The sequence below is a fragment of the Vulpes vulpes genome, chromosome 1 (assembly GCF_048418805.1).
Source record: "Vulpes vulpes isolate BD-2025 chromosome 1, VulVul3, whole genome shotgun sequence".
NCBI lineage: Eukaryota > Metazoa > Chordata > Mammalia > Carnivora > Canidae > Vulpes > Vulpes vulpes.
Window position 1 is genome coordinate 35611240 of NC_132780.1, and position 144179 is coordinate 35755418.

The window sequence follows — 144179 nt, forward strand, 5'->3', positions numbered from 1 at the left end:
CGAATAAATAAAATCTTTAAAACAAAACAAAAAGACAGTCTAAAAAAATAAATTCAAATGAGAATGCACTGAAAACTGAACTCAAGGTGAAGGTCAAAGTGATAAAGACTTTAAATTCATGGTGGTAGTGAGATATCAGTATAACACATACACTCTCAGGCATATTACACACACACACACACACACAGAGTAACGAGGAGGGCAGGATTTATTTAAAATAGCAAACTCAGAAATTTAGTGACAAGATTCCATTGGCTCTGTGCTGCTAACTTAAGTGTAGAAATAGTTAATGGAAAAAGTTTTTTTTTAAAAAAAGGTAGTCATTCTTCTTCATCTCATTTTTTATTTTTTTAAAGATTGTATTTATTTATTCATAGAGACACATGGGGTGGGGGGGGGACGGGGCGGAGAGAGAGGCAGAGGGAGAAGCAGGCCCCATGCAGGCAGCCCTACGTGGGACTGGATCCTGGGTCTCCAGGATCACACCTCAGGCTGCAGGTGGCGCTAAACCGCTGCGCCACCGGGGCTGCCTTCATTCTTTATTTCTAATTACTATTCTTTTTTAAAAAGATTTTATTTATTTGAGAGACAGAGAGCACGAGCAGCAGGCTTCCAGCTGAGCAGGAAGCCTAACTGGGGCTTGATCCCAGAACCCTAGGATCATGACCTGAGTCAAAGGCAGATGCTTAACTGACTGAGCCACCTAGGTGCCCCTTCAATTACTATTCTTAGGTTTTTCATTGGTTATCTTCATGCTTCATATTAATCATTTTGTCTTCTGTAAGTAAAGAACCAAATAAAATGAGAAGAACCTCTTGCTATTTCAAGTATGTAGCAACAATATAGGTATTAAGTTGATAATTTCAAAGTTGACTATCTAAAATATCCAATAATTATACTTGTCAATAGATTCTGAATCAAGTGATTTTTAGATAATATCACATTAAAAGGGATGCCTGGGTGGCTCAGCCAGTTAAAGCATCTGCCTTTGGCTCAGGTCATGATCCTGGAGTCCCGGGATTGGGTCCCACATTGGGCTCCCTGTATGGAGCCTGCTTCTCCCTCTGCCAGTGTCTCTGCCTCTGTGTGTGTGTGTGTGTGTGTGTGTGTGTGTGTGTGTGTGTGTGTGACTCATGAATAAATAAAATCTTTTTAAAAAGTATATCACATTAAAAATTTATAACTGACAGAAAAAATTAACCCCTTTCGAGGAATTGGAAACAAGAGCCAGAAGAAAGAGGTCATCAGTATAATAAAATCACTCTGCCTTCACCCCCCAAAATAATAATTTTGTATTTGTAATTGACCTTCTTCCTCTGGATAAAAGTGCACAGGAAACTCCTAATCCTTGTGATCTCTAATCTTGTTTATATGTCATCTATCCTCTTGGATCCTCACTTAACCTTACGGCCATATGTTTTCAATATAAAGCTGCAACAAAGGAAAGCTATAATTACCCCAATCTCTTCCTTTCAGCTATTGAAATAAGGCAATTTACAGAAATGCAAGACACTATAAACAGAGGGGATTTTCCAGTGCTCACAGAGCACAGCTTCCAGGAAGATGCTGGAATAAATATGCTTTCTTGTGGCCAAGCCCCTGGGCCTGGAATCCAAATGAATTATATGTTTCAGAGCCAGGTAGGGTTACTCATCTAGTCTGTGTTCTGAGAACATTGCTTAAGCAGGAGGAAAATCATAGAATTATCCATAATGTTCTTGAAGATGATCAGAAGGGATTCCATTCAAACACAAATGCTGAGATCTCATCAACCGTACTGACCCCATTACCCAGGGACCGATGATCTGGTTTATGGATTTTCCAGATTTGTGACTTCCTCTAGGCTTTGATGGCAGCTTCATTTGTAGGTGAAGTATGCAGGAGGGCAAAATTGCTTCAAATCAGGTAAACAGAACTTCCAGCAATACGTTACTTTTAGCATTAGAAGCACTGTGGGCTGGTATTAAAATGGCATCATTGCCTAAGAGGGAACTAGGTTCAGATCTGAGGATTAATCCTGAATTTGAATTCATTTAGCAAGGGCTCAGGATCCTGAGGGCTGGACACAGAAGGTGGGAGCAGTGATGGGGGGGTGAAAGGTAAAAAGAGGTCTGGGAATGTGGTCTTGCCCAGTCTGGCCTGGGCAAGTGACCCTGGGCAGTCAGGAGGTGTGACAAGGAAGAAATGGGAGAGACATGGGAACCTTTGCCGCCAAAGCCGCTCATATTCCAAGCCCTCCCCTCAGCTTCAGCATGTCCTATAAAACCTAAGCTCTGAACCACTTCACCGTAGGTTAACATTTTTCCTGCTTGATAAGACGCAAAAGTGAAAATGTGGGTGGTTGAAGGACGGAGCGGTAACTAGAAATGAGTTGTTTCTAGTCCATGTGCATTTAGGGCAAAGAGGGATTGGAAGAACAACCTATTAGCTGAGCTGTAATTCTCCGTCCCAAGAACGGAGAGCAGAGAGCTGCCCACTCCAGCTATGGAACAGGGTGCAGCCCCATGTTCTCACGTCAGGGCTGTCTCTCCACATTTCATAGTGCTAGCCCGTACCCAGCTGGCAGGCTGGGTTACAGACTGGGTGCAACACAGGGCACGGATGCAGATTTCATGAGGACACCTCAAACAAGTCACTGAACACACACTTCCTGGCCCCAAGTCTGGTTTTCTAGACACAAACAACTGAGTACGGAAAGTGTGTTAAAACTAGGCCAGGGGCTTTCATAGGGACTTCTCAGTGGTTCCCAATTTTGGCATTAGCAACAAAGTTTGTTTCAATAGATTTCCTCATCCTTAGCCCTGAAAAAACTAAATCACAATTCACAGGTGTCTGGAAGTCTATTTGGGGGGGCGGGGGAGGCGGGAACCCACCACTCAGGCATTGTTATTATTGATTAACCATTTTTGGGAACCATGGCTCTTCTCATTTAAGCCCCTTCGTAATTTTACCCAAGTATTGGTAATCCCATTTTATAGATGAGGAAGCTGAAGATCGGGACTAGAAATCTACTCGAAGTAACACTGCTAGTAAAGATCCCAAACTCGGGTCAAATCTGGCTTGGTCACCAGAACATCCACTGTATCTACAACAATGAACTGTATGAGACACTTCACTATCTCAAACCCACTCACAAAGAGCCATCTCCCTTAGAAGATTGTTCATGTGTACTTGGGAGGCAACAAGTTTTGGATTGTTTTCCTCTCCCCTATCAGAACTCTATTCTTCCCTGCCATGTTGGGAACCAATGACGCTCCTTGGCACCCAAGATCTGTAAGACCCTACATTCTCCCACTCCAGAAACCTTTCTGATCTAAGCCTTCCCTTCTCAGGAACTGGGTGTTTAAGATCAACATGGGCAGGCGGGAGGAGATGGAAGAAGTAGCCCTGCCACAGTGTCCCACAGAGTGTCCCACCCTCTCTGGGCAAAGACCAATTTCATTATCCACCAACCCTATCCAACGCCTCCTACTCCCTCCATTAAGTTTATGTGTTAAAAGGCTTTCACTTAGAATTCAAACTGCTTGTATGAAGTCATTCATTCTACCTTTACAAAAATCGGGGCTCCTGGGTGGCTCAGTTGGTTAAGCCTCTGACTGTTGGTTTCCGCTTGGGTCACAATCTTGAGATAATGGGATCAGGCCCTGCAACAGGCTCAGCACTCAGGAGGCAGTCTGCTTGAGGGTTCTCTCTCCTTCTCCCTCTCTCTGAAATAAAATCTTTAAAAAGCTAAAATTAAAAAAAAAAAAAACCTGCAATTGACAACCCAGTGCTTCTAGGAATGTGAAATAACCAGCGTGCATACAGTTCCATCCCAGAGCAAAGAAACGATGCTTTTGTTAATCTGTGCAGCTTGGTTGTGGCTAAATGTACATTTTCCTTTAAACTCCTCAACTAACAAGAAGAACATGCAGAAAACAAAGGATGGCTGGCTTTCCATCATAGGAATAACTGTAGCCAACAGGATAATACTAACAATGAGAATTTCGGATGATGGAGAGACTCCAAACCGCTGCCTCAGTACCAGTTACACACTGTGCTGTGTGCATCAGATCTGCCTTGCATTTGGCACAAAAAGTTCTGGGAAAGACAATGTAGATCAGGGCTAAAAAACACAACATTCATATTTGTTCTGATGTGCTCTCTGCTGAAGGAGAGGAGGGAGAGAAGAACAGGACCTTGCTACATGTTACAGGGTTCTCAAAAAAAAGCTCTCAGACTTCTCTTTATAAGAAATAGCTGGGGAGCTTGTTGTAAAATTACATTCCCAGCTTCAACCTCCGGAGATGCCAGTTCCCCAGTTTGAGTTGGGGCTTCAGATTCTCCACTTCCATCAAGTACCTCAGGTGATTCTGATGCCAGATTTTTCCTTAACTTTTTTTTTAAAAATTACTATTAATTCCATTTTTTAAAAAAGATTTTATTTACCTATTTGAGAGACACAGTGAGAGAGACAGAGAACACAAGCAGGGGCAGAGGGAGAAGCAGATTCCTCACTGAGCAGGAAGCCCGACTCGGAGCTTGGGGCTCCATCCCAGGACCCGGGGATCATGACTTAGGCAAAGGCAGACATTTAACCGATTGAACCACCAAGGCACCCCTTTCCTTAACGTTCTATTTAAAAAATTCTCAAACCTTATCAAAGTTCCAAGAAGAGGATAATGAACCCAGTACACCCTTCACCAAGATCAAGGGTCAGCAAACTTTTTCAGGAAAGGAACACTGTAAATATTTTCAGCTTTGCTGGCCAGGTAGTGTCTGCAACCAGCTGGTACAACGCCTGCCACCAGGACATGAACACTAGTCAACACGTAAGCCAATGAGAGTGGCTGTCTTCCAATAAGACTTCACATATGAGCACTGAACTTCGATTTTCACATCACAAAATTATACCCTTGACTTTTTCCAAGGTGTTACACTTAAAGATGTAAAACCCATTCTTAGCTCAGAATTGGTATGAAGCCAGTTGGGGGCAAATCTGGCCCCCATGTCACTTTGCAACCCTTGAGGACTCCAACTGTGGTTATACAGTCCAAGCTCTTCTGAGGATGAACCTGAAATTGAGGACTTTTCATATCCAGACTAATCACACTGTCCATCTGAGGAAAACTGAAAAACTCTATCTATGAGGTTGTTTTCTGACTGACTCTCAGCTAAATTTTCAGATAGAACATTTTACAGCTTCCTATGCCTGGTATTTTCGGATGCCCTCTGGGGCACAGTTCCTCATTTAGAAATCTGCATAATTCAGTCAGTCATCCTCTAATTTTATCACATAAAATAGTGTGTGGCCCTTCCCCCACCACACCAGGGCCTGATTGGCATCTTTTTCAGCTTCTCTCTTCTTTTGAGGACAAATGGGTAAAAAAAAAAAAAAAAAAACCCCACCCTCTACCTTCCAAATGACTCCAATGGTCCAGCAAGACGTACATAGCATTTTGGTATTTGTGAACAGGGGCCTGGGCATGCCTTTTGCTGATTTTTTTTTCCCCTCCCTGACCTTTGGTGAAAATTAGCTCCTGCCTAGAGTGTCTGCATGCCTTTCTGGCAAACTGAATTATTACCACCAAGTTAAGACAACAGTAATGATACAAATCTGTTACCCAATTACTCCCATTCACAGTGTTCACCTTTAGGTGAATTTCTCGAGTTATTAAACATGGTTTCATAAGAATCTGAAAGCCAAAGAACTCTGGAGGGTGGGCAGCCTGGGTGGCTCAGCAGTTTAGCGCCACCTTCAGCCCAGGGCCTGATCCTGAAGACCCAGGATAGACCCACATCAGGCCCCCTGCATGGAGCCTGCTTCTCCCTCTGCCAGTGTCTCTGCCTCTCTGTGTGTGTGTGTCTCTCATAAATAAATAAATAAATAAATAAATAAATGAATGAATGAATGAATGAATGAATGAATGAATGAAATCTTAACAAAAAAGAATTCTGGAGGGTAAGCTCCAACTCTGTGTCATAATATCAACAATCATGGTCATGATGGGATCATATGTACTTACCTACAAGGACCAATTGGGGGGAAAAAACCCACTTGAATTCACTAAGTGCATTCTTGTTTATTAAAATGCCTTTCAACTGGACTTTTCCAAACATTACTTCATCTCTTAGAGAATGAACACCTAGTTATCTGAAGCATTCGAGCTTCCATCACCTCATCGCCTGCCCCTCCTCGAAACAAAGTAATCCATTTAAAGGCAAGAGGATGTGTTCTCTTCTGAAGAAGTTGGAAAACAGAGAAGTCATATTCCCCCCACCCCATCTCCACATCTGACACGGAGCTTAGCGACTGCACTGGAGTCACATCCTGAGACCATGCGCCTGCCTTTCATCTTCTTGCAAACTCTCCTCCAGCTCCTGAAGAGAGTATGTGGCATGCTGGCTCAGGTGCAGAGGCAGGAACCTTACAGCAAAGACTTAAAACCCACGGTCTGTTGACATATGAGAAGGCCCTGTGTTTCTCATCAGCTGGCTGATTTGTGGACGGCCACATTTCTGGAGCTCAGCCAATCGCCTCACCTGATGGAAAATGCTTACCAAATTATAAATCACCTTTGGATATATTTTCTCCACAGAAATAAAACAGACTGCTAGCTCCCCATTGCCGGAAATGTACTTAAAAGCTTAGTTTACCAATTTAACAATGTGAGACGATTAAGGACGGAAAACAATATTTAAAATTCCTTTAAAAGGAGACAATAGTGAGGCGTTGTTTAGGGGCTGGGAGTGCTGTAATATAGGAACAGCAAATAAAAATAATAGATAAATGAAATTTTGTTTGGGTCACAAGAAATTACAGATTCAAGTCAAACAGTGGACCTATTATATTAGTGCAGTGGTTTTTAAACCTGGCTGCATGCTAGAATCACCCAGGGAGCTTTAAAAAAATTCCAATACCCAGGCTGCATCCCACACCAATTAAATCTGAATGGAGGTGGGGAGGTGGGGCCCAGGCCTTTGTATTTTTTAAAGCTCCCAGGCAATTCCAACGTAGACAGACTTGAGAACCTCTGCAATACAGAATGTGAGCCCTGCCCTTCTGAAGCTTTAGTGTTTCCAAAAACTATTTGGTGGACAGTTTCCCTTCCTCATCTCTGCCAATAGCTTCTTCACGGCTGGAAGCTGGAAGAAAAAATGATCGATTGATTCATTGATTGAGTCACACACATCTATAAAAAATACATGCACACATATTTTTCTTTATTTAACTTAGGCCCTGATAATTAGCATACAAATCAGAAAAACGGAGTGCCTCACAACTTACATATCCTCTCCAAATCTTTAAAGAACCAAACTCTAAAAAACACACACAAAAGATATTTAAGTCATAAAACACACACACAAACACACACACACACACACACACACACACACAAACACAAACTTTAATCACCTTCAGGAACCATGATCCAATAACATATTTAATAGGTAAGATCTCGTTCATCCATATACAAAAGAAAAAAAAAAAAAAACACAACCCTCAACTTTAAGACATGTGCCCCTAGCAAGGGCACTTAAGAGTTAGAATGGTTTATCGGTAGCATTTTGAGGTAGCATATTTTGTAAAGTAACAGAAGTCTCAGACCTGCTCTGCAGTTTCTCTTGGACACAAAAGGCCAGGCCCTCAGCCTTTGCTCTTGGTAGAGGAAAGTGAATTTGTCTGTATTCACTGCCAAGTCAGCCTGAACTCACTTCCTACCCTCTCGCCGTGTCTTCAAATACTCCACGTACTGCAGGTTTTGGAAAAGGTAAAGGCATTTTCTGATCATCCTTCCCTCTTGATATGGGGACATCCCTGGCCATGGAGCTAATCTTTCTGCCACATGCAATTCTCACTGACAGGACATGCATGCACCCTGTGGAAGGGAAATAGGGCATCACGGCACTTTTTTTTTTTTTTTTTTTAATTGGCTCTAACAATTCATTTACAAGTGACTAACTCCTCTAAGGCTATACAGAGTATGGTTTCTGAATATCCCCTCCACGATTCTGGCCCTTAAAAGGCTTTCCCTTTTTTTCTCCCCCTGAGTACAAAATTTTGGGGTATCATGAAGCTTTCTGCAATTTTCCTGGCAGGACGGTGAGCAGAAAAGCTTAAAAAAAATCCACATGCAAAAACAACAAAAACTCGGGTGCAGGAGCAACCCCAAGAACAGACTTCCTTTGTGTAAGTTGAAACGACAGAAGTTTACAGTTCAGGAAAACAGCCTTCTTCTTTTTTAAAAAAAAATGTAAATATTTAGCTCAGCTCTGCATTTTAAACACAAATATACAGTCGAAACAGGCTAAGGATTAAAGCTGCAAATATGGTCCTGACGACTTCAGACCCTGGTGCAGATCAAATTTTTGCCCATGGGTGCAGTTTCAAGGGATGTCAAATCCCTAAAGCCCTTTGCCCCAGGATGCTTTCTGTTTGAAAGTTAAACCCTTGGAAGGAATCAATGTACAAATGGATAAAAATAGCACATGCCCAGGCCAAAAAAAGGGCATGAGCTGGGCCTGAGCTGCCACTGAAAACTCCGTCATTGAGTATCCTATACAATCCACAAAAGGCGGCCGGCCCGGATCCAGGGCCTGAGGCATCACCGAACATGCCAGCCACCCAAGTCCACTGCTGACCCAAAGCCAATGACACAACTGGGCATCACACTTCAAGTATCCAAGGCGCTACAAGAGCTTGTCCCCTCAAGGACTCGGGCTGACTCCCACCTCCCCCCACGACATCCTGTTAGACGAAAGGTGAAGCACTGCTTACAGTCACTACGACACACAAGGTGAAGGGTGAGGGGCAGGAGAGACGCTCTCTGCATATACCAGCCTAACAAATACAAATAAATTCGTCAACACTTTGTACAACTAGAAGGTGCAGGAGCTGGTATTCAAGCAATCTGCTTTCAATTCTTTCGTCCCCTCTCTGTATCAAACAGGAAAATGGTTCCATTGGGTTAACAGTGTCATTTTAAAATGCCATAAATTAAATAAGTTAGTTCACATTTTTTTCCCCCAGCACTTAAGTTACAGTGAGTCCCTAATGTGCTTTTGAAGTCTGCTTTAACATCTCCAGGTCTCTCCTGCGGACAGTGCTGGCTCTGTGACAACCATATTCTTCCAGCTGCAAAGGTATGAACTGTTCAAGCAGCCCGAGGCCCTGGCCAGCAGGACTGGTAAACAGCTTAGCCCAGGATGGTTTAAAGTTTCCGCTGAATCCCACAAATATGGTACTCCCTTAAAAAAAAAAAAAAAAAAAAGTACAATTTGTAAATCTACCCATTCTAGGCAAGACAATGCGTGAGGTGAGCTGGAGGTGAACAAAACAAAGACAGCTATAAAACAACACCAAAAAATGTGTATGCTTCCTTACGTCAGTCAATGAACTCTTACCACCCACCTCTTGCCCCAAATAACAAACCACATCCCCAAACACTTCCTCAAATAATGTTTCCTTATTGAAAAATTATCTTAATGATAACCACTCCAGCAAAATAAGCTCATGAGAATGGTCCGGGGGCCACGTTCCACCATAAAAATGCTTATGTGGCTGGACTCATAAGAACGTCATAGAATAAGACAAATACAAACCTTTGTTATAAAGATGAGCTGGTTTGGCTAATCCCAGAGGTACTAATGAATCTGAAATATTTAAATGCTTTATTTCTCCTCTTGTGCTCAACAGAACAATTGACCTGTATGTGGAAGTTAGAAAATTGGAAAATATGGAAAATGTCAATAAACTGGTGTGTATTAATTAAGTACCTTTCTGAACTGAATATAGCGTAGAAATATTAGATAAAAGCAGAAATAAAAACAAACAGAAAAAAAAAAAAAACAGATGCTTTTCACACCCCTGCTGGTATAAGATCCGGCTCCCTGCCCCACCCAGGACACTCTGTTGCTATTACAAGATGTTGGGGAAGCAAAGGTCATTTAGGTAAGTGGACCCAGTGGGTGAATTGGGACTCAGCTCTTTTAGGGAATATATTAATAAGGGAGGCTAGTTTTGTTTGTTTCAGATGCTCTATTTATCTATTTGTGTCCTATTATCTACTTATAAAATAAATGCATAAACAGCCAATTCTTTTATTTCAGAAGAAATAAAATAAAATCTGTGTCCCATGGTTTGGTTTATTTTTTTAAAAGATTTTATTCATTTATTCATGAGACACAGAGAGAGATATAGGCAGAGACACAGGTAGATGCGGGACTCGATCCCAGGACCCCGGGATCACACCCTGAGCCAAAGGCAGATGCTTAACCGCTGAGCCACCCAGGCATTGCATCCCATGGTTTGGTTTAAATTCCACGTTTATTATGCAGCATATCAACACATATACTTAAATCTGTGGATTTTCTCTTCTCCTGATCTCTTTCTCTCTCTCTCCTCTGCCAAAGCTAGGCTGGCTTAATTACTCTGTCCTCATGATTTAATATCTTATAAAACAAGCCCCGTGTGTTATTTTGAGTTGTTCACAAATACTTGATTACTCTCTCACATTCATTCTTCCAGAGGAACTTCAGTATCAACATTCAAGGACAATAGAAAAGTAACCTATTAGGACACTAATGGAAATGTGGCAAATTTATATATTAATTTAGGCAGAGTGACATTTTTATGTTAATTTTCCCTCCAGGGTCAGAGAGAATCTATCCTTTTTTTCAACTTTTATATACCCATGACTATTCATTTTCTGAATGTGGGTCTTGCCGGGTTGATGTCACTCCAAAGCAGTGGTGACCATTCAGAGTCAGAACAGATGTCGGACCATAGCAACCCTACAGGCCTGATCTTCCTCAGGATCACTTACATGAGATCACTTTACTGGTCCCGAGTTACCCCCACACCCTAACACATGGCTAGTCTCTTTAGAAGTCACTGGCAGTTGCTCCATAACCTCTTAACACTTTGTTAAGATACAACACAAATACAGAAAAGTATTACTAAGTGTATAGCACACTGAATTTCTGCATTCTAAACACAGTTATGTAACTGGCCCAGATGAATAAACAGAGCACTACCCATATCTTAAAAGCCTTCCTTTGGTCTCCTTTCTAGAAACAACCTACTGACTTTTTAATGAGTTGGTTTTAACTCTTAAATCTATAGGGTCCCTTACAGGACTGCTGTGTTATCCTAATATTTATGATGAGCTGTATGCCCTGGGTTGTTTTAGGTGAATTGAGTATATGTTTTCAGCATTAGGAAAAATCTTGAATCCTTAATGAAAATTGAGGCCTTAGAAATGAATTCCCTGTAAGTATCTTAAAGCAGAAGATAGAGCTATGCATGCACACCGAATATTATGCTCAAATACTATAATGACTTTATGGGACTTAACTGAAATCTGGCTCTGTCATATGTCAAAAGTGTAAGTCATCAGATGACTGAAGATGCATTCAAAAACTAGACAGGACTTAAGTCTCCAGGAAGCTTATGTCCTCCCCTTAGTCACTTCACTAAATGAAGGACTGCATGCAAATCTATGCCTGCAGCACAGCCAAGGGAGGCAGAAAAGGAGCCTGAATTCATCTCCCTTCTTCTAGGTAAGGTCTCCCCAGTCTCCCACCACCACCAAAAAAAGGGTTTGCTCATGTGCATGCTTCTTCAGAGATGAACAAAACAAAACCAATCAGGCCAGGGCTCTTAGAAAAGAGAACAGACACCTGTCTGCTTAAAAAAATCAATTGACTGGGGATCCCTGGGTGGCTCAGCGGTTTGGCGCCTGCCTTTGGCCCAGGGCGCGATCCTGGAGTCCCGGGATCGAGTCCCACGTCAGGCTCCCGGCATGGAGCCTGCTTCTCCCTCCTCCTGTATCTCTGCCTCTCTTTCTCTCTATGTCTATAATTAATTAATTAATTAATTAATTAATCTATCTATCTATCTATCTTTAAAAAAAAAATCAATTGACTCCTTTCTAGTCACTCCCATGTAAGTCAGGGGAATTCCCAGTGCAATGCCGTCTGAGGGCTTATCAGTGGTACAGATGGCCACAAAGGTAATACTGTCTATAAAATTGCTTTAAACTGGTAATGAACCTTCTGAGTGAGTTAGATGCCATGCACTCAACCAAATACTAAAATGTGGGATAGAAACGATCCAAAATACCGAACAATACCCCTTCTAAGAGCCTTCCCACCGTTTGTAAACTCTTCTAACATCCAGGCTTTCACTGATCTGTAATAATTCTGTTTAGACCACATGGGCGTCAATGTGAGAGCAGGAAGGCATGAACATCTTCTCAACAGCTCTGAGGGCCCGTGAGGTAGAAGGGTGGAAAGACAAACCAAAGCTCAAAGTTAACCAGGCACCATCTGGTCAGGCACTTGTCCCTTTTACCGAGCAAGCGTCACCTACCTTGGAGGGATGCCTGTTCTCAAATACCCTTCCATGCGACTGATGTCACCAAGAGAGAAGACCTTTCTTTCCGTCAACCGGAAGGGAACACTGCAGGCATCCACGAGAAGGAGGAGAACACCCGCACTTTGGATGGTAAAGTCGGTGCCATTGACCTGAGAATAGAGAAACATCTGCTGTCACCACCACTTCATGTCTCCAGGATGACTCCTCTTCCCAGCCCTTCCCTCTGTCTTCTAAACCCATGAATCAAATGATAGTTCCAGGATTCAAACTGCAGAATCCAGTTACTCTTTCTCCACCAACACCTGGAACTCTGCCAGCCTTCTCATAGCTCTGCCTTGATTGGTCTTTACTGTTTGCATTGGATGCTCTGAGCAAGGCACAGCAGCCCACGCTTGAGCAGTGTGACTCTGACTCTCGCTGCAGCCTGAAGGGCTTCATTCCTATACACTCCCTCCCTGGGACCCAAAAAAAAAAAAAAAAAAAAAAGGTTTTCCCTGAAAAAAAAATAATAATAATAATAAAATGTGTACAATTATAAACTATGCTAAAAGCTAACAAAGAAGAAATGCTATCACCACTACACTTGTCCTTGTTTGGGGAATTTATATTTAAATTTTTTAAAGGTTTTATTTATTCATTTGAGAGAGAAAGAGATAAAGAACAAGTGAGAAGGAGGGAAGGGCAGAGGGACAAACAGATTCCCTACTGAGCAGGGAGCCCAATGCAGGACTCGATCCCAGGACTCCCAAGATCACGACCTTAGCTGAAGTCAGAGGTCCAATTGACTGAGCCACCCAGGTGGATAGATATATTCCTTCTCTTTATTTTTAAAAATCTGAATACTTAAAACTGAGAAATTTGAGAAAAAAATATATAATGATCCTCAACACATTTAAACTCTTCTCTTGAAAAGAATCCGCTAAAACCTACTGCTTAAAGAAAATACAAAAGTTTCCATAAAGACTAAAGAAACGCCGGGCAGCCCAGGTGGCTCAGTGGTTTAGTGCCACCTTCGGTCCAGGTCGTGACCCTGGAGTCCCGGGATCCAGTCCCATGTCGGGCTCCCTGCATGGAGCCTGCTTCTCCCTCTGCCTGTGTCTCTGCCTCTCTCTCTGTGTCTCTCATGAATAAATAAATAAAAATCTTAAAAAAAAAAAAAAAAAGACTAAAGAAACGCCAATTCCTAGCAAAGACTCTTTAGGCAATGCATGAGTAACGTATTGGAGTTAAGTACAGTAAAACAAGATTCTGTAAACTTTCTGGGGTCCCGAGCACCCAGTGTGCAGCAATGGAGTTAAAAAAGTGTCGTCAGACACTGGAGCAGAGCCTGCCTGAGATTTTTTGGGCAAAATAATATCTTCTTGAATTGCTTAGTGAAGTTAGTAGAGCAGAGAGGCTCAGTATCCACTTGCTTTCCTTATGCAAATAACTCCTGCCAGACACCATGTCTACAGGCTGGGATCAGGTTCTCCATGCAGCCAACAGTATTGAGACACTGAGGTAACAAATTTTATGCCAAAAAAATTACATCATGAACAAACTACCAAATGAACAGTTGCTAACAGAGGGCAATAGACATAAATATATAGTAGGGAAATCTTTGAGCTACATTTAAATAGAGGTATCCTTTCTTTCTCTTTCTTTCTTTCTTTCTTTCTTTCTTCTTTCTTTCTTTCTTTCTTTCTTTCTTTCTTTTCTTTCCTTTCTTTCTTTCCTTTCTTTCCTTCTTTTTTCTTTCTTTCTTTCTTTCTTTCTTTCTTTCTTTCTTTCTTTCTTTCTTTCTTTCTTTCTTTCTTTTTAATTTTATGTGTGTGTGCTCACAAGATCCATCTGCTTAAGAAAGTTTAAGTGTACCATACATAATTGTTGACTATAGGGACAACGTTTTAGAGCAGATCTGGAGAGCTTATTCATGGTAACTCATCTGAAACTATTTGCCTATTGATCAATAACATCTCATTTCACACCCCCTACCCCCAACCCCCAAGCAGAGATACTTTTAATTCAGAGTTGTTAAAAAGTTCTTATTTCAGAGTTCAATCCTGGAAATGGATGGTGGTAATATTTCCACAGCAATATGAAAGTACTTTATGCTACTGAACTATGCACTTAGAAATGGTTAAGACAGGGATGCCTGGGTGGCTCAGTCCTTTAGCATCTGTCTTTGGCTCAGGTCCTGATCCTGGGGTCCCCATATGCAGCCTACTTCTCCCTCTGCCTATGTCTCTGCCTTTCTCTGTGTGTCTCTTGTTAATAAATAAAATATTTTTTTTAAAAAAGGTTAAGACATGAATGTTATGAATATTTTAACACAAAAAAAGAAATTGGGAAAGAAAAAAAAGAGTAAGATATAATTTTGTCCATACATGTGGCTTTGTGATTGTACTACCCACCACTTTAAAACACTGAACTCCTATGGTTGGAGGATGGGTCAAACAGGTGAAGGGGATTAGGAGGAACAAAATTCCAGTTATTAAATAAATAAGTCACAGCGAGGAAAAGTAGAGCAGAGGGAACAGAATTAATAATATTGTAATAACTTTGGTGACAGATGGTGACTACATGTACCATGGTGAACAATTTATAATGTGCATAGATGTCAAATCAGTATGTGTTATGCCTGAAACTAATATTGTATTGGATATCAGTTATATTTCAGCTACCAAAAAAAAAAAAAAAAAACACACACAAAAAACAAAATAAAACAAAAAATGAGCTCTTTAAGGATACCACACGAGCGGCACCTGGGTGGCTCAGTTGCTTAAGCATCTGCCTTTGGCTCAGGTCATGACCTCAGAGTCCTGGGATCGAGCCTCATGTCAGGGTTCCTGCTCAGCTGGGACTCTGCTTCTCCCTTTCCCCCGCTTGTGCTCTTTCTCTCAAATAAATAAAGTCTTTTAAGAAATAAAAATAAAGAGATCCCGTGAGACTAGGACCAGGCCCAGGCTGGATATTAGTTAGATGGCTAGATACCTGCCGCCCCAAGAGCTCTTTATATGATGGCACTCAAGTCAACCTGATTTTGGACAGATCTCACGTCAAGAGCTGGTTACCACTGGCTAGCATGGTCTTTAGCCCAAATTCTAAGTGTTGACAGTGAGGCTCAGGCCTACACTTCCATAAACCCACCTAGAACAGATGACTAACACTTCGTGAATGAATTTTAACATTCATCAATAAACACAATCTAGTGAGAAAAAATACTTAATAGATTTAATTTATTCAAAAATATAAATGTTTGGGAGGTATTTATACCTCTATTATATTGCTTGTCACCAAGTGACTGTTGCCAGAGATAATTCATGTCACTGGGATGAAACAGTAAAAGTGAGAAACTGAGGCAGGGTACACTCCAGATGGTACTTACAGAGATAACAGACAGGTCTCCACGCTGAGTCTCGGCTTTACTGGGTGACTGGAATTGCACGGGGAGGTAGTTTTTATGAGGATCACTAGTAAACACCACCTACACCGGGAAGAAGTTCCATATTTATGTCAACCACATCTTCCTTCAAAAGGGCCTCAAAATCAACTCAATTATATCAAACCCAATGGTGATTTTTCCTCCCTGTGAACTTTTTATATAGATCAGATGTCCTAGAGTTCCACCTTTTGATTCAGACTTAACACAAGTAGTGTATGCTCCTCATTTTCTGGAATAATCCCAGTCTCAAATAGCTGTAACCTTGTTATTAAAATCAATTCCGCAAATGACTAATTAAATGTGCTTCACACTTAGATCTTTGTCCTTTTCAGGTCCTCTTCAGACCAGTTATCTTAAATTGGAACTCAGTCACTCCAGACTAAGAGAAGGACAGAGGACAAAGATTACACTGTTCAAAACCTTGTAGCAGGTTGTACATCACCAGGCTAAATTTCTCTACCTGACTTGCAATGTGTCCCACAAATCAAGCCACACCTTACATCGAGGCCCCCAATCCCACTGTTCTACCACCTTCTGCAGGTAGAGCAGCTAAACCTGCTTTCCCCCAAATGCTCCCCTTTCCCACCACTCTGCCTTTGCATATGCTGTTCCCTCCCTTGCTTCCTTCTATTCCTTGAAATCACTCCCAGCCTCCAAATCCCACATTCCATCTTTCACCTCCACCATAAAGGCCTTTTGCTCATTCAAAAGCAGGCCTAGGGGATCGCTGGGTGGCTCAGTGGTTGAGCATCTGCCTTGGGCCCAGGGCGTGATCCTGGAGACCCGGGATCAAGTCCCACATCAGGCTCCCTGCATGGAGCCTGCTTCTCCCTCTGCCTATGTCTCTGCTTCTCTCTCTTTCTGTGTGTCTCATGAATAAATAAATAAAATCTTAAAAAAAAAAAAAAAAAAAAGGCAGGCCTAACTCACACAATTCACAACTTAAAGTACATATCCTCATGAATGGATGTCAACAACTTCATTCCAAGGGCAAGCAATCATCATTCAAAAGCTCAGATGTTTCTTTGAATCTCAGATTTGGAGTCAAAAATTTGTGTGAACTTTCCTACTTACTCTTCGCATACATGTGTTTGTTTTTGGTATTTAAAACAAACTCACTCCTTTTCCCAATTTCCAAGTAAAAGTGAGGTTCCCAAATGCCTCAAGTACTTTGCAACTGTGCCCAGTCAGTAATCAATACATTTTTTAAAAAATAAATTCTGATCCATGTTTCAAGCACCAAAAAACAAGAAATGCTAAACATTAAAGTATGGAACCATTTAAAAAGATAGGCTTAGGATATTTCCAATGATGAGTATTTTTATAAATTATAATGTTACAATTATTATAACAAATTACATAATCGTCTCTGTAATTTTAGCAAATTCAGCTTAAGAATTAAGATGGAGAATTTACTGCCCCACAAAGATTATCTAAAAGTATCACGTTATGGGGCACTTGGGTGGCTAAGTTGGTTAAGCATCTGATCCTTGATTTCAGCTCAGGTCACAATCTCAAGGGTTGTGAGACCGAGCCCCAAACAATGGGCTCTGTGCTGGACATAGAATCCCTCTGCCCCAGAAAATAAAAATAAATAAAATAATAAATAAGTATCACTTTATCACTTTAATAGTTAAGATATTACATGGAACATGCAAGGATCTATATAAATTTCTTCATGTACATGGTTGGCTTGGTTGGTGGGTGGGATGGTTGGCTGGTGGGTTGGTGGGTTGGTTTTAGTTGAGTTGGAAAACAGAATGGCACAGGGATACAAAAAACTGAAACTGTGGATAGTGAAATGCCACTGAAAAAATGCTTATGTATCCTAACAGAAGAAATAAATTCATGTTCCTCTTCCTGCTCTTACTGCCACCAATAGGCAAAAACAAATGAGAAACATTTTTGATTCAGTAGGACTGGCGTGGAGCCAAAGAATTCTAATAGTTCATGAGTTCCCAGGTGATGCTGATGCTGTTGGTCTGGGACACTTTGAGAACCATTTCCCTTAACCCATATTTGTTTGTGTAAAGGTTAAATATAAATTAAAGTAGCATTTACTCTATATTTCTTTTTCACTTAGAGTTGGCCTGACATCCTTTGAAAACCCCATGCCCAATTTGAGCTCATATTTTGGATTTATTTTCATTGACATGTTTTCTTAAGATCTGGAGGGAGACTTTATAATTAAGACTATGTGTCAGGAGAAACACTTCACTTCTAGCCACACAGTTAGTTTGTACTTTTAATCACAGGTAAATATAACAGCACATGCTTCAAACTTAACGGTAGCTTTCCACTTTAAAAAAGGGGGGAGGGGGAGGACAATTTTCATATGTTGCTTTTTTTTTAAATATGTATTTATTTATTTATTTTTAGTGGAGGAGGGGCAGAGGGAAAGAGAGAGAGAACCTCAAGCAGACTCCCTGCTGAGTATGGAGCCTGACTCAAGGCTCCATCCCAGGACCCTGAGATCATGACCTGAGCCAAAATCAAGAGTCATGCACTTAACCAACTGAGCCACCCATATATGAGTTGCATTTTTGGAAGAGAAATTTTATAGTCCTCAACAAAACAAAGCATTTGCGGTACATCACTGACATATAAACCCAAAGGCAATATCCTAATAGAATCACCCTGGAGGGGAAGAGATGAAGGCCAAGAAGTCTATAGTCATCCAGGATTAACTTATGTATCACAGAGATAAGATACTTTTATCACGAATTTGGACTAGTTTGCTTCTTATGACTATCAGATTCTAGAAGGGGCCAAAATTTAGGAGAAATCATGCAGTATTTGTAACTTGGCAATACAGATGTTTCAAAGAAAAATGTTCCCATTGCCAAAACAAACAAAGAAACAAAATTAAAAAGTGCTTTTGATTCTTTCTCCTACCCACAGTCCCCTCTTCCTCAATTACCTGGCGGGTTCCACAGCCTTGACAGAGCCGGGTGAGCACAGATGGCATGCGCTTGAGTGCCGACGGCTTCCTGTAATACTGGGGGTACGCTTTGGCCATGCAGTTACTGATATCTTTTGAGTCTGTTGCTGCCTGGATCTTGACTCTTTCGCATCCCTGAGATGAACAGTAACTGTGGCCATCCCTGTGGCTTTTGGCTTTGAGATACAAAAACAGCAACCTGAATGGAAACAAATCAATCCATGGGATGTTAGATGGACTCCCATAAACTCACAAAATTCCTCACATTGGCTCACAGCCCAAAGGGCTATTTCCCTAATAAAGTAACTTTTCCTTAAAAGAAAACAAATTCTAAAACTAATAAAGCTGTTCCTTTTTCCTTTCTATCCTCCTAGGGTCCTAAGTCAAATGCCATACTGCTTTCAGAAAATATTTTGATAACCCGATTCAGCTGTTCTGGAGCATATCAAAGTTAATTTCTGGAGTGAATTACTTCAATAGGTAATTTGGGAGGATGGACTTTGGTTTGCTTCAAAACTTCCTTGGAAATTTTTAGACTTGTGTTGAGTTTGGGATTTCATAAATTAGTGTGTGGGGTTTTTTGTTTTGTTTTGTTTTGTTTTAAATCATTTTCGTTTAAGGCATACATTTGAAATTCATAAAAATAGCAACTGTGACTTGCTTGACTGAGGCCAAGATATGGTCTCACATCAATTGCTGTGATGTTTACTAAGAGCAGATGGGCCTGAAGTCCTTCTGTCTGTACTTTGGCCAACATCAAGGGAAAAGAACAGACCCGCCCACTCTGAATTATCCTCCTGCTGCCAAGATGAATGGAAAAGTAACTTCCAGGCAACAGTCCAACGTCTGTCAGCAAACGTAGTCTTTCTGAACCAAAGGAAGTCAAGATTATAAAGCATTTGATCAAATGTGATTGATTACTATAGATCAAGAATTCATATTTTAATATGAAGTCAATGAACAATAGGAAGTTACAGTTAGGAGTAAAAGTAAGCCACTGTCCTAACATCAATACTTTAACATATATAAAGGAAGGAATGAGAAGGGATAAGAGGGACGTGGTTAGGCCTGGGCCTTTTAATATTAAATAATTAAAAATCATCAAAACAAACAGAATTAAAAAGAATTAAAGCCTTGAAGGCCAATGGATTCTAAAAAACAGCAGAATGAAAAAAATTATTTCCCAGCTAATCATTCATGATCCCCAGACCATCCTCACAAATTTGGGTGTTCAATTTATTTTTGTGGAAAATCAAACAGGGAATGTGGACATTCTGTCATCTGTAGAGTAAAAGTCCAAGCAGGTTAAGTCTTACTAGAAATTGAAAATCAGTGACAATTACAGTAAGAAAAGACTTGAGCTGGTCACACAGGCTACTGGAGGAGCCCTGGAGGGCAAAGGAGCTGCATCTTATTCAAAAACTAATGAGACCCTTGACTGAACCCCAACCGCAAGCCTCAAACCTGCCACCCTTCTCCCCATTCTGAACCACTGTCTTTCCCCAAACATGCCATGCCATGTTCTTCCATGCCTTCATGCATCTATCTACACCGCTCCTAGGGGACACATTCCCCCTTTCTTCTACTATCTCCTCCTACCCATTCTGCAGGAGTTAGCCCCCGTGTCACCCCCTTGGGATGTCACGGATCACCCTAGGCTGAGCTTCCAGGTACCTCAAAAGGCGCAATGAATATTCCACTGTAGGAATTACAGCTTTGAAACCTCTAGCTCTCTAATCACTTGCCTTAGAAGCCTACATCCCTCAATGGACTGCGAATTTGCAGAAGAAATGGGTCTTATTTACATCAGTATCTTTACAGTACCTAGACGATGGCATGTGAAAGGAATGTCAGCTTAAGGAATGGATACTGGAGGAGCATGCTATTTGCTGGAAGAGTAGAGGAGATTGAGCCTACCATCACCCAAAGGCTGAGAGACTGTAACTGGATAAAAGCAGACAAAGCCAACAGGACCCCGGGTGAACAGGATTAGAATTAAAAAGTGGAAAGACGCAGCCTAGAGAAAGTTGAAAGCAAATATGCCATGGTTACACAGTGGTTTGGTTTGGTTTTTTTTTTTTTTTAAGTCAAGGTCAGCTTGAGGGATCACCTTAAAGGGAGGGGGTAACAATGAGCTTTCCCTGAAATATGAACTATATCACATGTAAATAATCATTGTAAGGATGGTCATAGAAAAAAAATTTATTTTAATTTTCAATTGGGCCTACTGGTTCTTCATTGACAAGGATAATCTCTCTCCAAATTGCCTTAATAGGTACATGGCAAACATCTTCATTCGATTCCTGCTGCCAACTATAATTACGAGTCATTCTTCGTCTCTAAACCTCTAATAGTGATGAACAGAGAATTACCCACATCAGCTGCTCTTCTAAACAGCCATCCCATCACAACCTATTCTTAGTTAGGCTGAAGAACTAGTAATTTCACCATTAAAGAAAAATGGCAATAATTCTCATTCACTGGTTGCACCCAATTACCCCGTGCTGGAGTCAAAATAGAATTTCCTCTCAGACTGCTTCCTCTGCAATTCTTCCAGTGAATGCACAGGCTCATATTCTTCCATTTTGGATAATGAGCCATTATGGCGCTGTAAAAAGCCAAAGGTAACCTGAAAACTTGTGTTTGATGGATAGCAGAGGCCAACTCGAATCCAGTCATTCCTATAAAGGAGAGACAATAAAACAATGAATTCACACTTGAGCCTATATACTTTGAGTACTATAGCGTATGTAAATTTCAGCCAGGATTTTTCTCCTCCTTCAAAATCCCCCGCTTCTATATGTTCCCCCAAACTTCTCTTTTAAAAAAAATTTTTTTTTATTTATTTATTCATGAGAGACACACACAGAGAGAAGCAGAGACACAAGCAGAGGGAGAAGCATGCTCCATGCAGGGAGCCCGATGTGGGACTCGATCTCGGGTCTCCAGGATCACGTCCTGAGCCGAAGGCAGACGCTTAACCATTGAGCCACCCAGGCATCCCTCCGCCAATATATTTACAACAATTGTCTGGCTTACAAAAGTGGCTTGGTCTCAACAGGATTTCAGAGAATGTGAACAGAAGTTGGAAAAAATGTACTTTAGACACTGCAAGAGGATCATAAAATCAAGTGAGATGGCTGGGAATGGCATATACGAAAATGGAAGAAACACTAATAACCCAACAGTGTGAGTGACACTGGTAAAATCTTCCCAAAGAATTTTTTTTTAATTTTATTGATTTATTTTTTAAGTAATCTCTACAGCCAATGTGGAGCTCAAATTCACACCCCTGAGATCAGGAGTCACGTACTCTACTGACTGAGCCAGCCAGGGTCCCTTCAAAGAATTTTTTTGTTCATAAATATATTTTTCTTTTTATTTTTGCAGTAGGATAAACACTTTGTGGTAAAACTGCTGGATATTTTTAAAGCTTTTAATGCATATTACCAAATTGCTGTGGGTTTTTTTTTCCTTACATAACATCCTGTCTTTATTTTAAGATTTTTTTAAAAAACATTCATTTGAGAGAGAGAGAGAGAGAGAGCACAAGCAGGAGGAGGGACAGAGGGAGAGGGAAAAGCAGGGACTTTTCCCGCTGAGCAGGGAGCCTGATGCGAGGCTCAATCCCAGGACCCTAAGACCATGACCTGAGCCAAAGGCAGATGCTTAAAAATCTGAGCTACCCAGATACCCCATATCCTGACTTTAGATATAGAATCAACACTTTCTGGAAACCATTAAAAACATTTCTCCTTTTTAAATCATTTGCTGTTGGGGGCATTTTTAAAGTTTCATAAAGTATACATACACAAAATTTACCTTTTTATCCATTTTTAACTCCACAGTTCGTTGGCATTAAGTGCATTCACAAGGTTATACAATTACCACCCCTCTTCCACAAAGTTTCTTAAAAATATGTCACAAGGCCTTAAAATTATTCATGCATGTTTTACCAGTAATCCCTACTAATGAATAACTAGAAATGTCCACCAAACATGTATATGGAAAGATGCTCTATGCAGTATCATTTATAATAGCAGAAAGGGGTGTAAGAGTATAGGAAGGGCTGGCAGAAAAAAGAAAAATCAAGCTAAGTGTTCATGGAAGGTCCCTTCCATAGAAGGGACAGTCAAATAAATTGTGGCATATCTATATAATCAGAAAACACACAAGGGTGAAAGGAAGAAGAAAATATCTTTTTAATGCCTCACTTTGATTAGAGGAATTATAGGTTATTTCAATTTTATTTTTTTCTGGGCAGCCTGGGTGGCTCAGTGGTTTAGCGCCGCCTTCAGCCCAGGGTGTGATACTGGAGACCCTGGATCGAGTCCCACGTCGGGCTCCCTGCATGGAGCCTGCTTCTCCCTCTGCCTGTGTCTCTGCCTGTCTCTCGCTCTGTGTGTGTCTCATGAATAAATAAATAAAATCTTTTTTAAAAAATTTATTTTTTTCTATATTTTCTTATTTTGTTTAATGAACAAGCAGAGCTTTCATTGTTTTTAAAGGGTTACTTGTAGAAGTGGCACTACGACCAAATCTATGACCTCTCTAAAATCACAATTAAGTTTGGGGAAAAAAAATTGTCCATCTCCTGCCTCTGCCCATGATGTAATTTTTACAAACCCTGAACTACTTAAGCAAGTAAAGTCTGACTGAATTTCAAAAGCCCACACAGATTTTTGAAACTTTCTGGGTTTCTGCCTTTTTTCACTTTAAAAGATTTTTACTTACTTGCACAGTATTTGTTCAAAAGTTACAGGGGATCCTTATAGAACCCTGTACACCACTCAGTTGTAATATCTCACCTCAAACTCATAACCTGCCATATATAAACTGGCTTCTAGAAACCTCACCCTGGATACACTGTGAAGTAAGGATCAGAGGTGGGAAGATCACATAGGACCCGGGCAAGAGATGATGATGGCTTGCACTCGGCCACAAGAGCAGTAAGGATAGAAAGAAGTGGAGAGATTTAAAGACCCCTAAGGAGATAGGACCAACAGGGTTTGGCCAATGATGGGACGGGATGAAGGGAAAGGAGAGTCAGTGATGAGTCCTGGGGTTTCTCCTTGGTTGACTCCGTAGGTAAGGGTGTGATTCTCCAGCAAAGGCAAAGAGACACAGCAGCAAGTATTGGAGGAATATAGTAACGGTCCAGGTTAGAGTAGGTGCTAGGGCCCTAACCTCTCAGAATAAGGGCATCCACTGATATTCACAGATCCTTGGAAGTGATCTACTTAGAGCTAAGTTCCGACATGTTCTATGCCCACCTCTGTTAATTTCAAGTGGGTGTTTTAAGAGAGTTTTACAAGTCAGAGCCTTATGACCAGCTAGATGAACAGACCATTTCAATTTTTACAGTACCTATCTGAGCAGTTTTCATGGGAATCCCATGGATTCACCATCACACACAACTAGATAGGTTACCTCTGCCTTCCAAAATAGTCTCATCCACCTTGCCAGTATCTGTCACTTCCCCTGATGCAGCCCATGCTCCCATCACACTGAACTCATCAGTCCCTGACCAGAACCAGCCCTTTCCCAATGGTATTGCTTTTGTAACAAGACTGATCACTTGGTACCACCTTCTCCGTGCAGCCTGGCCCAGCCCCAACAGGCAGCATTACTGCTCTATCCTTTGTCCACTCACAATAGCATCAGTTTGTCAATTTACTTAAAATTTTTTTCTACCTGGATAATATGAGCTCCTGAAAGGCAGGTACTTTTCTTGTTCATCTTTAGATCAGCTGGCATACAGAAAACACTTGAATAAATTCATGTAAAAATGAAGCCTTTGACTGAAAGTGATATGACTAGGACAGACCAATGAAATAGAGAAGGGACAGAAGAAAGAACTTTTCAGGCAGGGGCTGCAAGACCTGGCATTCATGCCACAATTTGTCCACTGCTTGCCTGTAGTTGACATTACTTATCAATCATGCCACTCTCTTCTGGCAGGTCTAAACTTGGCCTCATCTTCTAGATAACCAAGTGCTCAGCTGGAACACCAGAAAAAACTTCCCATCTCAGATATGGGGAATTAAAGTATTCAGCAGGAGATTTTAAAACCTACTGTGAATGGCTTTCTGCACACAATACCTCGACCATAGACAAAAAGAAATGTTTCTAAAAAGAAATGTTTCTAAAATGACAGGATTCAATCTGTAAAATTGCTTAATTCCATCAACAAAAATATACAGCCTCCACCTAAGAAGAACAAAGCACACGAAGTTGGCATTCTTTACTTGCTACAAAAGCAGTGTTATAATTTGTCTCTATGAAATTGCTACTTGCTCAACTATTTGAAATAACAGTAATAGAGACCTACTTGTTGAAGTTTATGAGGTATAGAAAAGCAGTCCTGGGTGCTGGTCCATTCCAGTGGATGGTATAGCCCTTCTCCAGCATGATCACAGGCTGGTACTGGGGAAAGGTAGCCTTCTGGTTGATGCCCCGGAGCACCATAGGGTAGGAGGGATACTCATCTCGCGTGATGGTCATAGTCAGGTTCTGAGTGCTCCATGTCTGCACATAAACCTTCAAAAAGCAATTAACAATTAAAGGGAAGAAGACTCCACTACAGAGAGCCCACAGGTGGTTACCAGAGGAGAGGGTGTAGGGGAAGATGGGTAAAATAGGTGATGGGAATTAAAGAGGACACTCATCGTAATGAGCACTGAATCCTGTGTAGAATTGTTGAATTGCTATATTGTCCATCTAAAACCAATCAACACTTTAGTTAACTATACTGGAATTAAAATTAAAAACTTAAAGGGCGCCTGGGTGGCTCAATTGGTTAATTGACTACTTTCAGCTCAGGTCATGATCCTAGGGTCCTGGGATGAAGCCCCAACATCCAGCTCTCTGCTCAGCAGGGAGTCTGCTTCTCCCTTTCCCTCTGCCCCCCTCCCCCCATCCCCACTCATGTGCACACTCTCTATATATATAATAAAAATCTGAAAAAAAATTAAAAACTTGTTAAAATCTTAAAAAAAAAAAATTAAAGAAGAGAGAGTGAAAGCTTAGATAAACTAAGCAAACATTTCCAGCACAAAGGCCAGTGCCTCTACTTCCAGAACAGAGGTTCTGTAATCTGAGCCAGACTAAATGAGTAGTAGCCAACTTCATCCTAAATTATACTTAAAACGAAGCCTACTTAAACTGAAATGGTAAAAACAGACCAAGCATTCTGCTAGCCAAGATCTTCATCATCTCTTCCACCACCACAGGCCAGCTTATTCATCAGAATATAAAACCTTTGCGGCTTATATTGCTTGTCAAAGAAATACCTCAATCTGAAGAACACACATACAAAAAATCTGTAAATTAATGTGAAAACTGATACCCTCCAGTCAAATCTGAATCTGAAAGCCTTTCTTCTAAAATAAGAGCTGGAAAATTGAAGTATCTTAGAGGTTTGGCTTTCAATTTTCCATGACCTACATCAGCCCAAGAAGTCATTTTTCACTCGTTCAAAAGCAAAAGGTTATAAGGAACTTTGCAAAAACTGAAAACATATATTAAACAGAGACAAATTTGAAAATCCTGAATTTATTCCAGTGGTATTTGAGCCCCTTGCTGTGCCAAAACAAAACCTTCCCCAAATGCATCCTCCAAAAATGAACCTCAGAACAATTTCCTAAAACAAATCAGTCTCCTATGACAGAATTCTCCAGAAAGATTAAAACATTTGCCAAATACTACATTTAATCCACAGTATTTCTTTCTGTCATTTCTTTTTTTTTTTTTAAGATTTATTTATTCATGAGAGACACAGAGAGAGAGACAGAGACACAGGTAGAGGGAGAAGCAGGCTTCTTGTGGGGAGCCCCATGCAAGACTCGATCCCCAGACCCTGGGATCACGCCCTAAGCCAAAGGCAGACGCTCAACTGCTGAGCCACCCAGCCGTCCCTCTTCCTGTTATTTCTATAATTTTGTTTATATTAATTCTTCAATTATACAACCTGTGCACCAGACAAGCTCCCTAAGTCTCATTCATGTTTGACTCTTTTAATATAATAATACTCTTCCTTATAGATCCCACTTAAAGATTTAAAATAAAGATAGGAAATATATATCTTAGGACTACCAATTGTCTTCCTTTAAATGTATATATTTATTAGTACTACTATGCTATAGACGATATTACAGTTACAACACATACATATTGAATTTTTAAAATACGTTAGTTTAACCTATATTTACTATTTAGGTTATATAAATATAAAATAGATATAAAAATAGAAGTTAAAATAATATCATTTTCAAACTAGGTTGCTATATAACAGATTATATATAATAGCTTCTATGTAATATATAACAGGAGACAGATTAATCTCTTGCCGTCTTCCAAACCAAAGAAGGATATGAGGTGACACATGTAACCTTAATTCTCCTTATATTTCCACCTTTCTTCCTGAGCCCCTTTAAACCTTGGGTTAGCAAAGAGCTTAAAATATATTTACAAATAGCCAATTATTATTCTATCTTGAGATCCAAGTGCTTCTACCTTTCACCTAAAAACATACAGTTGTACACATTACCTAAGTAACAACAATGGACTGCAGATCTGGGCTACCAGCCCACTTCCCAAAGCCTCAGAGAACATTTCTGACCTGTGGTCCTACCATTCCCAGAACCTCTTAGGAAGTACTGGATGACTTACTTCCTTCTCCTTCCTCCAACAAAAAATTGAATTACTACTCTGCTTTGTAAGCTAGGAGGATTAGGTTCACATTCTTGAATACATAGAAAATCCACAGGGTCAATGGGCACATTTCTAATAATTTTGATAGGTTATCTTAGTTTTGGCAGACAATTCTGATAAGAATAACATGAGAGGCGCCTGGGTGGCTCAGTCATGGTGTTTGCCTTTGGCTCAGGGTGTGATCCCGGGGTCCTGGGATCGAGTCGCTTCAGGCTCCCCAAAGACAACCTGCTTCTCCCTCTGCCTATGTCTCTGTCTCTCATAAATAAATAATCTTAAAAAGAATAAAATGAAAGGAAAAATGAAATTACATTTTAAATCACATTCTTTTCTTCTCCACTAGATTTAATTCCCCATTTTTTTCCTTGTCTTTCCCAGAACTCAGACAAGAATAACATTTTTTTTCCTTATGGGAACGAGAAGTCCCACAACAAAGAACCTAATATTCCTTTAAAATAAGCCAAGAAACTCCCCCAATCTTTATCCCTCTGCCTAATTCCCTAATTTAGTAGAGATCATGACCCTGGAAGCAAAGAATAAGTCTCCCTCTCAGTGGGCACAGCTGTAGCATGGCAAGAAACACCTAAGACTTAGGAAATAGGAGTCTCACCCCAACTATATCCCAACCATAAGTAACCCAGGGCAAATTGTCCTACCACTTTCTATTTGTTTAATTGGTTTGGAGCAGGAGAACTTTAAATAAAATTCTAGGAGTCCATGATTCCTAATACATTTTTTTTTTTTAATTTTTTTCCTAAAGACAAATCATGCATTGGAAAGTATCAATCATGCTGAAGAGCAGAAGAGTACTCCTCATGGAAGGAGCGCTGTTAGGAGCTGGTTCGGAATCAGGCATCATAATGCATTCTGGCCTACCTGGGCATAGCTCCCGCTGCAGACCACTGCATTCCATTTGGTAATGTTTACACAGCTTGGGTGGCGAATCAGGTAGTTGTCAATTCTTCCCACATAAGCATCCTTGTATCCTGTCACAGAGCCATCAACATCGTGGAATATGGAGTTCTTATCACCATCCAGCTCACAATCTTCAAACCAGGGGCCAGGCTTTCCAAAGAAGACATTCAGAGAGACCTGCCAGCAGTGAGAAGCCAGGACATCACAAAATGAAGCCTTCTACCATCCTGGCCAGAGTTCCCTGAAAGGATCCAAGTGCATTACAACTGCTTTAAGGTTAAAGCAGTTCTGAGTCACAGTTCATGGCTGTCAACTATGGTACCCAGTTAATCACAGTTTTCAATTCATCATGACATGGCTGGGCAAAACAAAATGATAAAGCCTGTGGAGTTCAAGTAGCAAATGTTGAAAACATATTTGGTGTTTTCTTTTTTTTTTCCATTTAAAAACTATTACCGGCTCTCTCTCCAGACAGAACTAACCTACGGCCAGAGAATCAGAACAGTTGTGTGAAGGGGAAATATGCAGTCAGACATACTCGTTAAAAATTGTAAACTTTACACATAAGACATGTGTATTTCCCTGTATGCAAATTATACCTCAATTAAATAAAAATCTATCATAAATTCTATCTTCTGAGCTAGTTCATCATTTTACTTCACTCCAAATGCTTTAGTTACTTGTTCATTTGACTCACCCCCCCACACCCCCTACCCACACCAAAAAACAAGTATAGTTGCAAACGAAAACACTGTCCAGGTGTTGCCTTGGCATGCTGGGTGACCAATGACCTCACTAGAATCTGCTGCAAAGTGTATGTTACTTTCTCCTTAACATAGACCAAATCCAGGACACCTGGGTAGCTCAGTGGTTGAGTGTCTGCCTTTGGCTCAGGGTGTAATCCCGGGGTCCTGGGATTGAGTTCCGCATCAGGCTCCCTGCAGGGAGCCTGCTTCCCCCTCTGCCTCTCTCTCATAAATAAAAATTCATGAGAGACAGAGAGAGAGAGAGAGAGGCAAAGACATAGGCAGAAGAAGAAGCTCCCTGCAGGGAGCCTGCTTCCCCCTCTGCCTCTCTCTCATAAATAAAAATTCATGAGAGACACAGAGAGAGAGAGAGAGGCAAAGACATAGGCAGAAGAAGAAGCTCCCTGCAGGGAGCCTGCTTCCCCCCTCTGCCTCTCTCTCATAAATAAAAATTCATGAGAGACACAGAAAGAGAGAGAGAGGCAAAGACATAGGCAGAAGAAGAAGCTCCCTGCAGGGAGCCTGATGCGGGACTCAATCCCAGGACCCCAGGATTACACCCTGAGCCAAAGGCAGACACTCAACCACTGAGCTATGCAGGCATCCCATAAATAAACAAAATCTTAAAAAAATAAAAATAAAAAAAAAACCAAAGACCAAACCCAGCTCAGTAATTTTCATGTCAGGTAGAGTTAATTTAAGGCTTTTATTAAACACATAGCACACAGCTGCAGAGCAGACCGCAGGTGACATGTTTTATAGTCTTTAGCTGCTTCCTATTAGTGGTAAATTATTCACGCCAAACAAGGTGTTTAGACACAACTCTCCTATGTTTTAAAATCAACTGATCATCTAAGTGATAGGCAACCCAATGAATTATCAGTGATGTTTGGGACAAGTGGCTCTAGGTTCTTAGTTATTGGCTTTTTTTTTCCCCCCATTTCCCTTATACCATCTATGGTTAAATCCAAGAATAGTTGAGGGCATATTTCCCACCTTTTAAGGCAGAATGAAATTTCCTTCACAGACTGTTCCCAAGGCATCAGCACCATCAGATCAGACTCCCGTTTGATGACTGCTACACTTGAACAGCACAGATGCTAGAACTCAGGAACTCCACCACCAATGTTCACCCAATGAATTGTTTTTCGGAACAACTACGTCCGCAGTCACTAGAACTCCATGTATGAAGAGGTCTGTGTGGGCAGCAAGTAAAGACCCAACCTCCACACTGGAAAGCTGATCCAAGGACCGCCCTATTAATTTTTGTGGGAAGCTATCTGCTAGTGTAGCCCTCCCTCTTCCCCTGGAGTCATAGAACCTAAAAGAGAACCAGCCAACGTGGTTGGCATCCCGAATTGCACCTATGCTTCTGTTTCATGCCTTAGCCATTCTGGAAAACCAGATACAGACCTTGGTAAACTAACCCATGTTCTATTTTAAACCAGGCAACTGCAGAGTTTGCCTGTGGACATCATTGAGAGAAGTATAGGCCATTTTCCAGTTGTAGCCACCTGTGTGTGGGAGTGGCGAGACAGACAGCCTGAGACTCAATCTCCCCATCCCACCGTCATCTTGGAATAGGTAAGATGGTGGAGGTGGGGTATGAATCAGACTGTCCTGTGTGCTCAGAGAACAGAGGGCACTGATGAAACCACTAAGACAATGATTTCTGTGGCCCACTATACTGTAAACAATTATTTCTCAGTCTTCTCTGCAGTCTTCATAAAAACCTTCCAACAGTTTTTATCTGCATCTGTCTTACACCACCCCAATATTCCTCTTCTTTCCCATCCTTTTATCCTCTGGTTCCCCAGAAGAATAAGCCCTGGACAAGTAAACTACCAAACAGAACTCAAATCTCTTCAGATTATTACAATGAACTTCTCCAAATTCTATGTTCTGCTGTTCCTCTGAAACACTACCATCCCCATGCCCCTGTCATCACTCCAAGTCATTGTCCCTTTTGAGCTATCACTTGAATGTCAAAAATACCTCAGGTCACATGAGACTACTGTTCTCACCTTGAACCCAATAGGACAATGTGCATGGAATTACGAGTCTCTCTTGCATATACTTCTCCTCCTAGTTGTCAAGACTCAGTATGAATACTTTGTGTTCTTGTCTTTGGGAATATGCTATCCCTCCTCCTCCCGCCATGGTCACCACGTGGGTACCGTTAAGGACATACTTACATGTGGACCAAACTTCACGAGGGAGATGTTATTCCTGGGAGTTATCTGCCACGGATTCTTCATAAGGAAGCCAATAGCACTGGTGTACCTATCTGGAGTTGGCACATATTTTTTGAAAGTACACCTGGTTAGATGAATGGGCCCATCATAAATCTGAAAGCCTCTGATTGGGAACGTCCTGTTGAAATACAAGATTTTGTTTAATGCACATGGGCCATCCCTGTACTGGCATTCTCTTACAGATTTGTTTTTATAAACACTATTAACTATCTCGGCCGCACTAAGCACAATTCTAGGATCCAGTGGTACCAAGAGAAGATCCCTGATCAAATGAAACACACCGCAGTGGGAAAGGCAAACAGAAAAATAAGATAATTTCAGAGAGCAGGTGTGCAGGCAGTGAGACACGGTACTACAACAGACCGGGTGTGAGAGACATGCTGCTTTGGACAGAATGGAGGCCTCTCTGAAGAGGTCACTTTGCTTCCTTGAATCAACCCAGTTATGACCTTTCATTTGGGAACTCATATACTTTAGTTTTGGTTCCAAAATCTTTGGCAGGCAGGAGAACAAAAGATAAATCTGTACTTTCACAGAGAGGATCTCCTTCAAGCCACTAAATGATAGTAATAAGATGAAATGATATACTTAAAAGTATAAAAGTGTAAATCCTCAAGGCTTACTATGTTAAAGGGGCTGGCTGGATTGAGAAATTCAGTTTATTCACTTTGCTCCTTTCTGTTCAAACACAAACCCCTTAACCTACTAATCATATATCATTAATCATAATTAAGGTACAAACCCCATAATATTCTGGATCTCTTAGGTTTCTACCCTGTTAAATTCTTTAATGGCACTGCAGAGGATTTCTATAGCAACTTTAGTTTACAACTTGGCAGTGTTTTATAGTAAAAGCATACATGCTAGCAAGATAATGAAATAGCTTGGTTAAAAAATCTATGCATCTTGATGTATTTCTTTTTTTATTTTGTAAAGATTTTATTTATTCATTTAACAGAAAGTGAGGACAAGCAGGGAGAGACAGGCAGAGGGAGAAGCAGGCTCCCAGGTGAGCAGGGAGCCCGATGTGGGACTTGATTTCAGGATCCCAGGATCATGAACTCAGCGGAAGGCAGACACTTAACAGACTGAGCTAACCAGACACTTGCATCTTGAAGTATATCTAAGGATAAATCCCAAAATGGTTCTGTCTCACAGAAAAAGTAGTCAAGACACAGTAAAATAAAAGCTGGATCCATTGACCAGTGAGGAATCTTTGTTTGGGAAATCTTCCTTTGCAAAGAAGCAATAAGCATTTTGAAATAAAACTGGAGGCCAGAGCAGCCCAAGTGGCTCAGGGGTTTAGTGCCGCCTTCAGCCCAGGGCGTGATCCTGGAGACCCAAGATCGAGTCCCACACCGGGCTCCCTGCGTGGGGCCTGCTTCTCCCTCTGCCTCTCTCTCATTCTCTCATAAATAAATAAATAAATAAATAAATAAATAAATAAATAAATAAATAAATATTAAAAAAATTGGAGGCCACATAATGTATGTATACATTTGTCAAATCAGAATTTTGTACACCTGAAACATAATATTGTAAATCACTTACGCTTCAGTAAAAAAAAAAAAAAAAAGAGAGAGAGAGAGAGAGAAAGAGAGAAAAGAAAAAGAAGAAAAAAAAACTGGAGGCCAATGTAAAGTAAAAAGAATGGAGCTGGCCACCATGATACTGCTGCCACATGCCAACCAACACAGTTTTCATGACACATTAGACGAGATAACTGCAGCTTCACTGTGACAGGCATAGTGTTGAGGGCAAACTAACAGGATTTGAATCCCACCTCAGCTCTTTTTAGTAAACTCCTCATTTACAAAGCAGGATAATGACAGTACCCACCTCACTGGACTTTGCAAGGATTAAGCAGAGAATAAAGTATTCAGAACAGGGCCTGACACATCATCAGCATCTAATAAATGTTAGCTATTAAAAATCCATAAAGTTTCTTTCCCAGTGGCTTCCACAGTCTGACTAGCAGGATGGCTACACAGAGCATAGCTTATAATAGCGTTCAAGATTTCCCAACACCACGCTCACTCTCTGCCAGAAGCTAGTAAAGCCCTTCTGCCACCGAGCACTGCTCTGTCCCTCAAATAGCAGCCTCGTTGGCCCACGCCCCTGACCTGTCCTAGCCCCATGGCCACATACAGAGTACAACTCTAAGGGAGTGGGTGTTTGATGCATTCTGGCAGTAGCTCTAACATGAGACCTTTAAAATATGAGTTTTTCTCTATCTGTGTTTCTACAAGTAAAATGAGGACAACTCCAAACTTGGTCTCAGAACTAAGGTATGGATTAATTAGTTAATAGTTCCCTAAAAGCTCTGAAGAATCTTTCTGGTGGGAAGTACTGTTTTAATGACTGTGATTATTTTGACAGAAAACATGCCAAGAGTCTACTCCGTACAACAGAAACACTGGTAATTAGATGGCCGTGGTTAGGGTTTGAGTTAGCTTTGGCATTTACCAACTCTTATTTTCTAGGAGTCTTTTCAATAGGTTATTTCCTTTTTTCCAGAGGCTATTTCTGCAAACCTATCTCACAAATAGAGGCCAAAGTGACCTAATGTCATACTTCATAGTTTGGCCAATTTCCTGTGGCTCAAAAAGAAGAAAACCAAAAAAAATCGGCAGCTACTAGAAGACCTTGTGTAAGGAATGAAAAGAGACAGCTTCCTATGGGATACAATTGATAATGAAACCTATAAAGCGTCTGGTAGCTAATGCTCCAGAGTTCCAGAAGATAATATACACAATTGCAATAGCAATAATACCAAAAATAATAATAGTGGCAATTAGATAAGGTGGGAAAAGTGTCACAGTGGGAACCAATCCATCCAACATAACTACAGAAACTTCCACAAGGGTTAGGTTTTCATTTATTGTTCAAACTAACAGTTCACTGCTAAACCACTGCTTACCTGTTCCTAGGTAAGGTCCGGGGCTTCTGGTCTATTCCTCCAGTGCCTACGTACTTGTTCTGACCACCCTGAAAGCCGTAATTCCTGCTCTCCCCAACAAAGAGAGATTCGGATACCTCCTGGCTGGAGCCTTCATCACTTGGGAAGCTTCCATCGCTGTAAAAGTGAGTATAACCATTACACTCCTCTCCATGAGATTTAAATTCATCCTCAGATAAAGGCAAGCTATAGCGTAAAAGCTAAAAGTTTTCCAAGCAGCCAGGAGCTTTCTCTAATACATATTATCGTCAAGAAGTCCTTCTAAACTGTGAACATACATATAAATTAATAATACATGGTTTGCAGGTTAAACAGACGAAAATGAGTCTAGCATCAACAATTGATTATTTTCGTCTCCAGCAACAGCAATGCACATGGGCGAATGAACTTGCCCTGAGTCTAACAGTTTGAAGACAAGTATGTCTAAGACAGCGGCCCAAATAACTGTTGTCCGGAGACAAATATGGGGCATAAAAGGTCTTAAAGATCACTGCAACATCAGACCAGCTTCTAAGAAAGAAATTATTTAATATGTTCCCAACCTTTATTCCGTTCTTCTCGAGTGTTATCTTTTAAGCAAAAAATCTGACGGTGCTACCTTTCTTTGGAATTCCAGCTAATATTAACCTCTGACCTTGGTATTATGCTAATATAATGATATAACATTCCTATGTGTGATTAAAAAAACAAAAACAAAAACAAAAGAAACCCAGGCTATTTTACCTTACATCTTTAAAATAATCAGGTAAGTATTTTTAAAGTGATTACAAACCTGGCAAAGGTCAGTCCTATTCCATTATCTGCAAATCTATAAGAGAAAAGAGAATAAAAGAACGTTGTTTAATTTACCACCTCAAAAAAAAGAATAAAATAAAATAAAAATAAAAATAAAATTTACCACCTCATATAACAAGAGATAATTTCTCTCAGTATTCAGTTTTTAGGAAACCCAGGAGGTTCCGATGTTTACTCTCCAAGACCACAGAATGTGTTTCATTTCCCAATAGCTAAAAACACAGCCTTCACAGTGAAGGCACCTGGTTCAAATCTAGGCTTTGATGATCAACGGCCACATGACCCAGAATGACCTTGGGCAAGCTACTCAACCTGACTCTCCCTCAGTTTGCTCACCTAGAAGTTGAAGCAATAACATAACCTTCCTCATCGGATACTCAAGGGCATTAAACATAATAATTAATTCCACCCCTTTAGGACAGTTCCCGGCACAGAGTACGTAGCATATAAGTGTAAGCTATAACTATTACTTTTCTAATTATTTCTGAGAAAAACAATTAGATCATGGCACCCTCTTCAAAATGTTCAACGTGAATACCCAAGCTACTTCTACAGCTGTAATACAAAACTAATTTTTTGCATGATGACAGTCAGAGGGGACAGTAAAAATGCCAAGGAGCTAACATTAGTGCCAGCCAGAAAAACACATGTTTTTCTAGGCTCTTGGACACCAAATTTTAATTCAACATACATCAAAATTTCTCCTAAAATTATACAAGTGGGAAAAGAGAAAAAAGTAGGATGCTCACTGCCTCAGATCATGTGAAAACGTAAGTCAACAGCCTTATTAAGGTGGAATTCACAACTTTTGTTTTGAATGGCAGTGGAAGAGCATCAGAAAAACTTCGGAGTTTCCAAAAGGACAGAAAAAAAATTCCAGGTAGTTTCAAAATCTTTATTTAGCTCTCTGACATAGACCATGTTTGTTCTATAAAGTTAAATCCCCAGTTTCTGTTCAATCTCATCAGAAAACTCTCGGGTCACCAGACAAGTTCAGTTCCAATAAAAGCAGCAGAATGAGACAATTCCAAACATTTACAGTCTGTGAACACAAGCATACTTCCTCAGAGCTCACCCTATTAGTAATAATAATGATTCCAGAGGCACCTGGCTGGGTCAGGCAGAAAAACATGCAACTCCTGATCTCAGGGTTGTGAGTTCGAGCCCCATGTTGAGTGGAGAGATTACTAAAAATAAATAAACTTAAAAATATAATAATATTCCAGAAAGTACCACCGTACTTTTATATGCTGGGGTTTTTTTTAATTGCCTTAAAACATAAATACATCAAAAAATAAATAAATAAAAGCATACATCGGTGTCATCAGACAATGACTTTGCAGAGAATACCTACGCGGAATTCTGAACAACAATGTCTCCGCCTCTGACCCAAGCTCCGTTGTCATTATTTTTAAAAGAAATGAGCCTGTCAATTAAAGCAGCAACACGTGGTTTTTCAGGGTCTGCATCCTGATGAGGCCTAAATCTTGGGGTTAAAAAAAAAACAAAAATGAACTTTTTAAAAAAGCACTAGAAACCAGCTATTTACAATTATAAGCTTATGTGTCAAAAGGCAGGATTTATATTTGACCAAAACAAACAAAATCTTAAGACACAATTTACAAATTCATTATTCATATTTCAGATATTAAAAAAAACTTACATTTATTTATATAAGTTTCCAGAGAACTGCTTTCATAACCTATTTTTTAAATCAAGTTATACTATAGAACAGGACACTGCAAAACATTCTAAGCACTAAAACCATTTCAAAACAAACAAACAAAAAAACCCCTCAGACCAGGAAATCTGGCGTGTTTTCACAAATTCTTAAGCTACGTGACACTAACATAAACATACTGAATAAATTCATCAGATATTTCAACATCTATATATGTGAACTAGATTATTTGAATTGTGTGCTGGTGAAATGTTTTAGATACAGAGATAAAACTAGTTCAAGATCTTAAAAATGCCTAAATTTAAGACATATTGTATTTAATTAACTTACTAACCACAAAGACTGAATTCTACCTCTTTTATTCTTTTCCTTCTAGAATACTTACAAGTATCTTAATTAAATGATTAAAAAATTGGTGTCAAAAATTGTCCCGTATAACAAATCGAATAATTAATTCCATAAGGCCACCTATTTTTTTTAAAAAAAAAAAAAGATCATTCCTATCTTAATCTCACAAAGCTTGGGCGCGGGTGGGGAGAGAAACAGCTAGATAGCTTTTTAAAAACCAATTCAGCAGTTTGAGATTTTTCAAATATGCGGTCAGCAAATACCATTTGCTCAAATGCCACTACCTTCATTGCTGGCACACAGTAGGTGCTGTGATGGGAGATAAAGCCATGCACAGAGAACAGTAAGTGCAAAGGTCCCTAGGCGTGGGTGACCCTGGCTCATTCAAAGGACGAACAAGTTGGCTGGAGAGTAAAAAGCATGGAACAGAGGATAGAGAGCTGAGCATGTGCCAGGCAAAGATGTGGCTCTTCATTCTAAATGCTGCAGGAAAAGCAGAAAAGCGCCTGGATGTCTCAGTCAGTTAAGCATCTGACTCTTGATTTTGGCTCAGGTCATATCTCAGGGTCATGAGATTAACCCCCATGTGGGGCTCACACAGAACATGGAGCCTGCTTAAGATTCTCTTTCTCCCTCTCTCCCTCTGCCCCTCCCAACCTTGCACATGCACACATGCTCTCTAAAAAACAAAAATTTAGGATTTATCTTGCCTAAGTAAAACTTTGTACCTTTTGACCATCACCTGCCTATATCCTGCTCCCCCCCAGATGCTCACAGCCAGTAATCTAGAGATCTTCCATACAGCATAGTGCCTATAGCTAGTAACACTCTGTTGTACACTTAAAATTTGCTAAGAGAGTAGGTCTTAGGGTAAATGCTCTTATCACAGAAACATTAAGAAATATTCTTAAAATTTTTTAATGATAACAATAAAGGAGGCAGGAGAACACTTTGGGAGGTGACGGCTATGTCTATGACCCTGATGATGGTGATGGCTTTATGGGTGTATACCTATCCCCAAACTCCTCCAGTTGTATACATTAAATCTGCACAATTACATGGTAACCATACCTCAATAAAGTAGATGGATAGATCAATGGATGGATGGATGGACAGATGGATGGATAAATAGATGTGGTAGAAAGTCTTTAGAAACTGGGAGTCAAGGAAGTTATACTAGATTTCACTTTTTTTTAAACTGGTCATTAGCTGCTACTTGGTGAAAGGATTGTAAACAATGGACCACAGGAGACTAGTCTGGCAAGGACTACATCCACCCTTAGACTGTATATATAACCCCTTACACTAAATAGCTCTGACCTAAGGGGTGAAACGTCTAACTCTGGGCCACCACCCACTTTCCAGCATCGTGGTTGCTGCCAAACAGGTTTGCAGTCATTACATAATAGCATGCCAGCGGAAAGTTGTGGAAAGAAAACTATACAATGTTCTTAAAGAAAGCCAAAAAAGGTATCATAAAGCAACACTGATTTTCTGCTGAAGCCATCTTGTCTTCTCTGAAATTCCTATCCATATAAATCAACTGTTGACCACTTGCTTGGATATTCTTTATTTTCAACCTCTTGATGTATAGATGATAGCTTTATTTTCAACCCACTTGATGTATAGATGATAGATAACTTTCCCAATTTTTCATCATGCTTATCTATAAGCAGCTTTAAGCAAACTTTTCAATCTCCCTTAATTGTCCTTGGCTTTAAACACTAGTTGGTTTTCATGTTCTTTCATTCCTTTGGATGAAATGTCCCAATCTCAAACCAAGAGTTTCCTTGGGTAATAATTTCCCATCTTTGGATGCCTTTAGTTTCACATCTTGAAGGCACAAGGAAAAGCTCATCTGATTAACAGTTGAGTCAACTTCCCCTTTGTTGAACAGACTAAAGATCTCTGAATCCCATGAGCCTGATGTTTAACTCATGGGCTGGCTTATTACTCATTGTGTTAGAGTTTTATCATTTTTACTCATGTCTGGCCTGCATGAATGCATGTGGGCAAAGTCTACACATTAGTTTATACAAAATTAAATGTATACACCAGCTGCCAAATGTCTTGTTACTCATCTCCTATAATCAGTTCTTTTCAATAACAACTTCCAAATGGACTCTAATTCCCAATATGTATACATTTATAAACTGGCAAGAGGAGTAAGAGCAGAGAAAAAATTACCATTATCATAATATATACACATACCCAGTAAAGAACTTCTCAGGCCATTATGGATAAACTGTTTTATTGTCAAGTCTAATTAATTCTGAATTAATTCAGAATTCTAATGAACTCTGAAATACATATTCTCATCCATCCACTCATACACACATACAGAATTTTTTAAGGCAGGGAAGAGAGTCAACTGTGTTGTATTTGAGAATCTTTTTGTTAATACTAGGCCAAGTACACACTATTAATTCTACCAGTTAAAATAACCTCTTAAAGGCAACTGTGTGCTTACAGCAAAGCTTTCTTTGTTTGCCAGTTCATATGCTCTTCTTGGTTCCTGGTTGGTTGTTATCTCTATGCTCCTTTTTCTTTTTAAGTTTATCCCCTATTGGGACACCTGGATGGCTCAGTGGTTGAGCATCTGCCTTCAGCTCAGGTCGTGATCCTGGGGTCCTGGGATCAAGTTCCACATCAGACTCTCCACAGAGAGCCTGCTTCCCCCTCTGCCTATGTCTCTGCCTTTCTCTGTATCTTTCATGAATAAATAAATAAAATCTTTTTTTAAAAAGTTTATCTCCTATTTACCCATTTCATATCTTACTCAGCTATTCGGTATCTAGTAACTTCTGTTTTATTTAAATAATGTCCCTAGTTCCTTGGCTTCTCAAATGCCATCTGATTGTTGCTTTAACATATTTCAGGCTCAACTTGACCTTTAGGAATCCTGGTGAGCAATTTTACTCACTGTACTTTGCCCGGTTTTCTCCTGACCTCATGCCTTATTACTGTGTTGCAAGAATCCTGCCTGGCACTTAAGTGGACTTACCAGCCTACAGTGTGGCTCTTATCTTATTCCCTTGTGAACAACAGGGCCTGGCGTCTTTTCTTAAATGCCTCTTAAATTTAGCACCCTTGCAAAACCAGAAGTTGGTCAGTCAACTTGCAGTATCAGAAAATAATACAAATGCAGTTTCTGCTGAACAGGACTTGAAGTTGCTATCTTTTCCAGAAACTTTTATTTCCATTGGAGACATGTTATTTATTTTGGCTCTTATTTAGCACGTAAGAGAACGTTGTTGAAATGTTCCCCTGTTCGAACCACATCTTGTGGTTATAACAGAGCCCAGCAATGATGGGACTCTGGGACTATAAACAACTGAACCAAAGTAGCTTGTTCATCAAGTTCAAGATTTTTCCTGTGAAATACATTCAATGCAATGTTCCATTCTGACCACTGACAATAAATTCTACATGACTTGGTTTTAAGGAATTACACGAAACATCTTAGTTCGGTTTTTTTGTTGTTTTGTTTTGTTTTGTTTTATGATTAGCTCATTTTTCAATGAACCATGTTCTACTTTGGGGCCAAATGTAGACCCTGTTTTCAACACCTCTCCTTTTTCTTTCTCTTTCTGCATATCTCTCTAACATCAACTGACAACTGGGGTGGCGGAATGGAGAAAACATGGACCTTGGCATCTCAGTAAGATTTTATAACAAACCAACCAACCAGCCATAGGATCTAGAACAGCAGAAAAAAAAAATGTTTTTCCAAGAGCTTCCAGCAAACTTTGAAAACTTCAGTTTAAATGTGTTACTGTCAAAGAGAGCACAACGGCTTAACTCAGGAAGTTTTGCTTTAGCAAGATATGGCCAGAGAGTGAGGTAAAAGGATGAGCTCTACCTTGCACTGTTATCCAAACAGAGGTATTCCCTTGGGTCTGCAGCACTAGCGTTGGTCGTTTTGACACCCTTGTCAATAAATAAGCCAGCCTGGAAGATATAATGGACTGAAATGAGTATGAATCCTAAGTTAGATCTACACACACACACACACACACACACACACACACATCCAAATGATACTCAACTGGCAGTCAGAGAGACGTGACTGACCTCTACTAGATACAGATTTGGGTAGCATGAGCAACCAAAGCAGAAGGGTCAGGTTGCTGTATTTATGGCTGATCCAAAGATGACAGGTTATTCTCAGAAGATTCCAAGGGCTCTGTTTCCCTTGGCTATAAAGTATCATTCTGGAGAGTCAGTCCCAAATTAAACAAGATAAAAATCTAATCATCCACTCATTATTTAGATCTAATACTCTTATAATCAATAGAATAGATTAATATGTGTCCTCATGGTACATTGCATTAAAAGGTAATTAGAATGAAATGTTTTTTATACCACTATAATTAGAAAATTTTGAGGATTTCTACTTTGAAGTGCTAATCTCTCAATAATTGTTAGCCTTAATCAACTACTCGGCTCACAAAAATCATAATTCTAAGGATTTTTATTCTCTCACGTCTTCAAATGATCCTAAGCTTTTCAAATTATAGCACACTTACGTTTTTAAAGGATCCTCTCAGTATCATAAATGGAAAGGATTAATTGAACTTTGATGTGGTTCACATCAGAGAAAAGAATCTGGGCATTGTATCATATAATGAAAAAATCTGGGCATTATATCACATAATGAAAATAAAGTGCCTTCTGAGCACAAAATGAGGCAAATATATTTACCCCTTGAGGGTGAGGATGAATGCTAAATATCATGGAAGCTGGACTTCCTAAGTGGCCTTTGGTTTACTTGATCTGCATCATTTTAAGTTAGGTCAAATATCATAAATAATATTTTGCTACATAATTAGTATTAAATGCCCACGAAGACACTCTATCAGCACTATGACTAAGAAAGGATGCTTCTTAACCCAGAGAAACATATTATTTAATGTATAGATTACTAAAACATAATATTAGTGACTGGAAAGAAAGTGAGAGGGAGGAAGGAACACAGGGATCAAATCCCTCACTACAATTATTCAGATTATATACATGTGTTGGTAGTTATGCCTGTGGTGTATAAAGGTGATACGTACATAATGCTGAATGGGAAGGGTCACGGATCTTTTTTAATTACAAATTCCTTTTTCTGGTGGTAAATGTCACCTAAAACCGACATTTCTCACTTGTGTTTCTCAGCATTCCATCCTTCACCCTGGAAATCATATGAACTGATTTTGTTAAAACCTAGGAACCTACCTTAAAACTTGAATGGACCCTGTTGTTATAAAATATACCCAATGGAGTGAGTTCTGGTTTTGCTAAGAGCTGCAATCCACTGGATTCCCCCGTAGGTTCCTTGTGGAATAAATACCATATTCCAGCATCCTGTCATTAAAAGAGCAAGATCATTAACAGCCTTACTTTATAATGCCACTCTATGAAACATGCTCAATAAACATGCTTCATAAGCAAAGTGAAATCTTTTTAACACTAATTTTTCATTGTTTCAGGTTCAGAGTGGACTATAAAAGCTGTGCACTCACCTAGCACCCTCAAAGCCATTATAATCAGGCTTTTAAAAAAACAAACTTAACTCTGCTTATGGTATTGGATAGAAGTAATTGGCTGACACCAAAACTTATTTTCAAAATATAACTCTCCCATCATCATCTACAAAAGTTATGCAGAATTAGAACCAAACAAGCATGCCTGCCTTCCATGTGACCCGGACAGCACGGCCTTTTAGCAATATGAGTGTTTTTCTGTTTACCTCTAAACCTGATCAATAGATGAGTCATACTCATTAAACAACTATCCACCAACACGCAGAGCTCACTGACTTCTTTCAAACAACTCCAATGCCCTTCCTGTCCCAAGGCAAATTTTTGCCAAAGAGAAAAAAACCACCACACGCATGAATCAGGATGCTGTCTCAGTCTGGATCCTGTCTGTTCAATTTCAGTATTACTGACCTTAACAGGAACAGCACAACAGTTTAAAATTTTCTGACTCTCAAAATGAGATATAATTTTGATAAAAATCAAAATTAGTGGTCTTAAACCCCACAACTGTTTTACTTTACATCTTAATTAAAAACCAGCCCAACTCTAAAAACAACTTCACATGATAGGACTCTGAGTGAATAGGTTGTTCAAACTTAAACATAAGTCCAAAAGTGTGCCATACATTCATATTCGGCAAACATTAGTTTAGTACCCACTCTGTGCCAGATGGACAGTAAGGCTATTCTCAAAGAATTCATGGTCTGATGGGAAATACAGAAACAACTAAAATATATGTATTAGGTATTACATTAATTGTAACACACAAAGTTTTTCTGAGGCATAGAGAGATTAATTGTGGAAAGCGCATACATCCACACACCACATTCACACACAAAATGAATGCAGTATTTAACATTTTTCCATGATAAAGGTTGAGAGATGGGTCTTAATAAAACAAACTATCGGGCAGCCCCGGTGGCGCAGCGGTTTAGTGCCGCCTGCAGCCCAGGGTGTGATCCTGGAGACCCAGGATCGAGTCCCACGTCGGGCTCCCTGTATGGAGCCTGCTTCCCTCTCTGCCTGTGTCTCTGCCTCTCTTCCACTCTCTCTGAATAAATAAATAAATAAATCTTTTTAAAAATAAATAAATAAATAAAATAAAACAAACTATCTTGAAAAAATGTGTTTGCCACCTATACTCTTTGGGGCACAAAACACAGCACAGATGAAGACAGATGAGGCTCCACAGCACAGCCCTATAAGCTGAGGGTAGGGCGAACCCTCCCAGGATGAAACGGAGTCTGGGGAGGGGGTAGGAGGTGGGGGCAACAGGGGGTAGCAGCTGTTTCCTGTTTAACACTGTGGTGTCAAAACAGGTAAAAGGAGCTTTGTAAAATGCAGTGGAAACGTACAAGAAGAAAGAGTTTGATTTATTTTGGGAGGAAAACCCTTGCCAAAACATGAGTTCTACTGGAACAGTTTTTCTAGAAAGAAAAGAAAGAACTCACAGAATGAAAAGGAAGAAGAACGAATATAAGATGGAAAACGAAAGACATGCTTTCTTCATGTCTCACATGAGCCCCAAGAAGGGTTGCTGGCAACCTCACCTCACATTTTTTTTTTTTCATAAACTATTCGCAATGTGCTTTCATCTTCAACCCATGACTTCTGAAACAAGCTGAAAGGAACCTCTGCTTTGGCTGCTCATTTGAAATGTAATGCAGATCAGAAGATGATCCCAGGGTAAAACTGCAAATCAAACCCCGGCCATCTTGGCCCCAAAAGTCATCTCCTAATTAGAAACTCTCAACACAAACCCAATAGAGGCTCAACAAACATTTGGCCAAAAAATGAATGGACAGAAACCTGAAATGATTAAATGTCTAGATCTCTGGCCTATTTTTTTTTTTTTAAAGATTTTATTTGGGATCCCTGGGTGGCGCAGCGGTTTAGTGCCTGCCTTTGGCCCAGGGCGCGATCCTGGAGACCCGGGATCAAATCCCACGTCAGGTTCCCGGCGCATGGAGCCTGCTTCTCCCTCTGCCTGTGTCTCTGCCTCTCTCTCTCTCCTTGTGTCTCTCATGAATAAATAAATAAAATCTTTTTTTTTAATTTTTTTAAATTTATGATAGTCACACACAGAGAGAGAGACAGAGGCAGAGACACAGGCAGAGGGAGAAGCAGGCTCCATGCAGGGAGCCCAACGTGGGACTCGATCCCGGGTCTCCAGGATCACGCCCTGGGCTGAAGGTGGCACTAAACAGCTGAGCCACCCGGGCTGCCCTCTCTGGCCTGTTAAGTAAAGATTTTGGGCTTTATGTCTTTAAGGAAAAACACAGGTGTGAACTCCACCATTACCCACTGATGCCTGTATTCTGGAAGAAATACTCTCTTCCACTAATCTTTTACTTGGTCCTGGGAAATAATGCTAGGTGTCTCTTTTCTTTTAAAACTTTTAATAGCCAGAATATATAAATATGGATATTTAGGGGTTGCTGCAAAGCTCATATCTCTGTACTATAGTTTTCAGCACTGATATAATCATAATAGTTTAACGTCTTCAAGATTCACTTTTATATGATAAATTAACAGCTTTGAATCACACTCAATTATATATGAAAATCTCCCCAAGCTTCTCCAAGAGACATTTCTGCCATCCCAAAATAGTTCATTTATTCTCTTAAGTTATTCTTGTGTGCATGTCTCTGAAATAATTCAAAGCACCAAGTTAATTTAAGGCACATAGTTGAGTTTAGCTGCTTTACCAAGGAGATGAAGCCCCCAAGTGTGGATGATCCCTGCATTTAACAAAAAGATGTACACTTGACAAGAACGACCGCTGTCATAATGTTCTACAGAACAATCCATTCCCCTAAAGAAAAGCCAAGGTTTTCTTTGTTCACCAAAATTAAAAACTGAAATGATTAGGTACCAGGCCATGCCTGACTTGAATATGAGGAGCCAGAAAGATTGCACATGATCCGCTAAAAACACACTCTGAGGGGATCCCTGGGTGGCTCAGCGGTTTGGCACCTGCCTTTGGTCCAGGGCGCGATCCTGGAGTCCCGGGATCGAGTCCCGGGTCAGGCTCCCAGCATGGAGCCTGCTTCTTCCTCTGCCTGTGTCTCTGGCTCTCTCTCTTTCTATGTCTATCATGAATAAATAAATAAAATATTAAAAAAAAAAACACACACACTCTGAGAGTATGACAACCCCACACATTAGCCCACCTCTTTTCCCCCACTTGGCATCTGTCTTACCTCACTCATAAACACTAACTGGCATGAAGGACGTAAAAGAAACAAAAGAACCATCTCAACCATATCCTGCTTTCAGTGAAATAAGCAGTAGCAGAAACCACCGCCATCCTGAGTTAGACTGCCACATGTTACATCACGTCCATATAAACCAGAATACTTATAAACAGGAAAACAAAACAATGGAAAGCATTTAATATTACTTACCTGTGAGCCCGCAGCTGCATTACTAATCAGGTGATTGTTGGGATGCGCAATCCAGAAAGTCGAAACAGCCCTGCAAGGCATTTTTTAAGGTGATTTAAACATTAGTCATGAAAAAATCCTGCCCACTAAAAAAACCTTCCCCCAAAATGTCTTCCGTCCCCCCAGAGTCAAAGGCCTGGAGCATCACACATGTGCTTTGCTCTGTGCCGGCCACTCACATGCAGTCCGTGGCGGGCACAGGGACGTAATTCCCAAACACTTTGTCTCGCATGGTGGTGCACATGGAATTATTCCTATCGGTGGGGAGCAGGGTGCCGGGTTTGGTCAGGAGCCCCAAATTGTGGAACAAAATATTTCTCTGTTCAACGCCATCTTCCAAAAAGAAACAATGACCCAGCGTGTCGAATCCAATGGTGTCTTTAATCTGCAGAAATACAAGTGTATGATGTCATTGGTAATGTGACTGGCAGTGGTTTAAGTGACAAGTACTGTCCAAGTAGTACACATGGGACACACGCAGAAACACTGTCATCGTAACTGAAGGGGCAAAGCTGGGTATCGGGTTTTAACCATCTCTGAATAGAGAAAAACACCAGAATTTTCAGTAAAAGGATGGAGAAAGATGCAGTACAATAGCTCACTTATACCACATTGAGAGGTGGTGACAGCGAAGGAGAGTTAATTGGTCTCAACAATATGCGCTAGCAGACAGAGAGGCTCCGTACCAGCAGGCCATTTGTCCCATGCACGGTGATGCACCGTGAGAAGCTGTGATGAATAGAGAGGCCATCCACGAACGTCGCGGGGCTGTACCCCCCCTTGTAATCCACGTCTCCGCACAGGTGAAAATGAACAGGATACCGCCCCAGCTCCTGCTGACCCATGTGTTTCAATTCCACATAAGAAAGATGGACGGAGGTGAAGTTTTTCCTTATCTATAAGACAAGATAACCGAAATCAAACCAACACACTCTGAAATATTCAAGTAGGAAAAAAAAAATATATACACACACACACACACACACACATATATAGATATATATATATATGTATGTATGTATATAGTTCTAATAGAAAATGTCTAAAGGAGAATATATATTAAAATATTTCTTTTCTGTGGCACCTGGGTGGCTCGGTTAGGCATCTGCCTTCAGCTCAGGTCCTGATCTCTGAGTCCTGAGATGGGAGCCCCTCGTCAGGCTCCCTGCTCAATAGGGAATATGCTTCTTCCTCTCCTTCTGCCCCCTCCACCAAATAAATGATTAAAATCTTAAAAAAAAATAAAAATTTCTTTTCTTTGGCACCTTGCTTTCCTGGATGTCCAGTTACTAATTTAGCAAATGCTTCCTTTTTTTTCCAAAGTAGTCTCTATGCCCAATGAAACTCGCACTCACGACCCTGAGATCCAGAGTTGCATGTTCTACTGACTGAGCCAGTGAGGCACCCCAGCAAATGCTTCTCAACCTAAGTGAATACTTTAAAGAGCCATAAAAATAGCCTCTAATTAGTAATAAAAGGAAATGTAACCAGGAAGGCTATAGAAATGATTTCTATATATGTAAAGTGTTTTTGGTTCATTCAAATATTTTGGTCATTTCCGGTCTTGTCTTGTTCTTTTATTTCTATGAACTCCACCACAGTTTGATAAATAGTTATGTGTAAATCCTCCCTCAATGTTTTCATTAGCACATATTATTTACTTCAGCTCTTTTTAAAAATGTCTCTGTGATCCACAATTTAAACGTTCTATTTTTAAACACCGGATTTTTAATCATACTACTAAAAACAAAGGAATAACACTGACCAACATTTCATTAAACAATATAACAGAAATGCTGCTAGCAACCATAACCTATTCAGTGTACAAAAACTGATTTTAAAAAAACATGTAGCCAAAATGCAGGCCAAAAATCCAACCAGTTAGTACAGTGCAATGCTTCCCATATAGTAACTGCTCAGTAGTTTAATAGAATAAAAAACTGCATACAAAAAATATTTTGACAGATATTTTGGATGTATATATTGTTACTGCTTACTCTTTCATAATACGAAGTTTTAAAAAGAATCATCGATCTTTTCAGAGACTGCATGAAAGGACACCAAGAGTCTTTGGTTGTAACTGGTTCTTCCCAACATGAACTGATTTAATTCTTCATGGGACAAAATGGTTTAACTACAGGTTGAGGTCAACTAAATGAAGAGATAACTCTTTTAACTATGCAAAATCTCCTCGCTGACATTGAATAGAAAAATAAAATATGATTTCTTTTTAATACCCAGATATAGCTCATTCCAAAACTTGAAAGTTTTCACAAATGTGTATTTAGCAACTAAGGAACTCATTAAATCTTTTTGCCTACCATGACATGTCCCCCAAAGGTATCATAATCAAAGAACTGGCACTGGTTTCCAGCATAGCATGAGTCCTCCATTTCTCCTCGAATTAGAATATTCCGGGTGAGAATTCCAACCTCTGCTCTCATGTCTACACCATCAATGATCTCACCCATGTGCAGGAACTGGGGGGCTTCTGATTGATGTGGGCAAGAGACAAAAATATTTTTTAAAAGAACACATGAAAAATATCACAAAGACAGTCCTTTTCATTCTGCAACTCTAAGATACTATCAAAATTTATCGTCTGCTTCCAATTCCTAATACCTCAGAATCACAGACTATAAGGAAGCAAAGATTTTAAAGATTATTTACTCTAACCACTCACTCAATGTCAAAATTACACAGAGACAGAGAGGTTAATCCTCTCCTGAATGGCACCAATATTCTGGAATCTACCTAAGTATCCTCTCTCTCTCTCTCTCTCTCTCTCTGGATCCTGTCCATACCATATGCTCTTGTTCTAATCCCAAGGACACATGAAGAACCAAATCCATAGTGAATCCAGAAAAATGGAGGTTTTGTAGATGTTGATAATGAGGTATCCAGTTATTGTTGCTTTTACTTCAAAGCTAAAGTAATATGCATTTAAATATTAACAGTACAAATATTACCATTCTTTCTCTCCTACTTTTTAGTATTAGTATAGTATAGTATATTACTATAGTATTTAGTATTAGTATACATATTAGTATGTATTCTTTTTTAAGTTTCCACCTTTTTTAGATGACTAGAAACACTTTTAATAATAAGCTTTTCTCTGATGTTTTTAATATATAAACTCAGGAAGGAAAAATACAAATAAATCAAGCAGTTAAGATCATGGGAGATTCATTATCATGTAGACTTGTTAACAAGAGTGGGAATTTCCAAACAAAATTAATGCCAGATGGTAACATAGTGGTTTTGGGTTTTGTTTCCTTCTTATGCTCTATATTATCAAGAAGGAAAAGTACCACTCTGAATGAAGCACAGAGATAAAGTGCCAAGTGAGCCAACTGTCCAATTTTTTTTTTAAAGCAAAAATTCTTTCCGTTAAACTACAAAGCTCTCAATTACCCATGAGTGTGTGCTATGAAAGTTACTATCAACTCTTTTGTTTTATCAATTTTATATAATTTTGAGTATAGAAGGAAGGGAGACGATGTAATAAATGAAATGCATAATAAATTCCACAAGTCAGGCAACATACAAACGAGCTTTGCCTATTACCTGGCTCAGTTTAAGTACCTGGTAAATATCAGCCATTCTTCCTAAACACACCTTACAGTATGGATCTCACTGCATATTGCTTCCCCTCAAAAAACATATGATTCAAGATTATGATAAAAATGTAGTCTATAAACATACCTTTCTGGTCCTATTTTAAATATTAGTGAGATCTATATATTTGCCAAGGCAGTAGGCACTCAAAAATCATGAGTTTTGTTTTTAAATTACGAAGAAGAAAGATTTCTATTTAAATATCAGAAAAATAAATAAATAAATAAATAAATATCAATCGGTTGGTAATTGGGATTATTATTTGATACCAAAAATTAGTAAGAAACAAGTTGGATAGGATCTTAGGGGGAAAAAATCCATCTAGTCCATATCTTTTTATTTTGTATTTTTAAAGAAAGCGACAGCACAAAAACACTGATTTGCCTGCTACATATCATTCACAGCAACCCTACTGCTTTACTAACTACTCTTTATCTAACATTCTCTGGGATCTAGTGTTCAAAGCACCCCACTGCTAAGATCTTCAATATCCAGATGATAATGAGGATGTTGATGGTGATGATACTTTGGCCTTGGGGTAGGGAGAGGGGAGGGGGGATAGTCTAGGAATCAAATGGCAAAAAACAAGTCTGATACCTTTGACTTTGACCTGGAAGCGGTTGCACTCAGGACAGGGGAGCAGAGTGAACTCCTCTGCTTGGTACATAGAATAGTCTGTGCTTGCAACCACAATCTGGTCTCCAGGGTTCCAACTACTAACGTCATCCAGCAGATGAAGCTTCACTCCATCCACCACCTCCACCCGGAAACCTGAAAGAGAAACACCTACACCAAAAAGCAAGAAAGAAAATGATGCATTAGTAGGCATTTTCCCCCCTAAAATCAACCTCCTCCCTGACCCACAAATCAAAAGTTAAGACAGATGCAAGCCAGTAGATTTCTAACAGTGTTAACCATGTGCCAGTCATTCTGCAGATACTAATGATACGAAGATGAACATGGACATCCCTGAGCTCCAGGACAGAGAGCCCCAAGTTCCCCTAACCAGACGGGACATGAAATGTCACGTCAACAACTCTCCTTTTATAATTTTGAAGAAGGCTCTCGATTTCCAAATCTCTCACTGTACTTCAACTCAGTGCCATAATACTGGGTGCCTGGGTGGCTCAGTCAGTGAAGCATCTGCTTTGGGCTCAGGTCATGATCCTGGGGTCCTGGGATGGAGCCCCGCACTGGGCTCCCTACTCAGCAGGGGAGTGGGTTCTCCCTCTCCCTCTGTCCCTCTCCCTGCTCATGATCTCTCTCTCTCTCTCATATTCACTCTCTCAAATAAATAAATAAAATCTTTTAAAAATAAAACTATAGTCCTGCTTCCAAGCCATCCTAAAATGCAGTAATGCCAAACACAGAATAGGTCTGTATTCAGTACTCAGTGCTTCGATCTGATCCAAACAGGATGAGAGAACATTAACACACACATACTCTAAAGAATAAAAGTTTGCCAAGGCAAGCTCTTTTCTGTGCCTCTGTTCATGCTTTATTCTTTAGCTACAATGTCCTTCTACTCTTAATTCACCAAGATTCTAACCCCATCTTTTAAAGATCAGGCAAATCCTATTTTTTTTTCAGTTGACTTATTTAAATAATCTCCACCCAATGTGGGGCTCAACCTCACGATCCTGAGATCAAGAGCCACACGCTCTACCAATTGAGCCATCCAGGTGCCCCAAGATCAGGCAAATCTTTAAAGACTTCCCCAACATCCTTGCTGGGAGCAACCTCGTTCTCCAGGATTCTCACCCTAGTGTTTCCTCTGGTATTATTCATCCCGTCCAGTGGGAGAGTAGCTCACTTCCTTGAAAGGTACAGTCACAAGGGCAACACAGCACTCTACCTGCATCCTCACTCTATTTCGTTGTGCAAACTCACAGATGTCTGCTGAAGGGATGAGCATTCCCACTACAATCTGCAATGTCACCCAGAGGCCACAGGACAGTGTCCCTGTCCAGCTCTGCTCCTCTCCCAGGATAACTTCAATTCTGCAGTCTGTGCAACCCAGAGACCACTAATCACTGATCTTTCCTAATGCCTCCTTTCGAAACTCAAACCAGGTTCCCAATTAGGCAGACGAAACCTGAAACGTTGATCCAACATCTCCTTCACTTACTCTTTTATGTGCAACCAAGTGTAGTAGAAGCATTTCCTGCTTCTAAAACATCCGTGATATAATCTGTCATAAACCAAAAGCTGACTTAATGCAAATGTATATGGAAGATACATATGTAGATGGAAGCCACTTCATAGGAGTGTAGAGGAGAAACATCGCATTCCAAAGGTACCCGTGCTTACAACCATCCTTCCAATTAACCGGCACACTACTCGGGGGTTGCTTTAATATATATTGACACTTAGGGGGGCACCTGGGTGGCTCAGTGGTTGAGCCTCTGCCTTTGGCTCAGGGTGTGATCCCGGGATCCTGGGACTGAGTCCCACATTGGGCTCCCCGCAGGGAACCTGCTTCTCCCTCTGCCTGTGTCTCTGCCTCTGTGTGTCTTTCATGATGTGTCTCTGCCTCTGTGTGTCTCTCATGAATAAATAAATAAAATCTTAAAAAAAAAAAAAAAAGATACTGACACTAAGGGTCAATGGCAGGAGGGAAGAGACACATTTCCTCAAGTGAGGGAAACCAAAAAGAGAGAAATTCAGGCAAGGCATAAGGAATACTACAGATATCCTTACAATCCTGAGCTGACTCTCCTGATTTTAAAAACCTACCCTGAGCAAGTCTTGGATTCTGTTCCTTGAGATGCCAACCTATCATGCAGTTGTTTTCACAAAGGACCAAAAAAAAAAAAAAAAAAAAGTAAAGTAGCTTTCTTTTTTTATATGTTTCTTGCATCCAGATACTAAAGCCTATGATGGGATCTGGTCTAAACAATAATACTAATAATGATGACTCTAATAACTACCACTAATAGTTGCTGGAAGTTCACACACATAATCAATAACTTTTCATCAAAACAGCTTTGAGAGACAGAAACCACTGTGCACATAGAGATGAAGAAACCAGAAGTCAAGGAGTGCTGCAAGAACTTCTTCCAGCAAAAAACCGCTGGAAATGGCAGCGGTTGTGGGGACAATGGAATGCTAATTTAACTCCAGAGCCCAGTTTCCTCATTTCTTTGTTTTTTTGGCCTTCCCAAGAATCAGAACAGGCAGGTTAAGCACAAAGCTAACCAAGAACTTTAGCAGCCATGACAATCACTGCCCAAATTTCCAAATTTAAAAAAAATACACACACACACATATATATAAAATCTAAAAAATAAATATTTTTTTCAGAGAATTTTTTTTCTTTCTTCTTTTTTTTAAGATTTTATTTATTTATTTGACACACACTGAGAGAAAACACAAGTAGGGGGAGTGGCAGAGAGAGAGGGAGAAGTAGACTCTTTGCTGAGGAGGGAGCCTGATGCAGGACCCGATCCCAGGACCCTGAGATTATGACCTGAGCTGAAGGCAGAGACACTTCCCTGACTGAGCCACCCAGGCACCCACACACACACAGATAATTTTTCAAAAAATGCTTTTTAAAGAAGAGGACTGCTAGATAAAACAGGTTCGACTTCAAAGAACATTAGAATTTGTTTTTGGTTAAAAAAGAAGTCAGAAGGTTAGATGGGGACAACCTGTATTAATCAATAATTCCTCACCTTTTCCTAGCTTCAGAAGAAAATCCTGCCTAAGATTTCCTCCCATTAACACCAGCAAATTGAAAATATGAAAGGAAATAAGCTCACCCTCCTTGCTTCCTGGAGAGAATTTCCACCTCTTCCAAAAAGTAAGAGTCATTGAGAACACGGGACTCAGTATCCTACGATAGCTAGAATGTACCCTCTTCCAGAAATGAGTAGTCACTGGTTATGTGGAAATGAAAAACAAAATTTTCCACAGAGGAAATGTTGGCTTGAGGTTTGTCAGTAATTATCCTCTGCATGAACCCTTACTGGAAGCAATTCCACTAAACTCTTCATGCAGGACCAAATTCTTGCTAAGAAATGTTTCTCATCCACCTGTGCTTTTGGCCAGAGGCAAGCATGATGGGGAGGAAAGAAGTGGTCTTGGAGGCAGAAAGCTGAGCTTCCCCGTCCACAGAGGCACCATCAACTAACCCCAAACCCAGAAGGCTGCTTAGAAGCAACATATGAAAGTCTCTGTTACATACGAGGAACTCTATTTACCTGTTTATTTTAAAGCAGAAGACTTTCTCTAATTACAATGGTACAAAATACACCATTATAACCCAAGTCATGTTCGATCACTGTTAAAATCACTGATAACCACGTGCTTCCAACACATACTGTGCTAAAAAAATAAAAACTTCATATTCTTCACATCAGATACCCACAACAGCCCTAAGTGGTAGTTCCTCTCATCATCCCCATTTTTCAGATAAGGAAACTGAGGGTTAGGAAGTTAAAATCACATGCCCACCATCACACAGTAAGTGGAAGAGCTGGGCTACACATGCCGGCACTCTGTCTCCAGAAATCCATCTTGTGACCATATTGCTACCTTGCTGCTCAAAACAGAGGTATGAGCCCTGATCAACCTTTCTGGGTAATAAAGCACTTCTCAATTACTCATTTCACAGCAATTTTGGTATACTATTTGGTTGCAAAGGAAAAGGCGGTAGGCAAGCACAGACAGGAGGCCACCAATCCATAGCTGGCACCAAAAAAAAAAAAAGTCTGGCAGCAAAGGAGGTAAGTAAACATCCTTAAAGAAACAAGCCAGAGGTACCCCAAATACCCAGTACTAGGCACGATTTGAATAAATGATATTTCTTCTGAAAAGTGAATGAGAACAAAAATTCAGCTGAAGAAAATGTAAAGATATAAGGTAACTATATGAAACATTATCTAAAGAGAGGGAAATAGGTTAAAACAAAAATGAACACCAGGGGAATTCTTATATGTAAGATAAAAACGACTAGATTATTTGCACGAAAAAAAACTCTCTCTGGATGATAGGGTTAAGGATTAGTTTTTACTTTGTACTTTTCCGTGTTTTCCAATTCATCTGTAAGATAAATGTCATTATCTGGATAATCAAAGAAAACCTGCTAAGAAAATGAGAGGTTGGTTTGTACAGCACGTGTGCAAAACTACTATTTGCTAGCAGGTCTACCTAAGTAGAGAATCCAAAGTACAAAACTATGTTCACAGTCACAGAGCATAACCAAAGGCAGCTCACCCCACCACATCTAGATTGCTTCAACTGGTTCCAAATCCAGGAAACAAATCCATTTCTAACACTTAACCATACTTTATGACTCAAGAATCGAGAACAAAGTCCAGTCGGGAGTAACCAAACTAGAACAGAGCATTCTCCAATCCAACAAGAACTCTTGGAGTCTACAGGATCAGAGGAGGCAAACCGCAGGTTTTGTCTTCAACCAGCTGAGAAATCTAATCAGACTGTCCTCTGACTACAACACCACCTAAAAAAGAACCAGTCTTTCACAGTACTTACCAATGTCTTACAAGGGTCTAAACCACACTTGCTTACCTTCAATCCACTCACTGTAAGCTGTCACAGTGAACTTCTGACCATCCACAGTATGAAATTCTCTTTGGGCAAGAGCCTTCCCTCCACTGCTATGATTTTCATAGTTTCTCACAGATTCATTGCAAGAGGTACTCCCACCATCAATGACACCAACCAAAGCCCACGCTTGCCTAGAAGGAAAAAGAGCACATGCCTTATTTGTCATGGTACCAATCCAGATTCTTTTACTTTTTTATTATTTTTTTCAAAAGATTTTATTTATTTATTCATGAGAGACACAGAGAGAGGCAGAGACACAGGCAGAGGGAGAAGCAGGCTCCCCCTCAGGGGAGCCTGACACAGGACTCGATCCCAACACCCCATGATCACGTCCTGAGCCAAAGACAGATGCTAAAGCACTGAGCCACCCATACGCTCCTTTTTATTTTTTTTTTAAGATTTTTATTTATTTATTTGAAAGAAGGAGAGAGAGAGAGGAAAAGCATGAGAAAGGGGAGGGGCAGAGGGAGAATCCAAAAAAGCCCAAGTCGGAGCTCAATCCCAGGACCCTGGGATGGTGACCTGAGCCAAAGGCAGATGTTTAACCGAGACACCCAGGCATCCCATCAACCCAAAACCTTGACACAGATATTATGTCAAGTGCTTCAATTCTTCTATTTCATTTTTATCAATCCCTCTATCTTTTTCCCTGAGGTTGTAAGTCCAAATCTTGACTAAAGTAACTGACGTCACAGAAGGAAATGCACATGGATTTGAAATCCTTGTTTGTCTAGCTCTGTAACAGGTGAAACACGGATGACTGGAACTAAAATGAATCACGGTCTTCCTTCCTCAATACACACCCATTTTATTCACCTATCATTCTGGCCATAAACCCATTTATTTCCCTTCTTTTAAAATGAGTATTGCACGCACCCCAATGTTTATAGCAGTATTATCTACAATAGCCAAATTATGGAAACATACCAAGTGTCCATCGACAAATGGATAAAGAAGATGTGGTGTGTATATACAATGGAATATTACTCAGCCACAAAAAAATGAAATCTTGTCATTTGCAAAGAAATGGATGGAGCTAGAGAACATTATGCTAAGCAAAATAAGTCAGAGAAAAACAACTACCATAGGATTTCATTCACATGTGGAATTTAAGAAACAAAACAGATGGGGGCGCCTGGGTAGCTCAGCTAGTTAAACATCTGCCTTTGGCTCAGTTCATAATCCCAGGGTCCTGGGATATAGCCCAATATTGGGCTCCCTGCTCAGTGGGAAGTCTGATTCTCCCTCTGCCCCTCCCCCTGCTTATGTTCCCTCTCTCTTTCTTACTCTCTCTACAGTAATAAATAAAATCTTACAAAAAAAAAACAGATAAACATAAGTGAAGGGGGAAAAAGAAGCAAACCATAAGAGACCCTTTTTTTTAATTGTATTTTATTTATTTGAGAGAGAGAGAGCACAAACAGGCAAGTGGGAAAGATGGAGAGGGAGATGCAGGCTCCCTGCTGAGCAGGAAGCCTGACATGCTGGACATGCTGCTCCATCCCAGGAACCATGACCTGAGCCTAAGGCAGACACTTGACTGACTGAGCCACCCAGGTGCCCTCGTAAGAAACTCTCAACTATAGAGAACAAACTGACAGTTACCAAAAGGGAGAAGACTGGGGGGCGGGGGGGGGGGGGGGGGGGGAGATGGATGAAACAGGTGATGGGGATTCAGGAGGGCACATGTGGTGATGAGCACCAGGGGACGTAGGGAGCTGTTGAATTACTATACCGTACACCTGAAACTAACATTACACTGTGTATTAAATGGAAATTTAAAGAAAAACTTTTGAAAAGAGAAAAAAGAAAAAGAAAATCCTCTCTTTGGAACTCTCAGCAATGTTCTCAAATCTGGCTGCATAACAGAACGACCCAGGGAGCCTTAGGAAGCCATGTGTACTCAGACCCAGCCCAGACTGATGTCATCACCGCCTCTCCAGGTGGGGCATGGCATTGGTGTATTTTCAATGACTTGAATGGGCAGCCACACTTGGAACCACTGAGTTAGAGAGTGGTTCTCACACTTCAGTGTGCATTAGAACACTTCGAGGGCTTGTCAAAGCAGATTGCTGGGCCCCACCCTCTGATTTCTTGAGGTGGGGCCAGATGATATGCACTTCCAACAAACACCCCAGTGATGCTGATGCTGCTGGTCTGAGGACCACACACCGAGAACCCCTGAGTTAGAAGTCAGAGGTTAGAGGGGTAGTCATCAACCGTAACTACACATCAAATGCCCGGAGTCCTACCCTTCAGAGATTCTTCTGTAAAAATATTTAGGGGGCCCTGGGCCAGGGATTTTTAAAAAATCTTAGCAGGGTAAAGTTGAGAACTATTGAGTTACGGGTATCTTAATAATCTTAAAGTTGTATAATCACTATCTAACAGATTAAAATTTTTACATGCCATATATCAATTTGTTGAAAGAGGCTGTGTTTGAAAATGCCCTTTAATTTCATTTTATTTCTGTAATAAACATCCCTGGGACTTGCTGAAACTTGTGGCCAAAATAAAAAGAGAACAAAGACAAAAAGCCAAAAAAAAATTTGCCTTAAGATTCCTGGTCTTGGGATCCCTGGGTGGCTCAGCGGTTTAGCGCCTGCCTTTGGCCCGGGGTGTGATCCTGGAGACCCTGGACTGAGTCTCACATCAGGTTCCCTGCATGGAGCCTGCTTCTCCCTCTCTTTCTCTCTCTGTGTCTCTCATGAATAAATAAATAAAATCTTAAAAAAAAAAAATCCTGGTCTTAAAAAAAGAAAAAAAAAGATCCCTGGTCTAAAACATGTGGGGGGGGGGGGGATGTGAATTTCTTACTCGGGGGGGGGGGGGGGGGGGGGGGTGGAGAGAGGTATGTGGTGGCATACACAAACACACACACACACACACACACACACACACCAAATGTAATCTATGCCAGACAGATGGTGGCTGGATATTCACAGATAAAAGTTAACCAAAGCGTGCCTATATCCTTATAAATTCCACACCTGCCCTGTGTGGATTAGCTACTTTTCAGCTGACTATGCTTTACAGCTCTATTTATATTCCTTGATAGCACAAAAAATCAAATGCCAAATGTCTCAATTTATTATCTCCTATGTGAGAGGAAAGGAGAAGAAATATCAGAGGCTTCCTTTATTTACCAGAGCTGCCTCAGCAACTATAAAACAATGTTCTATTCTCCTGACATTATCTCCAAAACACTCCTACTTCCCTCCTCCACTTGAGGAAAATTTCAACGCACCAGAACATTATCTTCAAAGGCGTGTGTTTATGTACACTGGAGATAATGTCAAAGCAATGGAACACTGGCAAAGGATCACAACTCAAATTCCTCTGTCAAATCAGCAGCACCATTTTAAAGGGAATTTAGAAACCAGTAGGGAAAGGAACCAAAAAGAGTCAGACAAAATGTCCTGGCTAATGATCGCACAAAGGCAGAAAAATAATGGAGTAAAGAGACAAAAGTGGTCATCCCGGCATTACTGGATAATGAGCCAAAGTGGCCATCTAACCTTGAGAAGATCGTGCTTCCATTCCTAACTCTATAAAGGACAGACCTATGTACACATGGGTTTCAAGCAATGGATAAAAGAACATTTGGAGAAGCCCTTTTTATAACAGAGGTCCAAACTGGAAAAGATGTCCAGCAGTGAACACAGTGTGGTAGTCAGCAGAAAATGAACAGCAAGGAGAACGAGCCAGCGCTGCATGCATCAACACACCCAACACTCAGTTAACGCAGCACTGAGCAAAGAAGCCAGATGCAAAATATGATGCATGCTTGAATTTGTACGAAGTCCAATTACAGGCCAATGGAAACTCCCCTGTTCTCCACAAATTCCGGTGAGGGGTTATCTTCGGTGAGCAGGAGTGATCAGTGAAACAGAAGGGACCGTAAGGGGCTCCTGGACCGCTAGTGATATTCTATCTAGACCTGGGTGGTGGCAGTCCAGGTATCAGGTTGTGGGAAGTCATTAAACCCTGCATTCTAATTTTTAGCACTTTCCTGCATGTGTATGATAATTAATCATAATTTTTTTAAACCCAGTTCCGAGGTTTGGCACCTGCTATTTATTCCCTGTCTAGAAAGCTCTCCATCTCCCAACTGCCTACAGAGCATGTTACCAAACTGCCGTCAGGTTTCTCACCTATGGGAAGCCTCCACAGACTCCCCAAGCGGATCTGGGGGTTCCTTCTATTTGCACTCCCGTTACAGCCTGGAAGCAAGTGTCTCTCTGTATGCTCCTGGCTATTTAAGTGTGTTTATCCATGGGATTAGGGGGGCACCGAGCTGGCTCAGTTGGAAGAGCATGGGACCCTTGATCTGTGGTCCTGAGTTGAGAAAGAAGAGAAGAGAAGAGAAGAGAAGAGAAGAGAAGAGAAGAGAAGAGAAGAGCACACTATCCACACTACCCCCTGGATTAAATAATGGCTTTCATCCAAGCACCTATGCAAACCCAGTGCGCAGCATCTCCTCAGTATCCCTGGGGTGAAGAAAAGGCATTTAAAAAAAAAAATTACAGACACTTTTCTTCATTAATTTTGTCTTCTTAACTTCTTTAGAATTTCTGCAGGTCACGTTCCACCCCAACAGCCAAAGGAAAATAACAACTGGATCAATCAACCATCCAAGGAAAAAAATAACTCGACCACTTGAGCACATGAGTTTGAAAGTCCTCTCACTTTTCATAACAGACATTCCCTGGCTTTGCTAAGAACACCGAGCAGAATTAAAACTTCTGTTTTCTGAATTACATGTTGAGCCAGCTACTTCCCCCAGCCTCAGGGCTGGATGAGGAAATCCTGGTCAGCCAGTGGAGGGCACACGAGCAGCAGCAGCAAGGTCAGCCAGTGTGTGCAGGATCTCCCTAGCCCTCTATTTCGGTGCTTTCCTCACCTAGGCCAGGCCTCCAGATACCTGCGCCAATCACACAAGCAGATTCAAATCGGCATGCATAGAGCTCCAAATAAAAGGAAAAGAAAACTGTGCACATGCCACCCCTTCAGGCTTTTCAAGCACTTTTGACACCTCAGCACACCATCAGTTAGCCGGGGCTTCCTACCATTTGCAAAAGGTAATGAAAGAAGGAAGTAAACCACCCTCAAACTGCCCGATGGTTTCTCCGTACATTTCTGTTCTTTGCTTTTCAAAGCCTGATGCCACAGTTCACAAAGTGCTTCACAGACACTTCACAGACACAGGCAGAGAGAGAAGCAGGCTCCCTGCAGGAAACCTGATGTGGGACTCAATACCAGGACCCCAGGATCACACCCTGAGCCGAAGGCAGATGCTCAACCACTGAGCCACCCAGGCGTCCCAAGAGAAGAGCTTTTGTAACCAGCATCTTGTCTTCCAGCCCCCTGTTTCAAAGCAAGAAGCAACCAGACTTCCAAACAGTAGGGGCCTTTGTGACACCCAAAGCCAGGCTGCGGGACAGGGTGTCCCTTTCTGCCACCCCTTCTCCCGTCACACAGACACAGACTCTAACACGTTGCTGGGAAGGAAAGTAAAAGGTATGCCCACCTGTAGCCCAGTCCTTGGATCAGCTTACTTCCCAGCCGGTCCTGAATCATTTGTATGGTTCCCTGTAAGAGGCTCTTGGCTGCCGAATCTCCAACGGCTATGGCAACAATCCGGCCCGGATCCTGTATTCTCAGAAATTCCTGAAGCCGTCTACTCTCATTGTGGTATTCATGGGTATCAAACCTCACACTTTCCAAAATTTTGGCTGTGTCTTGGTCAATGATCCTCACGTTGAGGCCCCTAGAAAAGTCTTTCTCGAAGGCATAGGACCCGAAGGTCAAGCCTGAGGAAGGCAGAGTTCTCGCCAATGACGTCCACGCAAGCTTCTGTGCCCCGTGTATCTCCAGTGTCCCACCAGCTTCCACGCCAATAAATTTTTTGCCAAATGTTGGCATACTTTCACCTTCATCTGACTTGCCATACAAGGCAATTGTCGCTTTGGATTTATAGCGACATTTTTCTGCTCCAATATGAAGCGCCCCACCATCCTTGATCAGGATGTAACGAGTCCTCAAAGTAATATTTCTGGATCCATCTTTATCATCCCCAAAAACAAGCAATCCTGCAAGGAACAATACTAGTATCAGCCAACTTCTGTAACATCTCTCTGGGATGTAGAGAAATGGTTTACCCTGGGGGGAGAGGGGGAGGAGAAAAAACTCTTCTGCGATTAAGTTGGGGAAAAAAATTTATTAGAGTCTGCTTAGAAAATTAAGCCTGTTTTCAAAACACAGTAGAGGTAGAAATGGAGAGGTCATGTCTCAACACGCTAGAAATGCCCAAAAGCATAAATTTCAACCCATTCACCTTACGACTAACTTATTTTTAGAAAAATATCAAGAGCCTGTAGATCATTTTTACATATGTTAATGCAGGTTAATTCTCTCATCACTCTCCATAGCTATAACAAAGATGGGGCTATGAGAGATCACCTTCTGGAACTGCTTCCTTTCCTATCAATCAGAGGTCTTGACTGGAGTATTTCTAAGGACCTCTTCTTAGCTCTTGAATTCTATGGTTCTACCTTAGGAACTTCTCATGCCCCCCACAGGAAGGAGCACCTTTGCAGCTCCCATAGGCAGGGACCAGTCCTCACCTCCATCCTGAATGACTACAGAATTCACTGTGGCATCTGAGGTCAGACGGAACATATCTCCCTCCTTGATAACAACTTGCTTTGCAGAATCTTGTCCTGGATCCCAGTTCCTGAGACGTGGATTTTGATCTGGGCAATTCTCTATTAAAAAAAAAAAAAAAAAAAAGGCAACGTCAATATCCCATCAATGCAACAAATTCCAAGAATGCCTTGAGCCAGATCCAAACACTATCATCAGGGATCCCTGGGTGGCGCAGCGGTTTGGCGCCTGCCTTTGGCCCAGGGCGCGATCCTGGAGACCCGGGGTCGAATCCCACGTCAGGCTCCCGGTGCATGGAGCCTGCTTCTCCCTCTGCCTGTGTCTCTGCCTCTCTCTCTCTCTCTCTCTCTGTGACTGTCATAAATAAAAATAAAAATTTAAAAAAAAAAAAAAACAAACACTATCATCATTTATCACCATCTGCAAAGATGGGCAGACCTGTTTTAGGTTCCTGCCATCAGAATGGAAAACTCATTCCATTCCACCCAGCAGATATGTCAAACTCTTCCCTTCAACACATAAAAAAGGTTTCTCTACAAAACTAAGTTGCTACCATCTAGGTCAGGTCAAACTCTGCAAGGTAAACACGGAGTTTCTAGATTCAGTTCCTGAATCTTCTACTCTGGAAATAAATTAACAGCGAGAAGCAAAACTGTGAACTGTCTTTGGACCCACACTAGGAAGCAGTTTTAGCAAACAAAATATATTCACAACCTACTAATAAATAAAAAATAGGAACTGTTAAAGTTAGCTATGCCAGGTCTTCCCAGGTTCCTTCCTGAGCAGTGAATCATAAAGCAGACTACAGAAGCACCTCTATCATTCTAGAAGCCACAGCTGATAAATACCAGCTATCTGCAGACATGCTCGTTTTCCCAGTGAAACTGCAAGAGGCAAACAGCCAAAGACATGACTTCTCATTTTCACAGACAAGGAAATGACAGATCAGAGAAGCCAAATCCAAGATTACTCAGCAAGTTGAGTGATATGCAAGTTCCCCCTTAAGAAACGAGGTTTACTAGACATGCAGTGTTCCTTTACTAGAATTTGCCTCTTGAATAGATGATGATGGAAACATAAAAGTATTCTGTGTTGCCACAGCTATTTAATGCACAAGAACTTAAGTTGCTGCTATAATTGGGGGCAGGGGTGGTGGCAGGAATCACACTGGTTTTGATCAACTAATGACCAAGTATTTACTGAAGATCCATTTGTTCACTTTGTACTAGGTATTATAAAATTTATAAAGCATAGAATGAACTCACAGCCTGCAGAGCTTATAGTCTAGTTTAGGAGAAAAGCCACCAGGTAGGAAATAATTAAATACTGAACAATGTGGTAGTCACTTGACATGCAAATGAGCTCAGAGAAAGGAGGAGTGGGTTGGAGTACCTGAGGCAGTTTCAGTGAGACATGGGGACACTAGACCTGAACCCCCAAAGGCCAGACAGTACTTCCATTAAGAAAAGCTTGGGCCACATCGGTGGCTCAGTAGGTTATGCATCCAACTCTTGATTTCAGCTCAGGTCATAATCTCAAGGTCATGAGAAGGAGCTCTGTATAGATCTCTGTGCTGGGTGTGGAGCCTGCTTAAGATTCTCTCTCTCCCTCTCCCTCTGCCCCTCCCCTGGCTCCCTCTCTAATTAAAAAAAAAAAAGAAAAAAGAAAAGAAAAGAAAAGAAAAGAAAAGAAAAGAAAAGAAAAGAAAAGAAAAGAAAAGAAAGAAAAGAAAGAAAAGAAAAGAGAAAAGAAAAGAAAAGAAAAGAAAAGAAAAGAAAAGAAAAGAAAAGAAAAGAAAAGAGTATGAAGGTGAGAGATGCAAGTACCACTTGCCATCCAAGTCCGTTGGTTCCTCAGTTAGAAAAGCAAAATGAAGGGACACCTGGGTGGCTCAGTGGTTGAGTGTCTGCCTTTGGCTCAGGTCATGATCCCGGGATCCTGGGATCAAGTCCCACATCGGGCTCTCCGTGGAGAGCCTGCCTCTCTGTCTGCCTATGTCTCTGCCTCTCTCTGTCTCTCATGAATAAATAAATGAAATCTTAAAAAAAGAGAGAGAAAAGCAAGATGAAACCCATATTTAAACTCAGCCAAGGTAGGGATAGGCAATGTAGGCGTAGGAATCCTATAAAGGTAGAAGGTACATGTTGGAAAATAATAGGAGGAAAAGTAGAGAGACTGAGTGCAGCACAAAGATATTAATTTTTATAGAAAGGAACTTCTGATTCCTCATTTTGAATTGTATAACCCTTAATGCAAACATCTTATTTCTAAGCATTTGTGTTTTGCCCTCGGCTCATGCTTTCTCTTTTAAGGTGATGGTAACTACTGCAGTTAAAATCAGCCCTGCTGGTTAAATCCTTGGCAATTATCTCATGGAATTTTTCTCAAAGCAGTTTTATAATCACCAATATTTAATTCAGATAAGTCAGTGATCATCACTATTATACTAGAAATAAACCTTAAATATTTCTTTCCATTGAAGAAACAAATCTCTTGAATGTGCTCTGACTCAATACTACGGATTTCTTAAACTTCTCTTCAACCTCCCTCTCTTCCCATAAAACATCTAGCTGGAACATTCCATGATGTTATGTCACAAGTAAATGTCCCATATAAAAAGCACTCTACCCAGCTACTGAGAAGGAAATCCTGTCTTTTAACATGTAGAGCCTACCAAATGGTTATAGAATTCCTCTTGGTTTTCATTTTGCTGTTTTGTTTTTTTTACAGAGAGACAGAGACTCTTTAAGCAGGCTCCATGCCCAGTGTGGAGCTCAATCCCACGACCCAACACAGGGCTCAATCCCACGACCATGAGACCATGACCTGAGCTGAAATCAAGAGTCAGAAATTTAACTGACTGAGCCACCCATGTACGTCAATTCCTCGTTTTTAGTTATTTCCCAGGCGAGCATGCTTCCTTAGGAACCATCACCAAAAATTCTAGTCTACTTCCTTCCAGTAGAGTATACTTAATGAGAAAATACATGGCCTGCAGAAGGCATTGACAAGTAGCTCAGCAGCCCCACCTCCCAGGCTGCCCACTGTTGAACTTCGGGTTCATTATCAAGATTATGTAACATCAGTAATCACAGTGAGGCTGACCCTGAAAGATGTCAGCATACCACATATTTCCACTGAAGTTTTGCACTTGTACTGCCAAAATGTGAAACTAAAGAATGTTGATTCAAAGGAACCACATCAGTGATTCACTGTCTTAGATGGAATATGAAACATCAATTAAAGCCACAGATTTCAGCTCTGATCCCTCCCTCCCCCCTGGATCTGGCAGGTCTTTACTACAGATTACTTGGGAAGAATGAATCAACTGCACTGAACTTGGTTATTCTGCTGGAGAAAAGGGGTGAGAAAGTCAATGCTAAGAGCCAACAGAAAGCAATGTTACAAACTCATTCTGTGGTCTGCTGGCCTGGTCCACAAAAATGTTGATATGAACATCTCTCTTTCTTCAGGTCTATTCTTTTAGAAGCACTGACACAACCCCGCCCCCAACCAGGACTTTAAAGTCTATAAAACCCCTAAAGCACCCATGAAGCTAAATAAAATAGTACTTGTAAGTCTTAGATATGATAACATGCTTCTCAGATGTTATATCCATTTAAGGAGGCATCTAATTTGACAAAAATCTGTTGTAGATCCCAAAAAAAAAGGAGGGGGCAGACAAAAATGATGCCCAATCCAGGTTGTTTTGGTCTGCTTCTCCCTTGACAGATATGAGCCCTCTGATTTTTGGACTGGTGGATGGGACTCTATCATGAGGCCATTCTTTGTTGATACTATATTGAAGCTAACTGACAATAAATTTCTTCAAACCATTCAAAGTATTAAGATATCACCAACTTGAAAAGCAAAGGCCATTTAAGAAATGAAAACCTCCCCAGGTGATATTTAACTATGAGCAATGAGTGATTTTTAGATAAATGTATTAGACTTTAAAGCTCCTAATGGATGTTTTCCTTTGAGGATACACATTGTTCCTCAAAAATACTTGAAGCTAAAATAAAAAATAATAAAAAAATAAATACTTGAAGCTTCTCTTTTAGAACTGTCTCCCAACTGGTTTCAAGCTATAGAACACAAATCTTAGTATTTTCACTGATTTAAAAAAAAAAAAATCGGGACACCTGAGTGGCTCAGTTGGTTACATGTTTGCCTTCAGCTCAGGTCATAATCCCAGGGTTCTAGGATTGAGCCCCGCATCAGGCTCCCTGCTCAGTGGGAAGCCGGCTTCTCCTTCTCCCTCTGCTTACCACTCTGCCTACTTGTGCTGTCAAATAAATAAATAAAAACTTTTAAATAAAAAAAAAACCAAAAATGTAGTTTTACCACTACATTTAGTAATTTTTTAAATATATTTTTAATTTTTATTTTAAGTAGGCTCCACACCCAATATGGGGCTCAAACTCACAACCATGATCAAGAATCACACACTATACAGACTGAGCCAGCCAGGCACCCCTACATTTAGTAATTCTTATCACTGAAAACTTTTGGCAGTCAGAAAATCATACCTACCACGAAGGATAAAATTGTGCTACCATAAGAATGCAGTAAAGACTCAAATGAATATTTTGAAAAGAAATGTTCTAAGAACATCTTGAGCACTGGGACAAAGTAGTAAAGTGAAAGGAAGAGCAATTCCTTAATTGAATCATTTCCAATGGATTCCTTTAACAATTGCTTTAATAAACAGTTATACCTCCTATTCTCTAATTATATATTAATTAGCTAGAGCCAAGTGGAGATATCACAAGTTTTTCTTTTTAATTCTATTCTACTATTTCCTTCCCTTGTTCTTCTCCTAGAACAAGTTCTCTATACACGGGCGATTCCACACATGCATCTGTGATCACTTACCATCTGGAGCATATTTTGAGGATATTCCTAAAATGGTCGCAAGTGCAACAAAAAATGAGAAACTAGTGACGGCAAAGCAAATGAAAGTATTTTTGTGCCTCTTCTGCTTTTGGCTTTCTCTCTGGGCCTGCTGCTCTTCAGGTGAGAAAGCAAAGGTGGCCCGGGCTTCCTGTCTGATGGAGGTCAATTTGGCTGAAGCTTGGCTCTTTGGAGGAGGAGGGGGCCGCAGTGGCACAACCTTCCCTGGAACATAGCCTGACGAGCGATGGCTGTTTCCATTCTGAGGTTGTAGGAAAGCAGGGGAGTGTCCCCTGGAATCAGTGGCATGCATGATACACTGTCACTGCAAAAAAGAAAAGAATTAAGGTTCAGAAATGTGAGAATTGTAATAGCTTTTTAAAAAAAGATTTATTTATTTGAGAGAGAGAGCATGTACAAGCGAGCAGGGGGAGGCGCAGAGGGAGAGAGGGAATCCTCAAGCAGACTCCTCACTGAGCATGGAACCGAAACAAGGCTGGATCCCATGACCCTGACTGAGATAATGAGCAGAGGTGAAACCAAGAGTTGGCCACTCACCCAACTGAGCCACCCAGGCACCCCTGTAATGGCGTTATTAAGTGTTTTTTATTGTGACCAAATCACACAACATAAAACTCACCATTTTAACCATTTTAAAGTGCACAGTCCAGTGGCATTAAGTACCTTCACGGTTTTGCACAACTATCCCCACCATCTATCTCCAGGACTTTTCATCATCCCAAACAAAAATTCTGTAGCCATTAAGCAAGAATTTCCCATTCCTTCCTTCTCCAGTCCCAGGTAACCACTGTAACGACTTTTTGAAAATATCAAGTCAGCTCACATCCCTGATATAATCACTAATTGCGGGTGTTTTTTTTTTTTAAGATTTATCTATTTATTTATTCAGAGAGAGAGAGAGAGACGCAGAGAGAGAAGCAGGCTCCATGCAGGAAGCCCGACGTGGGACTCGATCCCAGGTCTCCAGGACCATGCCCTGGGCTGAAGGCAGTGCTAAACCGCTGCACCACAGGGGCTGCCCACTAATTGCATTTTAATGCCACTGCTTCTTCATCTTGGTTGCACACTTTAATCACCCACTAACATCAGTGCCCAGTACCACACCTCAAAGCAATTAAGTTAGTATCCAAGCATCTCTATCTTTTAAATGCCCCCACCAAGTGATTCTAATGAGCACCTTGGTTGAGAGCCACTCTTCTAAGGCAACTGTTCTCAATTTGCATTGTGCCTAAGGATCACCAGGGATATTTGTTAAAAATGTAGATTCCTGGGCCCTCCACCCCCGTGATTCCAGCTCAATTGGTGGAGAGGGATTTTTACATCTTTAAAACATACGCCGGTGACACTGAAGCCAGTGGTCACACTTTTCGGGTATTATTACTCTAAGCTCTTCAAAATAAAGTTAAAGTCCATGCATCCTATGAAGATGACAAGTTGGCCCTAAAGAGTTCCAATAGGGGGCAGCCCTGGTGGCTCAGGGGTTTAGCGCCACCTTCAACCCGGGTGTGATCCTGGAGACCCGGGATCAAGTCCCACATCAGGACCCTGCATGGAGGCTGCTTCTCCCTCTGCCTGTGTCTCTGCCTCTCTCTTTCTCTGTGCCTCTTATGAATAAATAAATAAAATCTTTTAAAAAAAAAAAAAAGGAATACAGGATGGTATAAATTCTTTAGAAAAAAATAAAATAAAATAAAGAGTTCCAATAGACAAGCTTTCATGTTTAGGTGTTTGACTTCCCCACTAGATTTATCTTTCAGCAAAACAGCTTAAGTATTTCTACCTGTGTTATCACTTCACTGTAGACTCTGAATTCATTTAATGAGAAAACCTGAACTCCACATTCTCTGGTTAAGAAAGAGATAACAGGGACACCTGGGTGGCTCAGCGGTTGAGCGTCTGCCTTTGGCTCAGGTTGTGATCCTAGGGTCCTGGGATCGAGTCCCACATCAGGCAACCTGCAGGGCGCCTGCTTCTCCCTCTGCCTGTGTCTCTATGTCTCATAATTACATAAATAAAAAAATGTTTATGTTTTTTTTTTAAGATTTATTTACTTATGATAGAGAGAGAGAGAGAGAGAGAGAAAGGCAGAGATACAGGCAGAGGGAGAAGCAGGCTCCATGCTGGGAGCCCGACGTGGGATTCGATCCTGGGACTCCAAGATCGCACCCTGGGCCAAAGGCAGGCACCAAACCACTGAGCCACCCAGGGATCCCTTCATAACTACAGAAATAAAATCTTAAAAAATAATAGTAAGTCCTCAAATTCTGTTTAAAAAGTAGGCATTCAAATATTATGATTAGAATTTTTTTTTTTTAAATCTAACTCAAAGTCCATACTGCCAGGCACTGTTGTAAACCTCTCACATGGATTACTCATCTAAAACACTTAATACAATAAATCTCAGTAGTTCCCATGGTCCCCATCTTACATATGAGAAAGACTGAGGCCTAAAAAAGATTAGCTAATATATGGGAAAACCAGGACTTAAACCCAGGGCACACTAGTATTCAGGCTCTTAACTGTTATACTAATGTCTTTTAAGACAATTGAGAGGCAAAAATTTCAAAGACATCAGTTTTCTGATTTGCAAGGGTGTAACTAGAATGGGCTGAGTCAAAGAGCACATTAGCATTTTCAAGAATTCTTCATGCACAAGTCCACTACAAATGATTCTTATCTAGGAGAACCTGACACACGCATAAAACAAGGTCAGTCCTTCTTATTCTCTATAGTAAGCACTTGAAAGTTTCTGAATGAGTCAATTTTGAATGCAACCCGACTCTGACTTTGCAAAGTCAAAAAAAAAAAAAAAAAAAGCAAGGAAGCCAGAAATGCTATGCTTCTATCATGTTCTTAGTACTGTGGATAAATAAGGACTGTGGATAAATATGATGTGTTCAGTGGCTTCAGAGACATGGTTCCATTACTTCCCTTCCTTAATAGCTAGAGCATCTCGGAGTCACCTGATTTCATTCAGTCCCCTTGTAATTAATTCCCCTCGACTTCTGCCAAAACAGTGAATAAGATCCCAGTCATAAGGGGACCCCAAATTGCTCTAAACGACAGCAAATCCATGAAACACAAAATGTGGTCATTAGAAAAGACATCAATAAGCATTCCCAGGACCCAAACGACCTGGAAATTAATGGAGACAGAAAGGGAATCTAATCAGGTATTGACGCTGATTTTATACGGGGCAAAGAACATTCTCAGAGTCAGTATGTCTGTCAAAACCACTTGGTTTGTGGGGTTTGATTTCTGAACAAAGGTAATTATTTAGATGAAGCTAAAGCTCCAAGACAAAGGGATGAGAACAGGATTCAAGGTGGTATTGAAGAAATTGCTGCATGTGCCAACCAGAACGAAATAATGGGGACATCCTGCTGGAAGAAATGAGAGAGTATAACAAAGGCCCCTTTGTGATCCTCTATTAACAAAGAAAGGACTAAACTAGATATTCTTGAGTGCCAGGCTCACCAGGGTGGGAGGGGAATCGTGACTGTAATCTGCTCTGAAAGGGAATGGGAAGCTTTTGTTTGAGGCTGCAATCATCTGATACTTCATTGTTTCAGGGTGAGAAAGGTTGTTATTACTTAACAGGCTGGAGGGCCCTTTTGTGGGAGATGATGGGTCTCCAGATGTACCCACAATATAATAGCAGGCAGTAAGAGGCTAAATGAAGTCACCAACCCACTGGGAATTAATTTGTGTCTTCACGTTAACAAAATGATATCCTAACATGGAAAACTCGGATGGTATCTGCCACAAACTAAAATGGTCAATAAATGAAAAATAATTGTGCCTGTGTTTTTCCCTGAACTCTTGTAACTCTAAATATTTTTTTTCTTAATTTTTTTTAAGTAAACTTAAATTCTATATCCAACATGGAGCTTGAACTCATGACCCCCGAGATCAAGAGTTGCGAGGTCTACCAACTGAGCCAGCCAGGTACCTCAAAACTAAATATCTTTATATTCATATATTCGGGGCACATAAGCTCCACTTCAGTGAAAAACATGTAAGTGCATAAGCAGCAAATACAATCATCCTTTTCCTAAGAAATAAACACACTGTTGAAACCATCTTAAAATTACAACCAGGGACATCTGGTGGCTCAGTCAGAAGAACATGTAATGCCTTGGCCTTGGGGTCGTGAGTTCAAGCCCCACATTGGGTGTAGAGATTACTCAAATAAATAAATAAACCTTAAAAAAATTACAACCAAAAAATCATTTTATGCAGATTTCTCTTTCAATTTATCATGTTTTTTAAAGATACAAGATCCAAATACATTGCTTTAGAACCTCACTTTACACTTATGAGTTTAGGAGTGGTATTATGAATCAATTACTTAAAAATATAATGATTGATAGTTATAGATTTAAATTATTTGTGGGAGGGCAGCCCCTGTGGCACAGCGATTTAACACCGCCGGCAGCCCAGGGCGTGATCCTGGAGACCCTGGATCAAGTCCCATGTCGGGCTCTCTGCATGGAGCCTGCTTCTCCCTCTGCCTGTGTCTCTGCCTGTGTGTGTGTGTGTGTGTGTGTGTGTGTGTGTGTCTATGAATAAATAAATAAAATCTTTAAAAAAAAATTATTTGTGGGGAAAAAGTCACTTATTCGATAAACAGTTGTGAGCTCTTGTGGTCACTAGAGACTTGCACTGAGCACTATGAAGGATAGAGGAAGGATGTATTGCATCCAAAAAATACAATTCCTAAATCCAATAGTAAACACTTGCTTGAAGACAGAGTGTAATTGACAAAGAAAATACAGTTGACCCTTGAAATTGGGGGGGTGGGGTTCGGGGTCTGATCCCTGCACCCACCCCCAACAGCAGTCAAAACTCCATATATAACTTTTGACTCTCTCCAAAAACTTAACTACTAATAGCTTACAGTTGACTGGAAGCCTTATGGATAAGTTAAAACAGTTGGTTACCACACATTTTGTAGGTTATATGTATCATACTGTATTCTTACAATAAAGGAAGCTAGAGAAAAGAAAATGCTGTTAAGAAAACCACAGGGAAGAGAAAATACAATTATAGCCCTGGATTAGTGTGAGCTTGGGGTTCTGAGATAAAGAAGCAACTTACAGAAGAAAAGATGGAGTCCCTTCAAGGATTACAGGATGTCAAAGTGAGTATTAGCTATCATTTTAAAGTTTTTATGACAGACCAATGTGCTCACTCAATACACTAATCATTTGTTCATATTACATGTCGTTTGTAAGAGGACTGCCTTTGTAGTGTAAAGAACACAGTACTATACGGAAGGAACACATTAGCATTTTATGATGTAGTTGAAGAGCTATCACAGCCTGAGCTAAATCCCTCAATATAGACAGATAATCTAAAATATGGGAAAACTAAGTCACTCATGGAGTTTGAAAATGCACTCCATGAAGGGTTTTGAAGCATAACTTCTGGTATTTGGAAGAATTATCTCATATTTATTTACTGAATGATAAAAAGTAGTAGCCCCGAAAGGCTTAATAATAATTAATTAAAAAGTAAAATCAGGGCAGCCCCGGTGGCACAGCGGTTTAGCACCGCCTGCAGCCTGGGGTGTGATCCTGGAGACCCGGGATCAAGTCCCACATCAGGCTCCCTGCTTGGAGCCTGCTTCTACCTCTGCCTGTGTCTCTGCCTCTCTGCCTGCCTCTCTCTCTCTGCCTCTGAATAAATTAAAAAAAGAAAAAAAATCAACAAAAGCATTAAAAAAAGTAAAATCATTAAGTAAATAAATATCATGTCATATATCATGATAGCATGTAAATAAATAAATACCATGCCATTAAAGACCTTCACAGGGAACTTAGGCAAATAGTAAGTATACAAATAGTATAATATATAGTAGTAAAAATATAGTAGGTATTACAAGAAATCACTAAGAATATGAAACTACAGCAACTCGCAAGATATAAATGCAAATACCAAGAAAGTGGGAAGCATTCAAAACCTACTACTTCTGTCTTAAAAAAACTCACAAAAACACCTTTAAAACTTGCTAGGTTTTTTTTTAGGATTTTATTTTTTATTTGCGAGAAAGAAAGAGAGAAGAGCATGAGCCAGAGGAGGAGCAGAGGGAGAGGGAGAAGCAGAACCCCACTGAGCAGGGAGCTGGACGCGGGGCTCAATCCCAGGACCCTGAGATCTTGACCTGAGCTGAAGGCAGACACCCAACCAACCAAGTCTTCCAGGCATCCTAACTTGCTGTTATTTTAAATACAATTCTTCTGTTGGATAAAAAAAAAGACTGCATAACCTCAAACAGTAACTCAAGGTGGGAGGGGTCAGTGCATTTGGCAAGAGCACCCAATTACAAGAAGTAATTGCAAAAAATATTTTGGAATTTCCATGACATTAAAGATCAAGTTGACAAAAGTTTCTTGGGCCTTTAAAAAAACAGCATGATATGGGGCACCTGGGTGGCTCAGTCGGTTGACTGCTTGCCTAAGGCAGGCTCAGCTCACGATCTGGGGGCTCTGGGATCTGGGTTCTGGATTCTGGGATCTGGGATCTGGGATCCAGCCCCCTGTCGAGCTTCCTGCTCAGCAGGGAGCGGGCTTCTCCCTCTGCCTGCCCCTCCCCCTGCTTGTGCTCTCTCTCTTAAATGGATGAATAAAATCTTTTTAAAAAGAGAGAAAAAAAAATTTTTTTTAATAAAAAATAAAAGAGAAAAAAAGAGAGAGAAAGAGAGAACATGATTTTAAGAAAAGTGAGGCATGGCTGAGCATCTGCCTGAGGCTCAAGTCATGATCCTGGGGTCCTGGGATCGAGTCCCACATCAGACTCTGCACAGGGAGCCCGCTTCTTCCTCTGCCTGTGTCTCTACCTCTCTCTGTGTGTCTCTCATGAATAAATAAATAAAATCTTTTAAAAAAAAAAAGTGAGATATTCTCATTTAAAGTTGTCAAACACTGTGCCATCCCATCCATGAAGCCCTGTCATCTCAGGATTCTAACATGAAGTTGCCCGTCTGTTTTTCCCTGCACTCTGTTTAAGACTCTTGTTGGGGGGCTCCTGGCCTGGCTGGTTCAGTCAGTAGGGCATGTAACTCCTGATCTGGGAGTCATGAGTTCAAGCCCCACGTTAAGTGTAGAGATTACTAAAAAAAAAAAAAATTTTTAACAAAACTCTTCTAGGATCATCTTGCCTTTTGCCTTTTATGTTTCAGTTAACATGTAGACTTGTCCAACCATCCCCTGCAGTTGACTCTAAGCCTCTTGACAACAGGAACTAGTCTTACTCATTAGTATTCTCATATGACCCTAAACACAGTAGGTACTCACTAGGTGCTTGTTGAACTTACATCAGACTATACCTCTACAGACCACACACACACATGCAACACCCACATAGATTATAATCACCCACTTAATCTTCCCTCAACATCCTTGAGGCTCTGGGAAATTTGTCTACTCTATCTGTATCTGTTGCCCTGGTTTGGGAAAAACTGAGGACATTTACAACTTCAAGCAAAAAAGCCAAAGTATTAATTTTTACAAAATGCAATCCTAGCATGCAATCTAGTGGGTGAATAAAGGTATTATTACCAACAGCACACGGGAATTCTAAAGACAAAGAGCGGCAAACCAGACAAGCTCAACCTTTCACAATATTTTGTAACACTTTTAGCAAAACAGTAGGAAATGCAGTAGGCACATAGGAAAAAGGAAAGTGTTCCATTCCACTTCATATTGTAATGCTGACAGCCAATAAATGCTGTGATCTGGGGCTCCTGGCTGGCTCAGTCGGTAGAGCATGCAACTCTTGATCAGCAGGTCATGTGTTCATGTCCCACACTCCGAGCCCCACACCAGGCATAGAGCTTACTCTGAAAACAATGCTGTGGTCAAAGGGAAAGTCATTTTTGTACAAATATAGCACCAGTAATTCAAAACTAGTAAGTGCTCTTTAAAAAGACTGAGTCTTCACATTCTTTCTACTGCTGAGATGCTAATACTGAAGACAAAGTGCCTACAATAGTGCTTATTATTCACATGGTGGTTGAGGATGCTTGCCCTAGAAGCTAGAGTTTCAGTACAACTGGCCAAAATCTGGCTGAGGAGACTTCCTCTTATTAAGATCTTGGTAGGTCTTTACCACACACCTACTGGTATGCTCACTCACAACAAAAAGTCAAACATGCTACGAACAAGAGGTGTTCATGAATTACCTTGAAAACAAATGATTGATGTTTATAATTTTTAGTAATTATGACCTAGTTAAAATCTTAACCAGCTCCTAATGGCCTTGGACTTCCAATTAATGGTTCCAACTTCCAATCTCCCATTTTTAAGAGAAAGAGAACACCAAGGAATCAGGTTGGGGGGGGGGGGGCACGAGGGTGCTTCTTTTATTGTAGATTCAGACCATGTCTACTTGATAAACAAGGAGCTCAACATTTTAATCATATAAAGTTGTTCAGTAAGAAATAAACTTAGCAAAACTGACTTTTACGCCCTTTTGTTTTTCAAAATGTCAAGTACTTACGTGTGATCAATACTTTCATGAAGAGTATGTGTTTAAATACATATCATAAAGATTTTCAAAAACAATGGTTGAAAAGTTCCTGGGGGAACATCCTTCTATCCATAGTTTAAAGGAATCTATTTCATCGCATATCCTATTCTAGAGCATACAGGATAAAATTCGTTTTTAAATGATAATCCCTGCAAAAGAATTCAATATAAATGCTAGGTCTGTACATAGAGCTGCTTGGGAGATAAGAGATGATGGGGAAAAATTAAGTGCAGTTTCCTTCAAAGATCTACTTGGTTTGTGTAGACATACTCCCAAAGAATCCAGTACCCTGAGACCTCCAAACACAACAGCACCTTCATACAGACAAGACATATTTTCCAGTATTACCTTGCATAGGTAGGTGTTCCGTTTCTTCTTTCAAATCTCTAAAACAAGATGAGTCACTATAACCTGCAACTGTCTGACACATTCCCAAGACATAAGACACCTGGCACAGTTAGTTATTTGTATTAGTTCTGGCTCACTTTTACTAAGCTGATGGTGGCCAAGCCAATGTTTAGAGGAAGAGGGGAAGTACCAATCCTTCATTATAAACCTCTCCCTATCCAGGGAAAGTTAAATAAGGGGCTGAGAAATCTTCATTTTTATTCCCCTACCTTCTCCTTCCACTTGGTCAATTTAGACACATATGATAAATGATACTCCCCCAAATGGAGCTTCTATTACATATAAACACCAATACAGGGATCCCTGGGTGGCGCAGTGGTTTGGCGCCTGCCTTTGGCCCAGGGCGCGATCCTGGAGACCCGGGATCGAATCCCACATCGGGCTCCCGGTGCATGGAGCCTGTTTCTCCCTCTGCCTATGTCTCTGCCTCTCTCTCTGTCTCTCTGTGACTATCATAAATAAATAAAAATTAAAAAAAAAAAAAAAAAAACACCAATACACCTAGACTTCTAGCCTAGCACCATGTATTGTTCACATTACCTCCTCCCACCGTACATATGAACTCTATTGATATAATACAGAGAAATTATAAGGAATTTGTCAATCCTATAATCTCCAAAAAAGGCTAAATTGACTAAAACTGATTTTTTTGTCAGTAATATTTGAGTCAGAATAAGTATCATTTAAAGCCAGAAGACATTTTTGTTTTCCTGCTTAGAAATTCACTTTTTGGGCAGCTCGGGTGGCTCAGCAGTTTAGCACCTGCCTTCGGCCCAGGGCGTGATCCTGGAGACCAGGGATCGAGTCCCACGTCGGGCTCCCTGCATGGAGCCTACTTCTTCCACTGCCTGTGTCTCTGCCTCTCTCTCTATGTATCTCTCATGAATAAATAAATAAAATCTTTAAAAAAAAAAAAAAAAAAAAGAAATTCACTTTTTGTGAAGCATTCTTCTCTTTGCCACAAAGTTATAGTCAGGAAAGAGTAAATCCCTGGAAAACAAAATTTAACTAAAAATACAAGTTGGATTATGATGAAAATGATGAAACAATAAACGCCGAGTATATGTGTCTGTAGTGAAGGAATTCAGATGAGCAAATCGGCTACAATTTCGCTGAAGTGGATGCATCCTCGAAAATTATATTGGAATCTCCTGTTAAATATGGATCCCTCGGAACAAAGAGGCTTTATTCATAATATCTCCTGCCCCAAGGAAACCAAGCGAACACTTTCCCGTCTCAGAGTTATATAGGCGACCTTTGAGAAATATTTTTACTTCATTCTTACAGTCCTCTCATTCATGCAACGTACAGGAGGCAGATGTCTGATTTTCTTGACACCAAACGTACTCATTAATCCTTTTTCAGATCTGTTAAGCATCTCCATGAAAAGCCCTGCTTGACCCCAAAGCCAAGATGGCTGACAGGGCTCAAAGGCCGAAGAACATTACCATGGGCAACAAAAGAGAAGCAAAAGAAAAAAGAAAACACAGACCCACACAGACCAACAGGGGAGCAAGGCTGACAAGCAGAGTATCTAACACTCCTTACCCGGTCAAAAAATATTTAAAAAAAATAAAAAAAATAAAAAAAGCACAGTTGGTAGGCCCCTGGGTGGGAGGAAAGACCTACAAGGATAAATAAAACTTGGAAAAGTGGAGAAAGAAGGGAGTCATCTTACCTGCCCGTTGTCCTCTGCTCTTCACCCCTATATCCTTTTCCTGATTCTTATTCCTCAGATTGCTTTTGCTCCTAACGCTTCCTATTGAGAAGCCACCCTCTCTTCTCCCCTCCTTCCCAGAGCTCCTCAGACCACCCCCTTCGCCCTGGCTCCCCACAGGCTGGGAGGACACGCAGCACAGAGGCTCCCAACCTGCTGACAGTGACGGATGGCTGCCAGCGAGGCACACAATGGCAGATGCAGGCGTGTCATCAGCCTTGCAGCTGGCCTTCGGAAGAAAGAACCAAAGCCAACGTCTGACCTGAGGGAGGCTGATTTAATTAAGGTTACAGCAAAGGGCAGAGCTGCCTGTGGGCTGCATTCTCTGCTGAGCGCCAGGGGCCAAGCTTGAAAAATACTTCTCCAGAAGAAAGAGCCAAGAAAGTTTATGGCAGTTAAAATATTGGAAGTAGGAAAAAAAAAAAAAAAAAAAAAGGAAAAGAAAAGGCAACAGAGAGTTGTTTGAGAAGGAAGCACAGATGCACCAGAAGTCCACGATCTCTTGAGATACAGACATCAAAACGCAACGACAGGAGAAAGCCTACAGCGAGTATGTCTGGACACGCCTGTCGAACCAGGCGATACTCCAGATGAATAATGAGATGCCCAGATTGAAGTGATCGGGGGCCACTCAATCCAGCATCAAAGCAAAGTTTCTGTTAATGGCAGGGCCAGGACTGGAATCCAAATGTACTATTTCTTTTACCTACAACGCGCAGCCTTTTTTTTTTTTTTTTTTTTTTTTACGCGCAGCCTATTTTTAACACAATTTTCACCACTGAGAGTAAAGGCTTGCCCGACAGGGAACACACTCAGCTTGAACATCTCTTATCAGACAAGGACTTTGCTAGATGATGGGGACCCAGCAGTACACAAACAAATCAATCTCTACCTTCGAGGAGCTCAGAGCTCAGTGTTGGGGGATCAGGAGATGATCCAAATAAAGAGATATGTGCAAAGTACAATGCATGTTGGGGCAAAGACACGGGGGTGGGAGGGAGCAAAGAAGTGATCACCTGATTTTATTAGATCTCTACCAACAGACTAGAGTTAAATTTTTTAAAGGCCTGGCAAACCGACTTAGCCACACACATGCCACCAGACCACCACTAACGGCTTCCTTCGCACATGTAAACTAAAATCCACCACGGGACTCTGCCACGACGATGACAACACACGGTCTACCCGTGACCAATACGGGAGGAAACGGACAGAAGGCTCTTGTAGGGTAGTCTCCGGAAGGCTGGCAGGCCCGGTGTCACCTGCGGATGAGTTCCTGGCCAAAAATAAAAACAGTGACAGTGCTTGACGTCCTGCGGTGTGGGAAGCCTCCAGAAGGGACCACGTTCCACCTCCTCCAGGCTGGATGCTCATCAAAACTCCATGGTGCCAGGGAGTCAGCAGGGAGCACCTGTAAAGGAGCACCAACCAAGCCCTGGAGGGGCCTTAGACTTGGCCCAGCTGAGCAGGGACAGACCCGGCCAGCAGCGGGGGGACCAGGCAAACGGGGCGAGGGGGGGGGGTTGCAGGAAGAGCTCCAGGGCCTTAAGCACAAACAGAGAGCACAAGCGGGAAGCAATCCTTTAGTGAAAGCCCAGCTCAGGGGATCCCGGGTGGCTCGGCGGTTCAGCGCTGCCTTCAGCCCAGGGCGGGATCCTGGAGACCCGGGATCGAGTCCCGTGCCAGGCTCCCTGCATGGAGCCTGCTTCTCCCTCTGCCTATGTCTCTGCCTCCCTCTCTGTGTATCTCTCAAATAAATAAAAATCTTTAAAAAAAAAAAAAAATAAGAGAAAGAGAAAGCCCAGCTCAGCCCACATGCAGCTGGGCAGCCGGACCAGCCAGCCCCGAGCTGACCCTACATCATGAAGCCTGACCACATGGACAGGACAGGCAGCGAAGTGAGCTCAAGCACTTGGGAAAGCAGCTCTCAGCGTTAATCAAAAGACATCACTGCCCGTGCTGAAAAGACGATCCATCTTCCTTTTGGCCTCCTCAGCTCCACCTCTGTACACAGCCCACTTGCTACCAAATTGCTAGCTTCTCCACGTTCCTAGCACTTGGTTTCTATCTGAGCATGTCCTTTGGTGGCGGGGGAACGGCTGTCGTCAAGTACTCACTGAACAATTAAGGCCACAGCTTTTGCGTGAAGGAAATGGAATTCCTAAAATCCTCATGCGAAGAGGACTTGAGAGAGGTGGCACTGGTGGTCATAAAAAAACAATATATATATATATATATATATATATATATATATATATATATATATATATATATATTTTTAAGCCACAATAAAAACAATGACTCATTTTTCTCATTCCTTCTGAAACAGGAATCAGGCATTTGTCCTCGGGCTAAACTTCATCTTTCCACTCCCTGAAATGTTAATAATTAATTTTCCAACCTCATCGTATGCAGGAAAAAAAAAAAAAAACGATTCATTCTTCAGGGAAGTGGGCTGTCAGTGAGGACCATTAGAAGAACAGAAGGTTGGCAGTACCCAAGTACAAGCCGGTGATTAGGCAAGAGCTCCCAAATCAATAACAATTTCACTCTTCAGAGAGACTTCATAATTAGATATGACCAAGACATCTGGCTTGTGGTGGATATTTATGTTTTAAGATACTTATATCAAACCCAGAGTCAATGAGGGCAATTCTTCTCTCCGTAGCTCAGCATGGATTGTCTTAAATTGCAATCCTTTCAGGCAATAATGTTCCAATCACACATCTATGCAGTGTTCACACTATTCTAAATACTGTATTAAAGCCAGGACTGCTACAAGCTCTCTGAGGCAAACTTTTCATAATATCATTAAAGTGTCCAAATGCTGTCAATTTTTTCTTACTGTCCAAAGGAAGATGCAGCCCTGATAAAATAAATATAAAAGGTTTACCACTTGTTACCACGTAATGAGAATAAAAGTCATGTTACAAATCTGGCCACAAGGTTAGGCAAATAATAATTTCAAGGCAGATTTACCTAATCGGTCAAAGGGCTGATTTGATGGGAGATAGCAATTGTGTGTGTTAAGTCATACACAGCATCCCAGTCCATGCCATATTTTTTAAAGAGACATTTTAATAAAGACCCTATGCTTCTTTCATCTTTGTACTGCTCACAGCAACCAGCACAGAGACCTGCACATCTTAGGAATGCAATAAAATATTTGCTGAACATAGTTCCTGACAACCAACATTAATGGCTTCCCAAAGCAAGCACAAGAAAACAAAAGACCATGCCAACCAACATATTTCTAATATACTTTTATCCTATGATTCACAACACAAATCTGAATAATGTTTCCAGGAACTTCTCTTTTAAAAAACAATGTGCACTTCTATGGTATTTTGAATTTGTGTGCAATTTACAGAAAATGCAAGTAAAGCGAACAATATTTTTATACTTAGTTCCCTATTTGCCAGAAATGTGTTACATGTCACAGCACCCCCCTATGTGCATCATATCATGTATAAATCCTCCCAAAGAGAAAAGATAGAGTGTCTGCTTTAAAGTTGGGTGCAATGGGTTTCCTAAGCCCAAATGCAAATTATTTCATCATTAAAACACTAAACGAAATTGCTAACAAAACCAAACAGGAACAAATCAGGGTACGTTGGGGGGGGGGGGCTCTGACTGGAAATAGGGACAAAGGGGTTCTTGTCCCTGCTCAGCCATTAATTTACTATATGACCTTACCTAATTAGTTAGCCTCTCTGGGTCCCAACTTCCTCATCTTAATATTATTTTTAAAGCCCTTTCAAACTTACATGCTAGGATTCAACATGTCCTAAAAATTGATTTACATTCGTACCATCCCCCTCCTCCCCAGTCACACTGAACACACTAGCTTTAAATATGTGAGTATGGATTCCTATCAAAAGGCAATTTATTAAAATGTCAGATGAGCTTAAGTCCATTTTAAGTCAGGAGAAAGGCAAGTGTATTCAAGCAAATAATGCTCACAGATTCAAGTTTCAGCCAGGCAACAACTGTTCTTGCTGGGGGCGTCACTGAAAATTACACCTCTTTACAGATAGAGAAAACCAGTAAGGGTCATTTTCATGGTCTCAAAAAACACAGATGCATGGCTTTTCCTTCCTTTTCACTTTTCCATTTTCATCTTGTTAGGACAGGGGAAAGCAGAAGGGCTAGCTTGACTTGGGAGGGAGGGGAAAGACCATGGCAGACCCAGACAAGCCCCTCTCAATTGAGGTACTATACGAGCCAGCCCATCCTTCTAATTAGTGCTCACAACCCAAATGCAATGAAAAGATTTCCTGTGGCTGGGGATGGGAAGATGTCTGGACAAGTTGAGGAATGCCATATGACAATAACCAGCCTAACGTCTGAAAAACTGCCCTCAAGATGAGATTCAGAACACCATGGAAAGGGTCAGCAAAACAGAAATCTGTCCCTGAGATCAGTTGGACTTAGGTATGATTTAGAGCTAAAAAGCTCTAAAAAGAACCTATTTTCAAAGTACCTTTCGATATCAAACAGCACTAGTTTGTGTGGCACTTTATTACATACACGGCAAATTAAGTCATCAAAGAATTCAATAAAGTATGCTTAGACTCATTTTACAGATGAACAAACAACGTGTAAAGAATTGAGAGATTTGGCCAGCAGCAAACGGTTAGCAAATGTCAGAGCCTCGTTTTAAACTCCCTTCTGACTTCAAGTACTCCAATCTTTACATTTCAAAATGGTACCGCCAATGGGATGCCTGGGTGGCTCAGTGGTGGAGTGTCTGCCTTTGGCTCAGGGCGTGATCCTGGAGTCCTGGGATCGAGTCCCACATCGGGCTCCCCACAAGGAGCCTACTTTTCCCTCTGCCTGTGTCTCTGCCTCTCTCTGTGTCTCTCGTGAATAAATAAATAAAATCTTAAAAAAAAAAAAAAAAGGTACTGCCAATACCAAACACCAGTGTTCAGTCTCTACTATTTGTCTGATTTAGAAAACTTTATTTTTCACTAAATTACTTCCTCACCCACCCCCCCACCCCCGCATTCCGTCTTGTCCTCCTTTGGATCCTTAAAGCATTCTATGCATGATGCTCCAAACACTTACACACTTACTGGGCCTTCTAATTGTTCATTTCCTTTTCTCCCAGCCTAGGCTCATTCCTTTCAACGGCAGAGACCATCTCATCTTTCCTTAAAGATGGAAGCCTCCTCTGATTATCTTGGCTCCCCGTGACTGCCCAAGCCTGAACCACTCCATCCAACTCCCTCTGCCTACCACAGCACACTGTGGGCATTCAGATTGCTTCCTAAGTGCCTAACACAAAAGATGTGAATAAGAATTGTTAGTCGAATGCAGGGTGGGTGGGTGGATGATGCAAGACTCCTAGTTTATGACACTTTACAGAGTACACTTTGACAGCCAGTACTCCATGGGAATCCAAAACTAAGTATTTAATAATAATCATTTCAATGTTCTCTTTCTGCACTGTTGTGGTTCATCCTATCATACTCAAATTCAGAATGGGGCCCAGGCGTGCAGAGCTGGTAAGTAGCAACCTTTCAACTTCGGAAATGGCCCACGACTTTAATTCCTTAGTCTGTCTTCTCTCCATTCCCAAGGTAGCCTGGGAACAGGCTAGAGGAGGTTCATTAGAACACGAATGAGGTGTTGTCCCATTCCAGCTTCCCGTTGTGAAATCTGAGACTTCTGAAAATCTACAGATTTTCACCAACAAAGGAGACTTTACTCAAACAATTCCCTGTGACAAAGAAAAGCTAAACAAGCACAGGGTTAGAGTTCACAGATTCTCGACCCCCCTGTCCAGACACTCCTCTGTCTGCACACTCCTCAGCTTCGTTCACAGGCTGTTGAAGCAGAACAGGTAGGTGATGACTCAAAATTCACTTCTAACCTTCACTTCTTAATCTTCTGAGCTTAAACACACTCATCAGATAAAACAGCATCAGGTGGAATGAACTGAAAGCCAGAAGCAGACTTCCAGTTCCACCCCCGGCACACTCTGAGCCTATAGTCCAGGAACACAGAAACCAGGGGAGTAACGTTAAAGATACGACCCCATAAGGTCCGACCCAGTGTCTAGTAGGCAGAAGTACCTAGTTCATTTTCTTCTGCTTTGCATAGAAAATGCAAACCTAAAGGAGCCCTTTGAATAGCTAATCAAAGGCACACAACCAGAGCGTGAAGCCCAGACCAATTTTGAAAATAGCAAGCTTCCTTCAAAGGTCAAAGATCAATAGCTCCATTTTTGCCCACCAAAGACCCAGAAGACTAAATATTTCAAATGCATTTCTAACACAGAGCCACTTCCAACAGGTAGTTATGTCTGGCTGCCCCGAGGTCTGAGGCCTCCCTCGGCTCAGGTGAAATCTCTGCATCCCACTTCCTCGAGATCCTCATTTTGTCCTGGTAAAGGGCTCCCAAAAAACATCTGCACGCGCTGCACACATGCAATTATGCAACAACGCCTCACACTGTCACACTGCATCAAGCAGAGTGGACACAAGCCAGCGAGTGGCTCCCGCGTCGGATGAAAGTTAACCTACTTCCACTCCCTTCCAACCCCGACGGCTGATGAAAGGAGATCACAGTCTGCGTTCCTAACCTTATGCAGAGAATTTAAGTGAGTGGTTTTCGCTCCACAGCGAGGTCTGGCGACGACGGTCAGCAGAGAGCATCCCCCAGGGACATGAGGACCTTGGTCTTATTGCAAAGGATGTCGCACCGGGCATCAACTACTCAGCTCCGGGATCCTCAGGGAGCGGGACCCCCAACTTTGCCAGGACCTCCCAAACCCTGCAGAGTAGAGCTGGGAGTGGGGTCCAGGGGTAAGGCTATCCCCAGCTGTAAAGAGAGCTGCAAGCGATCTTAAACCCCCACCCCCCACCCCCGCGCTCGACTTCTACCACCACAAAGCCGGGTAAGGGGTGAGGGGTTCGCCAACCCGGAGGGAATGGGAAAGAGACAAAGGTCACCCCGCGCGCGCCCGCGCGCACTGCCGCCGACCCCGCGGTGGACGCTGCACCAACCTTCCAGCGCGGCCGGCTTCCTGTGGGGCTCGTCCCCCACCCCAGCCCTCTCCGGAAAGTTTGAGGCTGTTCACACCGACTTTCAAAGGTCCATTGTTTCCCTCCCCGTCCGTGAACGTAATGAAAAGAGAGACGGAGAGAAAGAAGTCAAGCCGTGGCCCCCCAGACCGTCTCTTACGGAGAGGGGTTGGCCCGGGGGGAGTCCGGTTACGCCCGATCCGAGGGGAGAGGGGCCCGGGGAGGCGGAGCGCGGGGGGGGGGGCGGCGGGGCGCTCCGGCGGCGGGAGGAGGTTTGCCCTTTCAGCAGAAATGCCTCGATGCCAGGCCGCCGGGGGCCGGCTGGGGCGCGGGGCCCCGCGGGCAGCTGGGGAGGGGGGCGCGGGGAACCCCTCCGCTTACCTTCCCCTCCCCCGCTTAGCGTCGGCTACTCCAGGTGCCTACACCGCGGTCCAACGAGACGGAGCCGAGCCCCTAGCGTCCCCGGGTCCGGATCCTCTCTCCATGGCCAGGAGCCCCCGGAGCCGCGCCGCCGCCGCCGCCGCCGCTCGTCTGCAACTGGCAGCCGCAGCCCGTGCCTGGAGGTGAGGCGCTCTCCGCCGGGAATGACGCGCACTTCCCCCGCCTCCGCCCCCGCCTCCGCCTCCAGCCGCCAGCCTCGGGGGCCGGGGCCTCGGCGCGCTCGCTCCCGGAGCAGCCGCGCCGCGCTCCCCGCTCCTTCCCCTCCAGGGGCAAAGGGAGCCTCGGCCCCGCGACGGCGGGGCGCGGCGGCGGCGGCGGCGGCGGCGCGGGGCGGACCGCGGCCCCGGAGTCGCGCTTCCCCGGTCGGCGGGCGCCGCGGCTTCTCCTCGCTCCGGTCGCGCTCAGCCTCCGCGGGCCAGACAAGCGGCCCGGCTCTGCTGGGCCGAGGGCTGCCGATTGGGCGGGCGGACGGCACGGAGGAGGCGGGGGCAGAGGAGGAGCCTGCGGCCGGAGGAGGCGGCGGCCGCGCTGGGCTCCTCCCGCCGCGCGCTCCGCCGCAGCCCGGGACCCGGCGTTGAGCGCCCCCCGCCGCGGCCCCGTGCGGCCGGCCGGCACCTGGGCCGGCGCCCCAGCCCCTCGCGGCCGAGCCCGACGACGAGCCGCCCTCACCCCCGGGGAGCCTGCTCCCCGCCATCCTGTGCGCGCCGAGCCCGACACTGCGCCCCCGTCGCTCCTCGGCCGAGCTGGACACTGCACCCCCGTGGCCGCCCGGCGGAGCCCGACTGCGCCCCGGCACCCCCGGCCTGAGCTGCGCCCCCATCGCTGCCGCGGGAGCCAGACCCTGAGCCGCATCACCCCCAAAGCCGCTTCCAGGAACTCCCGAAAACGTTCCGCGCGCCCGGCCAGCGCACCACGGCCGCCCCCACCTGGCCAAGCCGGGGCGCTGGGTTCCTAGCCCTTCCCGGGGAGCCAGCCGGCTCTCGGACTCGGGACAGCTCCTCGGCAGCTCGGAGCGGCCCGGCCCCCGCTCTCCAGCCAGAATAAATACAGCCAGGTTGCCCCACGCCCCTCGGCCGCGCCACTCCGGAGTGGCTGCTGCTCGCGGGAGTGGCGCTGAGCAAGCCCCTCCCCCGCCCTCCCGCCCCCTCCCCCTCCCCCTCCCCCAAGCCCGCGAACCTTCTATGGACCCTCGCACCCGGGCCGGAGCAGCCCTGCCGCCGCCGCCCCGCCCCCCCCCCCCCCCACGAGTAGCCTTGGCTCCCGCTGAGGGCGCGGCCGGGGCTCGATCAGTCAGGCCCACGAGGTCCCCCGCTAGTGACAACAGCAGGACTGCCAAATCCAGGCGGTCGTCATCCTCCGGTTCTTTCGGAATTGGAAGTTGTCCCGCAAGGGAACTCTCCCAGCGAATACTGTACAGATACGAGTGTTCATTTTTCAGAGTTGCTCTTTCCAGCCTCCCCTCCCCACCCCTTTTAATAGAACCTTAGTCATGTAACCGTGACACACCCAGCAGGCGGGAAGGGGAATTCCCTGTTTCCACGAGTTTGGTGCAGGAGTTTATAGAGATTGAAGTTTCCAAATCTTGGCTGATAAGATTCCCCTGGGGCACTTCGAAACATTCCCGATTCCCAAACTTCACAAGACCTATCTGAATCACAGGTGCCTGGAATGTGTAAGTTTGAGAAACGGGGCTGCATCCTCAAATTCATTAAAACTTTGGAAAGATGCCTCCAAAATAGCAACAATATCCAGTGCTGAAACCTTAATGAAACTACCCCACTTTGGGAGCCACTGACCTTCTGGGAGCGGAAGGAGGATTCTTGAAGCAGATACAGGTGCCTTGGTGGCTCATTTGGTTCAGGGTGCCCTCAGCGCAGGTCCTGGTCCCAGGGTCCTGGGATCGAGCCCCATGTCAGTCTCCCAGCCCAGCGGGGAGCCTGCTGCTCCCTCTCCCTCTCCCTCTGCCCCTCCAACCTGCTCCTCTCAAATAAAAACCCTTTTAAAGGGGGGGCAGGGGGCACCTGGGTGGTTTAGTCAGTTAAGCATCTGCCTTGCCTCAGGTCATGTCCCAGGGTCCAGGGAGTCTGCATCTGCCTCTCCCCTAGCTCATGCTCTCTCTCTCAAAGAAAGAAAGAAAGAATAAAAATCTTTTTAAAGGAAGAAGACGGGGCAGCCCGGGTGGCTCAGCGGTTTAGCGCCACCTTCAGCCCAGGCGTGATCCTGGAGACCCGGGATTGAGTCCCACGGTTCCCTGCATGAAGCCTGCTTCTCCCTCTGCCTGTATTTCTGCCTCTCTCTCTCTGTCTCTCATGAATAAATAAAATCTTTTTTAAAAAATTGCTTTTAAAAAAAAGGAAGAAAGAAAGAAAGAAAGAAAACAAAGAGAAAGCAGATGGTTTTGAATGACAAACTGGAAGGAACAAAGGAGTATTTTCGTGATCAAAGGTGAAATGCTTAGGATCATGCCTTATAAAGACAGAATAGGAAATGTGTCACTCTGTGTGGTAAGCTGGAAAATAGTCCCACCCCACCCCAAAAAAATTTCAGATCCTAATCACTAGAACCTGGAAGTGTTTTTTTATATGGAAACAGGGTCTTTGCAGATGGGATTAAATTAAAGATCTTGAGTTGGGGAAATTATCCTGGGTTATCAGAGCGGGCCTTAAGTGCGATCACTTGTATCCTTATAAAAGGGAGGCAGACCTGAAGACAACGTGAGCATGCAAGCAGATGTGGCCACAACCAATGAGTGCCAGCAACCCTCAAAAGCTGGAAGAGGGTCCGGGGGCGGGGGCAGGGGCGGGGAGTGGGGGTGGAGGGTGGGGGGGTGGAAGAGTCCTGCCCACTCAATGATTTCAGACTTCCAGCATGCATCCGGTCCAGGAACATGAGAGAATACATTTCTACTGTTTTAAGCCACCAAGTTTGTGGTGATGTGTTATAGGAGCCATGGAAAACACATACATGCTATGGCTTGTGCAGTGCCAACTTTACATTAAAATGCCCATTTTCTGAATATTAAGTGCCAGGCCCCTTGCTTGGAGTTTGAACAGGTTATCTAATTCATTCCTCCCAAAGATTGTTAGTCCAATTGTGGCCGTGAGGACACTGGGACTCAGAAAGTCTAGAGAGCCTACTGTACAGCAGGAGCCTAACAAGTCTGCCAACCATTCAAATATTAAAAATAACAATTAAAAAATCACAAACTATTTTATGAAAGTTTTGGTTTTAACAACGTCCTACTTCCATAACCTAAACCTATTGCCAAAATCAAAGGAAATGGACATGGATGTCTGAGGACGCTGTGCCCAGAGGCCAGGGTGGGCAGGGGTTTATAGGTGCCTCCCCACCTTCTGCTCAATAGAACCTAAAACTGCTCTAAATAAAGCCCACTGTGCGGTGCCTGGCTGGCTGGGTCAGTAGAGCATGCGACTCTTGATCTCAGGGTTAAGAGTTCAAGCCCCATGCTGGGTGTAGGGATTACATAAAAATAAAATCTTTTAAAATTTTTTAAATTAAAAAAAGTAAGTCTATGGATACAAAAAGGGGGGCATTGAGTCCTTGTGCGGCTGACCTTTGAGAATTTTATAAATTTTTGTTCCTGGGTATTTATCAGGAAACATGAGAAAAAAATCGAAGTTTCTTCGAATAAGACAGATGGTTTTGAAACTACAGGCAGTCCCCAACTTCCAATGGTTTGACTTAATTGTTCAACTTTCAAGGATGAGAATGTAAAATGCATTTGGTAGACACTATACTTCAAATTTTGAATTTGGACCTTTTCCTAGTCTGGCCATATGTGGTGACAGACTCTTTCACGATGCCAGGCAGTGACAGGGAGCCGTAGCTCCTGGTCAGTCCAGCGATCACAAGGGTCAGCAACCAATACACTCACAACCATTCTGCACCCAGACAACCATTCTGTTTTTCACTTCCAGCACAGTATTCAATACATTCCATGAGATACCAACACTTTATTATAAAATAGGCTTTGTGTGAGATGGCGTGGCCCAACTGTAGGGCAATGTGAGTGTTCTGAGCACGTTTAAGCTGGGCTCGGCTAAGCTATGATGTTCAGTAGGTTAGGTGCACTAAATACATTTTTGACTTTAAGACATTTTCAACTTATTGTGGGTTTATCCAGATGTAACCCCATCATGAGCTGAGGAAGATCTGTAATGTGAATGGAAGTTACACTGGATACAAAACAAAGTGAGTGGCCACAGACCTCTCTGGTCAATGGAATTGATGTTGTCATGGATCGGGTTCCCAGGGAAGCAGGCTCTGAGACAGAGTGGCAAGATGTTCATTAAAAAATGTCCATGAGGTCAACACCTTTGGAGGGAGGGGGAGGAAGCAGGATGGGACAGAGGGAAAAGTTGAGCTGCGATGCGAACCCAGCAACAGGCTCAGCCCGCCTCTCATGGAGGTGCTACAGCCATGGCCCTTCCCGAATAATTGCCCCCAGATGGCCAGACCTTTACAGAGCCTCCCGAATTAGTCATCGGATGTGGTGCATCCTGGGAAGTGGCATGACCTTGGGCAAGGCGGCTCAGCAGCCCAGGCATGGAGAGGGCTTGGCTATGGATAACCCTCAGGGCTGGGCAGCATGTCCTCCCGTGAAGGCCAATCTGGTACATACCTCCATGTCACCTACTCCGTCAGTAGGTGACACCCTCACTGTTGCTCTGTCCTTTCCATACGAGGAGGGAAAGCCCCGGGATAAGGGAGAGGCTCATCTGATGCCTTTTTGTTTGTCATCCTGGTGGTGGTAGTGCTCAGTCTTGAGGCAGGATAGCACATTGGCTAAGAGTGGAGGCCCTTCAGTCAGATTGCCTGGGTTACAACCACAGTCCATAGCTCGCTGGCAGTCTAACTTCAGACAAGATGTCCAGCCTGTCTGTGCCTGCAACTTCATTTAAAAATGGATGTAGGGGCACCCAGCTGGCTCAGTTAATAGAGCACATGACTCTTGATCTCAGGGTTGTAAGTTCGAGCCCCACTTTGGGGATCAAATGAATGAATTAATGAATGAATGAATGGTAGTACCTAGCCCATGCAACTGTTATGAGAGTTAGCTATGAAAATGCTATAAGGTGCTTAGCCACACACCTCATAAGTGCTCAGCACACCATGTCATTGGTAACTCTTGCCTCCCATGATTGACTAAATTAGAATCTTCTTTCAGGTTACACTCACAAGGACTTTTTTGGTGGGGATTGGAAGCTGAGTGCTGTAAGATCCAGGCTGGAGGTGAAGGCCATGAGAAACATACAAGGAACATACCAAAAGGAAGCTAGAAATTTCTTTTTAATAGTGAAAAACAACAGCCACATTCCAAACATGCCTGTTCTTTCAACCTCTCTGGCTCTGTAGGCGCGTCCCTTTGCTCTGAAACACCAATCCTCCCAATCTGCTCCCTGGCTGACCCATCCTTTACCACACTTACCACTGTCCTTTTATCCCCCGAGAATTAGATCAAATGTGCCTCTCTTTGTGAACATTCTAGCTACAGCCTCCCCTCAGCTCCGATGGCTCCACACACCTGTTACACCCCTCCCAGCACTGCACCCAGATGATTAGGTAAGTCTTAACCCCAGCCATCCCCATCCTGCCCCCTTCCTTGCAGCTGTTGGACTGGACACCTGAAGAATCAGATTCAAGATGGAACTCTGTATTTATTTATTTACTAAAGCTTATTTATCATTTTTAGTAATCTTTTCACCCCATGTAGGACTCGGAACTTACCGCCCTGAGATCAAGATCTCATGTTCATCTGACTGAGCCAGTCAGGCACCCCAAGCCTCATTTGTTTTTAAATCCTAAGGGCTAGGATGCTTGGATGGCTCAGGGGTTAAGCTCTGCTTTCTTCTCAGGGTGTGATCCCGGAGTTCAGGGATCGAGTCCCACATTGGGCTCCCTGCATGGAGCCTGCTTCTCCCTCTGCCTGTCTGTCTCTCTCTCTGTCTCTCTGTCTGTGTGTGTGTGTGTCTCTAATGAATAAATAAATAAAATCTTTAAAAATAAATAAACATAAATAAATCCTAAGGTTCTAGCACAAGGTTTGCAGAGCGACACTGCCTGCTGTGTAGATGACAAAGGAGTCCACAGAGCCCTTCAGGAGAGGGGAGAGGATCAGATACCAAGATCTGGAAAGAACTTGTACAGCTCTGCCTTCAGCATTTTAGTGCTGCTGCTTCTAAACTCTTTAAAGGCAGAAACTCCCTTGACTACCAGCCACTCTTTCCCTCTCTGTTCGGCCTCCGCAGGCTATTGGAAATTAACTCCTGCAGTGTTTCATTCTATGAGAGTCTGAACAGATCATTTTCAAATTTCATTTTTCTTTTTTTATTTATTTGGCAGAGAGAGAGCACAGGCAGGGGGAACAAGAGAGTGAGAAGCAGGCTCCCCACTGAGCAGAGAGCCCAACATAGGACTCCATCCCAGGACCCCGGGATCATGACCTGAGCTGAAGGCAGATGCTTAATGGACTGAGCCACCCAGGCGCCCCTAAATTTCATTTTCCTGTTAACACTTGTTCCAGGCTACATTTAGTGTACGGGCATGGAAATGATTCTCCAGGTGACGAATGCTTCTCCAGGAAGGTGTTGATATGCTGTTTGCCATCCTCACCTTAATTAAAAGTCTTACAAGAATTTTCCCCTTCGTTGACCGAGTGCAATAACATTACAGAATATTAGTGACCTTTCTCCGCTGGGATACAGCTGAGCGTCTACAAAACCATCTTTTCTCTCTTTATGTCCTTGCATCCAACTAACCTCATTCTCACACTTCATCAGCTTGTCCTGAAGACTCTATGTTTCCAGTTAGACTCTCTGGATACTTGCTTTAAAGTACAACATAAGCAATTCTGATATAGCTGAAACTCTGACAGTCTTTTCAGAGAGAGAAGAAACATTTATTTTGTTATCAGCCTCCGAAATCTATTAGGTAAATAGGAATGAAACCTCTTTTCTTTTCTCTTTCTCATTTGAAAACACAGCCTTCCAATTTAGTCCCCCATTTTAGCCATTTTTAAAGTGTAAGATTCAGTGGTGTTAAATATGTTCATATTGTGCAACCACCCCCACCATCCACCTTTACAACTTTTTCATCTTCCCAACCTGAAACTCTGTATCTATTAAATAGTAATCACCACCTGCCGCCCCAGCCCTGGTGATCACCATTCTACGTTTCATCTTAATGAATTTGATTACCCTAGGTGCCTCATGTAAGTGGAATCAGACAGTATTTGTCCTGTGTCTCAAGTAATCTTGATTACTTGATTACTGCCCCCCAGGCACCCCAATAAGCAACAGCTTTAAGAAGGCCAGGTAGCTCTCACTTTTATGTCTTTGGAAGCCCTGAGTCACCGTGATAAAATCTGGCTACTTTGCTGTAGAAACCACATGTGCAGAGTGTGGTGCCTTCCCTTCTCAAAACAGAGAGACCATGTGTGAGGAAAGAGGACCTTAGACACAGTGAGAAAGAAGACCCAGCCATTTCAGTATCCCAGTGGGATTCAGCCCACCTGCCCCACCAAGGAAGTGCAGGCGTAGGAGTGACCCCTGGCAAGAACAGCAGAGGAACTGCCCAGCTGGGCTCAATCCAGATTTCAGAACCACCAGTCAATGAAATTGCTGTTATTTTAAGCCACTAAGTTTGGGGTGGATACTACGCACAAATAAAAAACCAGTATCTTCTGGCAAGATCCACATAAGGAGGGGCAGAGGGAAGCAGCATGCGTGAGTAGGAGGCTGAATAGATGGGGCGCTGCTGAAGAGGAAGAGGAAGCCCCACAACGTGAGCCTGAGAGATTGAATTCCAAACTGTAGGATAGTATTTAAAGCAGTAGGTGAGGGGTGCTTGGGGGGGCTTAGTGGTTGTGTGTCTGCCTTTGGCTCAGATCCTGATCCCGGGTCTTGGGATCGAATCCCGCATCAGGCTCCTAGCAGGGAGCCTGCTTCTCCCTCTGCCTCTGCCTCTTTCTGTATGTCTCTCATGAATAAATACATAATATCTTTAAAAAATAATAATAAAGCAGTAGATGATGCCACAGGTCAGAGATCAGGCTCTAAGTTCAATTCTGTAAGCTCCTCTTCACCTTCTGAACCTTTTGAGTCTTGTCCCTCTCTGTCTCTCTGATATAAAAATGGCTACCAACCAGAGGCATATAAACAGGGATTCTGAGCCACATTGTTTCACATCAAGTCTCAGCAATACCACCTACTAGCTGTGTGACGTTGGCTGAGTTACTTCAGCTCTCTGGGCCTCCATTTCCCTATCTGTAAGATGGGACTAATTATAGTACCCACCCCTATAGACTTGTTATGAGAGTAAATGAGTTAATAAATGTGAAACATTTAGAAGAGTACCTGGTACATATATGCATAGGGTTAAAGTTATTTAGTGTTATTGGGGTGCCTGGGTGGCTCAGTCTGTTAGGCATCTGACTCTTGATTTCAGCTCAGGTCATAATCTCAGGGTCGTGGGATTAAACCTGACCTCAGGCTCTGCATTCAGCACAGAGTCCACTTGTCTCTTCCCCTCTGTTCCTCTCCTACTCATTCTCTCTCCTTCTCATAAATAAATAAATAAATAAATAAATAAATAAATAAATAAATAAATCCTTTTAAAAAATAAAGTCATTTAATGTTATCACCAAATACTAATACACATCCTTGGTCTTTTTGAGACAAGCAACACGGTATTTCAGATTTCCAACCGCTGTTGTATACAATTACCCTCATTTCACAGAAACTAAGGCTCTGGGAAAGTAAATAAGACCACTTTTTCTTTTAACACCTTTGAGTCATCTTCCAATATTAAAGAAAGTAGTATCTTTACAAGGAAATCTTGTAGGAAAAATAAACCTTACACAAGCATCCAGACACCATCTTCAAGTTAGGAAGGGTTGTGGAGAGGACCAGAAATTGACGTTGTTCAGTTGCTCCAGGGGGTGGAAGTGCTGGCAACAGGCTGAAAATCAAGGGATGTAGAATTTGGCTCAGCCTTATGGAGAAGCTGCTATTTACACTTTCCAAAATATCTCCAGTTCCTAGCTCAGTGCTTGGCAACACCTCTCAGCTCTCAATAAATAATTGTTGAATGAATGAATGAATGAATGAGTGAATGAGCAAATAAGAGCTTTCCGAAATGGCACAGACTACCTCAGGAGCACTCCATCCTGGCATGTGTGTAAGAAGAGGCTACAGCTAAGCACCTGGTGCAGGGCCAGAAGAAATGCTACTGACATACAATTACACTGAGTCTTCAGGAAGAAAAATGACCCTAGAGAATATGCACTAAGAGAAATTCACTCAGAACCACTAAGGAACTGAATTCTTTTTTTTTTTTTTTTTTTTTTTTTTTAGGATTTACGTATTTATTCATGAGACACATACATAGAGAGGCAGAGACATAGGCAGAGGGAGAAGCAAGCTCCTCTCTGCTTGACTGGGACTCGCTCCCAGGACCTGGAATCACCACCTGAGCCAAAGGCAGATCCTCAACCAATGAGCTACTCAGGTGCCCCTGAATTCGGACTTTAAAAGTTGCTGTGCCACAGATGAAAGTAACCGCCACGGGTAAAATCAAGGAAAGGAAAAAGACTGTAAGCCGCATGCCTCTGCAAGGAAAAAAAATAAAAGGAAAAGATGATTCAAAAGGGTATTGGCAACATATAAAGTATTAATAGAAATTAAGGGATCCCTGGGTGGCGCAGCGGTTTGGCGCCTGCCTTTGGTCCAGGGCCCGATCCTGGAGACCCGGGATCGAATCCCACGTCGGGCTCCCGGTGCATGGAGCCTGCTTCTCCCTCTGCCTGTGTCTCTGCATTTCTCTCTCTCTCTCTCTCTGTGACTACCATAAATAAATTTTAAAAAAAAGAAGAAATTAATAATAACCCCTCCCATTTGAGAATTCACAATGTTGCCAACCACGGTGAGAAACCGAAGTCTCAATGGAAAAATGAGGTATCTTCCAATTATTGAAGCTACTGGAGCCTGAGAGAAGCAAGTTCAAATTCTGACTGGAACATTTAATCATTGTTGGACTCGAGGCAACTTCCCAAGTCCTCCAGGCTTCAGTTTTGTCACGTGTACATCAACAAAGCTGCAGATCAGTAATTACGCACAGGGAGAGCACACTATGTGCAAAGCATCTCCCACAGGCCACACACACACACACACACACACACACACACACACACACACACACCCGTACAATATAAGGAGCTGCTGGGCCGCCTGGGAGGCTCAGATCGCTGGGGGACCGCCTTTGGCTCAGGTCGCGCAGGTCGCGATCGCAGGGTCCTGGGATGGAGCCTCGCTCGGGGCTCCCTGCTGGTGGGAGCCGGCTTCTCCCTCTCCCTCTGCCCCTGCTCATTCTCTCTCTCTCTCTAATCAATCAAGTAATCAATTAGTTTATTTATTTATATATCCACGGAGCTGCGTACGATGCTGAAACAGACCCGACGTGAGGATGGCGCGTGTCCCGAGCTGGGGAGCTCCGGCCTCCCGGGTTAAGGCGGGCGCCCGAGCGCGCGCCAACAGCAGCGCGGAGGCTGCTCGGCAGCTGCGGGGACGCCCGGGGTGTGCGCGGGCCCGGCAGCCTCGCTCGGCGGGTGCCCCGCGGGTCCTCGGCAGCCTGTGAGGGCGGGGCCGCTGTAGCCGCACTCCCGGGCGGCGGCCCTAAGAGCACGCGGTTGGGGCGAGAGGCTCCCGCTGCCAGGTGCCAGAGGTCACGCCGGGGTCTCGCTCTGCCGCTTCGTTGCCTGCGCGTACGGCGATGCTGTGACCTGGGGTCCGCGGCCCTGCCGTCGCTCCCAGCGCCGGACGCCACGGGCAGCCGCGGCGGGTCCCGAAGCCAGCCCCTAGGTGTCACCCGAGCGACGGCACGGCCGCTCCGCCGCCGCTCTCCCGCGCCCGGGCCGCCCCTGGGGGGAACACGCGGCGCGGAGCGGGGGCGCGGGCGCTGGCGCGCGGAGGGCGGGAAGCGCGCGGGGGCCGGGGCGCGGGGCCCCTATCCCCGCACCTGCTCCGGGGAGGCGCCGGCTGCTCGCGGCGGGGGCGGGGGGCACCTCACAACTCCAGACTCTGGTTTTCAGGGTTATTACTGTAGATTTAGGACCGGGGTGTGGGCTTTGAGGGCAAAGGGGAAACAAAGAATTAATGGATCAAACTTTTCTTCCTTTGTTCCCCTCTGACTCTAACCGCATTTAGGTTTTGTTTTGTTTTGTTTTGTTTTGTTTTTAAGATTTTCTTTATTATTCATGAAAGATACGCACACACACAGAGAGAGAGGCGGAAACATAGGCAGAGGGAGAAGCAGGCTCCCTGCAGGGATCTCGATGCGGACTCCATGCCCCCACTCCCCGACCTTGGGGGTGACACCCCGAGCCGCCCAGGCTTCCCCCCATTTAGATTTAATGGTTTGTGCTAACTCACTCTGCTGGAAAAAGTAATAAAGCCATGCTGACTTACCTGTGCATACTAGTGAATAGAATGTTTTCACAAACAGCGTCTGGTTTGAGCCCCCTAACACACCTGTGGAATAGACAGGACAAGGGCTATCATCCCCATTATACAGATGTGAAGAGTGAGGTCCAAGGAGACCGTAAACAGTGCCCAAACGTTTTCACTTCGTCTGGAAGAGATAAACATATCCCTGGTTTTTAAATTAAACATTTTGTGGGATCCCTGGGTGGCATAGTGGTTTGGCGCCTGCCTTTGGCCCAGGGTGCAATCCTAGAGACCTGGGATCGAATCCCACGTCAGGCTCCCGGTGCATGGAGCCTGCTTCTCCCTCTGCCTGTCTCTGTCTCTCTCTCTGTGTGTGTGTGTGACTATCATAAAAAATAAAAAAAAAAAAAGTAAATTAAATATTTTGTATGATTAGCCCATACAAAATATGGCCCATAGCCCACAGTATATAAAGACTCGGCATTATTCAAACTCCATATTCATCATCTCTCCCTGCCCCCCTCCCCTCCTCATTATATTTGCTGGTCACAAGAGGGAAAAAGTTATAGCCCACAGCAAGGAAGAAGACAGTTCTAGATGAAAAGAGACTTTAAATACACACTAAGTACAATCTGTGATCCTTGATTGGATCTTGATTTGAATGAATCATTGAAAGGCACATTTGGGATCAAATGGAAAATTTTGAATATGAGTAGGAACTAGGTAACACTAAGGAATTATTGTTAATTTTGGCAGGGATGATGATGCTATTGTAGTTGTGGGTTTTTTGTTTTTAATTTTTTATTTATGATAGTCACACAGAGAGAGAGAGGGGGGGGGGGGGCAGAGGGAGAAGCAGGCTCCATGCACCGGGAGCCCGAGGTGGGATTCGATCCCTGGTCTCCAGGATCGCGCCCTGGGCCAAAGGCAGGCACTAAACCGCTGCGCCACTCAGGGATCCCTAGTATTGTAGTTGTAAAGAAAAATGTTCTTGGGGCACCTGGATGGCTCAGTGGTTGAGTGCCCGCCTTCCTTTGGCTCAGGTCCTGATCCCAGGGTCCTGGGTTGGAGTCTCAGATGGGGCTCCCCACAGGGAGCCTGCTTCTCCCTATGCCTATGTTTCTGCCTCTCTCTCTCTTTCATGAATAAGTAAATAAAATCTTAAAAAAAAAAAAAAAAGAAAGAAAAATGTTCTTGTTTTTAGAGCTTCCCCATGATATCTTTTAAAAATGTTAGCAAACTAAATACATAAATAGTAATGAAATATATTAGCAAAACATAATAATGAAGCATATGTGACAATATACTGACAATTGTTAACTCTAGGTTATGGATATACATATACATATTTATTCTATTTTTCTTGAGGTTTAAAGTTTCATAATAAGTTTTTAAAAACTGTAGAGAAAAAAATAAAACTGCTGAGAAAGACAGTGACTCATTCTTCCTTTTACAAGTGTCTTTGTCTTTTAAATATTTTTTTGTATTTTGACATTTTCTTTGACTCCTTTTCAGTGTATAGAAAATTTGATGGGTGTGGTGCCTGGCTGGCTCCACAGGAGGAGCAAGTGACTCTTGATCTCAAGGTCATAAGTTCAAGCCCCACATCAGGGGTAGAGATTACTTAAATAAATAAATAAACTTTAAAGAAAAAAAAGAAGGAAAATTTGGTGTGAAACATAAATGGGAAAGAGGCCTCATCTTACATCTGATTGCAGTTTTAAAGCTATAATTGTCTTTGATCTCACCCTGCAGATTACAAATGGGAGCCAGTGCATAGAATGTAAAAAAAAATTCTTTTTTTTTTAATTCTTCATAAAAGAAAATAAAATGGTGCTCTGAAGGGTGTTGTGATTTTTGTTGTTGTTGTTGTTTTCTTTTTTGTTGTTGTTGTTGTTTTCTTTTTTTCTTTTCTTTTCACTTTTGGTTTTGAAACCATTTCAAACTTCCAGGAGTTGCAAGAACAGAATGAGGACTCCTGTGGACACTTCACCTGGATTCATTAATTGCTAACACTTTGCCATGTTTGCTCACCTCTTTTTCTTTCTATCTAACACAGTTATATGCATTTTTTCTGGACCATTTGAAAAGTAACGGCAGAGGTCATTCCCTTTTACCCCTAAATACTTCAGTGTGGATTTCATGGGAATGGGGACTATTTACAAAACACAATTATCAAATTCAGGAATGTTTAGCATATACAGTCTGCACTCAAACTTTGCCCATTGGCCCACCAACATCCTTCACAGCATCTCACCCCAATCTAGAATTCAGGATCAAGCTTATGATCATGCATTGCATTTCCTCTTAGTCTGGAACAGCACGTTAGCCTTTCTCTGTCCTTCACACTTGAACAATGAAGAGTATAGTCCAATTGTTGTGCATAATTTCCCTTAATTTAGGCAGAAAACCTAATAATGCTCTTTCATTGTAATTCCAAGGATTTTACCAATTCAACCTCTATCTTCTTCAAGAGGTAGAATTATATTTACAGAAGAAGAGAAAAATTGAACTGTTAAACTTTGAAAGTATATATAAAGAATATTATTCTCGGGCAGCCCGGGTGGCTCAGGGGTTTAGCGCCACCTTCACCTCAGGCTCCCTTCATGGAGCCTGCTTCTCCCTCTGCCTGGGTCTCTGCCTCTCTCTCTCTCTCTCTCTCTCTCTCTCATTCTCTGTGTGTGTCTCTCATGAATAAATAAATAAAATCTTTTAAAAATATATTATGCTCCCAGAGAAGATTCAGAGAGGCTTCAACGGTGAATAAGTTAGTTAAATAAACCTACATGACACTATCAGGTTTTCTTTTTTAATCAGGTTTAAGCTAGGTGAAAAGATTAACTGATGACTATAATAATTTAGCAATAAAACATACTATTAAGGGAACCTCTGGTGATCTCTAAAAGTTTGGGTTTCTTTTAATTTTATTATTATTATTACTTTTTTTTCTTTTTTACTAAAAAAAATAGCACGTGGGGTGCCTGGCTAGCTCAGTTGGTGGAGCATGAGACTCTTGATCTCAGGGTCATAACTTCAAGCGCCACGTTGGCCATGGAGCCTACTTTAAAACAAAACAAGAAACAACAACAAACAAAAGCCTTAAAAAATAACATACATTTTTTAAAATCTGGGATGTGTAACTGGCAGAACTGGCCATAAAAGCTTTAGGGGTCAATACAAAAGTATTGTATTTTCTTACTTATACAAAAGTAATAAAATCAAATTACAACTGAAGATATCTTCCAGAATGTGGATTCTCAGATAGAAGTAACATCAAAGATTCCCCAATCAACTGATATTTTACAAAAAACAAAACAAAACAAAACAAAACCCAGACTATACCCTACAGAAACACTCAGAGAAATGCACACAGATGTTTGTACAAGGATTTTCCCCCAATACTGTTTATAATAATGGGGGCAAAGGAAATGACCTCAATGTCCATCAATGGAAGGGGTTTTTTTCATTAGGCAAATTCTTCAGAAGTTATTTTTTAAATTTGCCAGGGGCAGGGAATGATTGCCTGGCTGGCTCAGTAAATGATGCAATGGCTGATTTCAGGGTCATGAGTTCAAGCTCCATATTGGGCAAGGAGCCTACTTTAAAAAATAAATAAATAAAACGTTTTTTATTATGAAAATTTTTTTTATTATTACTTATTTATGATAGTCACAGAGAGAGAGAGAGAGAGGCAGAGACACAGGCAGAGGGAGAAGCAGGCTCCATGCGCGGAGAGCCTGATGTGGGATTCGCTCCCGGGTCTCCAGGATCGCGCCCTGGGCCAAAGGCAGGCGCCGAACCGCTGCACCACCCAGGGATCCCCCTGAAAATTTTTTTAAAATAGTTTTGTCAGGCAGCCCCAGTGGCCCAGCGGTTTAGCGCCGCCTTCAGCCGGGGGTGTGATCCTGGAGACCCGGGATCGAGTCCCATGTCAGGCTCCCAGCCTGGAGCCTGCTTCTCCTTCTGCCTGTGTCTCTGCCTCTGTGTGTGTGTGTGTCTGTCATGAATAAATAAATAAAGTCCTAAAAAAATTGTTTTGTCAACATATTAGATTCCCTATAGCCATTAAATAATTATGCAAATGTATTTATTGAAACATGCCCATCATATATGAAATGGCAAAGCAAACTCTAAAATATCATCTATAGTAAGTAAATGCATATAGCTGGTGTGGAAACCAAAAAAAATCTGAAAATTAATATGCTGAAATATCACTAGTGATAGATGCAAGACGAGAATTGATTTCAATTGACTATTCTATCTTTAATAAAGCATGAATTTTGTATCAATGATTACTTCATTAAACAGGAAGAATACAGTTATTTTCATTGCAAGAAGAAGCAAATTTCGGGATCCCTGGGTGGCTCAGTGGTTGAGCGCCTGCCTTCTGCCCAGGGCATAATCCTGGAGTCTGGAGGCCAGGTCCCACATCAGGCTCCCTGTATGGAGCCTACTTCTCCCTCTGCCTATGTCTCTGCTTCTCTCTGTGTGTCTCTCATGAATAAATAAATAAAATCTTAAAAAAAAAAAAAAGAAGAAGCAAATTTCTTTTCATTTTCACTTTTATCAGTGAATATTAACCACCCCCAAAAGCATGTGGAAGAATGCTTTGGAATTGTTACTGGCTAGAGACATTATTTGTAATATCCAGGTTCAGAAATGCACTAAAGATAATAGGGAAGAAAGCCATACCAACAGTGTATTTGAAAATGGAATTATTATTTTAACCAGAGTTAAAATCTGAAAAGAAAACAGAGTATGAAAGAAAACAGAGTATGTCTCACTCATTTTTTTTTTTTTTTGTATGTCTCACTCATTTGAGATTGACATGCTGTGGGAAATTTTTGGGGTGGATAGAGATATGGATGGATGGATGGATGGATGGATGGACAGATAGATATAAGGATGGACAGATAGGTGGATGGATGGATGGGCAGATATACAGATGGACAGATAGGTAGATGGATAGATGGATAAATGGATGGATGGATGGATGGATGGATGGATGGATGGACGGATGAATGGATAGGAAGATGGATGGACAGACGAACAGACTTCAATATGTGTGAATGTTCATGGCATACCATTCCATAAAGAACTAGAAGCAGCTGGGAAGAGAGTTGGACAGGTAGACTGATCCTAGGTTTTCATCCTTCCATATTTACAGGCAACTTCCACAGTGACTGTACTTTGTTTAAGTTATCACACCCTCCTAAGAAAGAGAAGGGAGAAGTTCAGGCCTCTGCTACTTCTCCAATCTCTGCCCAATAAATCACCCTGTATTGGCAACAAAGAGTGGATGAAAACATGGTGAAGAGATAACCACCACTATTTTAGGAATTCTTACCCTCTGGAGGAGGTGTGGGGCCCCTGCAAAGTCTAGAAAAAGGTACACTCAATTCTGGCTCTATTTCAGGAGAATCTTGACTCCCTAGAATCCCATCCATTAATTTTGTTGAGTCTCACCAAGTCCATGTTAAGAACTCCCAAGCTTGGCTACTCCTTGGCTGAGCTAACCTGTAGCAAGGGATGACTAGACCTGGCAATGACAGGCAGAACTGGCCATAAAAGCTTTAGGGGTCAAGCCCTTGTATTCCTATTTGACGTAGGGGATCTTGCTACCTTGAATGTAGCTGAAGCAAACAGGCCCTTAAAATTAGGTAAGAAAGGGACTGAAGTTAGTGTATTTTTCTGGTTAATATTTTGAGTTAAAACAATGCCTTTTAGAACAAGTAATTCACCACAGTCCCCAGTAGTGAATTAAGGACCAGAATCCATGATTTCTCACAAAGAAAAAGAAAGAAAGACAACTGAGCATGCATTTATTTATTCAACAAATCTTTTTTTTTTTTTTTAATTCAGCAAATCTATATTGAGTTTCCACTGTATGCCAGGCCTTTTTCCAGGAATGGAGACATAACAAGGAACAAAACAGACAAAGTAGCTGCCATGCAGAACATGCTTTTTTGTCTAGGTGGGGGATGAAGACAACAAACACGTAAACAAACAATTATAGGATATAATGTCACAGGGTTGTAAGTGCCAGAAAGAAAAATACAGTAAAGGAAAGACAAAAAGAGCAATGGGAAGGTTTTATGACAGAGGAGAGTTAGGGGAGGTTTGGCTGAGAAAAAGACACTTGAACAGATGCCAGAATAGAGTGAAGGAACAAGCCATGCAAGCATCTGGGGAAAGATTTTTCCAGGAAAACAGAACAGGAAATGCAAAAGCCCTGGAGAGAGAATGTGCTCCATGTGTTAGAAGCAGATAGGAGGCCGCTGCGGTAGGAGGGAGGTGAATAGGGGAGATAGTGGAGCAAAGTCCAGGAGGGATGCCAGAGTCAAACCATGTGAGGGTTTAGAGGCCACAGGAGAGACTTTGTCTTCTAAGACTCATGGGAAGCCACCAGAAGGAGGCTTTTCAGAAGGGCAGTATCACAATCTGACTTAAATTTTATGACAGCTCACTCAGGCTGCTGTGTGGAAGGGAGTAGGAGGGTGAGTGTGAAAGCAGAGACGAGAAAAGAGAATGTTTCTATTTCCCTTTCTGCATGGTACTGGTGATTTTTGATGGTCTCGGGGAAGAGAACATAGATATAAAGATTACTGGATCAGGGGCAGCTGGTTGGCTCAATCTGTCAATTAAGAGTCTGCCTTTAGCTCAAGTTCATGATCTCAGGGCCCTGGGATCCAGTCCCAGGGAGAGGGAGTCTGCTTCTCCCTCTCCCTCTGCCCACTTGTGCTCTTTCTCTCTCTCTCTCTCTAATAAATAAATAAAATCTTAAAAAAAAAAAAAAAGATTATTGGATCAAACTCAATCCTTCAGACCAGTTCATTCTATCAGTATGCAGGCCCTGGAAATGAGACAGTAATCACCCACCTAATACTAGCTGTGATGCTGTGACTTACAATGAATTTACATATATTTGGTCTTTGTCTCCATTTCTGGCACAGAGCTTCTAAAACCTTTGGAATTTCCTAAGTGATAAGAGTGACAACGGTGTATTTGGTTGTGTTAATAAGGTGTCTTTAAGGCCGAACCTAAGGATGGAGGCTGGTTACATGGAGAACCAACCATATGTCTAAAGAGTTGGAACATTCAGTCCCATCCCCCTGATCTCTGGGGAAAGGAGGGGGCTGGAAGTTGAATCAATCGCCAATGGTTAGTAATTTAATCAATCATTCCTATGTAATGAAGCCTCCATGAAAACCCAAAAGGACAGGGTTCCGAGAGCTTCCAGGTTGGTGAACACACAGAAATTTGGGGAGAGTGGCTTGCTCTAGAGAGAGCACGGAAGGTCCACATCCTCCTTAGCCCCCATACCTTGCCTTAGGCATCCCTTACATCTGGAAGCTCCTGAGTTATATTCTTTTATAATAAACCAGGAATCTAGTAAGTAAAATGTTTCTTTGAGTTTTGTGAGCTCCTCTAGCAAATTAATCAAACCTACATTGAGGGTCTTGGGAACATCCAATCAATCTATAGATGGCCAGTCTGAAGCCTAGATGACAAACTGCCTTGTGATTGGTATCTTTTTTTTTTTAAAGCTAAACTTCTTCTTTTTTTTTTTTTTTAAGATTTTATTTATTTATTCATAGACACAGAGAGAGAAGGGCAGAGACACAGACAGAGGGAGAAGCAGGCTCCACGTAGGGAGCCCGATGTGGGACTTGATCCTGGGTCTCCAGGATCACACCCCAGGCTGTGCCAAACCGCTGCACCACCGGGGCTGCCCTTGTGATTGGTATCTGATTTGCGGAAGTAGGGGGCAGTCTTGTAGGACTGAGCCTTTAACCTGTGGAATATGACACTGTTTCCAGGTAGATAGCGTCAGATTTGATTTGAATTGCAGCACACCCAGCAGGTATCTGAAAATGGCGTTGTAGTGTGTGAGGTTGCAGGTGTGGCCCATACCTCTTTGTGAAGCAACAAGAAATATTGCATCCTAGCATCTAAAGGATTTAGGGATTGTGGTCTCCATCATATTTCCATTAAGTCACCAATCTGGCACCTGTAGAATGAATCTAGTAGGATGATTAGAGACTACTGCAAACTCAACCAAGTAATGGCTTGATCACAGCTTCCACGCCAGATACAGTATCTTAGATAGGGATTAGTATGACCTCAGGCACATAGACTGCAAGAATCTGCCAACAGACATTCCTAGACACAGTGTTTCTGTTGGACACTGGTACCCAGCAAAATCAGTTGCAAGAACAGATGATAATCTAGCTAGACTTCTGAGACAAGTCTCAACCCTGGAGGTCTAAACCAATAATACCCCACTTTGGAAAGGTAATTGAGATAACAGTTGAAGTCTCTTTCTTCCTCCAGTCTGGAAGAGTGTCAAGATAGCTTTCCACAGCCATCAAAAAGAATGAAATCTTGCCATTTGCAACGATGTGGATAGAACTGGAGAATATTATGTAAAGCAAAGTTAAGTCATTCAGAGAATGACAAATACCATATGATTTCACTCATATCTGGAATTTAAGAAACAAAACAGATGAACACAGGGGAAGGGAAGGAAAAAATAAAAGAAGATGAAAATTGAGAGGGAGGCAAACCACAAGAGATGCTGAACTCTAGGAAACTGAGGGTTGCTGGAGGGGAGATGGTGAGGGGAATGAGGTAATTAGGTGATGGGCATTATGGAGGGCACTTGATGTAATGAGCACTGGAGATTATATGAACTGGTGAATCACTAAATTTTATCCTTGGAACTAATAATACGATATATGTTAACTAAATTGAATTTAAATTAAAAAAAATTAAAGATATTTTTCCATAGATCAAGCTTGTGTACTCGATCATTTTTACACCATTTTTGTAAATATTCCTGTTCACATTCTACTTCAGCTTTGGATGTGGTTACCAGGGGTCTAACCCTTGGATTTCTAGACAGTATTGCCCTCTCTGGCCAAATGTGCACTTTCCCTAGAAAGCCATATTCCAGCAATGAAACTTGTGCTCTTGTGTATACCACCTGCACATACATTATATAGGCCATATGTAAATACCCCAAAGAACAATCACGGTTCTTAAGCACTCTGAAAATTTTTCTATGTAAATTAGTATAAACAATTTCAAAGACTGGGACAATGGAAGTCAATTTTGATTTTGCAGATGTGTTCTTGTCTATCCCAATCAGAAAAGGAGGACCAGAAACAGTTTGAGTTCACACATAATAGACAACAATATACGTTTACAGTTTTCCCTCAGTGTTATATTAACTCTTTCCTTCTGTCTTATATAGCTCAAAGAGATCTAGATCATCTTGAGAGCTCACAGAACATCCCATTAATCTATGACACTGGTAACACTGTGTTGATTGGACCAGATAACATCAGAGGCCTTGGTAGGACACATGTCCTCCAGAGGGTGAGAGGCTTGCTATATCTATAGCTGAAGGAATATTTTATCTTGTATCTTCTACCGTGAAGAAGGAAGCACGGTGCCTTCTGGGCCTCTTTGAGTTCCAAAGACAACACGTTATACAACTAGAGATAAGCCTTTGACCCATATACTGGGTGACACAAAAGGCCGTCAGCCTTGAGTGAGTCCCAGAGCAGGAAATAGGTCTGCATGAAGTCCAAGCTATGGTGCTAGCAACCCTGTCATCAGGCCCTCTGGTGTCAGAGACACAGTGCAGTCTTTACAGCAAGTCCCAGTGGAGAATCCCAGCACAGGCTAACCTCTCCAAGTACTGCCTCTGAGCTGGTCCTCAAATTATGCCTTCCACAGGCTGCTCCGACACTCCCTCAGCATGGCAGTTTCTGGTGGGACGGAGTGTGATAGGACCATGATCGCAGGCTCACTCCCACATTTCCTATGCTGTAGAGTGAGTCTGAGTCCCTGCCTGGTCTAATACAACGTTACGTGGGATACCAGACCAGTCTGGTTTTGTTTTGTTTTTTAAGGTTTTATTTATTCATGAAAGACACAGAGAGAGAGAGAAGCAGAGACATAGGCAGAGGGAGAAGCAGGCTCCATGCAGGGAGCCTGATGTGGGACTCGATCTCAGAAATCCAGGAACACTCCCTGAGCCGAAGGCAGACGCTCAACCACTGAGCCACCCAGGTGTCCCCAGACCAGTGTATTAAACACTTTTTTTTTAAAAGATTATTTATTTATTTATTCATAGAGACACAGAGAGAAAGAGAGAGGCCGAGACACAGGCAGAGGGAGAAGCAGGCTCCATGCAGAGAGCCCGACATGGGACTCTATCCAGGGTCTCCAGGATCAGGCCTGGCGCTACAGGCGGTGCTAAACTGCTGTGCCACTGGGGTTGCCCTTAAACACTTTATAAACCCTTAGAGAATGGTTCTGGCTGAGGCTCAGAATGTAGAGAAAGGCAAACCCAGGCTCAGAATATGTGTCTATTCTTGAGAAGAAACTACTGGCCCTTCCAGGATAAAATGGATCCAACAGGGTCAGCTGAGCATCTGCCTTCGGCTCAAGTCATGACCCCAGTGTCCTGGGATGAAGTCTCTCATCGGGCTCCCCGCAGGGAGCCTGCTTCTCCCTCTGTCTATATCTTTGCCTCTCTCTGTGTGTCTCTCATGAGAAAATAAATAAAATCTTAAAAAAAAAAAATGGACCCAATATAGTCAACTTCTCTCCCAGGGTCAGTTGCGGGCAGCTGGACATTCATCAGTGGCAGTCTTGGTAAGTATGAATCAATAATGCTTATTCCCTGCATAATCTCCTGTCCCACTACCATGGCCACTTGATTCATGTGTCTGTCATGCTGGCACTGAAATGATGAATGATAGGACTAGCTGTCAGTCAAGTGACCAGGTCATTTTGTCTACTTGGTTGTTTCATTCCTCTTCTGCTGCTACTCTCTGAGACATGTTAACATTTGACACGTTTCATGCCCACACCTGTATTTCTATTCATATACTTCTACGCCAGACTTCCTAGTCTGCAACTTTCCAACCTCCTCTCCTTCCAGACCGCTAGTCAACTGGCCAGGCCATCTGCCACTGTCCATGAGTTCCTATATATTCTAACCCCAGTGTACATCTCTTCCACACAAAGTACACTACTCAAAGTTCTATCCACTGGGAGGATTTCCCCTTGCCATTATCTTTTAAGGTTGCTGAGAGGTCTGTAGAAAAGATATGATCCATTTTTAGCTTGCCCTCATATGCAGGTTACACCCATCTGCAAAACAAACTTGACTGCTTTTTATTCTTTGGCTGGTCATGCAGAATGCCCATACAGTCCTGAGTACGTGCTGAAGAGGGGCACTGGGGCAATAGTGGTTAGGGACCATGGGGTTGTCTGGGATCCTGCTCATGCAACTTACTTGTACCCTCTGTTCCTGATATTCTCAATTCTAAATGTAGCACCTTCAGTTTATGATGGATTGTTGCTAGGACCCCCTTATTTAGGACTTGGTTGATCTGCCCCAGTTCATGATGAGAAATTTTACTGCATGATCGCTTGGTGACCAATTGACAGGCCTTCTATCTTGACCAGAGCTTTACAGCATGACAGGAATCATTTTTCAAAGACATGTGATTCTCTACTGCAGATAGCATGGCTGTGTTCTCACTTCCCAAGGCTCTAAATTGTGATCCCCCACTGGGACTTGCCATAAAATCCTTCCTTACCAATCACAGCTCCAACACCATGCAGTGTGCAAGATCATATGGCCTGACTGACAGGGCTGCTCATACCTCACCCTGGGCCTGACACAGAGTGCTTTCCTGCACAAGATCCCACCCAAACCTAGCAGGCCTGCACATCATTGCTGCAGCAGAAACCAAAAAAGTACCTTTGCCTTCAAGTTTTTGTCTGTTTTTTATCAACATGACAATGAAGGTGGTTAAAACCTGGAGGACCCAGCAGAAATACTTCAATTTATATGTAGGAACCCAGCTTGGGTAAATAAAAGGTAGAGAATACAACCCCAAACCATCTAGGATCTTTCTGCTTAAGGCATGCAAATATCAAACTTTCTAGTTGATTAGTCAGGCATGAGAATTCTACCTTGAAAACAAAAAAGTACATCCTGTTGTCCTCATGTCTTGATCTCACATGGGTTCTTGTCAGATATTAATACATTACATTTTTTTAAGCAGAGGAAGTGGCTAGGGCAAATTATTTTCTCAAAGGCTGAGAATAGGGCAATGCTTCATTTCCTCCCACCACACACTCAGAGAAGATAGCTATCTGGCTGGAATTCATAAAGTTTTCACTGCCTCAAGTCTAGCAGAAGGGTCCCAACAATAATACAGTGTCCTAAGTGACCCAATTTTCTACTATAAATAAAAGCTTTGTACTTGTGATTATTTTAGGGGAATCCACTCTGGAAAATGTTCAGAAAAGTTCAAGCTTGGCTGGTACTGTTTTCCTGTCTCATGTCCTTTATTTATTTATTTTTAAAGATTTTATTTATTTATTCACGGGAGACAGATTGAGAGAGAGGCAGAGACACAGGAAGAGGGAGAAGCAGGCCCCATGCAGGGAGCCCGACGTGGGACTCGATCCCAGGACTCCAGGATCACGCCCTGGGCCAAAGGCAGGCACTAAACTGCTGAGTCACCCAGGGATCCCTAACTACTATAATCTTATGCTAAGTATAATCATATTTAATTTTCCAGAAAAATCTAGTAAAGTAAGGTTATGTGAGGGGTTTAAGAGGCCAATCCTGGTCTTAATGATTTGCTAGGAAAACACATGAGACTCAGCATATTGTCACACTCATGGCATTGAGTTATAACAGTAAGTAGATACAAAGAAAAATTGGCATTGGGAGAGGTTGCATAGGGTGAAGTGTAAAGGAAGCCCTGAGCTTTCAAGAGTCTCTTCCTAGTATAGTCATGCAGGATATGTTTAATTCCTCTAGAAATGAGCTCTGACAATGCATGCAAGATGTTATCTACCAGAGAAAGCTCATTGGAAGACTCAGTGCCCAAGATTTTTATGGGGGCCTGCTCATACAGGCACTCTGTACTTAGCATGTCTCAAATTCCAGACTCCCAGAAAGAACTCAGGTGTTTGGCATAAACCATATTACTTGCACAATTACTCCTCACTGAGCAACTCTTAATGTGACAATGGTGGGGACTCTTGCCAAATCCAAACTGCCAATCAAGGGCCAACCTTGCAAGCAGGCCTTTCAAAGAGTGGCAATCTCAGGACCGCTGTGCCTGTCTATGCTATGTCTTGTAGCTGATTTTCTGCATACAGGCATGATTATCCTTTTCTGCATACAGGCACGATTATCCCGATTATCCCTCTTAAAATATATTTTACATGGGGGATCCCTGGGTGGCTCAGCAGTCTAGCACCTGCCTTTGGCCCAGGGCATGGTCCTGGTCTCCTAGGATCAAGTCCCGCCATTGGGCTCCCTGCATGGAGGCTGCTTCTCTCTCTGCCTGTGTCTCTGCCTCTCTTTGTCTGTATCTCTGATGAATAATAAATAAAATCTTAAAAAATAAATAAAATACCTATATTATATTTTTATATTTATATATATTATCCATTTTTAAAAGATGTAAAACTGAAACTCAAATAGGCTATCTTGCTTTAAACCATACATGTCATATATGGCAAAGCCAGTATCTGAACCACAGTATATCTGCCTCCAGAAGCTGTGTGGTTTTACTACTATGTTGTTGTATATCAAATCATAGCATCTAATGTACATGAAATATATTTCACACTGAGATTATCTTACATGCATACCAATTCCTCTATGAATAAATCCTTCCACTGATAATTATAGCTTCTATCAGCCTACAGACAGAAGGAAGAAAAGGAAGAGGTTTTAGTCTCAATATTTCTCATTTCTAAAAGATGTAAGAGGACTTCTGCTTTCCAGTATTGCATCTAAGAAGCTTAGAAGTTGTCACTCTATCGTAACAAAAAGTAAAAAGCTGAACAAACTAAAATATCAACATTTCTTTTTAGATTCCTTAGAAAAGGGAAGTCCCTGGGCAAACCACTGTCCCCCTTCCCCCAAATTGGAGAGACTGACAGGTAGATACAGAGAACTCACCAAAGCAAATACTGCCAGGGGAACCAGTGTCAGGGCAGGGAAACCTGAACTCTCACTGATGAATTACTGGAGGCTCAGTGTAGACAAGTCCAAGAGATACAAACTCCAGGGAACTCAGTTATCAGCAGGACCCCATCCTTCTGCTGTATGTCCTGGAGCTCTACCACTTTCTCCCCTGGCAGGAGGAGGGAAAAAGGAACTATTTTGAAATACATTAGATCAGGGTATCTGGCTGGCCCAGTCAGTAGAGTATCTGACTCTGGACCTCGGGATTGTAAGATTGAGCCCTACCTTCAGTGTAGAGACTTACTTAAAAATAAAACCTGAAAGGGATGCCTGGGTGGCCTAGTTGGCTAAGTGTCTGCCTTTGGCTCAGGTCATGATCTCAGAGTCCTAGGATGGAGTCATGCATTGGGCTCCCTGCTCAGTGGGGAGTCTGCTCCCTCTACCTCTCCCCACTACTCGCAATCTCTCTCTCTCAAATAAATAAAAATCTTTTTTAAAAAAGTAAGTGGATGGGACAAACATTAGAAACACAGACTCAAATACAGAGTAAAAAATTGGCGGTTGCTGGAACGGAGGTGGGTAAGGGCACGGGCAACATAGATAAAAGGAATTAATAGTAATAAAATTCCAGTTATAAAATAAACAAGTCATGGAGATGAAAAGTACAACATAGAGAATACAGCCAGCAACACTGGTAGAAATTAATGAAGAAATAACATGTGTATTTGTGAGCCTTTTAGCACAAAAATAAGGCCGCGCATGAAAAGGGTTTATCTGCCCTCTTCACTGTAATAAAGCACAAATACAAAAACATAAATAGTTGTCTAAAAATAATAATGAATCAATCTATTCTTATCCATTTCTGCAGTGCAGAGAAACTACTTTGTAGTGTTTATACCATGATGTTTGCTCTGCAAGCTTCTTGCATTTGATTTGCAAAGCAGAAAAGGATCCTCCTATAGGGCATCATTTATATATCAGCACAACAAATACTTTTATCAACTGCCAATCCTGAGAAAATGAGGGGCCATTCATGCTTCATCTCAGCTGCACGTTTCCTATCAAATCATAGCAGCTTTATATAAATGAATCAGGGTAAGACTTAAGGAAGGAAGTCAGTGATTACTTCACTCTCCCCCTAACCCTTATGTCCTTTCTTTGTCTCCCTAAACAATGCTTTTATGACCCAAATGCCACTCTGAGTCTTGGTAAAAATTTCAGCCCCATAATTTGCAAATGAAGTGAGCTTGAGCAAGCTACTATGACTTTCTGAATCTCAGTTTTCTCATCTGTAAAATGGGGACAAGAATATATCTCATGAAATGACTATAAGGATTTAATGACATAATGCATGTAAAGTTCTTGGCACACTGGCTGGCATTAAAAACATACTCAATTTAATTTGTTTAATTACTATCACTCTAACCACAAGTGCCATTAAGTGATCACCCACAATCTTTTTTGAAATCAACGCAATCTATTAGAACAGACTTTTTCTTTCTCTCTTTATTTTCCCCTCCTCCTTCTCTGTCTCTTATTTTTTTTCCCCAGTAGCATTTATGCAATGCTAGCATTATTCTTCTCTATGGGGGCTGGATATTGGGAAAGTCATGGAAAGATCCAAATGGGACATTTGGTGCCAAATGTTGAGAGTGTTGGGATCCATCTGGGACTTTTCCTGTGCTCATGAGCAAGAGCTGAATGTCGGAAGATGCCAGACGGCAGGAAAGTGAGAACCAGCTGCGACCTGGAGATAACTTTGGAGCTAGGAATGCGGCTGCATTCGCTAGCACTTTTTTGTAATCTTTCTTTTTTTTTCTAAAGATTTTATTTATTCGTTCATAAGAGACACACACAGAGAGAGGAAGAGACATAGGTAGATGGAGAAGCAAGCTCCCCATAAGGAGCCCAATGTGGGACTCGATCCAGCATCCTGGGATCATGCCCTGGGCCAAAGGCAGATGCTCAGCCACTGAGCCACCCAGGTGCCCCTTTTGTAATCTTTCCTGATAAACTTCTGCTTATTTGGCATGTGGGTGCCTAAGGTGATGAGATGATGGGAGGGAACTGTGCAACAGATTATCCTAATATATTTAAACTTTACTAAAGTTTACTCCTTCAAGGGCAGCCCGGGTGGCTCAGCGGTTTAGTGTCACCTTAGGCCCAGGGCGTGATCCTGGAGACCTGGGATCGAGTCCCACGTCAGGCTCCCCACATGGAGCCTACTTCTCCCTCTGCCTGTGTCTCTGCCTCTCTCTCTCTCTCTCTCTCCCTCTCTCGAATAAAAAAAAAAAAGTTTACTCCTTCAAGGTAAAGCTATAACAGTACGTAGCCAGCTGCCAAGATGCCAGTAAGCATCATGAGCTTAGACTGGCTTATCTTTCCTACATTTCCTTGTAACCCCACTTGGGCCCACCAGTAGTAGTGTTTCGTGAGGAATTGGGGGTGCTGGTAGCAGTAAGAGTTTGCTTATTAAAGGATCTAGTTTGGGCAGCCCTGATGGCTCAGCGGTTTAGCGCTGTCTTCAGCCTAGGGTGTGATCCTGAAGACCAGGGATCGAGGCCAACGTCAGGCTTCTTGCATGGAGTCGGCCTGTGTCTCTGCCTCTCTCCCTCTCTTCTGCGTCTCTCATGAATAAATAAATAAAATCTTTTAAAAAAAAAGGATCTAGTTTTTATTGTGATAAGAATTTCACAATTTATACAAATTTCAAATCATTAGGCTATACACCTGAATTTATGTTATATGCCAATTATACCTCAATAATAATAATAATAAAGCCCCTCCCCCATAAGGATCTAGAACATTTTACCCTAAGTTTTAAAAAAAGAAAGCTCAAAATTTGTAGTCACAAAGATTTGGAGTTCAAAGTTTACTTCTACCATTTATAGCTCTGTGTCTTTGGATATGTTCCTTTACCTCTGGAGCCTTGGAAAACAAGACAACAGCATCTGTTCTCACTACTTTAGGATTCAAATGGAGGGATGGCTGGTTGGCCTAGCTGGTGAGATCTCAGGATTATAAGTTTGAGCCCCACGTTGAGCGTAGAGAGGACTTAAAAACAAAACAAAACAAAATCTAAGAGTCATATGGATTAGCAATTGTAGAAATGTGTTATAAAATGCCACATCATAACAATATTATGGTACCACCTAAAGACTGCCTGGGAGTAAGGCTTTATGCAAACTTTTCAGAAAAAGGTGTTTCCTGCCTCCAAGAATGAGCTGAATGAACTGAACCAGAAGGTGACACTCCCCAATAATCCAGCAATTTAATGAACACCCCAAATAAAAACTCGGGAAAAGGGGACACCTGGCTGGCTCATTCAGTAGAGCACATGACTCTTAATTTTGGGTTCATGAGTTGTCACCCCATGTTGGGTATAGAGTTAACTTAAAAAAACAAAACAAGGGATGCCTGGGTAGCTCAACAGTTGAACATCTGCCTTCAGCTCAGGGCATGATTCCAGAATCAAGTCCCACATCAGGCTCCCTGCAAGGAACCTACTTCTCCCTCTGCCTATGTCTCTGCCTCTCTCTCTGTGTGTCTCATGAATAAATAAATAAAACCAAAAAAAAAAAAAAAAAACCTCTAGAAAAGTACTACTTTCAACATAATATTTTTAAAAAAACTATTAATTGCTTTATTTCATAAATTTCTCAATAGGAAACACTACACTTAAAATTAAAACTGTAAAATTAAAAGTTCACCCAATGTTTAAAATGACAAGCCTGGCCATTTATTTATTAAAAAACTAAAATAGGGCAGCCCTGGTGGCTCAGCGGTTTAGCGCCACCTTCAGCCCCGGGTGTGATCCTGAAGACCTGGGATCTAGTCCCATGTCAGGCTCCCTGCAAGGAGCCTGCCTGTGTCTCTGCCTCTCTGTGTGTGTGTGTGTGTCTCATGAATGAATGAATGAATGAATGAATAAATAAATAAATAAATAAATAAATAAATAAATAAAATAGAGATTTGAAGTAGTGCAGGTCCCTTCAGACTTTATTATTTATAGGAATAATGGTATGGTCTGTAAGCCACTTGGAATTATCTCAGAAAGATGCTGTTAGCAAATATGAGTAAAGTTGCTAAATATTTTTCAGTTTGATTTGTTAGCCTATTAAAAGGTTTGATAGGCCATGCCTCAGTTTCCTTGTAGTAAGTATTATGGGTTATTTTTATTTATGATTGATTTTGTCTTTGAATACTTATCATGTGACATACATAAATGTTATAAGGGAGTAAATTTGCCTGAGCCCATTAATAACAGCAGAGCAAGTCAAATTTCGACAAATGTGAAGGTCATGGTTGCCTAAGATCATTTTTTAAAACATAGACTTCAAAAAAAAAATAAAAAAAAAAATAAAACAGATTTCCTTTTTCTATCTGTTCTGTCTTCAGAGATGCCAATCCTTTGTAAAGAACATGAACAAAACATAAAGGTATATTTCCATCTCTGCAGGATAGTTTTCACTTCACTGAAACCTAATACATAGATTTTGTGTAGAATATTCTAAAATTATTGGGGTGCCTATATTAACATTTAATCAGTTTTTTAAACTGTTTTTTAATTGAAAATTATTTTTTTCATAATATGCTGTATTTTACAAAGTTTGCAACATTTTCAAAGAATTTTCCTCTCCGTATGAATAGTCTTTTTTCTCCTTAGTTACGTAATAAGTAGAACTATGCGAAAGAAGCCATTGGTTTAAAAATACATGGCAATATAAAAGGCTTTTGTTTTCATTTGCTTTGAGGAAATTCAATATAGTGGTGGAGCAAGGTTGGCAGGGGTGCTCTTAGAGAGAAAAGGAGGCCCCCATGCCCCACTTTCAAGTGTTTGAAACTGAACTTGTATTCTAGGCCATGTACTATGTGTGGCAGTTAGGTCCTTGAATTAGAATATTTTGCATAGACGAAGAGAGCCCTTTTTATTAAAGGAAGTGTTTCGTAATATATATGGGAAACAAAAATAAGGTGGAGGTAATTGGTACCGCACTGTGATGTCAGACTGCTAGTGCCAGATTCTTCATGTCCCAAAACACGGTAGTCTTTGGTGGTTGGATGCGGGATAATTTCAGCCCTCTGTTGGCATTGACACTATGAAAAGAAAATACAAAGTGAGTATGGTTATTTTGATGTACTCTCTGTTAACAAAGACATACAGATTACCTCTCCACATCTGGTTCACTGTCAAGTGACTCATCATTTTTGGCTACTATGCTAATTATACATGTCTATATCACCACAACAGAGCTCGAAAATCATCATGGCTAAAAAAAGAAAACACAGAATATAGTGGTTTCGTTTTTAAAAAATAGAAAGTGGCATTGATTTTTTTTTTTTTTTTTTTTGTACGCAGAGGAGCTTGGGTCATTATGATGAGGGATGGCAGCAGGAAAATGTTCACCTTTAGCCCCGGAGGCTGACTGATAACCTGCATATTTCCCATGAGGATCAAATTTGGCTTATTTCAAAATTCTGAAAGGGTCTCATGATTGCTTGTGTTTCTCACACATAGTTAATATTCAACTGAATGATAAGCACCAGAGAAATCTTGCAAAAGTAGTTTTACGAGTACAAATTCGAAGAAGACATTTATGGTCTAGTACTCCCTGAACGTCCCCATACATACAATGTCTCAAGAATCCTTTCTTACCAGTAATGCTCCCCAACTCTGCAATAATTGTATCTAAAATGGTCCTATTATCCAAGTTACTCCTTTAATAATTGGAAGTTCAGAAGCTGGTTGTGTAAGTGATCCTTCAAAACTCTTACCAAGGAGGAAGAACAAAGTCAACACAGTTGAGTATTTAATAATGGGCAATAGAAGAGGTGACTTTTCTCTCTGAAAAAGTTGAGGCTCTCTTGCTAACCCAGCATCAGAAGAATTAGCCCGTCTGTCAGGTGCACCAATATACTTCTTTAGTATCTTAGATAAAACCTAATAGTTTTCAACTAACAGAATATCACAAGAATGGAGACCTCTCTTTTGAACACATGAAGACATCTAACATGGATGAGTATGTAGAATTTCCCATCAGTTGTGCTATAGAGTCAGATTCTCCATTGCCTTTTCAGAAATGCTCCACTCTGCCACGAGAGGGCACTATGGGCACACTGGGCAGAGAGAGAGCCAAAGGCTTAAGTACATCTGCATCTTTTTTTTTTTTTTTTTAAAGATTTTATTTATTTATTCGCGAGAGACACACACAGAGAGAGGCAGAGACACAGGCAGAGGGAGAAGCAGGCTCCATGCAGGGAGCCCGTACATCTGCCTCTTGTTCTTGGTTTTTTTCAGAAGAAACAAAACTAGCCAGTGTGGGTAGGAAGATCAGAGCCTGGGGATAGGTTGCTGCAGCACTTCTGTGCAACTTCCAGCTTTTTTTTTTTTTTTTTTTTTTTAAGAAAGATATAGGAGGATAGGGGGTCAGCAGAGGGAGAGAAAAAGAAACTTAAGCCCAGTGCTAAACTGACCAGGGCTGGGCAGCCCGGGTGGCTCAGCGATTTGGCGCCTGCCTTCAGCCCAGGGTGTGATCCTGGAGACCCGGAATTGAGTCCCTCCTCAGGCTCCCTGCAAGGAGCCTGCTTCTCCCTCTGCCTGTGTCTCTGCCTCTCTCTCTCTCTCTCTCTCTCTCTCCCTCTTTCTCCTTTCTCTCTCTCTGTGTCTCTCATGAATAAATAAATTAAAAATATTTTTAAAAAAATAAAATAAACTGACCGGGGCTGGATCTCACAATCTGAAATCATGACCTGAGCCAAAACTGGGAGGCTTAACCAACAGAGCCACCCAGACACCCCTAACTTCAAACTTGTTTATGATGTACCTAGTCATCTCAGCCCAGAGAAAAGCCTGAGTTCAGCCTTGATTCAGATGGGAACACACAGTGTAATAATGATTGAATGATTGTTGTTAGAGGTTGCTGGCAATGTGGACAAGGAATTCAGAATTGAGGGGAAAAAAAAAACTGAGGAGAGGCCTCTGTGTTTGAGACAGTCCACTGCAACAAAAATCAGAACAAGGAGCACCTAGGTGGCTCAGCAGTTTAGCGCCACCTTCAGCCCAGGGTGTGATCCTGGAGACCCCGGATCGAGTCCCATGTCAGTGATCTCTATACCCGATGTGACATGAACTCATGAACCTGAGATCAAGTCAGATGCTTACCACTGAGCAGACCAGACACCCCTGGAGTAAAATCCTTAAACATACTATGCATAAAAAGTATGAATCTATTCTTTCAAACAAAATATTTATATATAGAACTTGGTTCTTCCTCTTACTGTGTACAAAGTTACTCAGAAATTGCTATAGCTGAGAATGAAAAGGTTTTCTGACTCCCAGGCTTGCTCTGATTTTTTAAAAAAGATTTTATTTATTTATTCATCAGAGACACAGAGAGAGACAGAGAGACAGAGAGATACAGAGACACAGGTAGAGGGACCCAGGCGTCCCTTAATATTTATTTTTAATATTTATATTAATATTTTAAAATGTAATGTTAAAAAAATTCAAGCTAACTGAATTTAATATCTAGCAGACAACAGAGAGCAATGGCTAATGTTCTTGGAGAAATTTTAAAAGTTGTGCATATTTGATTCAATACTTGAGACTCTCCTAAAAGCAGACCTGGAATGTCTCAAGATAAAAATGTCCAGGAACGCCTGGGTGGCTGCCTTCGGCCTGGGGCGTTATCCTGGAGTCCTGGGATCAAGTCCCATGTCGGGCTCCCTGCATGGAGCCTGCTTCTCCTTCTGCCTATGTCTATGCCTCTCTCTTTCTGTGTCTCTCATGAATAAATAAATAAATCTTTAAAAATATATTTAAAAAAGAAAGATAAAAATGTCCAGCTTTCCAAAGGCAGAATTTTATAAGGGGAAAATATTGATGAATTGTTCAAAATATTAAAGAAAATATACAGGAAGTAGCTGATACATAATACAGGGTCTGTTTTTCTGTTTTTAAATAACATTATGAGTGATGCCTACAGTTAAAGTAGCTCTCTCTAGCTCTTATATTGAACCTGGAAACAGCAGGACGATGTCATGTCCAGGTACATCACACTGGCATGTCTATAAGGAAGACAAATCCTGCTCCAAAGAGCCATGAAGAGTTACACAGTTCTTATTACCTTTGGGTCTCTTGAAAAGGCAGCAGAAGATGGAATTTCATTGCATGACACAGAGCAAATCATCATAAACATCTTCCTTAGCAAACACTTACCATTCCAGCCTTTCTTCTCAATTCTCCTCATTCTTGTCTTTGCCTGGGTGGTTCCTCGTGCCTGCTTCTGTAGAATACTCAGCTTTCCTCGTGGTACATCTTTTCCATTTCCTCTCTCAACCAAAGATATCCCTTGGAAAGTGAAAGAAGAAGACAGACTATATTTCTATGTCCGGCACATAAGAAGTGATGGGAATAGCATACTGCCAAAAAAAGAAGGGAAAGAACAGGAGAAAAAGAGTACTTCTTCTAAGAGATACTTTGTGAAATGATGCTTGCTTTTGTTCGATTTGACATCAGCCAAATTTGACAATATCTGGCCCAATCACATTCCCAAAATCACAAATAAAATCAACAAACTCTTTGACCTGGTAGAGATCAACAAGTTGAAATCCCACATTTTACAGATCAGAAGGCTGAGACGGAGAGAGGGACTGGATTCTCCAAAGTTCTTCCACTGGTCACGGAGCTGGGTCCGGAACCCAAATCCATCCACCTTGACCTCCTTTGTCCATCACAGTACACTGCTTTGAGCTCAGTTTTTATTCTGAGCTTAGTTTCTTTTTAGCATACACATTAAATTGAGGTCTTCCTTCCAGAAAAGCCAAAATCTTAAAACAGAAATAAAATAATCTGGGGCATCTGGGTGGCTCAGTGGTTGAGCATATGCCTTTGGCTCAGGGCATGATCCTGGGGTTTTGGGATAGAGTCCAGTATCAGGCTCCCCACAGGCAGCCTGCTTCTCCCTCTGCCTGTGTCTCTCTGTGTCTCTCATGAATGAATAAATAAAATCTTAAAAGAAAAAAAAGAAATAAAATCATCTTTCTTAGAATCTTCTTCCCCCATTGCAATTATAGAAACACTTTTCTGCCTATATGCAGAGTAAATAATCAGTATTAAAGTATTATTGGTGCAAACATATTTATTTGAATGATAAACTATAAATATTTCAGAATATAGTATTAATATTTTTATAAAAGTGATTTTTGCAAATATTAGAAAAATTGTAGGTAAGTAACATTATATTTGTTTGTTTGTTTATTTTAATTGGCTTCATTCATTTTTAAGTAAGCTCTATGTCAAAGTGGGGCTTAAACTCACAACTTCGATATCAAGAGTTACATGCTCTATTGACTGAGCCAGCCAGGCAACTCTATACTTGTTTATTTTACTTTATTTTTTTAGAGATTTACTTATTTGAAAGACAGAGCGAGCACACAGTAAGAGGGAGAAGAAGACTCCCTGGTGAGCTGGGAGCCCGATGGGGGCTCATTCCCAGGACCATGGAATCACGGCCTGAGCCAAAGGCAGACACTTAACCAACTGAGCCACCCCAGTGCCCCTATACTTGTTTATTTTAAATAAAACACAACAGGGACACCTGGGTGGTGCAGTGCATTACATGTTCAATTGTTGGTTTTCAATCAGTTCATGATATCAGGGTCATGGGATTGAGCCTACATCAGGCTCCATGCTCAGCAGGAGTCTGCTTGAGATCCTCTCTCTTTTCATCTCCCTTTGCCCTCACCCCCGCTCATGTTCTCTCTCTCTCTAAAATAGTAAATAAATAAATATAACTTTAAAAAAATTTTTTTAACTTTTTTTTTAAAGGACGCATTTAAAATAAAACACAACTATAGAACTTTTCAAAACTTGAGATTTATCTAATCATCTCTATTTCTGTGATAGGAAACATACAGAACTTTTTTCATCTCTTTACCATTGATGGTTTTCTTCTCAGATCAAGTAAAACCCTTCATGAGACATACAAAATTCTGACTCGAATGCATTTTCAAGCACAGCTCTAGGCACAGGAGTTCAGTATGAGCAAGTCATTCTCTTGAGTGCCTCAGTTTAGTAAAACAATCTAGCCATGCTCACTCCTAGTTATTTGAACCATCCCACCAACCAGAATGGTTTTGGCCATGGTCCTCACTATCATCTTTTTTTTCTTTTAAGATTTTTATTTTTGGGATCCCTGGGTGGCGCAGCGGTTTAGTGCCTGCCTTTGGCCTAGGGCGCGATCCTAGAGACCCAGGATCGAATCCCACGTCGGGCTCCCGGTGCATGGAGCCTACTTCTCCCTCTGCCTGTGTCTCTGCCCCTCTCTCTCTCACTGTATGAATATCATAAATAAATAAAAATTTAAAAAAAGATTTTTATTTTTAAGTTATCTCTATACCCAACATGGGGCTTGAGCTTACAACCCTGAGATCAAGAGCTGCATGCTCATGGGGCAGCCTGGGTGGCTCAGCAGTTTAGCACCACTTTCAGCCCAGGATGTGATCCTAGAGACCTGGAATCGAGTCCTACATCAGGCTTCCCTGCATGGAGCCTGCTTCTCTCTCTGCCTGTGTCTCTGCCTCTCTCCCTTTCTCTCTCTCTCTCCCTCTGTGTGTGTATGTGTGTGTGTCTCTCATGAATAAATAAATAAAGTCTTAAAAAAAAAAAAAGAGTTGCATGCTCTACAACTGAGGTAGCCAAGGGCTCCTCTCACTGGCACCTTTTAAGTAACTCCACCAAAAACGTTTTACATTTTTCTTTCCCAGCAGAATAAAAAAAAAAAAAAAAACTACTCCAACAATACCTCTACTTTATGAAACACAAATACATTTCCTTTTTATCAAAATATTGTTACAGAGAAGAATTATCTTGACATTCCTGGTGGCATACCTAAGATACAGAAATAGACAATTGTCAGATATATTTTTTTTATTTTTTTTATTTTTTTAAAGATTTTATTTATTTATTCATGAGAGACAGAGAGAAAGAGGTAGAGACACAGGCAGAGGGAGAAGCAGGCTCTATGCAGGGAGCCTGATGTGAGACTCAATCCCAGGTCTCCAGGATCAGGCCCTGGGCTGAAGGCGGCGCTAAACCGCTGAGCCACCCGGGCTGCCCCAGAAATATTCTTTATCATAACTGCAGAAAGCAAGATGACTATTTTTTTTTCTTAAAACAAACAACAAACATATATAAGAATTATCTGCTCTGGGATGAGTATTATCATCTGCAAACAGAAAGTAAGTTTAAGATGGTATCATGGGACAGCCCGAGTGGCTCAGTAGTTTAGTGCCTGCCTTCGGCCCAGGGCATGATCCTAGAGTCCCAGGATCTAGTCCTACATCGGGCTTCCTGCATGGAGCCTGCTTGTCCCTCAGCCTGTGTCTCTACCTCTCTCTCTCTGTGTCTTTCATGAATAAATAAATAAAATATTTTTTTAAAAAAAGATAGCATCATGGATTTTGTGTAATTAGCAGGAAAACAAAAAGATCCGGGCACTTGGGTGGCTCAGTGGTTGAGCATCTGCCTTTGGCTCAGGGCATGACCCCAGGGTCCTGTGATGGAGTCCTGCATCAGGTTCCCTGCGGAGAGGGAGACTCTGCCTGTGTCTCTGCCTCTCTTGGTGTGTCTCTTATAAATAAATAAATAAAATCTTTAAAAAAAAAAGAAAAACAAAAAGATCATATATATATAAATAGCTCAAGTACGATTCTCTTTATCTGGGAACAAACCTATCTATGAGCTTTTGTAACCTTTAGCTTGGTTTATATTAAGGAAATGTGGGGTGCCTGGCTAGCTCAGTTGGAAGAGAATGAGCCCTTCATCGGGCGTAGAAATTACTAAAATACAAAAAAATAAACAAACACACAAATAAACTTTTATAAGTTAATTAAATAAGGAAATGTGTAGTGGTCAATCCCTACATTTAAGTATAACGGTAGAATGCTAACATTTTTCACTTATCACATTAGCCAAGATTTTAAAAGCTAACTCCCCATGGTAGTGAGGACACTGAGAGGTTTGCTAATGGTTTACATTGGTGGAAATGTAACTTGCTATACCCTTGCTCAAAGGCAATGTGGCAGTGGATATTATAACTTTTAAACTAAAACTAGTTATGACTTTGATCCAACAATTTTGCTTTCAAGGATTTGCTTGTGAAAATAATCAGAGTTAGGCAAAAAGAAGATTTATCATTCATTACTTCAAATAACAAAAAGCTGAAAAGCACTTAAAAACCCGACAAAAGATGCATAAATATATATGTTAAAAGCATAAGATGAGACACTATGCAGCTGCCAAAAAATGCTATTAAAGAAGGTCTAGGGCAGCCCCAGTGGCACAGCGGTTTAGCGCCGCCTGCAGCCCGGGGTGTGATCCTGGAGACCGAGGATCGAGACCCACGTCGGGCTCCTTGCATGGAGCCTGCTTCTCCCTCTGCCTGTGTCTCTGCCCCTCTCTCTCTGTGTCTCTATGAATAAATAAATAAAATCTTTAAAAATTTTTAAAAAAAATAAAGGTCTACTGGTATACAAGATTATTTATGATATATTTTAAGAAAAAAAGCATATAAAAATACATGTAAAATCCCTACTCATGTTTTTAAAGTTGTAAAGAATATATAACAAAAGCGTCCTGAAGATGCCCCTGGAATGGTAATCACATACATGACATTTATTTTCTTCTCTATATTTTTGTGTGCTTTCTCTTTTTTTATTAAAGATTTTTATTTATTCATTCATGAGAGACACAGAGAGAGAGGCAGAGACACAGGCAGAGGGAGAAGCAGGCTCCACGCAGGGAGCTGACCTGGGACTCGATCCTGGGTCTCCAGGATCATGCCCTGGGCTGAAGGTGGCCCTAAACAGCTGAGCCACCCAGGCTGCCCTCCTTTTGTGTGCTTTCTAAATTTTCTTTCTTTTTTTTTTTTTAAAGATTTTATTTATTTATTCATGAGAGACACAGAGAGAGAAGCAGAGACACAGACAGAGGAGAAGCAGGCTCCATGCGGGGAGTCCGATGTGGGACTCGATCCCAGGTCTCCAGGATCATGCCCTGAGCCGAAGGCAGATGCTCAACCGCTGAGCCACCCAGGCGCCCCTACATTTTCTACAGTAAACATGTAGTGCTCCTATAGTTAAGAAAAAAATTCTGGGGCAATTGGCTGGCTCAGTCCACAGAGCATGAGACTCTTGATCTCAGGATTGTAAGTTTGAGCCCCACGTTAAATGTGGAGATTACTTAAAAATAAAAATCTTTTTTAGTTTCTTTTCTTTCTTCTTTCTTTCTTTTCTTCCTTTCTATTTTTTTAATGCAGGCCTTTCTCAATTGACTGTCCAAATATGATAGTGACATGAATTTAGGAGTCAGTTTGCAACAGTGTTGCAATTGTGTTCAGATCACACTTGCTGTTGCAGATGCATGCAGGCCATTTGTCATCCTTGGCTCTGGAGCTCAGCAGAGTTTCCTTTCCTTCTGTAGCACGCAATCCAAGGAGGACCGCCTCAGTGGGCTGGCCCAGAGCCACCAAGCCTTCCAAAACCCTGTTGGAGGAGCAGAAAGGCCAATTCCGCACTAACAGGCAGATGGTGAAACATCCTCTTGGCTCTTGTAAATTCAGCCATATTGGTGCAGACACTGCTGAAAAAAAGGCAAGCAAGTTCTGCAAGGCCAGGCAAAATTAGTCCTCTCTCAAGGCAGTGTTGTGCCATGCCAGCTGGCATTTCCTGCCATGCCCTTAGCCAGTTCAGGGCTGAGAAACTAAGTGGATGATGTGCAAAAAAAGGCAGGCCGTGAACTGAGGACCTGGGCATCTCAGCTGGTGAAGAGGTGGGCTCTGAGCCCTGTGACTATGAAACCGTGACCCCAAAGGGTGAATGAGGTTGAAACTGTCCTCAACAAGACTCCCACTGGAATCCCCCCTCCTCCTTCACAGGAATGTGAACCTTATGAACCTTATCTTTTGGAGGCAAACAACAGGAAGAGCTCCAGGCAGCTTGGGCCAGTGTGAGCTTGACCACTGAATCACATCTGCACAGATGGACCATGGGGTGTCCACAGCTGTAATATTAAAATCTTTGCCCAAGGAGGAACACACGCTTCGTTCACACAATATAGGATACATGTACAGGCATCTGTCCCAAGTACCCTTGCACAACCCTGTGCTGGCCTTTACCTGCAATGACAAAACTCTCCTTTCTGAACATTTATCTTAACCCTAAATAAAATAAATCCGCTCATCCTCACTCTGTGAGCCATGGCTTTGGAAGTTTTCCCCTGTGATCTCCTTCTTTTCTGCAAGTAAAGTTTCTTTTTTGTGACAACTCCACCTAGTGTAGTTTCTTATCTGTCACTTACCAAGGAGGGAACTCACCTGAGTTTAGCTGTCAGGAAGCAGAAAGAATTCCATATGACAGTGGAGTAGAGGGAGTTCTGGATTTCCCCATTCTAGTATGTATAATTATTCACTATACCATTTATTTAAGAGAATGTTTTTCACCAAGATTGAATTTTTTCCACTGCCTATAAAGCTTCTTAGCCCATTGTTTTTTGTTTGTTTGTTTGTTTTTAAAGACTTTATTTATTCATGAGAGAAAGAGGCAGAGACACAGGCAGAGGGAGAAGCAGGCTCTATGCAGGGAGCCCGACATGGGACTCTATTCCGGGTCTCCAGGATCAGGCCCTGGGCTGAAGGCGGCGCTAAACCGCTGAGCCACCCGGGCTGCCTTCTTAGCCCATCGTTATTAAACAGCGCGTTTACTATATAATAGGGAGCAATGCAGGTTTGGGTTAAAAGCTTGAGACAGAATCAGAGAGTTCTAGTTAAATCTGAACTCTCATTTGGTAAGAGGATAACATTGGAAAAATTACTTAAATTAGGTGTCAGTTTCCTTACCTGTAAATTAATAATAATAGTAGAACCTATTTCCTAGGGTGATTATAGGGAGTAAGTGACCTGAAGCACACCAACTAAGTTCTCAGAAAGTCATCATTATTTGTTGTTAATATAGAAAGTGTAGGATCCCTGGGTGGCTCAGTGGTTTAGCGCCTACCTTTGGCCCAGGGCGCGATCCTGGAGACCTGCGATCCAGTTCCACGTCAGGCTCCTGGCATGGAGCCTGCTTCTCCCTCTGCCTGTGTCTGTACCTCTCTTTCTCTCTCTGTCTCTCAAGAATAAATAAATAAATAAATAAATAAATAAATAAATAAATAAATAAAGTTTTAAAAATATAGAAAGTGTAAAAATAATTTTGTTATTAGCTTAACAAAGCACAAAATCTTAGAATTTTTTAAAATAAAATCTTAGATTTGTAAAGGGACCTTAGAAAGAACCAATTTCAGTCCTTTCATGTTACATAAGGCAACTATGAGTCAAAGAGGTTGAGTATAGCCTTGGGACCCCTAAGAGCCATTTTATTTTCTTTATATATGCCAATAATTAATTAGAAAATGTAATGTGCTTTCCTGAGAAACAAAAATAAAAAATGTTTTCCTAAATCATGTGGAAATTATTTCTATGATTTCTATTGTTTTGAATCATTTATTTGCTTCTTATTGAAATTTGACTGTCACTTCGGAAAGTCTTTCCAAAAAGAATCTGGCATTTTGGCTAAATAACCCGCTTGATCTTTGTTGCAGCTTCTTTGCCAAATCCATTGTGATTGCTCCAAATAAGCTTTGAATCTCCCTTTCTGTTGTGTCTCTTCTATGTAGCCTGTTTTCTCTGTTTTTCTAGCCTCTTTTGGCTAGTCAGAAAAAATACTTTCAACTTTAGACGAGCCAAGTTTGATTCATTGACTCCAATCAAATACCTTCTCTGGAAATCAAGACTCTGGATATGTAAGTGTGCAGGGCAACAAGACAGAAGAAAAGGGTACTCACAGAGAATAGAGAGAAAGCAGACTAACATTTATCCCGTGCTTTCCATATGCACATGGACTCCCCTAATCTTCAAAACAACCCTATGAATTAGATAATACTATTCTAAAGGTAAAAAAGCTAAGTGCTAGAGAGCAACTTGCCTGAAGTCACACAGCCGAAATGATGGAGTTGAACTTTAAACCTTTCCAGTAAACCAGCCACACCCTTGCCCACTCATGGCATTCACGACATTCAATTGATGTCATACCTCTTAATGTAAAACAAACAAAAAACCAACAATGAACAAAATGAAACAAAACGAAAACCCAATTCTTACAAGATGGTATAGTCATACATTTGGAGAAAAGAAATCCATTATGCAATTCACTAAAAAGCACACCAAATGTCTAAGGGGTATTACCATGACATTGCGCTTCAATTGTTAAGACTCATCCCAAGTAAGGTAAGTGATGCATTAGTCCTTCCTAAAAAGATTTTCTTATATTATTATGTGTTATGATTCTTGTATCACAAGACAGAGGAACTTAATGGATGAAGACAAAGAAAAATTGTATAGATTTTATTTCCATAAAAACTTCTCTCTAAATCCAAGCTCCTTGTAATTGATCAAATCGTTTTTGTAGCCTTTTTGAGGTTAAAGGGTTTGTGTTCTCCTTCACCTCCCTCCTCTGGCTTTTTTTCAAGCATTTTTCCAGTCCACTTACAGTTCAGAACAGATGTAGATGCTGGCCTGCTCCCAGAATCTTGCTGCTAAATCATGACTCCACCATTCCCCGTGGACTGAGTAGTGCCAAAGTAGAAAATGACTTCAGCGCACAGCAGAATCTGTGTTGCTGCCAATCCGGTTTAAGCCCAAAGGAAGCAATTCTATTTGCAGCACTATTTTTTTTTTTTAATTTCCAGTTTATGCCAAGAAGGTATAGTACATCACATTTTTGATGATTTATACAGTATATCTTAAGGCCTGTCTCTCCCCTATGGCCTCAAAATTGTCATTTGTCAATTCCCCAGACTGGAAGAGCAGGAAAAAAAAAAAAAAAAATCTTCAGAACATTGGAGATAAGCAGATCAACAGGAACCCATCAAGAAAATAAAATGGATTTCTAAAAAAAAAAAAAAAAAAACCCCTCAAAACTGCAAATCATTTAAAATACGAATACTGTTAGAGCATATGACCCGGAAGATTAATAGAGGATAACTCTGGGTTACTTATATGTAATAATGTCAACTGGATCATTTCCCCATCACTGTTGGGTATAGGAAGCTGTACTATGTTGATAAAGAGCAGATGAGAAAGGGAACAGCTGTCAGTAACTTAGCCCTTTATTATGGCAAAACAACTCCAGAAAACCCTGAGCTCACAAAACTACAGTATGCAGCAAAAACAAAGGGACCTGGAAGCCTGGGTGGCTCAGCTGTTTGGCGCCAGCCTTTGGCCCACGGCATGATCCTGGGGTCCCAGGATCAAGTCCCATTATCAGGCTCCCTGCATGGAGCCTGCTTCTTCCTCTGCCTGTGTCTCTGCCTCTCTCTCTCTGTGTGTGTGTGTCTCACATGAATATATAAATAAAATCTTTAAAAAAAAATAACAACACAAAAACAAAGCAACCAGAAAGTACTGTTAAAACTTTCAATTCCAGAGGATCCCTGGGTGGCGCAGCGGCTTAGCGCCTACTTTTGGCCCAGGGCGCGATCCTGGGGACCGGGGATCGAATCCCACGTCGGGCTCCCGGTGCATGGAGCCTGCTTCTCCCTCTGCCTATGTCTCTGCCTCTCTCTCTCTCTCTCTCTCTCTCTGTGACTATCATAAATAAAATAAATAAATAAAAATTTAAAAAAAACTTTCAATTCCAGAAACATCTGGACAATATCCAATACATAACGGCCTTGACTAGCTGCAGCTGAACATGTTGATTACATTTCAGGCAGAAGTACCAAGTGGTATCCTGATGACAAATTTGGGACTTCAAAGAACCTGTCTCTTCAGGGTTCCTTTTTTCACTTGCTTCAATATATTTAGGTTTTTAGAGCTCTGACATTTCCCCAAACAGGCTTATTGACCTCATTCATTTATGCTTTCACCAAACATGTGTGGAGCTCCTAGTAGGGCCAGGCATCCTCTGAGGCACTGGCATGGAGTACTAAGAAAGACCAGATCCCTGCTATTATGAAGCATCCATTCCAGACTCACACTTCTTATGTTACCAACAAGCAAATTTAAGCATGTGACCTAGTTCATCACTGTAGGAAATACTCAGTCCCCTCAAATTGTAACTGGGGCACAAGAATGCAAGATCACCTGACTCCGGGGGCCCAAACAGAGAGGGTTCAGCCACTTGCTACTGACAAAAATGTAAAGGCAGAGAGATAGTGGTGGTGAAACAAGAAAGGAATTTATTTTAGTCAGGCCAACACCAGGAAGACAGTGAGCCAGCATCTCAAAGATGGTCTCTAAAGTGCTGAAAATGCTTCTAGGTTTATATAAGGAAAATGTGGGACAAAGGTGAGTGGGTATGTGCAGGTGGGCAGTAAAGATCAGGTGGATCTTTGTCTTGGGGTCAATCATGCAGGGTTTTGCTGGCTCAGGGCCATTTTTGTTGTGTGACTAGGTAGTTTCAGTTCCCATCACAGGATGCTTTGCCCTCAGAGTCTTTTGCTTGAGTTAAGAGATAAGCTGGAAAGAACTTAATTAATTAGAAAGTGATTGTATGTCAAATGTATGTCAAAATGGAGTTGATGTCTTCTTTGAAAGTGGCATTTTAAGGTGAGTATGTTTTACTGCCAATAATTTTTCTTCTTCAAGGGATCCCTTCATTTTTTTTTTTTTTTTTTTTTAGCCAGAAAACATATAGTCTTAAATGGCAGTAAAAACAATCAATGAGAACTTGGAAGTTTCAGAAAGGTCATTTATTACTATACACAGTGCTAAACTTGCCCTACCCTAAAATCTCCACAGAATGAAAACATAAGAATCCAAAGAGATATACACCCACCAGTGGGGCATACTGGTCTTTGACTTAAATAACTCTCAAGAAATAACTTGTTAGTTTTATTAACATTTGATGGGGATCCCTGGGTGGCGCAGCGGTTTGGTGCCTGCCTTTGGCCCAGGGTGCGACCCTGGAGACCCGGGATCGAATCCCATGTCGGGCTCCCGGTGCATGGAGCCTGCTTCTCCCTCTGCCTGTGTCTCTGCCTCTCTCTCTCTCTCTGTGTGATTATCATAAATAAATAAAAATTAAAAAAAAAACATTTGATGAACTTTGACAAATCAGCACAAAGGATTCAATGAAATGACCTGTCTTAACAGGAAGCCAAAGCAAAAGGAAAAGAAAATAAAATGTAGCAGAAGGGGAGCAAAATATGCTACTCCCAAAATATGCCTCTTTGGCAAAAAGATATTTTAGGCTGATTAGTTTTGAGAAGCCACAGACGTAGGAGTAGAAACTGCCCTTTTTTGAGGGACATTTACATTTATAAGGAAAATCTCCGTTTATAAGGGTGTCTTCCTCTCCATATTAGGAAGAGAAGAAAGTATCCAAATCCCTAGGAACTTATCAATGGAAAAGGTCTGACTGAAATCTTCATAACAACCCTACCCTTTGTTTACTGTGCTTTTCCTGGTAACTTTGTATAATTAGTTTCCCTGACCTACCCAAACATTGTTCTTTTGTCATTAGCTAATGATGGTATTTAAGGTGGTGGCTTGGGCTATTTCGGGGAGTTATCAGTCTTCCTGGTCTCTGCATGTATACAGGAGGTATATATATTACACTTCCATTTGTTTTTCTCTTGTTAATCTGCCTTTTGTTACAAGGGAGTGCTGGAGAGGAAAAATAATTTTCCCTCCACCCTTCTAAGTTCTTAGCTAAGACCTGCCCTAGCCCCCCAACCTTAAATAGCATCTCAGAGAAAGACAAAAGAAAAATGTAGGAGTTAGGAAGCCATCTATGGGAGGTCACCAGGAAAAGCATTGTAAACAAGCGTAGGGGTGTCATGAGGGCACCCCTTTAAGTGATGTGTTCTCTATTGATGAAAGTTTCCAGAATTGTAGCCCTCCTCTCCCTATAGAGGGAGACACCCTCACAAAGGGCAATGTCCCATATAAATGTAAATGTCCCTTACAAAAGAGTAACTGATTCTTGTTTTCAGAGTTTGTCTTGTGTCTGCTGTTTCTTAAACATAACCAGCTGAAGAGGCATATTTTAGGATGACATATTTACTCCTCTTTGAGGGTCTCAGCTAAGAACCTAGAAGAGTAGTGAAAAAATTATTTTTCTACCTCTTATTAAGGATATCGAACTAAAGCGTATCTTTTTCTCTTTTCTTTCTTTCTTTTTTTTTTTTTAGGATTGTATGTATGTATGTATTTCACAGAGAGAGTGAGCACAAGCGGGGGGAGCAGCAGGCAGAGGGAGAGAGAGAAGCCGACTCTCCACAGAGCAGGAGGCCCAACATGGAGCATCCCTAAAGTGTAATAGATGAGAAAACGAAGCCTTCTAAGAGGTAAACTAACTGGCTCCTAAACACAAAATTAGAGTAAGGGAAGGGGGAGGTGCCTGTGTGGCTCAGTTGGTTAAGCGTCTGCCTTCTGCTTAGGTCATGATCTCAGGGTCCTGGAATCAAGCGCCATATCAGGCTTCCTGCTCTTGGGCCTGGGAAGTGTCTTTCCCTCCCCATTTCTCATGCTTGTTCACATAAATAAATAAAGTCTTTAAAAATAGAGTAAAGGAAGAAGATCCTTGGGGTTGGAGGAGGTCTATAAGACAATGATGATCATTGGATTTCAGCTATCAGTAATGGCTCTCTTCCTCCAAATGTGGAAAAAGCTTTAAAAAAAAAAATCAGGGGAGAGTGGCCAGGAGCCAAGCTTCAGGTGGAAGCAACAGGAAGCAGCAGCGAATTCAATGTCATTGTGGCCATTGCTAATGGCAAAAGGTGAGGAACCAGCATGGCCTGGCAAATACAAATGTATCTAGGAGTGCAGGAAGACAGAAATTGGAATCTTAGACTCTAGGGTGCAATAATGGCCCTAATGCAGGACTTGGGGGACTGTGTTCTTCAAGATCTCTGAGTTTAGTAAAAGAAACAGACTAATTGTACTATGTGAGAAAAGGGCACAGGAGTCAAAATGAGAAACACGGTCAGCCCAAGGAATGATATGATTAATTCTGTCAAAAAACATAGACTTCACATAGGAGGGTATATGCTGGATACTGAGGTATAAATAGGAATTTTCCATGTTGACAAGTGGTAAAGATCACAGCATTCCAAATTAGTGAAGACTCAAGCGCAAAAGTAAAGAAGTATGATTATGTATTATGGCTGAAGCTTAAACATCAAGGAAGAAAAATAGGAGATGAGTCTGAAGAAATAGGTAAACCAGGGAAGTGTTTTGTTTTGAAAATCATTTCAAACTTACAAAAAGTTGCAACAATAAAAGAGTACATAAAACACTTGTGCACCATTTATCCAGATTTGTCTCTCTCTCTCTCTCTCTTTTTTTTTTTTTTTAAGATTTTTTACTTATTGGGCAGCCCAGGTGGCTCAGCGGTTTAGCGCCGCCTTCAGCCCAGGGCAGGATCCTGGAGACCTGAGATGAGTCCCATGTCAGGCTCCCTGCATGGAGCCTGCTTCTCCCTCTGCCTGTGTCTTTGCCTCTCTCTCTCTCTCTCTCTCTCTGTGTCTCATGAATAAATAAAATCTTTTAAAAATGATTTTTTACTTATTTATTTGCAAAAGAGAGTGTATGCACATGCTGAGGAAGGGGCAAAGGGACAAGCAGACTCCAAGGACCCTGAGATCATGACCTTAGCCAAAGTTAGGTGCTTAACTGACTGAGCCACCCAGGTGCCCAAACTTGTCTATTGTTAACATTTTGTCCCATTTTCTTTATCATTCTCTCTCGTTGTACACACACACAAAATACTTTTTGACTCCCTTTGAGAGGAGCCAAATACAGCCATTGACGTGATTTTGTTCATCCAAGAACATAATCGGATTTGTATTTTAAAACAGGAGCTCCTAGAGGGAGGTTGACTTTCAGGAAGACATTGTGGAGGTCTGGAAGTAAAATAACGAGTGATTAAATGAAGGATCCATCTGTGGTGATGAGGAGGAGTAGATTCAAGAGAAGAATAAGTGTTACCAGTTGGACGCAGTATCTGAGAAACAGGGAAGACGAGGGTGGAACCTGGGATTAGGACTGGGTAATTGAGTGATAAAAGTCCTGCCAAGACAAGAGAATGATGATGATAACACAGCAACATGAATCACTGACATATATTAGATGCTAATTATACACTAACATTTTTTCCAAAAGCTTTAGATTTTAGGGGCCCAGAGCAGGCCACCTGAAGAAGGGCCACTTTAGCAGGAACATTATTTTGAATTAAAAGTAATCAAAACCCAGCAGATTTAGGAAAAACTCTTTACTCCCGTCTCAACTGCTTGCCTAAATCAAGAAGACAGCTATTTATTTTTTTAAGATTTTATTTATTTATTCATGAGAGACACAGAGAGAGAAGCAGGCTCACTACAGAGAGCCCTATGTGGGACTCGATCCCACGACCCTGGGGATCACAACCTGAGCCTAAGGCAGACGCTCTACCACTGAGCCACCCAGGGGTCCCCAGAAGACAGCTATTAACAGCGATTCCTCTTTACCTAAAACACTTACCTACATAATAGAGCCATCTTTGTTTTCCAAACATCTCTCACCTTCCCCTAATGGTTTCCTTAGGCCCCTACCCTTCTCCTTAGCCTAGTGTCAAGTTTATTTAATTTCAAACTTCCCCAGAAATGTAGTCTAACTGTAGTTAGTGAGTCAGTGCCAGCCAGTGAGTGCCACAAGGGCCCTCTCCATACCCTGAAGATAAGGTAATCTGCATAAGACCCCTTGCTTTTTCCCTAAGGGAAAGCCAGCTTGCCCCAAATAGTCCTTTTCTTTTGCTCATAACTTTCTTGCCCCGCCCTCCTTCTATGAAAATACTACTCGCTAGACGGGATGCTGCCTCATTCCTGAATCCCTTAATGAAGCCAATTAGACCTTTCACACTTAATCTGTTGAATTTTTATTATTTAACAATACATATTACTTCAATATAGCTTTAGCTCACGCAGAAGAGAGTTAAACCCCAAATATCAAAGAGCCAAAGATACCTTCAATTATAAATTTATCTCATTATGAGGCAAATTAGATATGGAAACGATAAATCCATTTCATTTCTCTCTCTTTTTTTCATTTCTATTTTTATATTCAAAATGGTTTTAAACACCTGAGATGGCAATCGGTATTTCCCAGGCGCCCCCTTGTGGCTTGGCTTAGCGATTCCCAAATTTATCTGATGGACAGTATCTACCTGGAGAACTTTATGAAAACAGTTTCTAAGGCCTCATCCACAAGCGACCAGAACAGGGTAAAGGGAGACCTATCTATCTATTTTTTGTATTTTGTAAAGGTTTTATTTCTTTATTCATGAGACACACACACAAAGGCAGGCTCCACGAAGGGAGCCTGACATGGGACTCGATCCCAGGTCTCCAGGATCAAACCCTGAGCTGAAGGCTGCGCTAAACCGCTGCGCCACCAGGGCTGCCCTATCTATATATTTTTAAAGCTCTCCAAAGTGATTTTGATGATCAGCCACTGTAAAATCTGGCAGCTTAAAAATTTCCTCCTTTCCAAGTTCACTTGAAACAAATTCAGAAACAAAGTTTTTAGAGCCAGAAAGAGCATTTTGTCCCAATGTTTCATTTTACATGTGAAAAAAACTGAAACTGCAAATGTGAAAGGCCTTGGCCAAGGTCACAGAGGTTGCAAATGGCAAAAGCAAGAGCGTGACATCCCCTGCAGGCTCTAAACTCAGCAAGGTTAATCAGAACAATTCTATCTTGTCCATCCATCTCCAGGCTTATCCCTCAACTCACTGAGGGTTGGAAGCCCCTACACCCCACATCACTCTGGGGAGATCACAGGCAAAAATGCCATCAGAGATCCCTCGGAGAGAAATACGTTTCTTTTTAATATTTGGCATGTCTTAAAGCTTGATTTTTTTAAAAGATTTTATTTATTCATGAGACACACACAGAGAGAGAGAGAGGGATGCAGAGACACAGGCAGAGGGAGAAGCAGGCTCCATGCAGGGAGACGGACGTGGGACTCGATTCCAGGTCTCCAGGATCATGCCCTGGGCCGAAGGCAGGTGCCAAACCACTGAGCCATCCAGGGATCCCCTTAAAATTGATTTTTAAGGAGCACCGGGAATCAAGCAGGATGAAATGTTCCCTATAGGAAAGCCACGTGAATGCACAGAGTCTCTCGTCTTTTCCAGGATTTGTCTATGTTGTATATTCAACATGTATTGTCTGTTGTTCCACATTTAAAATTTTTATTCTTTTGGATCTTCAAATTTGAAAGTGCAGTTGCAAATGCTGCCTTCTGGGCAGAGTAGGCAGGAGGGTAAGAGGAAAACTTGCTTTCCAGTCTGACTCTAGACAAGGATTAGTTAGTTCATCAGCAGAAAGGGACTACATCATAGGCAAGGTGCTGAATGAGGAAGGGAGCTTGGAAAATAGAAAGGGGCCTGGGAAAATGTGTCTGCCTTGCCATTTTGCAAAGTGTAGTCTGTTTATCCCCAACATTATTACATTTCTGGGATTCCTTTGGGTCCTTTCCCTTTGAGCTTTCTCAGTGCCCCCCATCTACTCTGATAAGTTCTGGGCTCATCTCAAACCTTGCTTTGCCAAAACTTGGACTAACAGCCTGGACATACCCTGGGAGCCAGTTAAAAATGCAGAATCTTGAGCCCCACCCCAAACCTACTGAAGCAGAATTGGCATTTTAACGAGATCTCCATGTGATTCATATGCACATTAAGGATTGAGAAACACTGCTCTAAAATATAAATGCTAGAATCCTGTGGCTGAGAGAGAGGCAAAAATTTCCCTAGGCCAGTTCAGAGTTTTTTCAATGGTATTGAAATCCAGGGTTTTCATGGAATGTTCCCATGATTCTAAGAAGCATAATTATCTTTTGCTGAAATTACTGAATGCATAAGTATTTTAAGCTTGAGGACTATATTATGACCCAGTTTATTTCTCTCTTCCTCTATTGTTTTTTTTTTTTTAAGTATCTTTCTCTCTCTATCTTTTAAAAAATAATCCCTATACCCAACATGGGGCCCAATCTCATTGCTCTGAGATCAAGAGTTGTACAGCCTTTTGACTGAGCCAGCCAGGTGCTTTCCTTTCAATTACACTCTTAACTCCACCCATGGTTGGGCATTTGTGCCTAAGTAGAATCAAAGGGAGCTTAATTCAAGCACAGAAGCATTGAAGTAGAAGCTCCCAGCATGTAATGAGTTGTGTGGACTTCAAATTAATTGGCTTTCTTGAGCATTAGTCACCACAGCAGTAAGATACACAGATGCTACTGTCTACTCCATGTATCTCCCAAGAATATTAAGGGATCAAAAGAATAACTCATCTCTGGAAAGGACACTGCTGACTACTTAGCAGCTCAAATCAGAAATATATGAACCAGCCTTCGCTTCCCACATCAGCTCCATCATCAATTACTAGCAAGTTTATCACTTCTCTCACAACCTTCCATTTCTTTTATCCTCACTGCCACTAATCTGGACTCGGAGCCACTATCACATTTCACCTTAATGAGGGCCTCCTCTGGGCAACCCCTGCCTCTACTGTCCTTCAAATCATCATATACCCTGAACTAGAGACTTTTTTTGTAAGCACAATGTTGATCACAAAATTCCCCTATGTAGAACTCTTCAATGGCTTTCAAGGGCCTTGAGCCCCAAATCCCCTTGTGACTCATTCATCTGGACACCTTTTCTACAGTCTCTTCTCTTGCTGCTCTCTAATTACATTGATTTTGAAAATCAGAACTCATAGAGCTTTATTAGGAAACAACTTAATATTTGTCTCCCACTGTTCCTTTAACCTTTCCTGTGACTATCTCTCTTCTTTCACACTTGGATGAAGATGCCAGCAGCTTCAATGACTTTTTGGTTTCCTACTGGGTAATAAAAAATATTATGGTCACTTCCAATGTCAAACACATTCTCAGTTCAATATTTCAAAATATCTAGTTCCATATAAGATGGAAAACATCAAATTCAATTTAAAATGAAATTGTGCTCATCCTCTGGCTGAAGCTCAATGTAGGCCGGCTGTTTGTGGAGGAAGGGACTAGGTCATGGTGTTTTCTCTTTTTCTCCCATGTGGTACTTCCACCTCCTCCACCCCCTGAATTGTGCTCAATCTCTGATTCCACAAGGGGGTTGAAGAAAGGAAAGAGAGGTGAGGAGAGGATTCAAGTATTTTTTCTCTGGCCAGTATTATGGAAAGATGTCACACCAAATATAGAAGTCAAGCTGTTCCCACTTCTGGCTTATCTCCTAGTGTGTAACTGTGGGCAACTACAGTCATTTCACCTGTGTACTTTTTAAAGCGTGACTTGATATCATCTACCATGTCCTCTGATGCCATGTCCCTCAGGATACGTATCAAATTCTCTTGCTGGTCCAACTGAAGTCCTTTTCTCCAATCTTGAGGTGAAAGGGTAGCACCCTTTGCCCTTGGAGGGGTTGAGGGAAACAGTTCTCCCTTCAAAAAAATCAGGGGCAGCCTGGGTGGCTCAGTGGTTAGTGCCGCCTTCAGCCTAGGGTGTGATCCTGGAGACCTGGGATCGAGTCCCATGTCAGGCTCCCTGCATGGAGCCTGCTTCTGCCTCTGCCTGTCTCTCTCTCTCTCTCTCTCTCTCTCATAAATAAATAAAATATTTTTAAAAAAATCACCTCCACAAATCATTCCTGCATTTCCACTCATTCTCTCAATTGTTTTATATCCTTATGTGGCTAAGGTATTCCATAGTCATATAACCAGTGTCTGGATATCTACTTGGAAATTACTACTGGGTGGCCTGTCTTGAAACACGCTTCAGTTTCATAACTCTCTCACCTTAAGGTCAAAGCTTGCCTTTCATCACTGTGTGGTGTGGGATTCAGTTGGTTTCTCGAACACATCACATTCTCACGGACTTCTGGGCTTTCAAACACAGTATCTCCTCTTCTTGGGAAACACATTATGCCCCATTCCTCCTCATTTGCTTTACTACTTCTCATTGTATCTGCAATTCCTCATCCACACTGTGGACATAGGAGGATTGAGAGAGTAAAAATGAAGAGAGGATTTGTGAGCCAAGGATATTATTTAGTATATATTTCATACATGAGGAAATCAGAAAAGCCAATAAAACTATGGAAAGATGTTCAACCAAAGTAATTATGAAGAAACTACAAATTAAAACTATAGGCTATCATTTTCCACCCACCAGACTAGCAAATGAAATGAAAAAGCATGACAGTATTAAATATTGGGATATACAAATGCTTAACTATTGCTGGTAGCAGTAAAGAGGTCCAAACTCTTTAGAAAACAATTTGACATTGTCCTATCAAGGTGAACATGTGCATACCCTAAAACTGAGCAATTTACTTCTAGGTAGTATGTACCTAGAGAAACATACATGCGATCCAGAGACATGTATAGGAATGTTCACGGTAGCACTGTGATGATCAAAAACTGGAAAAACAATCCACATGTCCATTGACAGAATGGGCAGTAGATCATGGTATGTTTATATGATGGGATACAATACAGCAAAGAAAATGAATGAATTACAGCTTTATGTGACAAAATGGATAAATCCAGGAGCATAATGAAAAGCATACTGCAGGATACTTTCAGTATAATAATACCTTACATAAAAATTTAAAAACAAAGTTAATAATATATTTTGTACATACATATACAAAGGCATGTAGTAAAACCATAAAGAAAAGCAAAGAAAAGCTAAACAAAAAAATCAGGACAATGGCTATTTGTGGGTCAAAGATATAGTCCAGAAATGAGACACAGAACTGGGTTATAAAATAACCATGAGTGTTTATTTTATTATGGTCTTAAATATTTGATAGAACAAATCAGTATGAGTTTAGGGGCATCTGGGTGGTTCAGTCAGTTAAGCATCTGACTCTTGATTTCGGCTCAAGTCATGATCATGATTAAGGTCATGAGATGGAGCCCTATGGTGGGCTCTGTGCTGCAGGGTGTGGAGTTTGCTTAAGATTCTCTCTCTCGGGCAGCCCAGGTGGCTCAGTGGTTTAGTGCTGCCTTCAGCTGGGGGCATGATCCTGGAGACCCCGGATTGAGTCCTACGTCAGATTCCCTGCATGGAGCCTGCTTTTCCCTCTGCCTGTGTCTCTGCCCCTCTCTGTGTCTCCCATGAATAAATAAATAAAATCTTTAAAAAGAAAAAGATTCTCTCTTTCCCTCCCTCTGCCTTCTACTCCCCCACCTCCCACATATATGCTCTCTTTCTCCAAAAAGTAATGAAGTATGAGTTTACTTATTTCTCCCTTTATCTGCCAAAATCAGTTGTCTCTGTTATTTCTATTTTTTTTTGTCTCTGTTATTTCAAGGTAGAGTCTATGATTCTTGAACATCAGCCTATTTCAAGACCATACTCTCAGCCCCAGTTCTGAGGAGACATTTTGTCCATGTATTAAATCCAGTTTCAGGATGCCTGGGTGGCTCAGTGGTTGAGCGTCAGCCTTTGGCCCAGGGCATGATACTGGAATCCCGGGACTGAGTTCCACATCAGGCTGTCTGCATAGAGCCTGCTTCTCCCTCTGCCTATGTCTCTGCCTCTCTCTCTCTCGGTGTTGCTTGTGAATAAATAAATAAAATCTTAAAAAAATGAAAATAAATAAATCCAGTTTCAGACAATAAGGAAAGTGGGAGATTAAGAACCGTGTCCCACTCCTGACCCTGCCATTTATTAGCTATGCCATTTCAGGAATCTCAGCCTCAGCTTGCTTGCCTACAAAATGGTACTAACAACTCCAGCCTACAGGGTTGCTGTGAGGATTCAATGAAACAACTGTGCACAAAGCACTCAGGACATAATAGCACAAAGCACTCAGGACATAATAAGTGCTTCGAACATATTTGCTTCCTCCCCCATCATAACAGAAATGGATAAGACCGTGTATTCAAGTTCAAGATGGTTTGCAACCATCACCATTTTTTTTTTAAAGGAGCACCTGGATGGCTCAGTTGGTTAAGAATCTGCCTTCAAAAAAAAAAAAAAAAAAAAGAATCTGCCTTCAGCTCAGGTCATGATCCCAAGGTCCTGGGATTGAACCTCCTATGGGGCTCCCGGCTCAGTGGGGGGTCTGCTTCTCCCTCTCCTCCTTGTTCATGCTCTCTCACACACAAATATTAATTATTTGAGAGACAGAGAGTGCAAAGGGGGAGGGACAGATGGAGAGGGAGAGGGAGAGAGAATCTTAAGCAAGCTCCATGCTCAGCATGGAGCCCAACTGGGGCTGGATCTCACAACCCTGAGATCATGACCTGAGCTGAAACCAAGAGTCAGACACTCAACCAAAGCCACCCAGGCACCCCATCACTGCTCTTTACAAACCAAATTTAAGCTTGTGCACTCCTTCAGTCAACTCTCATTTGGCAGGCATTATGATGATTGATGAGTAGCTTCAATTGCACAAGGGAAAAATGGCGTCTTTTCTAACCTCAGGACTAGACCTAACGAAGAGATTTCTGACCCAAGTTGTGCGCTATGTAAGAACAGAGTTATAGGGACTTAGGCGATGGGCCAGAAAAATGTTTAATAAATAATGAAAATATGACCCCTGGCGCCAGTAGGCTGCTTAAGGCCATTCATACTCCCTTGCCATCCGCTGAGTCATTGCTAAGCTGGGGAAACATGAGTTCCTGAAGCTACCTGGAAGGCTGGTTATGTCATCTCTGGTTGAAATGGATTCTGAAATATATGTCATCTCCTGGGGGAGAGGGGGAAGGGAGCTTAACTCCTGGGAAGTGAGATATTACTTTGTTCCAGTTTGCAAAACAGATCTATCAGACTCCATTCCCAGAAACTGTCTCCTGAATGACTTAAAGCAGGGCTAAAGAAACAGAATGCATATTTTTAATTGATTCTTTCTTTGAGCCGAGTTCCAAGTCGCCTAATACATTTTTAAATTCCCAAAGAACTAGTTGCATTCAGAGTGACTCCAAAAAAGTTGTTCTAATTTGGGATGTCACAGGCATCACTGCCATATATCATCACAACAATTGCTACTCTGGCTAATTGGAGGATAGATGAAAGGCTGTTTTCTTCATCTACCTCATCTGCCTTCTCCTTCACTTTATTGGGTATCACTTCTTAAAATTAGGGGTATGAATATGATCTATCCCCCTGTTAATTCAAGAGTTAGGTCACAGGAGAACCCTAGGATTTTAGAGCTGGCAGCTGGAGCTCAGGGTTCTTGCATGCTTTTCCCGAACCTGTAGTGTGTGATAGAATCAGTGGGAGGGCTTGTTAAAACACAGATTGCTGGGTTCCATTCTCAGAGTTTCTGATTCAGTCTCTGATGTATAGGGTGTGGCCTGAGAATTCACATTTTGGGCAGGTTTGTGGCTTTTTTGATGCTTCTGGTCCAGGGACCATAGTGTGAAAAACACTGTCTCAGTTTATTTTTTTATTTTTTATTTTTTTAAGATTTTATTTATTTATCCACGAGACACACACACACAGAGGGAGAGGAAGGCTCCATGCAGGGAGCCCGACATGGGACTCGATTGCAGGTCTCCAGGGTCACAGAGCAGGCTGAAGGCGGCACTAAACTGCTGAGTCACCTGGGCTGCCCAACCCTGTCTCAGTTAATTGAAGGACAAGGTATAGGGGCCAATGCTTAAGCAGTCCAGTACTTTCTCCAAGCAGGCTTTTCTATAGGGTATAGATTTCATGCTAAAATTATGGAAACCAGAGGTTCTTCTCTTCTGGGACTTCTCAAAGGGGAGAATTACATTGGAGGAAGACCTAAAAGCATGAACTTTAGTATCAGAAAGACCTGGGTGAGGGATCTGCTGGTCCATGGTTTAGCTTGCTGACTTTGGGCAAATTCTTTAGATTATTTGAATATCAATTCCTTCATATGTAAATCATAAATGACTGGTTCTTCTAACAATTTGAGACTTCTAAAGAATAGTTCAAGAACTATTTGACATAGAGTTATAGACTATAAGCCACAGGGCATCTAATTTAGGTTCTTCACTTTTCAGATGTGGAAACAAAGGTCCAGGGAAAATGTCTTAGTGAAGATCTCATAGCAATTGGCAGAATGAGGACCAGCATACAGGTCTTTTAATGTGTTTTGTTTTGTTTTCATCATTCACATTGGAAGAATATTTCCAAACCAAAGATTTCAAAACTAAATACTTTGGTAGTAGAAATCCATTCATATAGCAAAATGTAAACTTATGATAAATATTTTCTTTTATTTTTTAAAAAAATTTACTTATTTATTCATTCATAGAGAGAGATTGAGAGAGAGGCAGAGAGAGAAGCAGGCTCCACGCAGGGAGCCCAATGTGGGACTTGATCCCAGGTCTCCAGGATCACACCCTGGGCTACAGGCAGTGCTAAACCACTGCGCCACCAGGGCTGCCCCTATGGTAAATATTTTAGTAAGTCATATTAGCTAAACTCTGTGATTTAATCTATTTTTTTTTTCTTTAGAGAGAGAGAATGTGAGTGGGGGCCTGGGGCATTGGGAGGGGCAGAGAGAATCTTTTTTTTTTTTAAAGATTTTTTTTTTTTTTTTTTATCATGAGAAACACAGAAAGAGAGAGAGGGGCAGAGACACGGGCAGAGGGAGAAGCAGGCTCCCTGCAGGGAGCCCCATGTGGGACTCAATCCCTGGTCTCCAGGATCGTGCCCTGGCCCAAGGTGGCACAAACCGCTGAGCCACCCAGGCTGCCCATGGGCAGAATCTTAAGCAGACTCCACACTCAGCACATAGCCTGACGCAGAGCTTGATCTCACGACCCTGAGATCATGACCTGAGCCAAAATCAGGAGTCAGACTTTTTTTTTTTTTAAGATTTTATTTATTTATTCATGAGAGACACAGAGAGACAGAGAGAGGCAGAGACACAGGCAGAGGGAGAAGCAGGCTCCATGCAGGGAGCCCAACGTGGGACTTGACCCTGGGGCTCCAGGATCTTGCCCTGGGCCAAAGGCAGGCTTCAAACCACTGAGCCACCCAGGGATCCCAGGAGTCAGACTCTTAACTGACTGAGCCACCCAGGTACTCCTAATCTATTTTTCAAAATACCAATTCTTGTACAATGTTACACATTATACTTTTTTTCCTTTAGTAAAAAAAATGTTTTTTTAATATTTTGGCAAAGTCTTTTCCAGACCAAACATGAAATAAGCAGGCAAGAATGAACTATTTTACAGTGTACAAAAATATGGAACTCTACAAATTTGTGTGTCATCCTTGTCCAGGGGCCATGCTAATCTCTGTATCATTCCAATTTCTGTATATGTGCTGATGAAGTGAGTACCACATTACACTTTTATACAATGGGACACATTATATGGGAAGATAACAAGAATTTGTTCTTTTCACTCTTAAGTATGAAAACTTACAGCAGCTCTCCAAAATTGATTTTACTTTTCTTTACAGTGGATTTTCAGAAAGTCTTTGTGGCATAATAATGTTTTGCAAAAAGGATGTGACTATTTATAGAATTATTGTCTTTGCTGCTAGAAATGAGTACCTTTGAAAAAGGAGAGCTTAGTAGATGGGAAATCAATTTCCACATGGAGGATGAAAAAGTTACAAATGTATTAGGAAAATTACAGTAAATGTTTAAAAGAAAAAAAAATGGAACTCAGAGGACATTATTCATGAAACCATACTTGGGATATATACAAATTAGAATATTTTAGCTAGCTAAAACTCCTCATCCAGTAGACATGGACCCTGTGATGCAACAGAGTTGAGAGAAGATATTAATATTTTCTAAAATATTAATATTTGGTGAAGCTAAGAAATAAAGGGTAATTAAGAAACAGGGATGAGCATGCAAAATACTGAAACTGGATCACTTTCTTATACCATACACAAAAATAAACTCAAAAGGGTTTCTAGACTTAAAGGTGAGACCTAAAATCATAAAAATCCTGAAAGAGAGCACAGGCAGTAATTTCTCTGACATTGGCCATAGTAATATTTTTCTAGATATATCTCCCAAAACAATGGAAACAAAGGCAAAAATAAATTATTGGGACATTAAAATAAAGTTTCCAATTTGGAACAAGATGGATGGAGCTAGAAAGTATAATGCTAAGTGAAATGAGTCAGAGAAAGACAAATACCATATGATTTCACTCTTATGTAGAATTAAAGAAATAAAACAAGCAGAGGAAAACAGAGAGAGAGAGAGAGAGAGAAACAAAGAGAAGCTAAAAAACACTATTTTTTAAAAAATATTTTATTTTATTTTATTATTTTTTAGAGATTTTATTTATTTATTCATGAGAATACACAGAAAGGAGAGAAAGAGAGGCAGAGACACAGGCAGAGGGAGAAGCAGGCTGGGAGCCCGATGTGGGACTCAATCCCAGGTCTCCAGGATCACGCCCTGGGCTGAAGGCAGCTCTAAACCACTGAGCCACCCAGGCTGCCCCTAAAAAACACTCTTAACTATTGAGAACAAACTGTTACCAAAGGGGGGTGGGGGATGAGTGAAATAGGTGACAGGGACTAAGAAGTGCACTTGTGATGAGCACTGGGTATTGTATGAAAGTGCTGAATCAGTATATTGTACACCTGAAACTAATATAACATTGTATGTTAACTATGCTGGAATTAAAATACAAATTTTTAAAAAGTAGTGTAAAAAA

At 41.8% G+C, this 144179-nt stretch overlaps 1 protein-coding gene and 1 non-coding gene across 5 annotated transcripts; both read right to left on the reverse strand.

Annotated features, from left to right (window-relative positions):
• Window positions 1-7182: 7182 nt before the first annotated feature.
• CEMIP2 (cell migration inducing hyaluronidase 2) lies at window positions 7183-86140 on the reverse strand. 4 transcript variants are annotated; one of them, XM_026001558.2, is made up of 24 exons: window positions 85936-86140; window positions 66842-67184; window positions 61924-62064; window positions 60828-61389; window positions 55259-55428; window positions 50324-50512; window positions 48430-48599; window positions 46795-47004; window positions 46288-46493; window positions 46070-46139; window positions 42358-42486; window positions 40997-41085; window positions 36460-36591; window positions 35083-35118; window positions 34272-34427; window positions 31292-31469; window positions 28312-28527; window positions 25055-25263; window positions 21222-21404; window positions 18703-18922; window positions 15726-15824; window positions 12353-12507; window positions 9583-9686; window positions 7183-9228 (listed from the first exon to the last, which is right to left on the reverse strand). In XM_026001558.2, the coding sequence occupies exons 2-24, from the start codon at window positions 67170-67172 to the stop codon at window positions 9032-9034; spliced, it is 4152 nt and encodes a 1383-aa protein (XP_025857343.2). In that variant the 5' UTR covers window positions 67173-67184; window positions 85936-86140; the 3' UTR covers window positions 7183-9031. The 4 variants fall into 4 exon arrangements, with proteins under 4 accessions (XP_025857343.2, XP_025857341.2, XP_025857342.2 ...); XM_026001556.2 differs by lacking the exon at window positions 85936-86140 and adding an exon at window positions 84950-85205; XM_026001557.2 differs by lacking the exon at window positions 85936-86140 and adding an exon at window positions 84551-84770.
• A 56592-nt stretch (window positions 86141-142732) lies between these two features.
• On the reverse strand, window positions 142733-142834 carry LOC112922158 (U6 spliceosomal RNA). The gene has a single exon (XR_003235396.1). It is a non-coding gene; the product is annotated as a U6 spliceosomal RNA (small nuclear RNA).
• Between the last annotated feature and the right edge of the window lie 1345 nt (window positions 142835-144179).

Excerpts from the sequence above, each read along its gene's own strand:
- CEMIP2 (XM_026001558.2), bottom strand. The coding sequence starts at position 67,172 with ATGCATGCCACTGATTCCAGGGGACACTCCCCTGCTTTCCTACAACCT. Across the intron at positions 35,119-36,459 it reads ATTGTTGTTCAGAATTCCGC|ATTTGCAGATAATGGAATAG; the intron begins GTAGGTATTCTC and ends TTTCTCTTATAG. Across the intron at positions 25,264-28,311 it reads GCAGCGGGAGCTATGCCCAG|GTTTATGTGCAGACATGGAG; the intron begins GTAGGCCAGAAT and ends TGCTTTTTGAAG.